The sequence below is a fragment of the Musa acuminata genome, chromosome BXJ1-2, assembly GCF_036884655.1.
Source record: "Musa acuminata AAA Group cultivar baxijiao chromosome BXJ1-2, Cavendish_Baxijiao_AAA, whole genome shotgun sequence".
Classification (NCBI taxonomy): domain Eukaryota; kingdom Viridiplantae; phylum Streptophyta; class Magnoliopsida; order Zingiberales; family Musaceae; genus Musa; species Musa acuminata.
Genome location: NC_088328.1, coordinates 24,563,012 through 24,701,076, shown reverse-complemented (window position 1 = coordinate 24,701,076; position 138,065 = coordinate 24,563,012). Strand labels below are relative to the sequence as shown.

Sequence of the window (138,065 nt, the reverse complement as noted above, 5' to 3'; positions counted from 1 at the left end):
TGTCAGATAACGAAAGAAAGCTATTCTTAATCGTTATCGTTTACTTGACTTGATGATTTACCTATTTCTTAAATTAAGAAAATAAAAAAATCATTCAAATCATTTTCATTTACTTAATGTGTTGAATCATTCAATTGAGTCGAGAATTTATAATCAAAAGTAAGTTATTGAATCAGGGGCTAAAAGAAGTAATTAAATATTTAGGATTGTTCATTTTGGAGCATTAATCCATATTTCAATATATTAAAAGCATCAACTTATCTCATATTAATTACTATTAAGAAAATCGTGTTGTGTCAAACAATCCATTAGTGAAGGCAACCAAAGAAGCTACTTCCAAACGCTATCATTTACTTAACCCAACAATTTGTCTAATTCTTGAACAAAGGAAATAAAGAAAAGTCACTTAAACTATTGTTATTTACTTGACTCTACTAATATGCTGAATCATTCAATTAAATTAAGAATTTATCATCAAAGTTTAGTTATTGAATCAGTTACTAACAAAAGCAATCAAATAGTCAAGAGTGTTGATTTTGGATCATTAATATCTATTTCAATATATTAATGATATCAACTTATCTCAAGTTAATTGCTAATTAAGACATCGTGTCATGTTAAACGATCTATTCACTGACGTAACGACTTGTCTCGTTCATGATTAAAGGAAACAAAGGAAAGTCACTCAAATCATTATTATTTACTTGACTTCACTAATGTGTTGAATCATTCAATTGAGCCGATAATTTATTATCAAAGGTTGGTGATTGAATCAGTGATTAACCGAAGCAATCAAATACTCAAGAGTGTTGATTTTAGAGCATTAATCTCTAATATAATGTATTAAGGATATCAATTTGTCTCAAGTTAATTGCTATTAAGGATATCATATTGTGTCAAACAGTCCATTCATCAAAGGCAACCAAAGAAAGCTACTCTAAATCACCATCATTTACTTGTCCTAGCGATTTGTCCAATTCTTGAATGGAGAAAATAAAGAAAAGTCACTCAAATCATTGTCATTTACTTGACTCCACTAATATGTTGAGTCATTCAATTGAGTCAAAAAATTTATCATGAAAGGTTGGTGATTGATTCAGCAATCAAATATTCAGGAGTATTGATTTTGAAGCAATAATCTCTATTGTAATATATTAAGGGCATCATGTGGTGTCAAACAATCCATTCATCAAAGATAACCAAAGAACACTAATACAAATCATTTACTTACCCGACAATTTTTTTGAAGAAAACAAACAAAAGTCATTCAAATCATTATCATTTACTTGACTTCATCATGTTTGAATCATTTAATTAAGCCGAGAATTTATCATAAAAGATTAATTATTGAATATCATTCAATTGAGTCAAGAATTTATTATAAAAGATTGATGATTGAATCCTAACATAAGCAATCAAATACTTAGCAGTGTTGATTTTAGAGTATTAATCTTTATTGTAATGTATTAAGGACTTCAATTTATGCCAAACTTAATTGTTATTAAGGATATCGTGTCATGTCAAACAATTTATTCATCGAAAAAAAATCAAAAAAAGCTACTTCGAACTACTATAGTTTACTTGACTAAACGATTTATTTTCTTGTTTTCAAAAATCAAAAATCAAAAATAACTATTTCGAATTGTTATTAAGGATATCGTGTCTTTGTTTTCTTGAACGGAGAAAACAAAGAAAATCACTAGAATCATTATCATTTACTTTGAATTATTCAATTCAATTGATAATATGTCATCAAAGGGATTAGTATGTAACAGAAGTAGTCAAATACCTAAGAGTGTTAATTTTGAAGTATTAATATATTTTATATGAAGAATCTCATTTTATCTCTGGTTAATTGCAATTCAGTGATATAAATTTTAATTTTGTTGCTGCGACAGCCGTTGCGACATATTTGATCCTCAATGGTTTCTCTGTATACAACCACATGTAAGTGCATCAAGTTCTAAATGCAACAGCGAGCCCTTCCATCGATGCAACGGATTAATTGTAAAGTATTGGCATGTTCATTGTACGCTTGCATCCAACATCCAAAGTACACTTATTATTATTTCGAATAAGAAAACCAGCCTCTCCAGCAGCATCCATATTACTAGAGCCATTATAATTGAGCTTCTGCCAATTCTCAAAGGGAGGGTATCATTTTACATGTAAAAATCCATACAATTGATCCTAAATAGTTAAAACAGTTTGATTTTTAATTGTAATTGGAGAAAACTTTATAATTGCATATCACCATGTCAGTGTGATTGCATTACTTGTTATCTCTCAGTTGCAAGTCTTGGCTGGCCATAACCAAAGGAGAAAAAGCTATATCGAAGACAAATAATTAGCTTCTCCGAATTCCCAATTTGATCATGTTTAACCATGGCACCTAACAGGTTATGCTGCTGCAGACTGCTTAGGGACTTCACCATTACGACGAGAGCTCACTACAATTGGAAGCCATGACAAGTACACCACAAGTTCCATTATTTCATCATGCGGTGATCAGGCACATCATTTTAATTATGTTTTCTGTAATTTCCTTATCCCACAAAAAATTATTGGATTTGCACCTCTTTCCTCCTGTTGAATCATGAGCCAAGAGGATCATATCTCAAGCGATAAATACCAATACTCAACCGGATGGTGCAGCATTCAATACCCTACGACATCGACACCGATCTGGGCTTCAGCCTTTTCTGGGTGAAGTCCGCGAGGCCTTTTTGGACCAGGCTTGGATCAACGTGGTCGACAACAACTATGTCAGTAACAGAGTAGGCGTGTAGAAGGCAAACCCACTGCTAACGAAATACTTGGTAACTTCATTCCCCTCAGGGACAGAAAGAACCCCTCTGCAATGGTGGCAACATGTCCAGGCAAATCACCCATTTGCCCTGTAGTTGCTATGACGACAATGCAGCTTGAGATCAATGTGTTGGCCAGCACCAAGCAACAGTACCGTGTAAGCCCAGCATTTGCTAGCCGGCACAAGTTAGAAACAACAATGAATGCAATCCTCGGTTCCCACTTGCCAATCATCAGCTAGTAGTCAGTTTGTTGTCTTGAAACAATTATATTCAGAGAACCAAACAACTAATGCCCATTGCATTGCCTTGAAAGCCAAAATGACCTTGACGTCCGGCAGCCAGTGGCTCCTTTAGGACCAAGGAAGCTTTTCAAGGTATTAGATAGACTAAACTGACATAGCACTGTCAGATTTAATTTCTACATAGGAACATTTTTGAAAAGAACATGATTAAACTATCATATGAAGGATCTCTTTTAAATCCTTGGATAATGTTTCAAATTCATAATAAGAAATTGCTTAACGTGGTTTGTCTAAAATATCATGCTTATAGTTCATTAAGAAAATGCTGTGTCCTGATTAACTGACACATTAACATAATAGATTTGAACCATAGATCCAAAATGCCTATGCCTAAGATAATGATAATAGACTCATCTGCTCCTACAAATTAACTTACTGCTTCTCTGCTTCTTCCCTGATTTAAGGATTGATATCCTCTACAAATATGATTAAGAGTTGGCACCTCTTCGGATAATTCTAAAGACAGTCACTTCTCTTAGTACTTGAAAAGCAAAAGGTCCTAACCTTGATTGAAAAACCTTTTAATGTTATTCCATTTCAGATATATGAATGCATTTTTAAGTTCAGATAAGCCTATTTTCCTTTGTATGTTCCAAGCGACTCTCCACTAGCCTGTGATTACGATTATTGACCGGATTTGCAATCTTCAAGTTTCCTTACCAAATATTCACATATGATTTGTAGAAAAGGTCCAATTTCCCATCCATAAATCATATATATATATATATATATATATATATATATATATATATATATGATCAAGAAAGCAATTTAGATCTATATATAGATGGATCTTTGAACTTGCATCAGCATAAATCATTAGCTGATGAAAAGGTTTAAGTACTCTTGCAGCTCATCTATATGTTGCATTGTGCATCATCTTTGTTCCAATGCCTCCTACGTCCCCATTAAAGAAAAAGGGAATTGCCCAAGTGTTGACCAATATTTGGTGATTCAAGTGGTATCCAAAATAGTTTAGGTGAGGGATCAGCTAATGCACCAACTTGGTCAAAACTTTGAATAGATCAGAGAGTATGACAAGTTTCTTATGTATGGGTTAGGAATTGGAATGATGTCACAAGTAGTGGGGAAGAAAACTTAGCATCAGAGAGAACCTTGAGATGCTTATCATGGATTAGGAAATGTTGACCACCACCATTTTTATTTCCTGCAGATCAACAGCCATACCCAAGTCAAATGTTTATGACACTGCGCTTCTGTGTAAACTTGAGACAACTCTACTACTCTTCTATGGGTGTCATGTTTCACTTCTCGCATTCTTTTTCTGTATGGTTAAAAGCTTTATTAGTACATTCAAAACAAGCATTGGATTCAGTCGTGGTATCAATTTTTGTTGTTGGATATATATGAGGCATCAGAAGAGGCTCAAAAAGAAACGAGAGCACAATTCTTTAATTATGGTTCTGACCAATCTATAGTCTTCTTATAAAAAAGATTTGACATTCCTCAATTGCTCCCATGACTTCATGATTTGTGTAAATCACATAATTAAAGAATATTTGACCCTTTCATAAACAAAGGGTGATCGGTAGTTCTAAAAGTTTAAGATGATCAATATACAGAATCCTAATTGGAGCAGTAAAGAACCAAATTAGGATGCAGGCAGGCATGCATGCATGCGTGGGTTTCCTAACGACATACAACTCCCCGTTAAGTATACAAAGAAAAGTTGAGGCCAATGACGGCATCCGTCATATCCGCAAACCGAGCGAGAGCATGGTTTTGCGGTCAGCTCTCTGTCATACTGTGTACATGCTTGGACAAGAAGCCGGATGCAGAAGGAAGATGGAGCAATTCAAACGATGGCGTGTGATAACATCATGAATCTTTCAGCAGCATTCATGGCTAATGAATTCACGATACCAAGCATGCATCACTAATTTCTTAAAGCATTACGAACTTGCGAGGCTTCTTCTCTTGCTTGCTATGACTTGCCATCTCTTTATTTATAATTCTCAGTCCGGAGGCCGGCAAACAAGTCATTTTGTCTTCGTTCTTACGTGGAAGAGAGAGAGAGAGAGAGAGAGAGAGAGAGAGAGAGCGCCTTTGTCTTATCAGCCATGCGTGGAGTCGGATTAACGCGGAAAATACGCAATAGTTTTCAGAAAAGAAACCTTAATAGTCTTAGAGAATGAGCGCTATATATATTTAGCATGAATTTGCTAGAGAAATTCATGCTTATGTAGAGGTTTTTATCTTAATTCTGTTAAAATAATGAGAATAGGGATTCAAGTATGAAATATATTGGTTTCTAAGATGAAAACCTCTACATAAGGTGTATATAAGTATTACTTATTTTTTATTTAATTGATTTTTGTATTAAAATGTTAATTAAAATTATAGAATTTATTATTAGTTTAAAAAATAAAAAAAGTTTACTCGTACATTGTTTCAAATATGATATCTATTAATTATACAATAACATACTAATCAACTCGAATGTCTAAACGAAATATGATATGATATATTATTTTACGTAGCACTATAATCACATTCTCTTTGATTAACATTTAAATAATTTATTGATCAATTTCAATTTTTATTAATATATAATTAATATTATTGTGTTATGTTTTATCATATTTTAAATAAGTATATATATATATATATATTATTTGTTTAATTAAATAATAATTATTTATTATTAAACTTATAATATATAATATTAATTTGAACCGGTTTGGATTAATAGATAAAATCGATTCAATTGGAGGAAGAAAGGGGAAATTCTCTTTAAAAATAAAAAAAAGTGTTCAATTGATCGGTTTAATTTATCTGTTCAATAATTTAAAAAAAAATTAATTATATTAAACCACGATGCTTACTCGAACCTATTATCAATTTCATTTCGATATTATGAGGCAACTTGGATTTCGACCGTGCTTAAAAATCCATCAGAGGCAGAGGAGGAGGAGGAGGAGCAAAAGGAAGAGGAGCCCACGAGCTCGAATTCTGCAAGGATGTAGTGACAGATGGACAGGGAGGGGGGGTAAGGGGACCGGTTTCTGAAGGGAGAAGGAGAAGGTTGGTGTGTAAAGAAGTGGTGGAAGGTACAACATTGATGGGGTGGGTGGTGTTGTGGGGAGAGAGAGAGAGAGAGACGAACAGGTGGCTTCCAAACCGCGACCGGTCGCGGGATCCATGCCAACAAACGATTGGAAAAGCTTGCCTGGTCTGCCCTCTCTGAGTTGATTCGGTGTGGTTGATACGATAATATATGATGCATGTAGCGATCGAGCAGTTCAGTGTCATCACATTATTCCCTCCAAACCCTGAACACTTCTAATGCTAATGGGACGCAGTGACGTCGCCGGAGTTAAAGCCAGTCGATCCTCCGACATCTTTGCTCTTCCTTCCTCTTTCACCCGTAACCCCTTAGTTCACGTGGTGTCCATGAGATGTGGCAGCTCAGCTCCTGGAACTCGAGATCGCCGCTTCTTCCGACAAAATAGTAGGAATAAGAGTCGTTAGAAGAAACAAACCGCTGTTGTAGGGGCGGTAAAGACGTCGAAACCACGATTAAAAGTTGGGCAAAATTATTAGTATTATAATAATAATTATTATATATTCTCTAAAAAAAACTTCAATTTTCGATTTGTTCCTCGAGAGCTCCCTCTTTTTGCTTAATTCTCATAAAATATTTTTTTTATTTTTTAAAAGACGACTTTATCTTGGCCTCACCTCTTGCTCCAAATGCTAGCTTTGTGCTTTCGTCTTTGTTCGTCGTCTTAACTCTTGCCCTTACCCTCACCCTCATCCTTCACTATCGTTGTGCGTCTAAGGTTACATTGCCTTTTCGAGAAAGCTTTAAGCTGGTGCGTTCATCCACCTTTTCTACCCTCATCCTTATCATAGTATACTGTTGGGAAAAACTTGTATATCAAAATTGATTCCTCATCAAAATATCAATTTGATATCAAAATAGAAATATCAACCAGAACAGTATAAACAATAGAGCAATAAATCAATCACACGGTGAAACCAAATTTTAACATGGAAAACCCAGTGCAGGAAAAATCACGGGACCGTAGTCTACATAAAACTTTCATTATTGAATAATAAGTCTTCTCTAGAATAGCAAGAGGATCATAATAACATCAAAATTATATATCTTGGCTCAAGAATAGTATATGTTCGTTAGATCTCATCATAAAAGAATTTTAGGTCTCATAAAATGAATATAACAGGAAAGTACCTTAAAGAGGGTAAACTGCATATCAACACCGATAAGATTGTAGAGCTTGCCGCAAGGATTCTCTGCATAAAATTTGGATAAAAACTGATAATATTTAGCCACTAATCGTCAAACAGAAAACTTAATATCCTAATCTTTCTCTCTCTCTGCGTGCCGTCGCTATTGCACACGTTAGCTGAGTACGCTCGTGCCCTCTCTAACTCTCCCGATAGAGACATTAAAAAAGGGAAGTCCTAAGGGTCTCGGAGGTTATCGTCATAGGGGCCATTGCTATGAAGGTGATCGTTGTGGGAGCCATTCCAGTGAGGGTTATTATCGTGACAAAATAAAACGGAGGTGTTGCAATAGTAATATCATCGTAATGGTGATTCTCATAATATGGTGAAGGCAGCTCACAACGAGACTATGATAGAATGAAGGTCAGCAGTAAAATAATAAAAATGATCTATCATCTATATGATGTAGGCCTAGAAATATTCTGGTAATAGTCGCAAGTGACGAGGAGAACAATATTTCACAAGAGAATATATTATATTTTAATTCCCACTAACATAGTAAATTCAGTAAATTAATTTTTATTTTTTAAACAAATTGGTACCCCTGTGTCAAAGTTTTGATTAAAGACAGATATCTTTTCGTATCAATCCCTTAGTATAGCAAAATCCAAAAACTTTAATCATTCACGTTGGACCGGTGGAATAGAGATGTAGAAACTCAATTATTAATAACTTTTCTGTGTCAATAAGAATATTCATGGTATTTTTGCTTATCTTTTCGACATTTTAATTTAAATGAACAAGGATTCAATTATGCAAATTTAAGCCAATAAGAGCCCATTGTATTATCAATTAAGACATTACTAATGAAACCGTTAACCAAAACAATAATCGATGGTCCAATAAACCATGTTGCTTCCTTCTTATGTATAATATACTTATATATTTGTTTAGGGTGAAGAAGAGCACATGATGTACAGCGAGTGTGCCTCCGTTAGGTAGCAATCGATACAAAGAATAATGTGTGTAAGGTTTGTCTAAAGCCAAACAGAATATTTCCTATTGAATTGTTTGATTGATTTGGTATCCACGATACTCTTGTCAATTTATAATGTGAGATACTCTGAGGTTTAGTTCTTTTGTGATATTTTACATGTATTTATTTACTTAAAGAAAATAAAATTCATAATCCTTTTTGTTTGCTAAAACCAATGGGATAATATGAAGAAGAAAGAAAAAAGAAGGAAAATTTGAAGATGCGGTGATACGAAGAAGGGAATTTATCAAACATCAAAATAAGTATTTCTTAACTTAAAACAAGTTTGTATAAATAAAGGAAAAAAACATCTTTATTACAAGCATACACATTATAGTCTCAATGTAGATTGTTTAGATCTAAGCTTTTGCCAATGTGGAACATGTCTCGATACACTTCACCCTTGAAATAACAAGTCTTTACTTCTTCCTACACTTTTATATTATGCAATATACAGATAGATAGATATGTATATGTATTATGATGAGCACCCTAGAATTAATGTAATGTAGCAGGAACAAAGTGGTGCTCTAATTAAACATTTGTGAGGTGTCTCCATGTGGAGATGAGCTTCTTGTTTCCCGTGATGATAAAGTAATTTACTTATTGTTAGTGTCAATAATAAGTCCAACGAAACCCATGCTACGGTTTACATGGTTTTCCTGGATGCTGTCAAGCTAAAACTCTTATGATTTTTGACATGACATGCAAGCCATGAGCGTATTACATACTGACTGATACTAATGCTATTGCTATTGCTTAAGTTGGATGAGTCATGTCGACCCCCACTAACAACATAGTTAGGATTTGTTAATTAAATTATGAATCACCTTACAAGCATAGATATATGAACACCATAATCACTGCTGCATGAAGCAAATAACAACTCATAAACCATAGGCAGAGGACTCATATTTTGATGACAAAGTTTTGACAAACAACTACGAAGACAAGCATCAACAGATCATATAACAGAGTCACTATAGCATGCACAAAAAGGAAAAATTAAAATCATGTTGAAAAGACATGCAAACCATGAGAGTATCACATACTAATTGATACCAATACCATTGCTATTGCTTAAGTCAGATGAGTTATCATAGCTTCCTTTTGTATTTTGCTCCGGTCACTACCATCACCACGTATAGCTTGTCACACATGTTATCAATGGCGCGAAAGTACGTGATCCTCCATGTCCGTCGCAACAAAAGACTTCCACAAATTGCCCAAAATCCGATAATAAATCCTAGCGTGATGCTCGTGTATAACCAAAGTGTTTCCATTCTGCTTTCAGAATAATATTTAGTTTGCTCTTCTTCATCAACCTTCGCTATATTTACCGTACAATTTTTGGGGAGAGGAGGGCCACAAAGATTTGGATTGCCGGCATAAATAGATGGATCAGTAAAAGTTTGCAACTGGTTGCCAGTGGGAATCCTTCCTGAAAGATTATTATATGATAAATTTAATTGGTTCAAGAAATTCAAGGCTATCAAATCGGAAGGAATTGCACCAGAGAGATTATTTCTTGATAGATCGAGAACTTCCAGTTGTTTCATTCTGCCAATGCTCCATGGTATCTGACCTATAAGGTAATTTCTGGACAGATTTAAGCTCCGCAATCCATGCAAATTCCCCAACTCTTCAGGGATGTTTCCAGATAAGTTATTGTTGGAGAGATCAATAAGTGTATCAATTGAAAGTTGTCTGGAGGTAGTATACTTGATTTCACTTCCTTTTATGAAGAGCCACATATCTTCCACAGAGAGACTATCATTGTTGAAGTAACAACACTGATACGTAGGAGCACTTTTTAATGCACTGAAGTCCCCAAAGCTCTGTGGTATCGTTCCTGAAAGATTGTTGTTGGAGAGATCCAAGATTCGAAGAGATGGTAGAGAAGATAATTGAGGAATGCTGCCGATGAAAGCATTGGAGCGTAAGCTAAGTGTCTTCAGGTACAATAGGCTTTCTCCAATCCAAGTTGGTATGTTCCCGATAAAGTTGTTGTGGCCCAAGTCGAGAGTAGATAGTTCTGTGCAACTCTTTAAACAATGAGGAATCGGCCCGGATAAATTATTGTGACTCAAGTGCAGTGACTCTAGCGTTTGCAAATTACAGAGCGAATCAGGGACTCCACCTACTAATTTGTTGCTTGATAAGTCTAAAAGAAGTAAATTTGAGGAATTTTTCCAGCAATTAGGAACCTCTCCTGACAAATTATTCTCAGAAAGCTGAAGCCCTTCCAAATTCCTCAATTGACAATAAGAAAAGGGAATCTCACCACTCATATTATTCGTAGATAGATCAAACCATTGTAAGCTTGGCATGGTATTTGTGATTCTTGGTGAAAGATTCCCAGAGAATGAGTTATTTGAAAGAGATAAATATTTTAATTTTGGAAAGAATTGTGGTATCTCACCAGTAATCTTGTTATCGGATAGATCCAAATATTGGAGACCGGATGGAAGCCAATTGGGAATCGTTTCTTTGATCCCTGTATTTGATAAATATAATTCACTAAGAGTGGTTTGTGTTCGGAGCCATTTCGGAAATTGGGGCATGGGCAGTATTTGACAGAATCCCATCCAAAGGGTGTTAAGCTGAAAGGGAGGGATCCAATCATCGTTTTTGTTCAAGTATATAGAGTTGTATGAAATGTCCAAATCTTTCAAACTTGATAGATTAGCCAATTGGACCTCCGATAAGCTCAACGAGTTAGTGTAGAGATCCAATTCGACGAGGCCCTTCAACCATTTGATGCCTTCCGGAAGCATCCCATTCAAATTGTTGTGGAAAGTTGATGTCTAGGTAAGCCATGCCTCCATCCATTATCATAGAAAGAAGAGTTAGTATAACATGACTTATTGTATATAGTCAAATATTAATGTAAATGGTGGTTTTTTCCATGGAGGATGTAGAGATGTATAATGGTGTTTGAAGTATTTATAGTGTAACCTTTTGAGAAAAGACAAATAAATAATTTTAAAGATATAATAAAGAGTGTGCGTATGATAGAACTCATGAGATCAATTCTCTTTTCACCTAGCTATATTACTTTAAAATTCTAAATAAAATTAGCTGACCAATTTGTAGCTCTATCATATCATGAATCAACTTCTTGTGTTTCCCAACTGAATTAAAATGCATTCGTTTGGACTAGAGAAATATTATAGGATATGATTAATTTTTTATTTATGTTTTCATCAAAACAATCAAGATTTAGGCTCTCAACATTGTAACATCTTTCATGAGATTTTCGACTTAAAACATTAGGACGCTTACAAGCGATCTTAGGTAACTCTTCAATTTTTTGATTTGAGCTTGTGACATGCATTAGCACTATTAGTATAATACATTTCATTTCAAACTTAGCATCATCATCATCATCCATTTGAAGTTAAAAATAAAAATAAAAATCTAAAAGGAAAGTGACATAAAACAAAAATCTTCTGGTTTCTAATCTCTTGAATGTCGTTTTGTTTGAGAGGCTCTTTCACGGATCCTGATGGAATGGATACTTAGAATACCTATTTCTAAAGCTCTTGATGATGACACTTGATATAACAATCCAATTCTATCGGTATATCAAATCAGATTCTAAGGAGGAGGTTTGGCACGGCTAGAAGGCGACATGGCTGCTTACTATTCTCTCCTAAAGTAAAACTGTTTTTATGGAAGCTCTCCTGGAACCGATTACCCATCTCTGCTCTCTTTGCACATATTCTGCACCACCAGCAAGATAATTAAATTGCTTTGTCTGTCACCTTTCGGTATATAGCTCCCCACATATTCTCCTACAATGTTGTTCGGCCCTCTCTTTTTGGAATATGCTCCGGGCCAAATTGAAATTTGTTTCGAGTTCTTTGACGCATGGGCTTATTGGCTTCACGAGGAAGATGGTCATGACAAACAAATCTCTAGAACGATCTTAAGTCTCATTTTCTATTCTTTAATTTCGATGAAACTTTTGATTAGATTATTTAATGTGATGGTTCATTCTCTTTTACTGAACTTACCGTAGGTATTGGGCTTTGCTTCCTCTCGCCTTCCAACTCCACCATTGCCGTTGTGGGCAGCTTCCCTTACAAGCGCACAATCCATTGATGAAAGGGCTCCACCATGCTCAAGAACTATAAATAACCAGCCTAAGGATTCAATCGGACTCTCAATCACTCATCTCGATCATCAATGGAACCAAGGAAACCCCTTGGCACCTTATACCCGTAACTGCTGAGATTAAGTTGAGGATGGATAATTTACACTCTTTTGATCTCAATTATTGTCATTTACTTGACTCTATTAATGTGTTAAATCATTAAATTGAGTAAAAAATTTATAATAAAGAATTAGTTATTGAATGGTGGTTAAAAGAAATAATCAAATACTTAGTAGTGTTGATTTTGGAACATTAATCTTTATTTTAATATATTAAGGACATCAACTTATCTCATGTTAATTACTATTATGGACATCATATTGTGTCAAATAATTCATTTACCGAAGGAAACAAAAGAAAGCTACTTTCAATCACTATCGTTTATTTAACCCAACCATTTGTCTAATTCTTGAACAGAGGAAATAAAAAAAAAGTCACTCAAACCATTATCATTTACTTAATTCAATTAATATATTGAATCATTCAATTAAGTGAAGATTTTATCATCAAAGTTTGGTTAATATCAACTTATCTCAAGTTAATTGTTATTAAAGAAATTGTGTCATGTTAAATGATCCATTCACGGAAGGTAACGTAAGATAATTACTTTGAAGCATTATCATTTATCTAATTCATTATTAAAGAAAATAAAAAAAATCACTCAAATCATTATCATTTACTTCACTCAATGCCAGAAAAGGTGAGGACAAGAAGAAGAAGGGTTCTCCGGCTCATGTTTAACAGCGAGCTCTACCCCTAAACCCGGCAGCTCTCGTATTAATATATAAGCTCATATTTGCCTAACGCATGCGTGAGTGCTCCATTAGAGGAGAAAGTTGTCACGAGGGATCTCCTGGATGAGGCTGAATCGTTCCACAAGAATATGTGTCCAACAAAATTGTCACTAGTCAAAGTCAAGTAATACGAAAATAAGTCAATGTCCAAAACAAATTAGAAACTCAACTTATGGTGGAGGCTTTTTCATTGCTTAATTTCCACTACTAGTGCCGCATTCCATATCATAACCAAGCTTGACCGCAGATATAGACATTCAACAATATGATAGGAAATTGATGGTGGAAGTCAAAAGCCGTCATTCTCTTCAATTGTCAATGTAGCATGAAATTCACGGCAAAAAAAGAAAAAGAGAAAAAGAGAGAGATAGATAACGACATGTTTCATAAAATAAAGCCACCATTAAGAATGGAATCAAAGAAAAATGTTATCAAAATCATTATCGTTTACTTGACCCAATTAATAATTTGGCTACTTTTTAAAAAAAGTAATCAACGAATAAAAAAAATCATTAAAAATCATTCTAATTGACTTGACCCCATAATAATTTGGTTACTTTTTGAAAAGAGAAACCAATGAATAAAAAAATAACTAAAAATTATTATAATTTATTTTGTTTAATCTTTGAAAGGAGTGGAAAGTTGATGTCTACATAAGTTATGCCTCATCCATTATCATAGAAAAAAGAGTACATCATGACTGACTTGATTGTATATAGCCAAATAATAATGTAAATGGTGGTTTTTTCCACATAGGATATAGAGACATTTGAAGTATTTGTAGTATAATTTTTTGAGAAAAGATAAATAAATAAATTTAAAGATATAATAAAGAGTGTTGAACTCATGAGATCAATTCTCTTTTCACCTAGCTATATTACTTTAAAATTCTAAATAAAATTAGCTAACCAATTTGTATCTCTACCATATCATCAATCAACTTGTGTTTCCCAACTGAATTAAAATGCATTCGTTTGGACTAGAGAAATATTATAGAATATGATTAATTTTTTATTTATATTTTCATCAAAACAATCAGGATTTAGGCCCTGAACATTGTAACATCTTTTATGAGATTTTCGACTTAAAACATTAGGACATTGTAACATTGTAACATTATAACTCTTCAATTTTTTTATTTGAGCTTGAGACATGCATTAGCACTATTAGTATAATACATTTCATTTCAAACTTAGCATCATCATCATCATCCATTTTAAGTGAAAAAAATAACAAAAATCTAAAAGAAAGTTGACATAAAACATGGTTTTACATTTGCTTTAATTGATTTAGCACAAACCTTCATCTTTTCTTCTAAGTTTGGAATGATTATTAGTGATTTTAATATAATATTTTATTATAAAATCTGACATTATCGATGATTTAATGCAACCCTTCAAAATTTTCTTTCGAACTTAGAACAAACATTAGTGGTGTTAGTACAACAATTTTCATATTAAACTAATTATTACGATTTTTATTTTCGGCTTTAGGTAAAACTGATTACCAAAATCTAAAAGAAGAGTGGCATAAAGTAAAACTAACTCAAAATAATGTGCGAATACTTACACCATTTAAAAAAAGAAAATACCGCTAATGTCTGTTATGTTGGAAGAAAAGGAGGACAAGCTCCATCGTAAAGGGTGCATTACCCCTTCGAATGTTCAGATCAAGAAGCTTGTACCGATGTATATTGCTTATATTTGGTTAGGTTGCCATCACAATGGAAGGCTCGAGGCATGGGGCATATGAATTCGATCCATCTCTTTGCCAAGTTGGTACATGATGTGTCATCGTAGCTAAGTACCCGAATTTGTACCGAAACATGTTTGTTATCTAATCTGTGAAATAGCTTATAACGATATCTTGTTTCTACAAATTTTGAGCTCTAATCTTGTTCAGAATTTGTTCAGACTCTGGAAGGTTATACAAATGCAGACTGGTGAGTCGAATCTTGAAATCGAATCAAGAAAGCCCCAAATGATCTGTTAGATTTGAATTCCGGCCCAACGGGCGAGGAAGATCGAGCGAACCCACCTTGGTCTCCGGAAACCCCGTCGAAGCTGTCGCCGCCGACGAGAGGGCCGCTTTCGCAGCTCCTCCTCCTCATTTACGTGATCTTTTCTTCGTTGCTGCTCTCGTCTTCTTTGGAGTCTGTCGCCGGAACCGGAGGCGACGCGAGCAGCAGCAGGAGCTCTGGTGCGAGATTGGAATGGAAATTCCTTACCAAGAGAAATTTCTCCTCTTAGATCCGTCTCCATCCCCAGATCCTCCTCATGATTACCGTCCCTTGTACGCCGCTTCCCTTGGTAAGGAATTTCTTTGTCATGACAACCCAATGAATTGTGAAGTGTATTCCATTCTTGATTACCGGTACTTTGAAAAAGATGTTTTCTGTGTTTTTCGATCTAGGGTTTGCAGGAACTAATTTTGTTCTGGTTATCTTTCTGACTCTTCTTGATGTTTGATCGTATTGCTTCGATTATTGCCATTCAAACCGTTTCACATATGATAGTAGAAACTTTTTCTTGGGGATGAGTCACGGAAGTCGAAGGATCTTCGACGTTTTGTTCCTCTAGGATTTGGATTGCTTTGTTCGTAAGATTTTCCTTGTTGTATTCGATGATTAGAAGACTGCGACTTTCTTTTTCCCTGCCATGGGCCTTAAATGCATATTCCATGTTTGTTGTAAAATTATACTTTTCTGGCACCTTACGACATGCATTATTATGCAGCTTGGAATTCTGTTCACATGAATCATTTTATCGAAAGGGAAGCAGAGAGGGCTTTACCAATGTGAAATGTAATTGGTTAGTTGGTTGTAGACAGGCAGTTAAGACACATCCTTGTGCTTTCTTTGGTCGGTCTCAGCAATTCTGCTCCAACAGAGCAACGAGTTTGACTTATGTTGGTGAGACTAAAACTTATCTGGTAAGAATATTCTTAATAGTCATCTGCCCTTGCTTCTTTAGTAGTAGACGTTGAGATAAACAATTAAAATTCAATAGATGAAAATTCCTTTTAAAATGGGATGAAAGTTATTTATGTGGTTCTACCTTGATAAGAATATATGTGAGCAGAAATGTATGTTGTGATTTCATAGCAGTGAACCTTATGAGCAAATTTCATTTTATTTTCTCTTTGGCAAGGGTTTCTTTTTTTTTTTAAGAGTAAGCGACAAAGGTGGTATTTGAGTCCAAGACCTTACGATAAACTATCAATGTCTTTACCAGCTAAGCTAGTCTTTGGCTAGGTTAATGTCAATAAGAAGATTAGTATTTATATTCTTTGGTATCAGAGCTTGTCTACTTTTGGCCCCTCTTATCAAATTTAACATGTTGCTTTTTGCCTAAACTGAGACTTCATAGGATCTCTGGCTCTTGATGTCCTAATACCTTCTTCTTTAAGCCTTTCCTCTTGAACAGTGTGTGAATGTGCATGCCTCGTGTGGCCATGTGTATGTGTCTATGAATGTATGATGTGCACTTGATACCATCCATCTCCTATTTTGCAAATTGTTTCAATATGACATGTGGTGATTAATGGTTGGTAAATTTATTAAGTGTGCATCATGTTAACATTGCTTAAATTAATGATAATTTTATCTCCATGAAATTACTGATTCTCATTGTTGCAACTGTGTGACTTCCTGTTCATCATTGTTTTCAAATCGCTTAAACATTACTTAAACATTGAGGAAATCTTCAATTTTTGTCTTGTGGTTGATCTTTTGGTTTCTAATCGCGTGAATGTTGTTTTGTTTGAGTGGCTCTTCCACGGTTCCCTAGTTGAATGAATATTTAGAATACATATTCTTAGAGCTCTTGATGAGGACACTTGGATATGACAACCCAATCTCCTAGGCTTGTTGTCTACTATTGATTTCTATCGGTATATCAAATCAGATTCTAAGGAGGAGGTTTGGCAGGGCTAGAAGGCGATATGGCTCCTTCCTATCTCCCCTAAAGTTAAAACTCTTTCTATGGAAACTCTTCTGGAACCGATTACCCATCTCTGACCTCTTTGCACATATTCTACGCCACCAGCAAGATAATTGCTTTGTATGTCACCTTTCGGTAGATACCTCCCCACATATTCTCCTACAATGTTCTTCAGCCCTCTCTTTTTGGAATCTGCTCCAGGCCAAATTGAAATTTGTTTCAAGTTCTTTGACACATGGGCTTATCTTGGCTTCACGAGGGAGATGGTCATGACAAACAAATCTCTAGAACGATCTTAAGTCTCATTTCCTATTCTTTTTGTTGTCTTTGGCTCAATAGGAATGAGGTCAGATTCCATGACTGTCGTGCCAAACCTCCTACCATAGTCTCCAGGGTGATTGCCCTCACCAATGAAATCGCTGAATCATATCCTTCGCCTGAGAAAACTAGGAATATATGCACTATGTATCCTCAACCAGGTAATGGGATCTACGGCTACATATTACAATGTGAGAAATCTTTTACTTCACTTCGAATTTTCTGCAGGAACCAGATTTATCTTCCTCTTTGCTGCAAACTCATCGCTAGCTGTGGGCCGATCGAATCCCCTAATGGCAGAGGCTCTCGTTGTCCTGGAGGCGCTGAAACACACAGAGGCACTGCAGTGGCACCACCCCTGGATCCAAACTGACTCCCAATCACTAATATCTATTGTTAACAGTGCCAAGGAAATCCCTTGGTTCCTTTCTGTCATTATTTCTGATGTAACGTTATTTATGGCCAAACTTCACATCATTGCTCACAGTTTTATCCCTAAGGCTCTCAACAGCAAAGTTCATCAGCTTGTTGCTTTTCTAAGAACCAATGGGTTCTCATGTTTTTATAAAGTGGGTGATTCTGATATATCATCCAATCCTCTTGTTATCTTTCTTTAATTTCGATGAAAGTTGTTACTGTTTTAAAAAAAAAATTCAATACTCTGGATCCGAACCCAAGGGGTGAAACTTTTGACTATATTATGTAATGTGATGGTTCATTCTTTTTTACTGAACTTACCGTAGGTATTGGGTTTTGCTTCCTCTCGACTTCCAACTCCACCATTGCTGCTGTGGGCAGCTTCCCTTACAAGCGCACAATCCATTGATGAAAGGGCTCCACCATGCTCAACAACTATAAATAACCACCCTAAAGATTCAATCGGACTCTCAATCACTCATCTCGATCATTGAATCAATGGAACCAAGGAACCCCCTTGGCATCTTATACCCATAACTGCTGAGATTTAAGTTGAGGATGGACAAATTACTCAAATCATTGTCATTTACTTGTTATTGAATTATTCAATTGAACTAAGAATTTATTATCGGTGGTTATGACTATTATTGAATTATTCAATTGAACTAAGAATTTATTATCGGTGGTTATGACTATTGAACACCATAAACACTGCTGCTTGAAATAAATGCTAGCGCATAAACCATAGGCAGAGAACTCATATTTTGATGACCTAAAGTTTTAACAAACAAACTACATAGACAAACATCAACGGATCATATAACAGTCATTATAGCATGCATAAAAATGAGAAATTAAAATCATGTGACGGTGTTATGAAAAGACAAGCAAGCCATGAGCGTATCAAATACTGATCTATACCAATGCCATTGCTATTGCTTAAGTTGGATGAGTCATGTCGTCCCCCTCTAACATCAGAGTTATCATAGATTCCTTTTGTATTTTGCCACGGTCACTACCATCACCACGTATAGCTTGTCACACATGTTATCAATGGCGCGGAAGTATGCGATCCTCCATGTTCGTTGCAACAAAAGGCTTCCACAAATCGCCCAAAATCCAATAATAAATCCTAGCGTGATGCTTGTGTATAACCAAAGTGTTTCCATTCTATTTTTAGAAGAATCTTTATTTTGCTCTTCTTCAACGGCCTGTGCTATATTCACCGTACAATTTTTGAGGAGAGGAGGGCCACAAAGATTTGGATTGCCAGCATAGATTGATGGATCAATAAAAGTTTGCAATTGGTTGCCAGTCGGAATGCTTCCTGAAAGATTGTTATATGATAAATTCAAATGGTCTAAGAAATTCAAGGTCGCCAAACCGGATGGAATTGCACCCGAGAGATTATTTCTTGAGAGATCGAGAACTTCTAGTTGTTTCATTCCATCGATACTTCTTGGTATCTGACCTATAAGGTAATTTCCGGATAGATTTAAGCTCCGCAATCCAAGCAAATTCCCGAATTCTTCAGGGATGTTTCCAGATAAGTAATTATTGGAGAGATCAATAAGTGTATCCATTGAAAGTTGTCTCAAGGTGGTATACTTGATTTCAATTCCTTTTATGAAGAGCCATATATCTTCCTCAGAGAAAATTACGTTGTTGAAGTAACAACACTGATACGTAGGAGCGCTTTTTAATGCACTGAAGTCCCCAAAGCTCCGTGGTATTATTCCTGAAAGATTGTTGTTGGAGAAATCCAAGATACGAAGAGATGCTAGAGAAGATAATTGAGGAATGCTACCGTTGAAGTCATTCGAGCGTAAGCTTAGTGTCTTCAGGTACAAGAGGCTTTCTCCGATCCAAGTTGGTATATTCCCGTTAAAGTTGTTGTGGCCGAGGTCTAGAGTAACGAGTTCTGTGCAACTCTTTAAACAAAGAGGAATCGGCCCGGATAAATTATTGCGCCTCAAGTGCAGTGACTCCAGCGTTTGCAAATTACAGACTGAATCAGGGATTCCACCTACTAATTTGTTGCTTGATAAGTCTAAAAGAAGTAAATTTGAGGGATTTTTCCAACAATTAGGAACACCTCCTGACAAATTATTTTCGGAAAGCAGAAGCCCTTCCAAATACCTCGATCGACAATAAGAGAAGGGAATCTCACCACTCATATTATTCGTAGATATATCGAACCATTGTAAGTTTGGCATTATGTCTGAGATTCTTGGTGGAAGATTCCCTGAGAATGAGTTATTTGAAAGAAATAAATATTTTAATTTAGGAAGGAATTGTGGTATCTCACCAGTAATCTTGTTATCGGATAGATCCAAATACTCGAGACCGGATGGAAGCCAGTTGGGAATCGTTTCTTTCATACCTGTGTTTGATAAATATAATTCACCAAGAGTGGTTTGTGTTCGAAGCCATTTCGGAAAATGGGGTATAGGTAGTATTTGGCAGAATCCCATGAGAAGGGTGTTAAGCTGAAAGGGAGGGATCCAATCATCGCTTTTGTTCAAGTGTATAGAGTTGTATGAAATGTCCAAATATTTCAAACTTGATAGATTAACAAGGTCGTCCTCTGATAAGCTCAACGAATTATTGTGAAGATCCAATTGGACGAGGCCCTTCAACCGTTTGATGCCTTCCGGAAACATCCCATTTAAATAATTGGAACGTAAAATCAAAGATTGTAGCATAGAGAGGTTTCCAAGAGATGCAGGCAATGATCCATGGAGAGAGTTGTAAGAGAGATCCAAATACTCGAGACAAGAAGGAAGCCTATCGAAAAACATGTCTTTGATACCCGCACTTGACAATTGTAGTCGACGAAGACTGGCTTGTGTTTGGAGCCATTTCGGAAAATGGGGAATGGGCAGTATTTGGCAGAAATCCATGGAGAGGCTTAGAAGCTGAAAAGGAGGGATCCAGTCATTGCTTTTGTTCAAGTGTATAGAGTTGTATGAAATGTCCAAATATTTCAAACTTGATAGATTAGCAAGGTCATCCTCTGATAAGGCCAACGAGTTATTGTAAAGATCCAATTGGACGAGGCCCTTCAACCGTTTGATCCCTTCCGGCAACATCCCATTCAGGTAACTGGAACGTAGAAACAAAGATTGCAGCATAGAGAGGTTTCCAAGAGATATAGGCAATGATCTGTGGAGAGAGTTGTAAGAAAGATCCAAATGCTCGAGACTAGAAGGAAGCCCATCGAGAATCATGTCTATTACTCCTACTCCTGCATGTGAAAATATAATTCATGAAAAGATTTGTAGTTTGGAACCGTTTTGGAAAATATGCTATTTAAAAAAAATGTTATATAAAGAGGTTGAAACTGAAAAGGACGGGATCCAATCACCACTTTTTCTGGAGTCGTAGTTGTTCGAAATGTCCAAATACCTTAAACTTGATAGATTAGCCAATTGGACCTCCGATAAGCTCAACGAGTTACTACTGAGATCCAAATAGATAAGGCTCTTCAGTTGTCCGATGCCTTCCGAAATCGTCCCATTCAAATCATTAGAATATAAAACTAAATGTTGCAGCAATGATAGATTCCCGATAGATGCAGGCACTGATCCACAGAGGGAGTTGAAAGAAAGATAAAGAGATTTGAGATTCTTGATGTTCCCTAGCCAATCCGGAAAGGAACCACTCAGCTGGGTGTCGCTGAGGTCCAATTCCTCCATACTATACTTAAGACATCCAGAGAAAACCATTTTTAGATTGGCAAACACATCGTTGATAAGCACCTGGCGCAGGTATAGAATTTGGAGCTTGCAGAGATTAGATATAGGAGCTACCTGCATGAAGCCATCTTGGAACTCACTCCTAGACAAATCGAGTTCCCTGAGAGATGTCAACTTCGTAATAGAATTAGGAAAGAACCCATGTAGGTCATTCCCACCAAGATAAAGGTACTCGAGGCTAGTAATATTGAACACCCAATCTGGTATGGTGGAGTTTATATCATTGTCTCCTAAATCAAGAGTGGTGAGAGATGTGAAGTTGACATCAGACAATGAATGTGGAAAGGTCCCTAAGTCACAAGAACTTAATTTAATCTCCTGAACACGTGGAAGCACGTTCAAATCTTGCAACCAGTTGGACGCATTTGTAAAATTGACCAAATTCATGTTAAGGTGCCGAAGGGAAGTGAGCATAGAGATCCATCTTGTGTTCTCAAGGTACAAGCAGAAGAAGCCATCACCGTCATCATCCCCATTGCAGTTATAAGAAAGGTCGAGGTGCTGCAAAGTGGATAGATTTCCGAGCTGATCAGGTACTCTACCCACGAAGCCTGCCCCTGAGAGGTTAAGATATGTTAGTCTTCTGAAAGCTCCAAAGAACTTGGGGATGGGTTTATGCGTAAAACAGTTGCCGCTGAGGTCCAGGTGATTAAGTTGTTGGAGAGAACGCAGTGATGGAGTTATGTCACCATGCAGTGCCCATCTGCATCCTGGATCATCATCCAACAAGTAGGACACCTCCTGATGAGTGCAGTCGTCAGCTAGAAATGAACATCTATTTCGAAGATCCAGCTTGACAACATGACCAGAGATGTTGCTGCAGCCAACTCCTTCCCACGCACAACAGTCCTCCCCGACCCAGGAAGAGAGACGATTGGAAGGATCATGAAGTCCACGCTTGAAGTCGATGAGGGCTTTCCTCTCCGTCTCTCGACAGCCATGAGAAATACCAAGCTCAATGCTCAGAACAGCAAGAGAAAAGGTGAGGAAAAGAAGAGGGGCTCTCCCACCCATGTTTTACGGTGAGCTCTACCCCTAAAGCCTCGTGTCTGTATATAAGTTCATATTTGCGTAACGCATGCGTGAGTGCCCCGTTGGTGGAGAAAGTTGTCAGGAGGGAACTCCTGGATGAGGCTAAAACAAAATGGAAACTCGCGTATGGTGGAGGCATTTCCATTGATCGCTTACTTTCCACCACAGGTGTCGCATTCCTTGTCATAATCCTAATCTACCAGTCAAACCTTTTTGGAAATGATGTATTTCCTTGTCATAATCCTAATCTACCAGTCAAACCTTCTTAGAAATGATGTATTTATTATACATCAAATAATATCACTAACCGATCTTAATCGCATATATAAGCAGACATCCGACGGTATATGATTGGCGATTGGTGGTGGAAGTTAAAAGCATCAGTGTAGCATGAAATTTATGGCAAAATAGCACTCTTTTGATCTCAACTTTGTACCATGATTCTTAAATTGCAAGGTGCATTAATTATTATTATTATTATTTAGTAGAACCGTTGGGTTCTCACATTGCTATATGCTTTTTGTTAATCCCAACAGATGTGTATGAGTATATGCTTTTTGTTATTACCAAACAATAGGAAAGCAATAATTATTTACAGTTATGCAGCTGCACTTAATTACTCGTATGCTTGTTTTTTTTTTTATATATGAAGATGGCATATACTCGTCTATTCAATGAATGGATTTCTCATAGACAATACAATGTTGGAGATGACTTATTATTTGTATTCATAAGTATTAATTATTAATAGACTATTGAAGTAGGTATTGCTATTGTCTAAGAGATTTACTAATTACAGATACAAATTATACTTATCGTGTATTAATTATACTTGGCTAAGATTTCTCCTAGACACTCGTCTTTATGTGAATATACACCGGAGATTGCATGCTTTCTATTTGTATTAACTCAAAATATTTCTCAAATGGATTATTAGACAAAGATTTAAATCACTTATCCTTTTTTATCAACTATCATATATTTTTATGTGGCATGAAATTTATAGCTCAAACTGGGAAGATCTTTCATCTACAATCGAATATCATGTCAAATAATCTAAAGGCAATCAAAGAAAATTACATCAAAACACCATTATCATTTATTTGACTCTACTAATATGTTGAATCATTCAATTAAACGAGAATTTATCATTAAAAATTGATGATTAAATTAATGACTAACATAAGCAATTAAATACTTGGAAGCATTGATTTTGGAGATTCATAATGTCTTAAGGATATTAGTTTTTTTCAAGTTAATTACTATTCAAGATATCATGTCATGTCACATAAAAGGTAATCAAAAAGCTATTTTAAATCACTATCATTTACTTGACCCAATAATTCATTTAATTCTTGATTGAAGAAAACAAAGAAAAGTCACTCAAATCATTGACATTTACTTGACTCTACTAATGTGTTGAATCATTCAATTGAGCGAGAATTTATCATTAAAGGTTGGTGATTGAATCAATGGCTAACATAAACAATCAAATACTTACAAATGTTAATTTTGAAACTTTAACCTCTATTGTAATGTCTTAAGGATATTATTTTTCTCAAGTTAATTACTATTCAGGATATCATGCCACATCAAATAATCTATTCACCGAACGCAACAAAAAAAAAAATATTTCAAATCACTATCGTTTACTTGACCTAATGATTTGTTTAATTCTTGATCGGACAAAACAAAGAAAAGTCACTCAAATCATTATCATTTACTTGACTCTACTAATGTATTGAATCATCAAATTGAGCAAGAATTTATCATTAAAGATCGATGATTAAATCAATGACTAACATAAGCAATCAAATACTTACCGGTATTAATTTTAGAGCTTTAATCTCTATTTCTCAAGTTAATTACTATTCAGAACATGTCATATAAAATAATCCATTCAAAGGCAATCAAAGAAAACTATTTCAAATCACTATCGTTTACTTGACCCAATAATTTATTTAATTCTTGATCGAAGAAAACAAAAAAAAGTTTCTCAAATCATTGTCATTTACTTGACTCCACTAATATGTTAATCATTCAATTGAGCAAAAACTTATCATTAAAGGTTGATGATTGAATCAACCGTTAACATAAGCAATTAAATACTAGTATTGATTTTGAAGCTTTAATCTCTATTACAAATATCTTAATGATATTAGTTTTCTCAAATTAATTATTATTCAGGACATCATGTCAAGGGAAATAATCCATTCGCTAAATATAACCAAAAAAAGATATTTCAAATCACTATCATTTATTTGACCCAACGATTTGTTTAATTTTTTATTGGAGAAAACAAAGAAAAGTCACTCAAATTACTGTCATTTAACTTAGACTTTACTAATATATTACATCATTCAATTAAAAGAGAATTTATTATTAAAAGTTGGTGATTGAATGAATGACTAACATAATCAATCAAATATTTAGAAGTGTTGATTTGGGGCTTTAATCTCAATATCGTAAGGACATTAGTTTTCTCAAGTTAATTATTATTTAGGACATTATGTTATGTCAAATAATCCAAGGCAACTAAAGAAAACTATTTTGAATCACTATCTTGATTGAAGAAAACAAAGAAAAATCATTCAAATCATTATCATTTACATGACTCCACTAATGTGTTGACCAAGAATTTATCATCAAAGACTTGATGGCTAATAGAAGCAATTAAGTACTTAGGAGTATTGATTTTAGAGCATTAATCTCTATTGCAATGTATTAAGGACATGCAATATATTAAGGACATCAATTTATCTCAAGTTAATTGCTATTAAAGATATTATGTCATGTTAAATAATCTATTTACCGAAAGTAATCACAGAAAACTATTTTAAATTGTCACCGTTTACTTACCCAGTGATTTATTCAATTCTTGAACGAAAGAAACATAAAAAAATTTATTCGAATCATTGTCATTTACTTACTCTACGAATCATTCAATTGAATTAAGAATATGCCATCAAAGATTGATGCTTAAATTAGTAGCAAATAAAAGTAATCAAAATATCAGGAGTGTTGATTTTAAATCATTAATCTCTACTAAATGTATTAAGAAAATCATTTTATCTCTGGTTAATTGCTATTCTGTGATATAAATTTTAATTTTGTTGCTGCAATAACCATTGCGACTTGTTTGATCTTCAATGGTTTCTACGTGTACAGCCACATGTACGTGCATCAAGTTCTAGATACAATAACAAGCCCTCTCTATCGATGCAACCGATTAATTGTCGAGCATCGACATGTTCATTGTACGCTCGTATCCAATAACCAAAGTAAGCTCATTGCTATTCCAGATAAGAAAACCGGGCTCTCCAGCAGTTCTCAAAGGGAGGGTATCGTTTTACATATAATTGACTTACCATATAATTGACTTATTCCTTGGGGTTCCTTTAGACAAATGATCCTCTGGATAACACTAAGATGGGAACTTTAAGAGGAAACAAATAGCCACGTGTGAGAGGATCGAGAGGGTATCCAACTTCAGTTCTATCTCACAACCTAATTTGGAAGTACAGTATCCGATGTTAGTCTGCTTCCAATAAAATATGTGAAGGTCTAGTTTCATGTGTGCATACTGTCAGTGATGTCAACTTGCTGCAAAACAATTGACAGAAAGTTCAATTTCGGATGACACAAAATTCGCTATTCTTAATCTTTACATTAAATTATGCTTGTTATAATTTGTTAACTAGATTATGAATCACCTGACAAGCATAGATATGAACACCATAACCACTACTACTTTAAATAAATAACAGCTAATAAATAACACTAAAGATTAATGTTTAATACAAAAGGCTTGAAATGGTCATCAACTCCCTTTTTGAAAACTTCCTGCCATGTATTATGTGTGTGAGTGTGTGTGAAAATTTTCTAAGATTGTTTTAAAAAAAAATCCATGCGATTGATCCTAAATAGTTAAAATATTATGATTTTTAATTATAATCGGAGAAAATTTTATAATTGCATATCACCATGTCAGTGTGATTGCATTACTTATTATCTCTCAGTTGCTAGTCTTGGCCATAACCAAAGGAGAAAAAGCTATATCGAAGACAAATAATTAGCTTCTCCGAATTCCCAATTTGATCATGTTTTTAACCATGGCACATAACAGGTTATGCTGCTGCAGACTGCTTAATGACTTCATCATTATGACGAGAGCTCACTTCAAGTTCCATTATTTCATCATGCAATGATCAGGCACATCATTTTAATTATGTTTTCTGTAATTTCCTTATCCCACAATAAATTATTGGATTTGCACTTCTTTCCTCCTGTTGAATCATGAGCCAAGAGGATCATATCTCAAGCGATAAATACCAATACTCAACCGGATGGTGCAGCATTCAATACCCTACGACATCGACGCCGATCTGGGCTTTTTGGACGAGGCTTGGATCAATGTGGTCAATAGCAACTATGTCAGTAACAGAGTTAGCGTGTAAAAGGCAAACCCACTGCTACCGAAATACTTGGTACCTTCATTCCCCTCAGGGACAGAAAGAACCCCTCTGCAATGGTGGCAACATGTCCAGGGAAAACACCCATTTGCCCTGTAGTTGCTATGACGACAATGCAGCTTGAGATCAATGTGCACTCAAAATTGGCCAGCACCAAGCAACAATACCGTGTAAGCCCAGCATTTGCTAGTCGGCACAAGTTAGAAACAACAATGAAAGCAATCCTCGGTTCCCACTTGCCAATCATCAGCTAGTAGTTCATCAAGAAAATGCTGTCTCATGATTTACTGACACATTAACTTAATAGATTTGAACCATATATCCAAAATGTCGATGCCTAAGCTAATGATCAGAGACTCATCTGCTCCTACAAATTAACTTACTGCTTCTCTGCTTCTTCCCTGATTTAAGGATTGATATCCTCTACAAATATGATTAAGAGTTGGCACCTCTTCGGACAATTCTAAAGACAAAGTCTCTTCTCTTAGTACTTGAAAAGCACAAGGTCCTAACAATGACTGAAAAACCTTTTAGTGGTATCCCATTTCAGATATGTGAATGCATTTTTAAGTTCAGCTAAGCTTATTTTCCTTTATATGTTCCAATCGACTCTCCACTGGCCTGTGATTACAATTATTGACCAGATTTGCAATCTTCAAGTTTCCTTACCAAATATTCACATCTGATTTGTGGAACAGGTCCGATTTCCCATACATAAGTACATTAAAATATATATATATATATATATATATATATATATATATATATATATATATATATATGATCGAAAAGCAATATTTGGTGATTCATGTGGTATCCAAAATAGTTTAGGTGAGGGATCAGCTAATGCACCAACTTGGTCGAACTTTGAATAGATCAGAGAGTATGACAAGTTTCTTATGTATGGGTTAGGAATTGGAATGATGCCACAAGTAGTGGGGAAGAAAACTTAGCACCAAAGAGAACCTTGAGATGCTTATCATGGATCAGGAATGTTGACCACCACCGTTTTTATTTCCTGTAGATCAACAGCCATACCCAAGTCAAATGTTTAGGACACTGCGCTTCTCTGTAAACTTGAGACATCAGAAGAGGATCAAGCAATGAGTCAAATGTAAGCAAGCATTGAATTCGGCCGTGGCATCAAGTTTTGTTGTTGCGTACATATGAGGCATCAGAAGAGGATCGAAAAGAAACGAGATCACAATTCTTTAATTATGGTTCTAACCAATCTATAGTCTTCTTATGAAAAGGATTTGACATTCCTCAATTGCTCCCATGACTTCATGATTTGTGTAAATCACATAATTAAAGAATATTTGACCCTTTCGTAAACAAAGGGTGATCGGTAGTTCTAAAAGTTTAAGATGATCAATATACAGAATCCTGGTTGGAGCAGTAAAGAAGCAAATTAGGATGCAGGCAGGCATGCATGCATGCATATGTGGGTTTCCTAAGGACATACAACTCCCCGTTTAAGTATACGAAGACGAGTTGAGGCTAATGACACCATCCATCATGTCCGCAAACCGAGCGAGAGCATGATTTTGCGGTCAACTCTCTATCATACTTATGGAGAGGTTTTTATCTTAATTCTGTTAAAATAATGAGAATAGGGATTCAAGTATGAAATATATTGGTTTCTAAGATGAAAACCTCTACATAAGGAGTATATAAGTATTACTTATTTTTTATTTAATTGATTTTTGTATTAAAATGTTAATTAAAATTATAGAATTTATTATTAGTTTAAAAAATAAAAAAAAGTTTACTCGTACATTGTTTCAAATATGATATCTATTAATTATACAGGAACATACTAATCAACTCGAATGTCCAAATGAAATATGATATGATATATTATTTTACGTAGCACTATAATCACATTCTCTTTGATTAATATTTAAATATTTTATTGATCAATTTCAATTTTTATTAATATATAATTAATATTGTTGTGTTATGTTTTATCATATTTTAAATAATTATATATATATATTATTTGTTTAATTAAATAACAATTATTTATTATTAAACTTATAATATATAATATTAATTTGAACCGGTTTGAATTAATAGATAAAATCGATTCAATTGGAGGAAACAAGGGGAAATTCTCTTTAAAAATAAAAAAAAGTGTTCAATTGATCGGTTTAATTTATCTGTTCAATAAATAAATAAATTATAGTAAACCACGATGCTTACTCGAACCTATTATCAATTTCATTTCGATATTATGAGGCCACTTGGATTTCGACCGTGCTTAAAGATCCATCAGAGGCAGAGGAGGAGGAGCAAAAGGAAGAGGAGCCCGTGAGCTCGAATTCTGCAAGGATGTAGTGACAGATGGGCAAGAGGGGGGGGGGGGGGTTAGGGGGATCGGTTTCTGAAGGGAGAAGGAGAAGGTTGGTGTATAAAGAAGTGGTGGAAGGTACAACATTGATGGGGTGGGTGGTTTTGTGTTGAGAGAGAGAGAGAGGAACAGGTGGCTTCCAAACCGCGACCGGTCGCGGGATCCATGCCACCAAACCATTGGAAAAGCTTGCCTGGTCTGCCCTCTCTGAGTTGAGTCGGTGTGGTTGATACGATAATACATGATGCATGTAGCGATCAAGCAGTTCAGTGTCATCACATTGTTTCTCTCCAAACCCTGAACACTTCTAATGCTAATGGGACGCAGTGACGTCGCCGTAGTTAAAGCCAGTCGATCCTCCGACATATTGGCTCTTCCTTCCTCTTTCACGGGCAACCGCCTTAGTTTCCGTGGCGTCCCTGAGATGCGGCAGCTCAGCTCCCCGAACTCGAGATCGCCGAGACCACGATTAAAAGTTGGGCAAAATTATTAGTATTATAATTATAAAATATTTACTTTTTTATTTTTTAATTCTTATAAAATATTTATTATTTTTTAAAAGATGAGATTTTCTTGTCCCCACCTCCCTCCACCTCTTTCTCCTAACACTAGCTTGCTTTGTGCGTGTCTTTGTTCGTCGTCTTGCTCTTACCCTCGGCCTCACTCTTATTTTTTGTTATCGTAGTACATCTAAGGTCGCGTTACCTTGTCGAGGAAGCTCCATGCTCTCGTCCATGTCGTCCATCATCTTCATCTTATGTTTGTCATTATTGTCAATATACACTAAGATCACATTGCCCTTAAGACCTCTCTCTCTCAATTCCTCCGATGGAGACATGAATAAAGGAGTCAGAGGAGGGAGGTCCTAGGGGTCTCGAAAGTTATCATCAAGGGGGTTATTACTATGGATGTGGTTGTCGCAATGGGAGTCATTGTCATGACAAAGCAAAACAAAGATGGTGCAATAGTAACATCATCGTGGTGGTGATTCTCATGATACGATGAAGGCAACCCACAACGAGACCATAACAGAACACAACGAAGCTTAGGGGTAAAATAACAAACATAATCTGCCATATATACGACTTAGGGTAGATATACCCAGGTACTAGTGGTAAATGGGTAGGAGAACGATATTACATGATCTAAAGAATATATTATATTCCAATTCCAGCTGACATAGTAAAATTAGTAAATTAATTTTTAATTTTTTAATCAAATTGGTACACCTGTGTCAAAGTTTTGATCAAAGACATGTATCTTTTCCTATCAATCCCTTAATATAGCAAAATCCAAAAACTTCAATCATTCACGTTTGACCGGTGGAATAGAGATGTAGAAACTCAAGTATTAATAACTCTTCTCTGAGAATAAGAATGTTCATAGTATTTTTGCATATCTTTTCGAAATTTTAATTTAAACGTACAAGGATTCAATTAGGCAAATTTAAGCCTAGAAAGGCCCATTGTATTATCAATTAAGACATTACTAATGAAGCCATTAACCAAAACAATAATCGATGGTCCAATAAACCATATTGCTTCCTCCTTATGTATAATATACGTATATAATTGTTTAGGGTGAAGAAGACCATATGATGTTCAGTGAGTGTGCCTTCTTTAGGTAGCAATAGAAACAAAGAACAATGTGTGTGTAAGGTTTGTCTAAAGCCAAACAGAATATTTCCTATTGAATTGTTTGATTGATTTGGTGTCCACGATACTCTTGTCAATTTATAATGTGAGATACTCTGAGGTTTAGTTCTTTTGTGATATTTTACATGTATTTCTGCACTTAAAAGAAAAAAAAAACTTTTCATAATATTTTTTGTTTGCTAAAACTAATGGGATAATATCAAGAAATGTAGATCGTTTAGATCTAAGCTTTTGTCAACACCTTGCGCAATCACATGATGTCCGCCAATGTGGAACATGTCTCGATACACTTCACCCTTGAAATAATAAATCTTTATTTCTTCCTACTCTTTTATATTATGTAATATATAGATAGATAGATACGTATATGTATTATGATGAGCACCCTAGAATTAATGTAATGAGGAACAAAGTTGTGCTATAATTAAACATTTGTGAGGTGTCTCCATGTGGAGATCAGCTTCTTGTTTCCTCTGAGTCTACTTCAATGACCCATCTTATAATTTAATGTCATGATAATGTAATTACTTCTTGTTAGTGTCAATAATAAGTCCAATGAAGCCCATGCTACGGTTTACATGTTGTCAAGCTAAAACTCTTATGATTTGTGACATGATGACATGCAAGCCATGAGCGTATTACATGATACTAATATTTTTACTATTGCTTAAGTTGGATGAGTCATGTCGACCCCCTCAAACAACAGAGTTAGAATTTGTTAATTAGATTATGAATCACCTTACAAGCATAGATATGAACACCATAACCACTGCTGCATGAAACAAATAACAACTCATAAACCATAGGCAGAGGACTCATATTTTGATGACCTAAAGTTTTGACAAACAACTACGTAGACAAACATCAACAGATCATATAAAGAGTCAGTATAGCATGCACAACAAGGAAAAATTAAAATAATGTGATGGTGTGTTATGAAAAGACATGCAAACCATGAACGTGATCGATACCAATGCCAGTGCTATTGCTTAAGTAGGATGAATCATATAGACCCCCTCTAACAACAAAGTCATCAAAGCTTCCTTTTGTATTTTGCCACGGTCACTACCATTACCACGTATAGCTTGTCAAACATGTTATCAATGGCACGGAAGTACGTGATCCTCCATGTCCGTCGTAACAAAAGGCTTCCACAAATCGCCCAAAATCCAATAATAAATCCTAGGGTGATGCTTGTGTATAACCAAAGTGTTTCCATTCTGCTCTCAGAAGAATCTTCATTTTGCTCTTCTCCATCGGTCTTCGTTATATTCACCGTACAATTTTTGGGGAGAGGAGCGCCACAAAGATTTGGATTGCCAGCATAGACAGATGGATCATTTAAAGTTTGCAATTGGCTCCCAGTGGGGATTTTACCCGAGAGATTATTATATGACAAGTTCAAATCATTTAAGAAATTTAAATCTGCCAAGGTCGAAGGAATTATACCCGAGAGATTGTTTCTTGAGAGGTCGAGGATTTCTAGCTGGTGCATTCCGTCAATGTTGCTTGGTATCTCCCCTGTTAGGTAATTCCCAGATAGATTTAAGCTTCGCAGACCATGCAAATTTCCCAACTCTCTAGGGATGCAACCGGACAAACCATTGTTGGAGAGATCAATGACTGTATCGATTGAAAGTAGCATGCTGTTGTATTCGAGTTCGCTTCCTTTTGTGAAGAGCCACATGTAATCCTCATAGTCAAAATTATGAAAGTACAAACCCTTTGAAGGAGAGCCTTTCAACGCAGTAAAATTGCCAAAGCTGCTTGGTAGTATTCCTGAAAGATGATTATTCGAGAGATCCACTATCTGAAGAGATGTAAGATGAGATAACTGAGGAATGCTGCCAGTAAAGGCATTCGAGCGTAAGTTGAGAGTCCTTAAGTATGGTAGGCTTTCTCCAATCCAATTTGGTATATTGCCGATGAATTTGTTGTGAGCCAGATCAAGAGTAACCAATCCGGTAAAATTTCTGAAAGAAAGAGGGATTTGTCCCATAAAATTATTGTAGTTCAGATGTAGTGACTGTAGACTTTGTAAATTGATAAGGGAGTCGGGAAGTCCTCCTTGTAATTTGTTGATTGATAAGTCCAATATAAATAAACTTGAGGAATTTTTCCAGCAATTAGGAAGCTCCCCTGACAAATTATTTTTAGAAAGTCGAAGCACTACCAAAGACTTGATTCGACAATAAGAGAATGGGATGCCACCACTCATATTATTCGTTGATAGATCAAACCATCGTAAACTTGGCATTGTGTTTGAGATTCTTGATGGAAGCTTCCCTGAGAAGGAGTTATTTGAAAGGAATAAATATTCCAGTTTTGGAAAGAATTGTGGCATCTCACCCATAATCTTATTGTCGGAGAGAGACAAATATTCCAGACTTGGCATCATGATTGATATTTTTGGAGAAAGATATCCTGATAACGAGTTATTGCTGAGATCCAATATAGTTAGATTTGAAAGATAATATGGTACATCAGCGCCAATCATATTATTGGAGAGATCCAAATACTCGAGACTGGATGGAAGCCAGTTGGGAATCGTTTCTTTCATACCTGTATTTGATAAATCTAATTCATCAAGAGTGGTTTGTGTTCGGAGCCATTTCGGAAAATGGGGCCCGGGCAATATTTGGCAGAATCTCAAGCGAAGGGTGTTAAGATGAAAGGGAGGGATCCAGTCATCGCTTTTGTTCAAGTGTACAGAGTTGTATGAAATGTCCAAATATGTCAAACTTGATAGATTAGCAAGGTCATCCTCTAATAAGCTCAACGAGTTATTATAGAGATCCAAATACTCAAGACTAGAAGGAAGCCTATCGAAAAACATGTCTTTGATACCTGCACTTGACAATTGTAGTCGACGAAGAATGGTTTGTGTTCGGAGCCATTTTGGAAATTGGGGCGTGGGCCCTATTTGACAGAAATCCATGGAGAGACTTCGAAGCTGAAAAGGAGGGGTCCAATCATCGCTTTTGTTCAAGTGTATAGAGTTATATGAAATATCCAAATATTTCAAACTTGATAGATTAGCAAGATCGTCCTCCGACAATCTCAAAGAGTTACTGTAAAGATCCAATTGGACGAGGCCCTTCAACCGTTTGATGCCTTCCGGAAACATCCCAGTCAGATAATTGGAACGTAAAATCAAATATCGTAGCATAGAGAGGTTTCCAAGAGATGCGGGCAATGATCCATTGAGAGAGTTGTAAGAAAGATCCAAATGCTCGAGACTAGAAGGAAGCCCATCGAGAATCATGTCTATTACTCCTACTCCTGCAAGTGAAAATATAATTTATGAAAAGATTTTTACGTCTCAAGTCATTTTGGAAAATGGGCTATTTAAAAAAAATGTTATATAAAGAACTTGAAACTGAAAAGGACGGGATCCAATCACCACTTTTTCTGGAGTCGTAGTTGTTCGAAATGTCCAAATACCTTAAACTTGATAGATTAGCCAATTGGACCTCCGATAAGCTCAACGAGTTACTACTGAGATCCAAATAGATAAGGCTCTTCAGTTGTCCGATGCCTTCCGAAATCGTCCCATTCAAATCATTAGAATATAAAACTAAATGTTGCAGCAATGATAGATTCCCGAAAGATGCAGGCACTGATCCATAGAGGGAGTTGAAAGAAAGATCAAGAGATTTGAGATTCTTCATGTTCCCTAGCCAATCCGGAAAGGAACCACTCAGCTGGGTGCCGCTGATGTCCAATTCCTCCATGCTATGCCTGAGACATCCAGAGAAAACCATTTCTAGATTGGCAAGCATGTCTTTGATAGGCACAGCCCACAAGTAGAGAATTTGGAGCTTGCAGAGGTTGGATATAGGAGCTAATCGCATGAAGCCATCTTGGAACTCACTCTCAGACAAGTCGAGTGCCCTAAGAGAAGTCAACTTCGTAACAGAATCAGGAAAGAATCCATGCAGGTCATTCCCACCAAGATAAAGGAACTCGAGGCTAGTAATATTGAACACCCAATCTGGTATGGTGGAGTTTATATCATTACCTCGTAAATCAAGAGTGATGAGAAATGTGAAGTTTATATGAGACAACGAACGAGGAAAGGTCCCTAAGTCACAAGAACTTAATTCAATCTCTTGAACACGTGGTAGCACGTTCAAATCTTGCAACCAGTTGGATGCATTTGTCAAATTGACCCAATTCATGTTAAGGTGCCGAAGGGAAGTGAGCATAGAGATCCATCTCGTGTTCTCAAGGTACAAGCAGAAGAAGCCATCACCTTCATCAACCCTATAGCAGTTATAAGAAAGGTCGAGGTGCTGCAAAGTGGATAGATTTCCGAGCTGGTCAGGTACTCTACCCACGAAGCCTGCACCTGAGAGGTTAAGATATGTTAGTCTTCTGAAAGCTCCCAAGAACTTGGGGATAGGTTTATGCGTAAAATAGTTGCCGCTGAGGTCCAGGTGACTAAGTTGTTGGAGAGAACGCAGTGATGGAGTTATGTCACCACGCACTGCCCAATTGCATCCTGGATCATCATCCAACAAGTAGTACACCTCCTGACGAGAGCAGTCTTCATATAGATCCATTCGTCGTCTATTCCGCAGATCCAGCTTGATAACATGACCAGAGATGTTGCTGCAGCCAACTCCTTCCCACGCACAACAGTCCTCCCCGACCCAGGAAGAGAGACGATTGGAAGGATCACGAAGTCCACGCTTGAAGTCGATGAGGGCTTTCCTCTCTGTCTCTCGACAACCACGAGAAATCCCAAGCTTAATGCTCAGAACAGCAAGAGAAAAGGTGAGGACAAGAAGAGGGGTTCTCCCACCCATGTTTAATGGTGAGATCTACCCCTGAAGCAGCTCGCTCTCATGTGTGTATATACGCTCATATTTGCCTACCGCATGCGTGAGTGCCCCGTCAAAGGAGAAAGTTGCTTGGAGGGAACCAGTGGATGAGGCTGAACTCTCCAACAAAATTGTCACTTGTCAAAGTCAAGCAACATGGAAACAAGTCATTGTCCACAATAAATTATTGAGACTCACGTATGGTGGAGGCTTTTCCATAGCTTAATTTCCACCACAGGTGTCGCATTCTTGATCATAATCCTAATCTACTACCAGTCAAGCCATTGGAGAAATGACATATTTATTATACATCAGACAGTATCACTAACCGAGATTAACCGCATATATAAGCAGACATCCAAACGGCATGATGGGAGATTGGTGACGGAAGTAAAAAGCCCTCTCGTGCGGTGTAGCATGAAATTTATGACAAAATAGCACTCTTTTGATCTCATCTATGTACCATGGTTCTTAAATTGCAAAGTACATCAATTATTATTTTTTATTTTTGGTAGAAACTTTGGGTTCTCACAATGTTATAAGCTGGACGCCTTAGGCATACCTTTGAACCCTTCTACTGCCTTTTTCTGATTCAATGAAAGTTGTCTTTCTTTAAAAAAAAAAATCCACAGAAATTGAGAAATTTACCAAGATTTATGATAAACATTTGAAATGTCATACATATTGTTAGAAATTATACATGGAGCGATTGTTTCCACATCTTACATCAGCATCAATCGTTAGCCAGACGAACTTATCTTCAATCAAGTCGAATCCCAACAGGTGTATAAATATATCCATTTTCGTATTACCAAACAATAGGAAAGTAATAATTGTCTGTAGTCATGGAGGTACACTTAATTACTCGTTTGTGTTTTTACGTTTTTTTTTTTTTTTTTTTTTATGAAGATGGTATATACTTGTCTTTTCAATGAATGGATTTCTACTAGCCAATACGATGTTGGAGATGACTTATTATTTATAATAATTATTAATTATTAATATACCATTGAAGATGGTATTGTTATTGTCTAAGAGATGTATTAATTAACTCCAACTGATTCAAATTATACTGTTTTGTATTAATTATACTTGTCTAAGATATCTTCCAGACATAATGTACATTCAAGATGTCGTGGCTAGCTTCTTATTTTTATTAGCTAAAAATTATGTAGACCTTTCATCTACAATCGATGTCATGTCAAATAATCCATTCGTCGAAGATAACAAAAGAAAACTACTCTTAATCGTTATCGTTTACTTGACTTAAGAATTTATCTAATTCTTAAATTAAGAAAACAAAGAAAAATCACTCAAATCATTATCATTTACTTAATATGTTGAATCATTCCATTGAGTCAGAGAATTGATAATCAAAGTAAGTTAGTTATTGAATTAATGGCTAAAAGAAGTAATCAAATACTTAGGAGTATTAGTTTTGGAGCATTAATCTTTATTTAAATGTATCGAGGACATCAACTTATATCATGTTAATTGCTATTAAGGATATTATGTTTTGTCAAACAATCCATTCATTAAAGGCAACCAAAGAAAGCTGCTTTCAATCGCTATTGTTTACTTAACTCAATGATTTGTCTAATTCTTGAATAGAGGAAATAAAGAAAAGTCACTCAAATCATTATCATTTACTTAATTCCACTAATATGTTGAATTATTCAACTATCATCAAAGTTTGATTCAATTTCACTAATATGTTGAATTATTCAACTATCATCAAAGTTTGATTATTGAATCAGTAACTAACAAAAGCAATCAAATACTCAAAGAGTGTTGATTTTGGATCATTAATCTCTATTTCAAGTCCTGTCATGTTAAACGAAAATGATCTACTCACTGAAAGCAACCAAAGAAACCTACTCTGAATCACTATCGTTTACTTGACGCAACGATTTGTCTAATTCATGATCGAAGGAAACAAAGAAAAGTCACTCAAATTATTGTCATTTACTTGACTTCACTAATGTGTTGAATCATTCAATTGAGTCGAGAATTTATCATCAAAGGTTAGTGATTGATTCAACATTCAAATAGTCAGGAGTATTAATTTTAGAGTAATAATCTCTATTGTAATGTATTAAGGATATCGTTTCGTGTCAAACAATCCATTCACCAAAGGCAACCAAAGAAAACTAATACGAATCACCATCATTTACTTACCCAGCAATTTGTCCCATTCTTAAATAAATAAATAAAAGTCATTTAAATCATTATCGTTTACTTGACTTTGTCTGAATCATTCAATTAAATCAAAAATTTATCATAAAAGGTTGATGATTGAATTAGTGCCTAATAGAAGTAATCAAATACTCAATAATGTTGATTTTGGAGCATTGATCTGTATTGCAATATATTAAAGATATAACTTTTTCCAAATTAATTACTATTAAGGATATCATATCGTGTCAAACAATTTATTACCATTGTTTACTTGAATTACCATTGTTTACTTGACCCAACCATTTATCCAATTTTTGAATGAATAAAAGAAAGAAAAGTCACTCAAATCATTGTCATTTATTTCACTTCAATCATTCAATTGTAATGATAATGTATCATCAAAGATTAGTGATTGGATTAATATATAATAGTAGTCAAATACCTAAGAGTTATGATTTTAAAGTATTAATCTATTTTGTAATGTATTAAGAATATCATTTTTATCTCTGGTTAATTTCTATTAAGTGATATAAATTTTAATTTTGTTGCTGCAATAGTCGTATCGACTTGTTTGATCCTCAATGGTTTCTCTGTATACAGCCACATGTAAGTGCATCAAGTTCTAAATGCAACAGCAAGCCCTTCCATCGATGCAACCGATTAATTGTCGAGCATTGCCATGTTCATTGTACGCTCGCATTCAACAACCAAAGGAAGCTCATTGCTATTCCAGATTATATATATATATATATATATATATATATATAATATAATATAAATGATCAAGAAAGCAATTTAGATCTATATCTAGATGGATCTTTGAACTTGTATCAGCATAAATCATTAGCTGATGAAAAGGTTTAAGCACTCTTCCAGCTCATCTATATGTTGCATTGTGCATCATCTTTGTTCCAATGCCTCCTACATCCCCGTTAAAGAAAAAGGGAATTGCCCAAGTGTTGATCAATATTTGGTGATTCAAGTGGTATCCAAAATAGTTTAGGTGAGGGATCAGCTAATGCACCAACTTGGTCAAAGCTTTGAATAGATCAGATAGTATGACAAGTTTCTTATGTATGGGTTAGGAATTGGAATGATGTCACAAGTAGTAGGGAAGAAAACTTAGCACCAAAGAAAACCTTGAGATGCTTATCGTGGATTAGGAATGTTGACCACCACCATTTTTATTTCCTGCAGATCAACAGCCATATCCAAGTCAAATGTTTATGACACTGCGCTTCTGTGTAAACTTGAGACAACTCTACTACTCTTCTATGCATGTCATGTTTCACTTCTCGCATTCTTTTTCTGTGTGGTTAAAAGCTTTGTAAGTACATCCGAAGCAAGCATTGAATTCAGCCGTGGCATCAAGTTTTGTTGTTGCGTACGTATGAGGCATCAGAAGAGGCTCGAAAAGAAACGAGATCAAAATTCTTTAATTATGGTTCTGACCAATCTATAGTCTTCTTATAAAAAAGATTTGACATTCCTCAATTGCTCCCATGACTTCATGATTTGTGTAAATCACATAATTAAAGAATATTTGACCCTTTCATAAACAAAGGGTGATCGGTAGTTCTAAAAGTTTAAGATGATCAATATACAGAATCCTAGTTGGAGCAGTAAAGAAGCAAATTAGGATGCAGGCATGCATGCATGCAAGCATGCGTCCGTGGGTTTCCTAACGACATACAACTCCCCGTTAAGTATACAAAGACGAGTTGAGGCTAATGACGGCATCCATCATGTCCGCAAACCGAGCGAGAGCATGGTTTTGCGGTCAGCTCTCTATCATACTGTGTACGTGCTTGGACAAGAAGCAGGATGCAGAAGGAAGATGGAGCAATTCAAACGATGGCGTGTGATAACATGAAGAATCTTTCAGCAGCATTCATGGCTAATGGATTCACGATACCAAGCATGCATCAATAATTTCTTGAAGCATTACGAACTTGCGAGGCTTCTTCTCTTGCTTGCTAGGACTTGCCATCTCTTTATTTATAATTCTCAGTCCGGAGGTCGGCAAACAAGTCATTTTGTCTTCGTTCTTATGTGGAGGGGAGAGAGAGAGAGAGAGAGAGAGAGAGAGAGAGAGAGAGAGCGCGCCTTTGTCTTATCAGCCACGCATGGAGTTGGATTAACTCGGAAAATACGCAATAGTTTTCAGAAAAGAAACCTTAATAGTCTTAGAGATTGAGCGATAATATATATTTAGCATGAATTTGTTAGAGAAATTCATGCTTATGTAGAGGTTTTTATCATAATTTTATTAAAATAATGAGAATAGGGATTCAAGTATGAAATATATTGGTTTCTAAGATGAAAATTTCTACATAAAGTGTACATAAATATTACTTATTTTTTATTTAATTTATTTTGTATTAAAATGTCAATTAAAAATAATATTATGTATTATTACGTAAAAAAAATACTCACTCATTGATTCAAATCTGAGATTTATTATTTGTAAAATAATATACTGATCAACTCGAATGTCTCAATAGAATTAATATTATTTAATTTACATATCACTATAATCACATTAACTTTGATTAATATTTAAATATTTTATTGATCTATTTTTATTTTTTATTAATATATAATTAATATTATTGTGTTATGTTTTATTATATTTTAAATACTTGTATTTATTAATATAAAAATAGTCTTTATTATTACACTTATAATATATAATATTAATTTGAACCGGATTGTATTAATAGATTAAATCGATTCAATTGGAGGAAGAAAGGGGAAATTCTCTTTAAAAATAAAAGAAAAAAAGTGTTCAATTTATCTATTCGATATATTTTAAGAAATAGGTTTTTAAAATTATATTAAATCACTATGCTTACTCGAACCTATCATCAATTCCAATTCCATATTATGAGGCCACTTTCGTCAACAAGAAAAGGAAAGCAATATAATAAAAGAATTAAATAGAAAGTCGATCTATACGATATATGCTTATATATATGAGCTCACATACAAAGCTTTGCTTCTCCCGTTAACGCGATGGACTCGCTTCCTCCTCAGCCGCCTACCAATTCATCTTCTGTATCCCTCAGCGTGAGTCTGATCATAATCGCCGCCATCATTGTCTTCGTCGTGCTCGCCTCCTTCTTCATCCACCTTTTCCTTCGCTTCCTCTCCTGCCGCCGCGGCTCCTCTGTCGCCGCCTTGCCGTTGCCGCTCGACCGTTCCCGATCCGCCTCCTCCTCAGCCGCCGCCGCCGCCGCCGCCAACTTTGTACCCTTCGACCAGGAGAAGGCCAACTCGCTCCCTGTCTACTCACTAGCCGCCAGCCCCAAGTCCTCGCCGGACTGCGCCGTCTGCCTCTCCCCTCTCCGCCGCCACGACGAGCTCCGTCTCCTGCCTGCCTGTCGCCACGCCTTCCACTCCTCCTGCGTCGACCCCTGGCTCCAGACCACTCCTTCTTGCCCCCTCTGCCGAGCTTCCGTTTCCCTTCCCGCCTCCCTACTTCCAGCGCTGCCGTCGGCGGTGCCGCCACTCTCCGACGAACCTGACTCCTCGAGATTAGGCAGCTTCCGGATCGAGATAGGAAGCGTCAGCCGCCGGATGACACCGTCGGGGGAGTTATCGGGAAATCCTCCGCCACTGCCAGCTCCGCTTCCGTCGTCCCTGAGGACGTACTCGATAGGGTCGTCGTTCGAGTACCTGGTGGTCGAGGAGGTGGAGGCGGTGGTGGCGAGGATCACGCGACGGACGGAGAAGGTGGAGAAGCGGGGGGATGCCAACACCAGCACCGAAGCCGATGCGGCTACGGCGCCACCGGGGGATGGGGTGGCCGAGGCGGCGGGGGGAGGGCCAAGGCTGCTGAAGGAGTACGTCGATCAGCTGTCCTCCTCGGCGTCCTCATCCTTCTCGTCTCTACGCTTGTCCAACCGCTGGAGCCACCATTACGACGGCGATGGGGTACGGAACTCATGGGATTTGGAGGGTTCCGCGTGGCAAGACGCGGAGGAGAGCGGCCTTCATGACTTCTTCCATTGGTTGATGGGCGCATAGTGCCCTTCGCTCGACATGATCGCACTACATTTACCGGAATACCCACGCTTCCTTCGCAACCAGTACCATCCCGGCAGCAAATCTCCATCCATCTCCGAGATCGGACGGCCAAGAGCTGACGTCTCGTGGTGAGACCCACACTTGTTTCAGAAAACAAAGCGGAAGTGATTTCCTCGGAAACGTTTCCGGATCGAGCAGAAATTAATTAGCAGTAACGTGTGGTACATTGGATTCTTAGCGTTTGTTTGTCTTTGGTTGGAGTTGGTGACGAGGGGAAGGAGGCAATAGCAGCTGCACCGCTGCCATGAATACCTGCTTCGTTGCACGGCCACCTGCACCCCATTTTAAGTTGAACACGTATGTTCATGTCTGTGTGCGTTGATGGTGCAGGTGGAGGAGTTGTTCCCTCTCTTTCTCTCTGTATGATTTCCACTGTGACAAAAGAAAAAGATTGTAAATATTTGAAACTATCATGTACTGCTGTTGCATAAAAATACATACATGTTTCATGTGTTGTTAACAATGCTGTATACATTGAATTGTACACTAATTAACACATATTTGGATGGTCATATAACCCAGAGAATATATGCTTTGAAAGCATGCGTGGCTTTCTTGCAGTCAAGTCAAGCGACAAAACTAAAACCGGACGTGATAAGCATTGACGTACGCCAACACGGCGAATACGTGTACAACATCATTTCCTCTCAATTGCCGATCCCTCTGCCGTATCTTGTTATTGACTCGTGTATTTGATACACCCCTAAAAACCACAAGTCAAGTCGTCGTCGGGGTCTTCCTTCTACTGTATAATATGGACACAAGGCGACAAGATCTTATCCATTTTTCTGACAACAGACAGTAGAGACACCATGTGGATTCCCTCAATCTATTGGCAGATTGGTCTTGATAAGTCGAGTTTATATCGTTGAATACTTTCATCTGGAGTGAAGCTAAATTATACACAAATACATGGCCAACCATGTATGGCCTTCAACGTTTGTCTCTCCTTTCTCTGGGTTTCACAGCTCAAACCCTCTCGATATTTAAGGGGGAAGTACAACTAGCAGTCAAAATTATAATGTTGTCTGGAATTTACAAGTCCTTTGGAAACTTGACTTGGCATAATAACCATACGCAGTGAGTGTTCTCCTACAGCTAAGAATAATCAAGCTACAAGTGGTTCATAAACATGAGAATTTTAGATATACAACACGCTCATATATAGAGTTGCACCTTTATTTCTCAAAAGGATTGTCTAAGAAGCCAGGAGCATTGAGATGGCTTCTGTTTTTGGCTCATCAACTTGTTTTAGCCAAGCAGGTAAGACTCGGAAGCAAGTAATCCCTGACCCAAGAACTGGTGAGCTTATTTGAGCTGCCAAGGATTCTGTTGAGAGTGGATGAAGATCTAAAGCCCATCTCCTTCCTATGAGGGTTGATAAGGCTGTTGAAGGACCGTCACTGCCTTCCAGACATTTTCTACTCTTATGGCAATTGTTGACGGGCAGATAGATTGGTGTCATGCCTGTGCAGTATGGTGCAAGCGTGTCAAGATTAGTATTGTCAAGCTTTCAGCTTTATAGGGCACGAAGAGATGGGTCTTGTGTTGCTTAATGTGATGCCCAAGGTGCTATAAGATGGTTCATAACCATTGCATGTTGGAGGTCTTAACTCGGTTCTCTACAATGTCAGTCGGGTTCCATTTTGAAGAACAAGAAGACAAGCACAACTGCTAAGAAACTTTTGTCTACCAATTTGTCAACAGATTTGTAATTTATCTGGATCAGCAAAGAGAACTATTTCAACGGATTAATGCGTGTTAACATTAGGCAAAATCGATGTAAAACACATCTTAATCCGTATCGATCTTTACTGAGAAACATGTTCTGGCAACCATCGGTTGTTAGAATTAAAGATGTTTATGAACCAGTGGCGTTGTGAAATACTACATCAACACACCTAATTAGTCTGTGAAGTTAATTCAACCATTGTAGCCTGGACTGGTTTATCTTCTTGTTTCAGCAGGTTTCGATGGATGAGTTTGAGGTGATTCTATATGTTGAAAGATTTGGAATCTCCTCACTGTAATCCCCTTCTTTGTTTCTTCTTGGATTCAGTTTTTATTTGTCTGCTCTTACTTCCCTGTATCTTCCTTTCTCCCAGTCCAATGTTTATGTTAATGATATTTATACTTCTTGAGAAGAAGATTTTGAATAGAAACCTGCTGCTTGTGGTATAATGTTCATGATACTAAATAGAAATCACAGACTACTACTTGATGGCTCCACGCCAAGTAATATAGATAAATGATAAGGCAATCTTCTCTAATATTGACCACTTACATGTTGTCAACCTCGTGGCCAGTATTGAGCCATTGTCTTCTTTTTATTTCTTTCAATAATCCAACAAAAAATTCCTTGCATTTAATATGCCTATATTGTATGTAAAATGAAAATTTCAAATGCGATTGTCAAAATAAAGTCTCCTTTTAAGCAATTTTGACCAGCAAATAAGAAGATAGATTGCTCTAAAGCAAATTCCTGAGAATTTAAGCCTACTTTTAATTTACAGAGATAGAATATATTGTGTTCAGAGTATCAAGAATTTTATTAATATTTTCTTAACGTAAATGCAAAATATTTATTTTCCTGTATGGAAATTGGGAATGGCAGACTGTGTAATTTGTGGTGATTTTTGGGGGCAAAACCGTCATCTTAACCTGCCGAGTTCCGTCGGTTTCCGCGACGTGTCTGGCCACATCACCGGCCCTCCGGCAGACGCGTGCCGGCGGTGGCGATGCGGGCCTAACGCGGTCCTTGGGAGCTCGCCGGAAAAGCCGAACTCCGCCACCCGAGACCGCCTCCTGCTGGAGCTGGCCGCCGCCAGCGGGCTGAGACACATGGCGAAACCGGCGAGGCCGCTTCCGTGGTGATGGTGGTGCTCCGCGGTGGCCCACGTCATCGAGGACCGATGTGGAGGCCACGGCGGCTCGGCGTCGTACCCGCCGCGGGATCTCTCCGGCGAGATGCCCCAGTCCCGTCCCGGCTCGGCGGCTTCGTCCGCGACGGACATGCACGAGGTCATCTTCCTCCGACGGCCATGCAGGAGTGCCGAGAGCCAAGAGCTGGATCGCTGAGGCTTCCTTTCCAGGTTCCCATGTCCGCGGCGGCCGAAGAGGGCGGAGAGGAAGGAGGCCCGCCGGGAGCCGCCAGCGGCAGAGCGGGGGACGTAAGGGGAGACGGAGCGTGGGAAGAGGAGAGGAGGAGGCGACGGGGTTTGTGTGGAGGCCTTCCGGTCATCCGGTGATGGGGCGGTCGCGGCGTCGAGGGCGAGGAGGCGCTCGCGGAGGCAAGGGGCGCAGACGCCGACGCCGTTCTCTAACGGGTGCCGCGTGCACTTCATCTCCGTCTCGTCTCCGTCATCCAACAGAAGAAGAAGAAGAGATCAAATGGAATACGAGCTGCTGATGCTGTGTGGTGGTTCAAATCGACGAGTTATGATGGCTTCGCTGCTGCTGCTACTACGCTAATTGGATTATATTTATTTGGAACCAAAGGAAAAAAAAAGGGTTTGAATTGTTCGCTGGGGAAGAAGCAGACGATTTGGCATCAAGTCAAGGCAACAAAATCGGACTTTTTCCTCGTTCGATGAGTTCGATCCGAAGCTTCACAGCTGACTGACTTCAAATTTGGAGTAATGTCAGGTATCAAGCTCCTCAACTTGACCACTTCAGCCCCCATCTCTGTGAATTCTGCACACATCACGCGGCAAATAGAATGAAAATATAGGAAATATATTTATATATCTGATCGATTAAGGAGTATTTCCATATCGGTCTTGAAATTTTGGGCCTTTGATATATTTAAACAGCGATGAGTCAAGGATCTATAATTAAATCCAGTCAAAGAAAGAGACAAATAGGAATATAATATGATTGTTTCACTCGAATTTGATCTTTTTGTCCTCTTATGCTGCTGTCAAACCCAACTGGTCGAACGGTTGAATTGTTCCCGTTGTTTCACCAAAAGGATCGACTTATCTCACGACCTAAACATACCTAAATCGAGTTTGACAGTAAACAAGGAGTGTGGGGGGGTTAATACTGCTTATGTGAATCACACAAACATATCAGAAGAAAAGCCAATCATGCAGAGCCTGCCATCGACGTAAGTCTCACGGATCGAGATGAACACGGTTGACGAAGTTTGCTTTTACTTCCCTGAGATTGGCTCGACTTCTGGGATGGCACATGAGGAGCTGACGAAGACGAAGCCTTGGAAGGCACACAGAAGAGTCGCCGTTGATTTCGGAGCTGCATAACAGATGCGCTACTGAGGGCATGACTTCTAAACTGCGATCCAGTCTTTGGTGCTCCAAATTTCCATGGCGACTTGTATCAGCTATGCTGTCGGACGTGTAAGAGACGAGAATACAGCATCTCAGAGCTTTGTAATACAGGTAGTTGTGTACATTAATCCTCCTCGATTCTCTAGAACACCAGATCATTCTTTCTTCAAGGCAAAACACAGATTTGGCAAGAAAGACTTGGACCTGTATGATTTGTTATCGAGATGATGTTTTACTTGTAACCACTATGCGAAACACAGACTTCCATCGAAAAAAAGAAAAAACACAAATGGTAGCATGAAAAATCCACCTGTTCATGTTGATGTATATGGTTTTTGTGTTCGTTCGCGGAAAATCGAGGACGAATCACAACCAGAAGAAGTCTAAGCTTCATCAACCTTCACCGAGTCGAGGTCTGTTCGCTCTCCTTCTTGCCAACTTCTTGGAAATGCATATCGAAGCTGAGAATTTTCCAGGGTGGAGAGCGACTGCATTGTTGTCTTTAGCAGAGCAGCACTGTGGACCAAATATTTCAAGAAAATAAACATTATATAAGAGAACAATACCGATGAAACCTGCAATGACATAACCAAATAACCATCAGACTGCAATCTCAAGGACTCGAAAAGAATAACGACAGCTTAATAATGTCCGAAGAAAATGTAATGCTAGTGGGGAGGCAGAAAAGACTGAGGGCAAGATTCTAGCTATGCAGATCTCATCCAATCACTGATATGTAAGAGGGTTCAAGCTGAGTGATATAACCAGCGCAACAGTCCATCACATAGCTCAGATAGCAGTTGCTACATGCACAAGTCGATCGAGTACTTCATATATTCTCAATATGTATGGTGGATTTTGATTGAGGTTGGGTTTTCTCTGCCTGAGATTTCTGCCCGTAAGAAGAGCTTTGCATAATAGCATCAATCTCAGTTGCAGCTGCTGATCGCTGAACATTTGTTTGGTAATTGATAACCCACATTTACCAAGCTCTCCGGCACAACCGATATAATGTTAGACATTTACTGGTATTCATCGTGCCTCCACAACCTATATCTTTATTTCTTTCACATCCTTAGTTCTGTCACTGTACCATTAAATCATGTTTTGGTGATGATTTAATGATCAATGTTTGTCGATGTGCAATTCGTAAGCGACTCATGTTTATTAGAACATCCATTGGACTGAAATGGCTACAGATTCCGGTGCTTTCTTTCTCCAGCCATTTTATACATCGAAATAAAGGCCGGAGAGGTCTTTGCAAAGAAAAGCCACCACCAATTGGATGCTCTCACCATCCGTGGGGCCCTTTTCGCTTTCACTGGGTCACCACTCGCGTGGAAAAAATGAGGTAGCTGTACCCCGTCAATGGGTTCCGGATTCTGCGGCGCCGAGTCGACTCGAACCGGCGTGAGCAAACCATCGTCTGAGGCAAGGGACGGTGCTATTGACTACCCCGAAATCTACCATCCGCATGATTGGTAAGAGAATGTGGGCTCAGATGAATAATCCAGAAACGCGTAGGATCAGCGTTGCCCCTACCATTCGTCAATGTCATCGCCCATGACCTAAGGGCGGTATCGTAATTTGATGCGGCAACAGAGGGCAGTTGAAAGGCGGCCGGTCGGGGGGGATGGGTCTTAAGAAGACAACCACCCACCGCATCAACAAGGGAAGGAAGATAGGCAGCAATATTATTATATACAAGAGGCGCAGAAGCGAAGGGGACGAAGAAGGGATCGTCGACAGGTGGGATTGTGGATCGCGTGGAGGATAGGAAAAGGGGAAGAACGAAAGATCAAGAAAGGAATCCATCCATCGATCTATATATCCGTCGTTGATGGCAGAGACGAGATGAGAACAGGGGAAAGAAAAGGAGGAAGAGAAACAGATCGAAAGGGAGGAAGGCAGCTACGATCCACATCTTTAGATCCAGGTATTGAAACCTAGTTTCTGATCTCTGTGCGCTTTCTTTAGGTTGTTTTGCAACTCGAGTCTGCCCTCCGGAGAGGGGATTAAGATGGCCAAGTGGCGTGGATCTGCCGGGTTTCGGTTCTTGGATGGTCTCCTTCGCTTTCCGGAACAGAGTTTTGGGTTCTTGGTCACAGGGGAGGACAAAGATGTGGTCTCTGGGTTTGGGTCGTGGATCTTGCCGGTCGGATTATGCAATCTGCCCGTTGCCGATTTCTTCTTTAGGGCCCTGGCATGGGCTTGGATCTGCTTGTCTTCGACGTCGTCCTCTTCTTTAGGGATGTACAAGGGACAAAAAGGAGGGACAAGGGCTGTATATTTCGATGATCGGCCGAGACTGGTGCATCTTTTTCTGAGGTTTCATATGGTGTTGATTGACACAGGGTTGGAGAATTTCTGCCAAGTTTTTTTATTCTTGTGCCTTCTCGTTGCCGTACACCCCCACAATCTACCTCTCGCCTAACTCTTTTAGGTCTTGACTTTGGCCTGGATCTGCTATCCGCATCATCGTCCTCTTATTTACGGCTGGCCCAACTCAGAGAGCCGGCTATATCTCCGTCGGTCAGCTGAGGTTGGCTTGTTGTCGGACTGCCTGTTCACAGGGTTGAAGAATTCCTTCAAGAATCTTTGATTTTTGTTGCTCCTTCCAGCAGATTGTTTCTCTAAGATATATCCTCTCCTTTCCAAGGCAAACTATGTCTTTGTTGGTTCTGCTCGTCTTGATCCAGATAGTCCGTGCTGCTTATGGACTTCTGGTCGTTTGGGCTTTGGAATTGTTGGTCACTTTTTCCCGTGAGCGGTCATTTGCATCCTGTTCTTGCAGATAGTGGTTTATGTGATCTGGAATATCTTAATTTGGATGTTAGCCAAGATTTACTTGTTTAACGAGGACATCTTTTGGAGGACGATGGCGGTAGGCAATATACTTGTTCGAGCAGAATAATCATTGTTGATGATCTAGTAGAGATTGGACTAAAATAAAGAATGGGATAGCTGTGCTACCTTCTCTTGTGCCAATTGTCTCAAACTGTTGTGCAGGAGCCATACTAGACTTTACGTATTGTTGTTTGCATTGCTTGAAGATCTTAGATTGGTGCACTGATAATTTCTCTGAAGGTATTTATTACCTTTGAACTGGAACAGGAGGTCCAATAGACTGTTAGCATGATACTCTCAAGCAGTCATTCTCAACCCTTTGGCTTTTGTGCCATAGAATTTTTCTTTTGGTTGGACAGATCGTACCATCCGAAAGGTTGCCCTGAGATCTATAGGTTCTAACACACGTATGATTTTTTTTTTCTCTCGAAAACTGTCTGCAGTTGCTCTGGATCTGCAAGTTGATTGGTCAATCTATTCTTGATTGTTCTAGAAAAAAATATGAGGACTACTGAGTCGGTGATTGGTTTTATCACTTTGTCCACTCAACTTGGGCATCTTATTCTTAAAAATCATTTGATGTTTCTGATGTAGTCAAAAGTGTTTTGGTTCTCAGGATGAGGGTTCTGTCTCTTGTTGTCTGTAATCTTCTGAAACATATAGACTCAATATAAGAATCATTGGGAAATGCTTCTCAGTACAATTCCTATCTAAAAAATTGATGTTTACCTTGCAGATTCAACTGTGTACTTGTTCTGGAGGTCTCATTTCAGACGTTGAAACCATCAAGGATCGGAATCCTGCAAGAATTTTGGTGGCACATCTTCAGTTGATGATTGTGGATCTTGTCAGGGAACATGCTGCATGACATAGGGCTTGAAATTCCTGGAGCTAGAGATCCTAACTTGAACTGGATGACAGCTGCTAAGGGCAGGCAGTGGGCTGTAAGACGAGCTAGAACTTCATTTGCTGAGGGAAGAAGGAAGAAGTCTGTGGTCAAAAGTTCCAAAGGGAGTGAGGTTACTATGGATAAGGACACCAGGAGAACAAAAGACATCCCTGTTTCTGATTCTGAGAAGGTTTGCCTGCGTAGCTTTTTAGTGTCACTCTAGAGTACCACTTTTTGCCGGAGCTCTTTATTTTGGATTAGTAACAATTTCATTTTCCGGTTGCAGGTCGGTGTAAGTATTCTTGGCCAACACTTTAGTGAATCCCTCGAAATTGTTCCCATAAAGAAAAGGAGATTTCTGTTTGTTAGTTCTCCATCATCGCCACTGCAATCTTCTTATTCAGATGATTCCGATCACCTGTTAGAGAGCCAGCCTGCTTCATACCAGGAGCCTTTAGCATATAACAAACATCATGAAAGGAGATTTATTGCTAGCAAAAGAACTAGTTTGAATGATGTAATTGAAGAGGCCACTGATGCTGCAGATTTCTCTGGTATTTCGATATTGGCCACTGCTGCCTGCAACAGTGAAGTGGTGGCTGACGATATGCATTCTGGAAGATTAGTTTCAAAAGGAAATTCTTCTAGAGAAGACCATTTGGAAGACACTGATAGTGATGAATCACATTCCTCATGTAAAGATTTGCAAGAAAACCATAATGTCTCTATGGAAAATTGTCTTACCTTCGTTCCTGCTGAAGATGATACGAAGTGTGATGGTTTGCAGAATCAAAAGAACTTCATGGGGTCCCTGCAAAATGTTTCAGATAAAATAAAGTCTTCCACTGGTTCAAGGCTTCACTGGGACCTTAACACTGAAATGGATGCATGGAATAACAATTTTGATGATGTAATTTCCGAGCCACTGGCCACTGACCTTGTAGCTGAAAATGGTAACTCAAATGAGAAGCTGGAAGGCTCAAAATCTTGTGAATGCCAGGTAGAGAATGAAGAAAAATCATGCCCTACAGAACTTGGTGAAAGCTTAATGGAGACAGCTGGCATTGCAAGGGATCACTGTGCTTTTGTAGCTGATGAGATATTGGAAAAGCCTGATTTATGTAATGGGCTTTCAGTTTCCAATTATGAGAAAGCAAAGCATTGTCATAGTTTGATTGAAGCGGAGCATGACTTGGATGCTACTGCTGTTTCTTTGGTGAACTTTACTGAAGAAGCAAAGCTCATACACAACCAAGGGAACAACATCTTCATTAATGATAAAGCAAAGGGTGATGCGAGTTCTCGGCTTGAGGGAGAAACTGAACCAATGCTTTCTCATTTGCCTTTTTGTGAGAATGTTGTTGGTGACTGTAATACCCATGCATGTAAATTCGATCCAAACATGGCCCAATCAATCAGTAAACCTGTCAGAGATGAAAATGGAAGTATTGATGCATCTAATGCTGATAACAGCTTTGATGATCATTGCCCGGCTAATGCAGGACAGTCTATTCACATAACCAGCACTCAGATTGAGAAGCATGGACTTCTGAATATTGTAGAAAATGATAATCAGTCTCCTATCCTTGCTGAGAAAGCTACTAGCTTATTGTTTGATGGAGATATAGGCAGGAATTTGATGGTAGCATGTGGCACATCTGGTGAAACTGTACATTCTGATGGCTTAGATATTACCAATGGCAACTGTGCTGATAAATCTTCTGGAACACTGTGCATGAGCCCTTCCCTGTCAAATGCTCATCAACACAAGAGCCCAGGGTCATGTGATCCTAACGAGCTGACTTCTGAGGCCACATGTGCTGCTAAATATGAAGAGACGGCAACAAAAATGAAGGTTGATGATAACAATGGTTTTGGTGCCAAGGCCTCTGTTCCTGTTTCAGCTGTTGTATCTATGGCCGAAACTGATGCCAGCTTGGTAGATGGTGCTGTGGACACTCAAGAGGCAGAAAAAAACATGGATAGCTCTGTAAATTCGCATTGTGACCATAAATCAGATGCATCTCAAGTTGATAGTGTCCAAGTCACTGGACTGGAAAAAGACAACCTTCTGGGAGATGATGATTCTCAATTTGAGGATGGTGAATTGAGAGAAACTGTTCTGCATGACTGGGGAGATGGAATTGATGAAGGGGAATCTGAACATGTGGATTATGGATCCGAGTCCGACAACAGAGAGAATGATACCTTTGAAGCAGATTCTGCATTACCTGCTTCTACTTCTTTCTCTTCTGAAGATGTGGCATGCAAAGAGAGCAATATGTCAGATGCTGATGGACCACCTACTGGCAAGGATAGTCAGGTTGCTCTTTCTCAACCCCCATCGAAGTGCTCATCCAAATCAGATGGTTCAGATGCAGTACAAGGGAAGAAAACCATTGGGGTTATTGGTGCAATAGATCACGTAAATCATTTGACATTAATAAGGAAAAGAAAGCAAAGAAATGTTACTGATGCATTGGCATCAGTTCCTGGTAGTGATAAGCCAGTGAGATACAATGGATGTCACAATGAAGGTGATAGCACAAGGGAACCTTCAACATGTGAGAGAACAAAGTTGTCAGGATGGGATCGGTTGCCTGGAGGCCGTCGGCGTACCGGAGATAGCTTTTTGGACCCTCGTATTGGTTCTGTTAAACAAGATGAGACTGCCAGTTCCTTAGATGTGTTTGGTGATGATGAATCATCAGTAAGATCTGGCTCCTCATTCAGGGAAGGGTTATCATCTCAGGTTGAGAGGCCAAACTACTCAGATGAGTCATATAGGAAGGACAAATTTTATCCCAGATTAAGCAGGTAATATTAACGTGAGCTTGTCTTTGGGTATATTAACCTTATAAACTTTATAATCATGTCTGGTAATTGCATTTGTTCTGATATCTTCAGGTCGAAGAATCATGATAGTCTAGATGCAAAAGCTGAAAAGAATGCTGGTGCTTCTAAATCATCAGGGTGGGGTGGATCATTCCGGGATACCCAAGGGAGGGGCAGGGATAAACATTGGTTTGATCCTTCCAATTGCCATGGTAACAGGCATCATGATTCACCAGGCTACTATGACACACCCAGTTTTGCTCAACCTGCTTCAAGGAATGCAGCTGCAGCTGCCATTGCCAAGGTAGAGAGTAATGGCTTTGTTGTTGCACCTGATGGTACCTTAGTTAAGGCAGGTGGTGCTGGAACTTCTGGCTGTGTGATCAGACAATCTGCGAATGCTTCTTTGCAAAGTGCACATCCTTCTCTTTCCAGATGGGGGTCACAGTCTGAGAGAGATCTGGCATGTGGTATGCAGAGAAGACATAAAAATTCAAGGGAGATGAGTCCTGACAGGCACTTCATTGTTAGTAGGGGCCAGGTTGATAAACATGCTATTGAAATGGTCAGGGATCGGCATTGCAGACGTCGGCCAGATGACATGATAGAATCGTCCACAGCAGCGGACCATTTATCAACAAGAGATCGAAGTTTCTCACTATGCAGAGGGCATATTCATCTATCTCATTCACGTACCAGATCTTCAAGATCTAGAACCCGCTCCCCTCTTCGTTGGGCATCGCCAAGGAGAAGAAATGACATTGGCATGAATGATGTCTCTGTTTCTCGCAGACGCAGCAGGTCTCCGATAGCTAGAATGGAGAGGATGAGGTCACCCCACCCACAACCTACTTTTGAGGAACGCATGATAACTTACGGTTCAGCATCCAGGACCTTTGCTTCATCGTTACATGCTTCAAGATGGATTGATGAAAGGAAGGATTCATCCAATCATCCAAAGGAACATGAGTACAAGCGATATTCTGGAAGAAGCTCACCTGTGAAGGTGTTTAGAAATCATAGGTTGGATTCCATGGATTCACAAGGAAGACCAAAGCCTGATGATTACTATCATCATCTTCACTCTAGCAGCAACCCAGAATTTGATGGTTTTGGCAGGGGATACAAGTCTGAGGATAGTAATAATAGAAGAGGACGGGGCGGCGGTAGTAAATACGAAGTGCTTCATTCTATGAGGCAGTACAACATTGATAAGAATGAGAAGCGCTTCAGGTAAGATGTGTTGAGGTTTGCAGGTTCATGATTCTGGGCACAGACCCGCAGGGTTTCAGCATAGAGGGAGCCCAAGAAAACCTTGCAGACCGAGATAAGCGATGGAAACAATTGGAGGGCAATTGCTGATACCAGTTTCGTGTCATATGGTATCCAAAGGTTCAAAGACTGTAAAGCATATACATACTTTGGTCTGCTGCTTTTGTGGGATAACTAAAGAGACTGAACCCATTAATACTTCATTTTTTTTTAGTGAAGCGGTGTCGAGGAATGCTGTCTCATATTTATACCTTGTAAAGAAGGTTGGTTACATTTTATGTGGAAAGTTAGATTTTTGAGCGGGGGATGCCCTCCCTTTTATAATCGCACTGCGACATAACTGATTACTGAAATTTCATTCTGTGCCCATCGATGGGTAGCCTGCATTTTGAATGTAGCGGCAAATACCAATTGAAGTTTTGAACCTGTCTTCTATGGAAATGTGCCACTGGCTTTTTTTGCATTGTTCTTGAACTCGACGGTTGTTTGAAGGTTGTCGGAGGAAACTTTATGTGATTGTGGCTCGTACAAGGGACTTTTGTTTTGTTTTGTGTTTTTCTTCTACGAAATTTGTTTTATAGGGTATTTCATGTGTGGGGCATATACCTTCATCATCCAAATTGCCTATGTTATAATTTCAGGAAACCTTCGTCCACAAGTGAGCGTGATGTTGCGTTAGACTCCAAAAGGTGAATGCTTCTTTCCCTCGGTGACATGGTAAGTATGAGTCAGCACTAATTATATCAATTAGTTGGGAAGTCAAGTCGTCGGTTGTGAGCGCTCTTCCGACAAGTCAGTTGTATTGTACATTCGCCATCCGTTCTTGTTTCTTGGTTATAATATAGCATCATTAATGCAACAATGTCCATCGTGTATGCCGACGCCGACCGTGTGGATTTAAGGCCTCGTGCTGATGCCGCAAAGGAACACGAATTGTTTCACAAAATAAATATGAATCTGACAGGGAACAAAAGCAACAGAGCAACAACCATTTCAACGTGTCACATAACTGCGACACGTTAAATTTCTTTCTACCTCGCAACAACTTTCAACTTCTTTCTGAACATACCAGAGGCAGTATTTTATAATTTTAAAATATAATGATGGATGTGAAGGCAGACAAAACAGAACCCAACCAATGGCAACAGTAACAACAGCAGTAGCAACGACACCCAGCTATCAACAATCAGTTGATCATCAGACAACAACAATTGAGGATCAAATGGAATGGCTTTCCAATCGACACCTTCTATTTGGGATAGCCAGCAGGAGGATACGAACCAGGTGGAGGATAACCATATGGTTGCCCATAAGCAGGCTGAGGGGCATACCCAACAGGAGGTGGGATAGGCTGATCGATGCGAGACATCTGCTGGAATGGAGGCACTGCCATAACTGGCAGTGGTCCAAACTTACCATCTCTCTTGTCCATCTCTATCTTGTGTTGTGTCTGCAACCACACCAATAAATTTTGTTTGGTGACACTGCCTGATAGGGCAAGGGGGAAATGTAATTGAGATATTTCTGGAGTTTAGTACCTGCATGCATGCACAGACCCTGCAAAGAAAATTGCAAGTGAATGGATGAGATATTTGACATCACTTAACCCTGAACTAAAAAGCATGAGGGAAGGAACTTTGGCCTTACGTCCAGTATACGATGTCAGACATACAGGATAGTATCTGGGAAGCCTCCTGAATCTCCCCACTTCCAACAATCATTGCAACAATCGAAAAGATGCAAGCAACTTGTTGTAGACAAAACATGAATCCCTGCAGTTAATTCCACAGAACAAAGCACAAGTTAAGATAGTAATATCCGACTTATGCATAAATATCCAGTGATGGGTTGGCTGGCTGGCTACAAGTCATTGGTAGAGCTATAGATGGAGTAGGTAGAGGAAAGAGCCACAGAGATAAAGGGATTACGATAATGCAGTTATCGCATTGAGTTGTCTGTATGTTGAACTCATCTTGGAGAAGGAAGCGAGTTGAAGCAACAGAATTTCCAAAGCACAAGAAGACCTGGACAGTAAAATACTTCAGCACACTTTAAATCAAGTACCACGTAGGCAACAGATAATTGCTATGAAGATACTTATTAGCAAAAAATTTTGCTATGGAAAGAAAATACAGTATAATTACTTTTGGTTCCCTCTCAAGGAACATACAGATGAACTAGCCTAAGATGCAAATGAAACTAAATCACTAAATCTTATCATATTGTCTGACATATTAAGTCCTTAGGTATGTCACACATATATTGAATGAGATATAATTATCAATTATATGCACCAGATCAGAAGTACTGTGAAGTGAAAAGTGCATAATTGAAGAAGGCCAGGTTTCAAATTTCCTCAAAGTTACAGCTAAAGCATAACAAATTGATTTAAATATCTAAGTATAACAAATTGATTTAAATATCTAAGTTGAGAAAAAGAGAATGGTAACATAGCGTGTCAAATGAATCAAAATGCACCAAAATCTAACACATCAGTGGTAAATTAGTATAACACATAGGCAGGGTATTTTAACTTAAAGAATTAGAAATAAAGGACATTTTCAATTAAATAAAGAGAAAGAGGTACAAATGTGCCACATTTGCAAGTCAAGTTCAAGAACAAAGATGAAATGTCATTAAGTAAAGATATAAAATAACTAAATTTAGAAAATCACAACAATTGAATGAGGCAAGTAAAATATGTTTAACTGTTATGGTCAACAAAGAATATGATGCACTGGAGGAAAAAGCAAGCGGACTCTCCACAAACTACTAAGATATGGAATAAAACTTTAGAGATTCCTTCTATCAAGTCCTGAAACAACACCTCATGCACAGAATGCTGTCCTTTTTTTGACCCTTTTTTGTACTGATGTTTCATTTAGTAACCAACGCGTTGGATCAGTCCATGAGGCTCATGAGTAATGTAGTGTATGTTAGCGCTAATGGATGCTGCCAGCTTAGTTTATATCCCTCGTCATGGGAAAGTATACAATATATTGAAGTATCAAGTTAACCATTTCACTACCTCAGTGCAAAGGCAGAACTCTGGGCATCGACTTTCTCCGCATTTTCCACTACACGGTATATAACCTGCACAACAGACGTACCTGTAAAAGAAAGAAATGTAAACTAAAATTAGTTCTTAAAGTTTGCCAACCAAAATAGTAAAATATTTGAAATGAAATTACCTTGACATGTCATTGTAAAGAGCTCTTTTGCGGAGCATGTAGGAGACACAAGGTCCACTAATAACAGGAAATAGATGCATCAGAAAATAACAATAGTTTCATATTGTAAAATTAATATATGAACTGATATTCAATTTGAATGCCATTATATTACACAAAAAAAAAGCAATAGAGACACATGTATAGTCATCTGACACATGCAAAATTATTATGATAAATGTGTGATGGTGTGATCATCTCATTTCCTTGATCATAAACAAGCTTACATCAAAAGAATCTAGATTTTGTCAAGAATTCACCATCTTTTGTTGTGGGACAGATGAGATGACAAACAGATCACACACAAATACTACAATGACAAGCCAAACATGGAAATTCATCACTTTCATCCATACAGTTCATCTCATACCTCAGATGTTTAAGAATTCTCAACCATCTTGAAAATGGAAAATCAAATCTAATAATTTCTCATTGCAGCACAAGTTTTACAAATAACTTAGCGGTTATTAACTTATTATATACAAAATGATACTTCAAAATTAATCAACATGTGATTAGTTGCAAGAACAAGCCTAGTTGGACATGCCATTAGTTCCAAAAGATTTGTCATTGAGTTAAATTGAACAATATCCAGCATCAGTGGCATTGTTCAAAAGATTTGTACCCAGAAAATAGTGTCTATGCCTGGATTTCATCTATATTATAGACTACTTCCCTTTTCCTCTCCTAATTTGTAAAAAGAACTTTCAAGAGATCATATCTCCTAATTTGCCTATGCACTTTACTAACTTGCTTAATGATACTTCATCAACTTTCACCAAATTATTATTGGTTTCTAGTCAAAAGACTAGCTCATACCACCAGTTTGCCCTTAGTTACATGCATTATTAAAATGAATCATGCATCGGAATATGTGCAGTATTAAGGGATGAATATGAATATGTAAAAAGGAATTTAAGAATCTATAAAAATGATATTGGGGTTATATTTGTTTGAAGGATGTCAAACATGAGGCACATATGGACGCACTAAAATTCTAAAATGATATATATCTACATTTAGACCTATTAGGAAATGCAAGTTTTGTTTGCTTTCAGAGGGTAAAGATGAATATAAGCAGCGTCTGAACTATAACAGAACCAGAAGTTCTCTAATATGTAGAGTTGAGGAAGAAGACTCATTTATGTTCTGTTACATTATGTAGCAACATTTTTCTCACCAATTTCTCTAGGTCAACTCTATATAGTGAGTTTCCTGATTTCTTAATATTATTCTTTCTTTTTTTGTTAGTTTAATGTTTGTTTACTTTGTGCTTTTACTTATTTTGGCCCAGATGCTGATCAAACAAACTGTTCCAGCCTGGTCTTAATGTAAAGTTACATGATTCATCCTCAAGCCAATCTCCTATTTTAGAAGTGTGATTTTAAGATGGTAAAAAGAGGTTGTCCAGCAGAGATGTGCAACCATACCATGTGCTCTATTAAATGTCATTTCACCAACAAAGATAAGGTCAAATATCCACCAGTGACTTCCTCCTCTTTCAAGACATGCTCAGTATATGATAAGATAAATATTAGTTACAGACAAGAGTCCATGCAAGCTCATGAACAAAATTGGCTCAGCAATGGTGCTTTTACCATTAACTGAACTCTCCATGGGAATCTTGTGCACAAGAGCACAAGTAAATCTCCAAAGTGACCATGAGTACAGCTTCAAAGATTGGATCCTAGGCAAAAGCATATGAAGTTCTTTTAGAGGAAGAATATTTTTATGTTATTACCGTTAATTTAGGAAGTATATTCAGAGAAACAAAAGCAAATTCTAGAACTTTTTTATCAAGTTTCTACTGAACTATCTGTCTCCGATATTAGGTCAAAGTATTCCACATAGACCATTTTTAAGAAGGTAGTTCAAGTTGAAGCAAGAATGATCAGGATATCGGTTTTCTTCAAAAATGAGCTGCAAATTTACCTTACCATTTATCTCATCTTCTTCTCTCCACCATTATAGTCCATTTTTAAACATTTTCTATATCCTTCTTCTCTGTGGTGTCATATCTTTGCCCTTTTGCTATATTATGTATCATGTTTTAATACAAGACTGAGGTGTTTTCTTTTTTCTTAACATTATTGGTATAACCTTCAGATAGTGGAATTACATCAACATGCAGTCACCATGATACCAAAGCATGTCGAAGATTAATTAAATATTCAGAACTACATTTTGGTAATTCTATTGAAAGGAAAAGATCACTTCAGCTTCAACCTCACTTCTCACAGAATACCACATAGTTCTTTTGCACATAAGTTATTCATGAATACTTCTAGAAAAACCCAAGTTGCATGACTGCCACAAATGTTTCTTGCTCCTAAGTAGATGCCGAACTGTGCAGCTAGAAAAATTTAGAGAAAAGTAAATTAGTTGGAACTATGAGGTTAACTTTGATGTTTTTCCGACTTTGGGAAGAAAGTAAATCCCCAGACTGATGTGAGATGATACTTTACCTAAACAATATGATAAAAGAAGTACAATAGAAAGATAAAAGCCATCCTGATAGTTAGAATTACATAACAAAAAGGTACCAACTGAAGGACATAACTGGAAGTGGCCATCATTTAGAGAAGCCTACGAATGTCAGTTTTACACAGAAATAACAGTACTAATGTCATTAATTTAAGGCATAAGATGGAGAAGGACATGAATACGTTCCTTCAAGCCAAGAAACTTAAACAAAGCATCTTCAATTTCATAGTGAAGGCGCCACCAACTACGAAATCTTAATGTATTCTCGCATTATATTTTCCCCACCCTTCCAGCTACAATCTAATCTCTCTGTAATAATCGATCTTTTCATTATATCTTAAGTATACGTGAGAAGATTCGTGAAAAAGAACACACAAAAATTAAGACCGTCCGCCATCCTCCGATTTAGGGCACATCAAGATTCCAGTTACCAATGGATAAACACATGAGGTGAGCAAGAAAGTACGGTGGCAAGAAAAAAACCGGCATTGGATCTATTCGCAACATGGGGGTCAAATTAAAGGCGAATCGGAGGGGTTGAAAAGCCGAGCGCTTACCACCAAAGCGCGAGACAGCAAACTGCGACGCGGATCGAGACATATCCGTCAGAGATCTTGAAAGGTAACAAGAAATCAAAGACGAAAAGGGGCAAAGGGAGGAATCTTACAGGGGAAGTCGGCTTGGATGGTGCTCATGAGATCGGTGTGCCAAAGGTTCCGGTAGCTCTGCCGTAGCTGCATCTTGTCGAGGTTCTCCCGCGAAGCCATGGCCGGTCGCCGATCGAAGACGGGAACCTGGCGACAGATCGAGGAGGAGGAGGAGGAAGCAGGCGGCGATCGAGATCTTCGTCCGCGAGTAGAAGCGACGACCCTGACCGCGACTAGACGACGACTGAGGAGGTCAACAAGACTCGTCTCTCACCCAGCTCTTCGATCTACCTTCCCATCATCCGATGGACCCCACGACGCGGGACCCGCTTACTCGAGTGCTGCATCAATGGCATGGCAGGGAGTTGGCTGTGTAACCCTAACAGAGTGTGAAATTATTTCGAAATACTTAATAGCTACGTTGCTTTGGGGAATCCATGGTGGAAAGAAACGGAGGAGAGAAGAAAGAGAAATAATGATTTAATCTCAAGGCAATTTCATTAATTCAAGAATTGCCGAACAATAAAATATTATATAAACAGAATTAAGTGAGAAAATAAATATATTTACATATTAAATATTTAATTCATAATAATGACGAATTCTACTTAATTAAGAGGGGCATGTATCTTACAATAAATTCTATATGCGATCGCAAAGTCTTCGCATGCAGGAAGGACAGGGGAGGCGGATGCAGTCCGAAGATTAATAGATGCCATACGACTAAGACAGATGTTTAATCCATTACGACATTGTAGTTGACTTTGTAGCAGATTTTGACGTGGGCACTTTGGGCACACGATATTGACGGCCATATGCAGCGTATATGGTCTCATGTAAGCTCCTGTCCATCATATCTTCGGGGCTACATTATCTTCTCCTTGATGGATTTACCTAACCTTAACTTTGCTATCATCTGATTCATGATATATATATGGAAGGAAACTCACCCTATGAATAAAGAGAGCTACTAAGTCCATACAGGGCATCTCAAGTCATCATCATGCAAACACAGTTTGTCCAGATCAGAGAGAATGGGGGGGGGGGGGAGAGAGAGAGAGAGATGTACAATGACAGGGCTATGGCTGAGCCAAGCGCAGGGCTATGCGCATGTAGCAGTCGGCGTGATGCACAGTGAGATTGACTGCATGTAACGAGGGGATGGTAGCTGACATAGATATCTATCCACGCCATGGCGTCGCCTGGATGTACAAGTGAAGCCTCTCGCAAAGCTCGTACGAGAATGACGGCACCAATCTCACGGAGCTATACCTGAAAACTTACAAAAACAATTTGATGAGCATTCCTCTAGTGTATACTCTGTTCTACATCTTCATTATTCGTTTGCTTGAATGTGGATCAGAGAAGCGAATGGAAGTGGTGGGGGGGGAGAGAGAAAAGACAGACGGTGACATTGCCAAACACAGTTGGATTGTTATACTTGGAGACGGAGAAGACAAAGAGTTAGAGGTCGCCCTCACACCCAGTTACCCACTACGATGGGCAGTGCGCTTCTCGGAGACCAGTCCTTTCACCAAAAATATCATCGCGTTCTTCTTGCAGCAGCCCTCCTGTTCCTGAAATCTTATCTTCTCTGCTTTGGAACTAATGGCTCATGCATTCCAACCTTATCCATTTAGTTCCTTCTTTCTCGGATACGGGAAATTCCTGCTAACTAAGAAGCAAAGAGAAGGTGAGGTTTGTTAAAGGGAATGAGCAACAGTAATTGTTGATAGGCGAAATCGATCTACTTTCAAGGTTTACTTCTCTGCTTTTAGACCTAAAGAGGAGCCGCAAGCAGCAATTACGTTCTTAATGCGGTGGCCTCTACCCCTAGCTTGTCGGTGATGAGGTGCCAGCAGACTACCTGTAGCTGGGTCACGTATTCTCGGTTACTGGATGGAGAGAGGAACAGTAAATGCTCCGCAGGATTCTAACCGGTTGACGTCAGGAGCATATCGATGTGCGTGAAACAAGGATGATGTTTTGTGAGGTTAAGGTTGCGATGATGTTAGCTCGAGCGAGGACAAGAATGACGGGAGTCAAGGTTGGCGCCACAACCGATAGAACCTACGAGTACTTGAGCTGCACAACGGACGGCGAGATGACTCATCTGGACAAGATAATGAACCTGTTCCACGCGACACGTAGCAGCGCCCTCGGTTTCTACCGCTCCTTTATTTCCTCGTCTTCCGGAGGGGGCGATCACCTCCACCTCCAGACTTAACCTGCTCGAATCAAAATACTTCACTCCCTCCCTCGCGCTGTATCGTCGTCAAATCCAAGAAGCAGAGAGAAAAGGACAGCGAAGGGGACAAGAAATGTGATGGGAGTGGTACATGATAATGATATTAGCAGATGTAAGTTCATTACAAGATCTTTAGGATGCTAAGCACTTGGACCCGATGAGAGATCACAAGAGAAAAAGGAAGAGAGAAAGTGATAGCCAACAGTAACTCGTGCCCTTTCGCTGTCACCTACAAAATTCTCCCAGCGGCTGCAGCCCTCGCCATTATTATATTCCCTTCTCCTCGCCAAGAGCAACACAAACCACACCGGAGAAGGAAGGTTTGGAGAGAGGGGAAGCAGATAGGAGTGGTAGTCGTATAAGGGAAGGATATGGGGAGGGGACGAGTTGAGCTGAAGAGGATCGAGAACAAGATCAACCGGCAGGTGACCTTCTCCAAGAGGAGGAATGGGCTGCTCAAGAAGGCGTACGAGCTGTCCGTCCTCTGCGACGCCGAGGTCGCGCTCATCATCTTCTCCAGCCGTGGCAAGCTCTACGAGTTCGGCAGCGTTGGGTAATCAAACCCACCAACTCCCTCACTCTCCCACCATACATCAACCTTTTTCTTTGTGATCTGCTCCAAATCATGGATCTGCGCTGGATCTACGACGTGCTTATAGTACTTGTCTAGGTCGATTCTGAAACCTGAGGTTTGGATCCCTTGCCATTTATATGCTAAGGAAGAGAGTAAAAAGTAGTGCGCCTCACTTGCTACTTCATGTCTTTCGCCATTTTGTTAGGGTTAATGATTGATCCCTTTGAACGTTCACTTCCATTGTTTATAGTATCACCTACCGTTGCTTTCTTGGCCGACTATGCTTCCACAGTCCCACCGAGATCTCGAATCTCTAAAAAAACCCTAATCTTAAGATGCTTTAAGTAGATCACAAGACAAAACAACTCCTTCTTTCTATCTTTGTCTACAGACCTTCTGACTCCTCTCGTTTCAGCTTGCTTCTGTTTTTTCTCTATAGATCTGTGTTTCTGCAGACATTCTTGTGTCGAATCTTCGTTTACTTGACGTGCGATGGGTTTAGTCCTCACAGATCTCTTCTCTTTCTTAAGATACCTTGTTCTTTTGTCTGTTCTTAGTCATCTTTCTTAAGATACCATGAAATGTATTATCTCCTTTCTCCACAAAACAGCAAAAAGACTTCTTCCGATCTGCTATAGATAAACTTTACTAGATAGGAGATGGCATAAACCAAACAATCTGTTCAATTTAGTGAAAAGAAAGGCTGAAAAGATCATCCATCAAGGTGTAAAATCTTAATTATCTTTCCAGAACTTGAGCAAGAAGACAACCAAGCATGTTTCTGTACACATGTAGCCTCAATTTTGGACCTTCTTATCTATTTTAGGCGTTCATTTAAAGGTAAAAAAGGTTCCGATCGAGTATTCTATTTAGTGCAATTGAAAGTTGACTTGCATTATTTCTTCGATTCTTTCTGATAGATATTGACACTGAAAAAGCATTAGGGATTACCAATGTAGGATACTTTGTCACAGATAAAACAGATGCTACTTTCTTTTGGTTGGACATTTTGGATAGATTTACTCCATAAATAAGATGATATTACTTGAAATTTGATGTGGCATATGTTTGGATGAAATGATGCAAACTTTGATCACGTCAAATGGCATTGGATCGAGAACAGCTTTCATGTGCATTAGATCATAAAACTAATGGTACAATTACATGTTCTCGTTCTATTAGGGTTGTGTTATATTCAAATATTATTAATCAATACTTATGATCAAAGTTTACTCAAAACCTACAGCTGGGTTCAAGGTTTTCTACCTATCACTCGCATATCATAACTCGACATACCGATCTAGTCGATTGGAGGGTAAATATTATGTTGCCTAGGCTTCTTGATCTCCTCCTATTTGAAATATGTGCACTAATAATCTAGGATTTCACTTCTCAAGATGAAATATAATTCATCCTTAACTGGCAAGCAGTTATAGATGACATTTAAGAATTGTTTTTACTTGAAACACTTGAAGGAACCCTTTTATGTCCAAAATATGGTTCTTATATGCATCAATCAAAAGTACTTGTAAGGTTATATGATAAGAATGCATGGTCAAAGTAATTATACCATTTATCTAAGATCTTTTCTTTTGTAAGGCTATCATGAAATCAACTTCACATATGCGACTATAATCATATACTAATGACACTTTTCATTTGTGACTTGTCTTTAGAACTCAGATATGAAGTACTAATGAATTGCTTCTATCATAGAATGAGCAAAACATTGGAGCGATATCAACATTGGTGTTATGCATCCCAAGATCCTAATGTCGTTAATCGCGACAATGCTCAGGTCTGTGTTCTTTCGACTGTCTCACATCCATTTGATCAAGCTTTTTGTGATTTGTTCTTCTCTTGCACTGCTTAGTTGTAAGAAAAGATAATTGTGCTTCTGCTAATTCTTTTTTGTCTTTGAGTTGAATACAATTTGTTTGGCATCTCTCAGATATCACTTGGAAAGAAATCTAATGGGTCAAGTTTTAGAGAAGGTGCTCCATTTGAATTACTTTGGAGTTAAAATTATTTATAAACCTAGATGCTAAATTAATATTTTTACCATTGCTTACAGATAAAACTCTTGTGATCAGTCGGAAATGACATGATCGTGTTTCTTATATATATTCAGTCGATATTTGTGGTCCTTAAATTCTCATAGTATGATATCATATAGGGATTGATTCATGCAAGTGTTCATGGTGTACTGTTTATTAAATTCATACAATGTAGGATATTAAGACTAAGGTTTGCCTTCATATCGATAGCATTTTTATACATACCAAGATTAGAGAAGGCACACTTCTTTCACCTTGTCAACATATCATTATGCTTACACTCAGGAAAATATTATACGTCAATGGACAAAAGATATATGTAAGGCTTAAGTGGTAATGTGGAGTTGTTGCTCGACTACTAGCCATTTTTTCTTTTTCCTTTTTTCTTGTTTTGAGATGTTTATTCTGTCTTATAACCTTTATCCGTGGCCGTGGCTTTACACTGACATCACATTCACAAGAACCCCGCAAGTTTCACATTATGATTAGTGAGATGGTTTAGGGTCAAAAAGTTTTCTTACACTTATAAATTCTATGTCACATTATGTGAGTTTTTTCGCATAAAGAATCTTCTCCAAAAGTGTCGATCAAGTTATTAGCCTACATATAGCCTCTTATAGGTGGGGGATGTTTAGATCATCGGTTAATTATTCGTTGGTCATCGAAAACATTGTAGGTTTAGTATGTCTGCTATTTTTTAGTTCATTTTGTTTTGAGAAAAAGATGTTGACTTAGTTCAAAGGTTGCTTATAATCACATTGCAGAACTGGTGCCAAGAAATGTCCAAGTTGAAGGCAAAGTTCGAGTCCCTCCAACGCTCCCAGAGGTTAACCTTCTTCCTAAAAGAATAGGCAGTATTAGGACAACTGCACCATTTCCTTTCTGTTTAATTATTGTCTCTTTGCGGTCAAGAAAAATACTGTTTACGGTATTCAACATAGTAACTTCATTTTATGTGAAGGCATTTGCTGGGGGAAGACCTTGGTCCTCTGAGTGTAAAAGAACTGCAACAATTGGAAAGACAACTCGAGTCTGCACTCTCACAGGCCAGGCAAAGAAAGGTGATGCTGAGATTTAGATCTCACTAGCTTTTGTTTCTTGATTCCCATGCATAAACACTTTTGAGTTGCAAAGATTGACTCGATATTGTGAATTCATCTCTCTCTCTCTCTCTCTCTCTCTCTCTCTCTCTATATATATATATATATATATATATATATATATATATATAGAGAGAGAGAGAGAGAGAGAGAGAGAGAGAGAGAGAGAGAGAGAGAGGCTATGGTGACATATGTAGGGTAGGTTCACCCCTCTGAGTTTGTTCATGACAGTGCTTTTGTACTCTTCTTAAATGGTCAAACGCATGCTTAAGCAATGCTTCTGAAATACAGAGTCAGTTGATCCTGGAGCAGATGGAAGAACTTCGTAAGAAAGTAAGCAACATTCAACCAGTAAACATTTCATTCAGCTATCTTTTATTTCTGCATCTTTATCTTGTGCATTTGGCTTTATGTTCTACATGAAGACCAGTTGGACTTTGTGGAAATTAGCTAGATTGTGACCCTATAACATTCATTTTTAAAGAAATATAGAAAAATGAACCACCATGACTTATTGTTATATATTTATTGTTCCGCAAAACCTCTTGTCATAATTTTGTGGTATATTATTATAAGGTATTGAATGTCCATTATAGTTCAACAAATATTTTAATTTTTGATGCATAAATATTTTGATTCAGCCCTATCAGGTTCAACATCTGTGTTGTATTCCATATATATATATATATATTCTATCTGTAGTCCATTCTTATCTTGAATGAATTTGTTGAGTACTTGTCTTTTCAGTAGTCTGTATGATTTGATTAAGGACCAATAAGAGGCTTGATCAAATCAAATTGCTCTGAAGTCTATATTATGTTGATTTCTTGAGGATTATGATGGATTCCATCATGATTACTGCGAATCATCACTTTGTTGCCATCATCTCTCGTGAATATCTTGCATATACTTTCGCATTTTAGATAGCGATTGCTGAAAAGATGGATAAGTGGCCAAAGAAAAGTTCCAAGTAAAAGCCGACTGCAACAACTACAATCTTGATGTAGTTAGTACATATTAGAATATCTTGATGTTCAGATATTTCATGTAACAATCAAGTATGGCCATAAAATTAAAATTAAATTTGTCACAAGAATATAAAAACAATAAAGTCGATGTAGCTCACTTCTTGTTTTTACATTCTTCAATTAAACTTGATGAAACTCTGAAACACCCTTTTAAAGTGGTAGTGTATATCACTATCTTGCTAACAATATCTCTTCTTTGGTTTCCCAGCCTTCTTATTAACTTGCAATAAATATGTATTTTTGATATATTACTCATTCTTGTTTCTTCGCTTCTTGTGTGTATATATATAAACATAAGAGTCAGGGACAATATTACCAGATGTTTTCAGCTCTAAATCCAATTCCTATGTGGTGTCTATTGTTTAGCTATATATCCAGAGACACCTTGTAAGTTTTGCTATGTCGATTTATGTGTTGACATCCTTTGTGGTTATCTTTGTTACAAGACATCCACTTGAGGTAGGAAAGCAACTTTCCTTCATCTAAGTTATTCTAGGTGATGCTTGATGTTTAACTCATCTTCTGGCACCAGCTGATAGAATCATCATAAGAAACAAGTAAAGCATTTGATTTTGTTTCAATGCTTGTAAATCAAAGAGTGATCACACCAAATTTGTGGTGCAGGAGCGCCATCTTGGGGAGATAAACAAGCAGCTTAGAGACCAGGTGTTTTGTTTTGGACCACTGCCACTAAGTTTATATGAACTGCTCATGTGGTATCATCTTGTGTTTCCAGATTGAGGTAGAAGGTGCCACCTTGAAAGCCTTTCAGGGCTCATGGTGTTCTGATGCAATGATAGGAAGCAATGCATTTGCTGCACAGCCATCACACTCCGCCGGCATGGACCGCGAACCGATGCTTCGTATAGGGTAGAGCTCGTTGTTCCTTCTTTACATTTATTTATATTAGTTTATCATCCAAATTTAGATCAGTGAGCTACTGGATCACTTGAATTCTCTTGTAACAGGTATCACCAGTTTGTTCCTGCTGATGCTGCGATTCCCAGGAACCCAATTGGGGAGAACAATTTCATGCTGGAATGGGTTCCCTGAAGGGATGAAGAAGGAGATGCCTGCAGCGGTCCCCATCATCTCCATGCATAAGTCTCACTCTCCTTGTCTGGTTGTTTCCTACATTTATGTTCTGTATAATACTTAATCAACGTTGAAGCCCTTAACCCTGCATGACGTTGCGCTGTTGGTGTAGAACATCCTGTGTTGCTGCTACTGTAAGTTGTCTTTACTGTGTTTGCGAAACTATATATCTAGTGTTTGTGGGTGCAGCTGCTTGTGCTAAATATCTGCATCCAATTTCTACGTATTTGTTTACAGCTTGTTTTACCTTACAAACTTGACATTATCCAAATGAACACTACATTACATTACTTGCACTAACGATCAGTTATATTACCAAGGGAGGCCTCAAAGTTCATGCTGTGAAGACAGCCTTAGTTAGGTCATCAATGAGCGCGACTGAGCCAACATCACATGAGAATAATGACGAAAAGAAAAGAAACGATTGAGTTAGCGTGTCAATCACGCAAAAGTAACATCCAAATAATTGAGTTATTATCTGATGTGTATCATTTAACTCGGCATCCAAAATATGAATTGTGATTTCTGCCACGACACGAAAGGTTTAAGATGAGGAAAAGAACTCATACGTGCTTAAGCCATTGAGCAACGCGACAGCTGAGCATGACACGACACCCGTATGCGAACACGTGGACGTAACAATCAACATGTATGACTTCATACGTCATTGATCACGTCAGCAGCACCTTGGATGCCTTCCCATTGTGCGCGTTTGAAAACGAAGGAACGCTGTCGTCGACGATGCTTCATCATTGCCGTCGTTGACCACAGTGGTACAACTATGACGAAGTCCACGCCGAGTTAATGGTGCAAATGGGGGCACCGAGTTGTAAATAAGTGGATGTGACTACGCCGCTTGGCTTATCTACTAAGGACGCGTCTGGATTTATAGGTTTGTGGCTTCACTGCTTTATCTAGTTGATAATGTTTTTTCTATTCATATTCATTCCAAACTCCATCCAAATTCCAACAACAAGATAGTCTATCAACTTAATCGCGTTCTTTGGTGTTAGTGATCAGATGACGTGGGCTGATGGCACCATCTGCCGTCACAGTGATGACGTCAACTGCGACGTAGGCATAATATTGCACTAAGACTAGTCGCTCAACGCGTCATTAAGTGCGTGTGTCAAGTCAAAGTCAAATCGAACGCGGTTACGATTGCACGCCACTCCACAGGTGGACCGACTTCACACCTGTGAAATCGCTGGGCGGCGACGAGACCTCTCGCATCCGTGATATACTCTCGTTGAGCTCATCGTCTCTTGATAGGAAAATATTGGCGTACGCATCATCATGCTACCTTACCTAATCTTGGTTTGCCACATGGGCGCCAGACATACGTGAAAGAATTCGCACTCCTTCCCTTCCCTACCGTCATCGGCAGGAGCACGATTCTCCGCCCCTCTCCGCCTCGATCTCCGAAGGGATTACTCGAGTCGACTACAAGGTATATTAATCCTAAGCAGCAAAGCTTATTCTCTCGTTTTTCTCTTTCATAGGCGACCTATCATCTCTGTAATCATGATTACGGGAAAACACACGTTTGACTACAGAGGGCATTTAATCCCAAGCAGTATGACTTAGTCCCCCTATCGGAACACTTTGGTATAGGGGACCATTCCTTCTTATCTCAAGCAAGCTCATGATGAGCAGCACTCCATCAACTCTTGACATAAATGAGTCCTTGTATAACATAAAGAACTCTTAGACCAATTAGTGACACTCCATCGATCGCTTAAGTATAAAAGTCAATCTCGAAACTTAAAAGAATAAACACTTCTAATTGATTTTTATCATCGGAGGGATCAAATCGAAAATCTCCACCGATCGCTTGTGCAGGGAGCTCGACGAAGCTAAGACGTACCTCGAGACGACTCCAAAACTCATTTTTAACGGACAAATAATGCCTCAAGATTGTGCTAACCGAACTCACTTTCCGCTCTGATCTCCTCACGTGACCATCCCTCATGGGTCTTTTGGACAAAGCTTATATTTTCATGATCAAATCAAACAGTACCGACTCACTAGTCAACAACATCAACGGCAACAATCCCCCTTAAAACTTTTCACAGGAGGTTCAGCGGAGGTTACAGTTAATTGTGCACGGGTCAACGTTAGTTCTGTAGGCGGGTCAACATGAAAAGACATAGTGGTTACAACTATTGAGTCGGATTGGAGAAGAGTTTGAATGGGAAATATATATTTTAATTAGCGTGATCCAGATAAGATGAGATATTATTTATATATTTATAGTGGTATCAAAATCAATAAAATAGTCTCTTTCTGTTCATTTTCGTCAAGTCCACGTTTCACCGCCATAGCGTCCTCGACCTCAAGATTCCCTGCTCTCTTCTTCCTCTCAATCTTCTGCCTCTACATATCTCGGTCTTCTTTCTCTTGTGCTCTCCGTCTTGCTTTGTCTCATGGCAGACCAACTTCTTTCCACTGTCAGCCACCACAGCTCCCTCCCCGACACCTACGTCAGGCCGGAGTCGCAAAGGCCACGCCTCCACGAAGTCGTCCGCGACGCCAACATCCCCACCATCGACCTAGGCTCACCAGACGTGTCCCGGGTCATAGCCCAAGTCGGCGACGCCTGCAGGTCTTTCGGCTTCTTTCAGGTACATGCTCACCTTCTGCAACACGAGATAAATCTCAAGCTGCATGCTTTGACCAGTCTTCCTCGCTGCGTGTCCACAGGTAGTGAACCATGGAGTGCCGGTCGAGCTGATGCTGGCGATGATGGCAGTGGCTTCGGAGTTCTTCCGCCTCTCTCCCGAAGAGAAAGCGAAGCACTACTCCGATGACCCCACGAAGAAAATGAGGCTGTCGACGAGCTTCAACATCCGGAAAGAGACGGTCCGCAACTGGAGAGACTATCTACGGCTCCATTGCTATCCGCTCGAGGAATTCGTGCCTGGTTGGCCGTCCAATCCCGCTTCATTTAAGTAAGTCTTCTTCCCACCTCCAACTCTGTCTTCATGTAAGTCTAATATATATATATACATATATACATATATATATATACACACACATATGTATATATATGTACATATATATACATACGTATATATATATATATATACATACGTATATATATATATATACATATATATATATATATATACATATATATATATATATATACATATATATATATATATATATATATACATATATATATATATATATATATATATATATATATATACATACATATATATAATACAGCTTTCTCTCCGGTGCACTTATAAATAGGCTTTACAGTAAGCACAACGTAAAACTGCAATTCACTTGGATGCGACAGAAAAGATGGGGTTAAGAAGCTTTCGAATATATGATTTGACCAATGGAGAAGCTTTCGAAACCTGAGCTACTAATCTAGTTTGGACGTAATCTATATATATGATTTGACAATGGAGAAGCTTTCGAAACCTGCTTCTTTTAATTGCTGGAAAGTTGGAATGGTTTTCAGTTGTGTCAGCTTTGATGATGATCGAAGAACCAACATGTCAAAGCAGGAGGCCTCGATTGGTGAGCCATAACAATCATCGTCGATTTATCTCTTCTATTTCGTCTAGACCTTTGACGGAGATTTTGTGCGTCGAGCTTAGAACTGTGGAACTGCTCCTCTAAATGGAGACTTGCCACCTGGATTAGATCCGACATCTTTTTCGTTTTGACAAGTAAAAGATGCAGAAATTTCAAAAGAAGGAAAAATAAAAACAAGTGGTGGAGGAACAGCCCTTGTTCCACCCCACCCACTCCCATCTGGTCCTTCATAATGATTGTGTTGTAGAATGGAAGATTCATTACACGGCGGAAGACCATGAGCATGCATACATCAACCACCAGCGTGTGAGGCCACAAGAAAGAGTTGGACTAAAAAAGGGGACTAGAAGCTAATGGTTGCAATGCATCACGAGCGACGTGGTTGTACCTCTAGTCAAAACAATCTTGATTTTTGTGTTTCAGATTTTGTGGAAATGATTCAGTAAGCGGAGCTGTTCTTCTGGTCTTCAAGAACTTAATGGTTATGGTTTCTTTCTCTCTCAGGGAAGTGGTCAGCGGTTACTGCAGGGAAGTCCGTCAGCTAGGGCTTAGACTCCTCGGGTTGATATCGCTCAGCCTAGGGTTGGAGGAGGACTACATGGTGAAGGTGCTCGGTGAGCAAGAGCAGCATATGGCTGTAAACTACTACCCGAAGTGCCCGGAACCCGAGCTAACGTACGGCTTGCAGGCGCACACCGACCCAAACGCCCTCACGATCCTTCTCCAGGACCCCAAGGTGGCCGGCCTGCAGGTTCTCAAGAACGGCAAGTGGATCGCTGTCAATCCGCAACCCGATGCCTATGTCATCAACATCGGCGACCAGCTACAGGTATCCATGTTTCTTTCGCGATATCATTTGAGAAGCAGTCTGTGGTCCATATCTGCTCTTCTTCTTGTTTTCTGGTCAATATTGTTTCTGTGTTACTTGGTGGCCGCTGAAGGCAGAAATCATGAACGACGCCATCCAAGCGAAATCTTTTGCTCCGATATGCCTTTTCGTCCCACCAAAATTTGTCACGGTCATTTGGAGGTTGCAGATGAAGTCAAACGATGCCATCCTATCGCCTCGGTTCCTGTGGACTTCTTATCATCTTGCTCTTATCCTCTCTGGAAAAGGTGACCAGAAAAAGTTGTACTGTTCCATTGCTCCTCTTTCAACAGCTCACGATCCAAAAATCGATTCTATCTCCCGTGAATTATCATTCTATTTCTAGCACCAGACACAAATCTTGAACATATTGAAAAGAGGACTCGAAGGGAAAAAAAAAAGAAAGAGATTTTATTATTTCTTTTTCTTGCGTAGATAACATCCGAGTCAATCTTTCACACTGACTCTATCTGAGGGTGGTATTTGCACTGCGATGAACGGTACTATAGATATGGAATACGTTACTGCAGGCATTGAGCAATGGAAGATACAGGAGCGTTTGTCATCGGGCTGTCGTGAACTCGGACACGGATAGGATGTCGGTGGCGTCGTTCCTTTGCCCCTGCAACAGCGCGGTCATCAGCACCCCCGAGAAGCTGGTCGTCGATGGTTCTCCCGCCATATACAGGAGCTACACGTACGAAGAGTACTACAACAAGTTCTGGAGCCGAAACCTGGATGACGAGCACTGTTTGGAGCTCTTCAAGAGCCAGCGATGATGCCCAGGAGGCAGGTCGTATGAAACAGTAGCAGTTGCCTCCTCCGTGACTTACACACACACGTTCGCTTTGTTTAAATCTAGTTTTCGTCGATGTTTGGTGAAGACTCTGTTAAGTGCGGAGCGGAAAATAATGGATGCATTTGGTCTTCTTTGTTCCGCCGCTGTATGATTACTATTTCTTTATCACTTACTTGGAAAACTCATAATAAAAGTGTGTTTACACCTATGTGTTTTCAGGTTTTAGCTCTGATCGATAGAACTATGAAGATTTAATCCTTTGAAGGTAGACTTTATGGATATTGAAATATTAACTTTATGATTATATATAATTTTGGTTTAGGACTTTTAATAAAGATAAAATTTATATCATAGTTCAAAGCTTGGATTATATATCAATAACGTCAAGCGTGAATATAATTCTCTTTGTACATTGACATCACTATAGATTTTGGATTCGGTGATAATATTCTTACGGATAAATTTTTTTAAAAAAAATCAAAAAGTTACTTATCACAATATTTAGATTTATTATTATTTAATTTTAAATTTTAATATTGAGATTTTTAACATAATAATAGCATAACATTACTTTATGCTTACACTCTCATTGCTTCTCCTCTTGCCCATTCCCACCGCGACCTCTCCTCTTCTTTTCACCCTCCCTTCTCCACCTCTTTGGGCACGAGATTGGTTGCCTGGACTCAGCCCATATAATTAGTGGATCGGGTCGAAACATGCTGGGCTGGCTCAGATTTTTGTGGGTCAATCCGCCTCGGCAGATGGAGGTTGTGAACTCAGAAGGAACGAGGCAGATGGAGACTCACCTCCAAAGGTGACTGCTCTTTCTTTTAATTTTCCACCTTACTGTTGGTAGTGGAGCTTTAATATTGACTGTGGAAAGGAGGAAGAATATGTCCTTTCAGCCAAGCTGGGATGTCGATGCCAAACAGAGGGAAACCTAAAAAACCTTCAGTGCTCCCTTTTTTTTATGTTTTTTTCCTTTTTGACTAACCCACGATAACCTGTAGACAGCAACACTTGTTGTTGAAGGCATATTATCTATCCACTTGGGGGAATTCATCTGCGAGGAAAAAGGTTCTTAGTTGTTCAACTAATATGCTTCATCTTCTTCTTTACCAGGCTACATGAAGGCAGAGTGACATGAACAAATCTTCCTCTTCTTTACTTGTTTCTATTATTGGCATCACTCTGATACCTCCGGAAGAACAGAAATATAATTGTAGGTTCAATAGTCGCCCCTGCCTCCCAATCCTTTTTATGGTTTAAGGTTCTCTCTCTCTCTCTCTCTCTCTCTCTCTCTCTCTCTCTCTCTCTCTAAGAAGATGCCTCTTTTATGAGCCATGGGGTCACTTTCACTTATCGTGCTAACTCGGTGGAGTACTCACCATCTTTTCTTTGTGATAAGTCTTATTCTAACATAAGTTCTTTTTGCAGGTTCTGGAGTTTACCTTGTCAACAGTGATATGGAATCTCCGCACCATGTTGTTAGTCCTATACACATCGAATGCTACATACTATTTTGGACGGTCTTCTTCATATACCAACTCAACTTCGCCTTTCCAACTATGCGATGAAATTTGACTGTATGAAACTCATCAACATATTCAATCTCTTCTCCCCTAATATATTAGACTGTATGATATACTTCTGCTCACGATCTTACTAATATCTTAAGATCTCTAGTCGTATGTGATTTTTAATTATTTTTTTCCAAAAGAAAAAAAAAAAACTAATGTGCTTCCGTTCCAAGCGCATTCAACTGTACCGCAACAGTGGGAGCTCATCAGGAGAAATCAGATAAGGCATGGAGCGCAGCAGTTGCTGACCTACTGCTGCAAGCCAAAGCCAGAACTGGATGATGGAGTCCTGGAGATGCATGGTCCACACACACACAGTTCTTCTGACGGTACCGACTGTTCATCTTTACTTTTTCTTTTTCTGCGTTCTGTGTACTATGTATGTTCAAATTCACCGGGTTGGCTTATCGGGTATCGCTTTTCTTTGTGCATGTCCTTCGATCGCATCTTCTCATGCATGCAAGGTTCGAATTGCTCCAAACTTTTGATCCGGACGACCTAACAGATGGACGAAAGGGTGGATCCGATGAGTCCTTCTCGACTCAGCTATCCGGACTTTGAAAGTTGTGTCTGAATCCTTCGTCGTCGCTGTGTCTATTTCACTCTTTCCGGCCTCGCCCCATATCGCCGAACATTTTTCTTCTTCTTCTTCTTCTTCTTCTGACAATTCCTTCACAAATTTCCACAACCGTACGTCTGGAAACTGAGAACAACGCAGTATCCAAAGCGCGTTCCAACTCACGACGTGGAATAAAGCTGACCATGGAGAAGCGTGCCTCCCCCTGTGCAAGATTAAAGAAAGGCAACTACGACGTGGTCCCTCGCAAGCCTCAGGCTCTCAGTCCTTGGATGGCCTCCTCCCCCTCTTCTCTGCCATACTCATAAATCGGCTCCCACACGCCTACAGACTCTTCCATGCCAACCCCCAACTCCACTTTAACTACCGCAGGGATCTTTATGTACAGAGATATAAATCAGCATACTCACATCTCTCCATCACACATACAAACAAAGGTGGCTAGGTAAAAAGGTTAAAGCTGCAAGGAGGCCGGTATAATGAGTTTGACTGTTGTATAATGCATGGGATCATGAGTGGAAGAAAGCACAGGAACAGTCATCGCACCACCATCACAGAGAGAGAGAGAGAGAGAGAGAGAGACGGTGGAGGAAGGGGAATGCTCCTAGCCGAAATATTTGCATCACATGGACTATAGCGACGTTGGCGAGGCGCATGCATGAGATAGAAAACAGATGCCGCCGAGGACTTGATGCACAGCGATATATGCTGCGCCCAAGCTTTAGCATCTGGACCACCATGGAAGATGAGGACACACCTACCTTGCCTTTTTCTCGTTGGGAGCTACTTCACACCATCTGATCCAGGGCCAGCTGTCGCTGTATCTATCTCTTCCACATGTGAGGGAAGAAGGGTGGTGTGTTCTCTGAGAGTGAGGAACTCGCCAGCCTTCTCCATAAATGATGAGCAATCATGCTCACGCGACGATGCATTCATAGCTTTGATGAACCTGTCAGTGGTCGAACCATCGAAGAAGAAGAAGAAGAAAGGCCATCTAAGTGAGCTCGGAGAAGTCATCTAAACTCATTCATTGGCTAAGCACACTATAATTAAATACCACGTATCCTGGTTGGTCCATCATCTAGTTGAAGTCTGACTTCATTGCTTGGTGAAGTACTGTAAAGGTCTAAGCATATTGTGCTGACTTCCATCAGCATCCAAGTTCTAAATTGTGTACTTTTAGAATGAAAACTTAGGAAATCCTAGAATCCAGGATCTATCACATGCATCAAATGCACATAAAGTACTCTCTCAAGCAATGGAAATTTCAATATCATGTGCAAGGATATTATGAGAGATATATATAAAAGCTACCAACCATTGGAAACTAGCATGATATAAGTGTTCTAGTAAAACAGAAAGGGCAGAAAAAAAAGAAAAAGGAGCAATAACTGACATGATAACTTCCAAATCTCAAAGATTAACATCTTGAATTCATAAATGTTTTGCTTCTTCAATTGATAAGGGAGGTAAGATGTATTGTAGAAACCTAAGCATGTTCACTTGACATTGGCCTTCCATTCCCTTCTTTCTTTGACAACATTTTTAAGTTCTTTATATGATCACAGATTTTCCATTCCCTTCTGCACTTGATCAAGTGTACCTTTTCTGTTCAAACTTCCAACTCAAGAAAGAATGTTCATCAAAGTATGCAGCAGAAAACTCATTGTGCTCTGTCAAGCTTTTGACAAGTAGTAGAAACATGACTTGTGTGCACCAACTGGTGAAGTATATGCAGAACAGATGCATAAAAAAAAACACTTTCTGACTCTTCATATAACATAGAAAAAGTATCATCATTCATAGATTGGAAACAAAAGAAATAATCCTTTTGTTATAATTATAGTATATGTAAATAAATTAGGTCTTTATGATATGGCCCTTGTAATATGGAAAATGAAAATTTTGGTAATATCAATATGCTGGCTTTTCATATTTGGATTCTTTGTAATCTCCACCTGAATCCTTATATGAGACATTATAGTTCAATATGTATGTGCTTAAATCAGTCAAGGGATGTTATGTTCATAAAATGCACTAAATTTCTTCAAAGACCAGTAATAATATTTATTTCCTTGGAATCAGATACTCACCAAGTGCATTGTTTTATGCAACTATCATTCAAGTGTAATGTCATAATTTAATTGTATTTATGCACATTTACAAATACATATAATTCTGAATAATTAAGGTCACCTATATTTCAAACATCAGCTAATCCAATGCTCAAAAACCTCTAAATTCTAAAATCATGTAAAACAACTCAATCATGTAATTATATGTTTTGCACTGATCTATTTCATTTGTCATGATGCTATCTTAGCAGCCTCTAAACGCGTCCTAATTGAATTCAATATTTCCAAGCGAATAAACAATATAAAGTTGCAACATTAAATCCAGTTTATGAACAAACAGTGGATATGAACATGAAAAACATACCACTGTCCTCTTTTCACATCCTAATTGTTACAAGGAATCAGTAATTTTAGTTAAGAACAAAAACATAACATGTTGTATGCATCACCACAGTCCAGGAAATATTAGTTAATGTTCAATAATCATCAAGGTATACATGCTGCTTCATCAAAGAAATGATTGATGTATGATGAGCCACTATAACTCTACTAATATCATGTATAGCTAGATTGAACTTGAATGAAAATGAGCTATTAAGAGGAATAAAAAAAACACATAACATTTTCTCTAAGGTGCAATTTCTATGATTGAAAGAGCTTAATTACCACCTAAACAAGGATATAGCAAAGTGTTTGAAGAATGCACTGAGGCTATGAGGGGGAGGGAGTATTCCTAATGTAAATGTACCTGTCAAGAATGGAGTCAATCTTGCTTCTTGAAAGAATCTGCATAACTTCCTCTAGTGATCTGCAAAGAATAAAGAAACAAGACCAAGAAATGGCAACCTGTGTGCTCAGTCAATCATGGAGATGAGAGAAGGGAGAACCATAATGCTTAGGCAAGATGTTTTTTCATGGTAAGAATTCCATGGTAGATGATTGTTGTTCTCTCTGATTTCTCTTCCTTTATCCCCCCTCCTAAATCAATAGTTTTTCTATTTGGTTAGTGACAAGAAAGCCAAACAATTAAACCTGTAATCGAACAAGACATCCTTCAGCCAAATTGATGATGGGTATCTCATGCAGAGCCAGGTGCAATCAAATCCAATTCATATGCGGCAGAGACAAAGCCTGGCTTACATCTGATGATCTTAATGAACTACATGAAGACACAGTACTTGGGTCCTCTCTTTCCCCACCACCTTAAAGAAATACTGATGCTGTTTCTTCACAAAAAGATGTAGAAAATTTGACATATAGCGGGGAAAGATGAATCAGTAGGACCAAGAAACAAGAAGGGATGGTGTGGGATTTAGATCTGACCTGTATCTTCTCCGGGCGCCTGCTGATGTATTTGAAGAAGGTGTAGCTGGAGAAGGAGCATCTGGAACAAACTAAGGTCACATGGTATGATGATACAGATTAATCAAGACCAAGAAAAGGTTTGAGGAAACAAGAAGCAAAATCTCATACTACCGCTGTTTATTACATGTAGGGCTTAGATAGAGTTCTCTGAATCCATGTTATTAGTTACAATTGCAAGAGAAGGCCGCGAATGAGAGCGAGTAAAGAATAATTTGGATGGATGCAAATTATTCCAACCCCTTCAACCAAAGAAATCAGGAAGTCGAGAACGGAAAGAAACAAGAAAAGGCAACTTTAAGTACTTCCTCACGTTCAATTCATTGTATATTTGTCCCCTACGATCGTATCTTTCTTCCTTAAAGATCCGGTGGTGAGTGTTGTTTCTTGTACACCGATGATGAGCCTGACGGCGTTGACTCGCCGGCCGTACCCGGAGATTGGAGGAGCGGAAGCGCAGCCCCAGGATGCAACTGCGGCACGCGGACGGAGTGACTGTGGCCGTCGTAATTGACACCGCCTCCGGATTCGGGGCAATCCAGAGTCACGCCGAAGAGCCGAACTCGCTTGACGGCCGGCTGGTTGCGAACGAGGGGCAATGGCGATCCGAGAACCACGGGGAATCCACTGCGGCCTGCCTGTTGCACCTCCATCTGCGGTGGCCTAGCCGCCGGCAAACTGTAGTACAGACACTGCCCGCCGCCCGTACCCAAGCTCGCGGCAGGGTACGTGTGGCCCTGCCAGGTGTGGCCGCACCCGGCCTCCGGTGGGATGAGGAGCCTGCCGCTCCATGGCCCGGCCGACCTCGCAAAGGATAGCTCAGGAAGTGGAATCCGGGGTGGGTCGCGGTTCTCAGGTCGTCGTTTCCAGTCGATGAAAAGGCGGTGGCGTCCCGCATCGCCGACGCCACGGCCGAAGGAGATGGTGTCCCCGGCTTGGAGGCCCTTCTCCTTGACGAAGCGACTCCAGCCCTTGGTCATGACGTAGCTCTGGCTGCTGCTCCAGTAGGAGTAGCGGAAGCGCCACGGCTTCCCCGTCCGGTCCTCGAAGCTCAGCAGCAGCCCTTTCTCGTTAGCCGACGTGTCCAGCGGGAAGTATTTCTCCGCGTGCTGCTTCGGGATCACCAGCCGGTTCAGCTTGCCGACGTCGCTGGGCGTCACGACCTTGTAGAACATGTGCTCCTTCTCCGTGGAAGCACAATCGCCGGCGCCCGAAGAATCATCATGCCACCGGAAAGCGGTCGACGAGGATGACGGCAAAGGATAGGAAGGGATGAAAGGGAGGTGTGTGGAGACCTCGACTTGCTCTTCTCGCCGATCAGTGGTCGAAAGCCTATCCCTTATTCCATGCGTGAATTCCATCTGATGGATTGAAGTCTCAGAAGACCGCCGGTGGTGGTACTGCTACCGACTCATCACCTGTACATCGCCAGATTCTGGTTATACAGGAACGGCCTCCAGAGAAAGAATTGGGTACAGCTTCACCACTGGTTTCGGTCAGAGAAGAATTGAAAGAAGATAGCTACGTTATAAGAGAAAGGGAGACCGATGGCAGCCGCTCCATAAAGTAATGGAGGAGATAAACCATAAGCCATCTAATTGAGCACATGTGAGCATGTCCTTATATATATATATATATATATATATATATATATAATGGGGTAGACTCTCCCATACAGCCAGTTGTAGAATAAACTGTCCTGAGCCTGATTTGCCAGTGTGACTCAGAAGAAGAAGAAATTGGAGAGAGAGAGAGAGAGAGAGAGAGAGAGACACACACACACACACACACACTGTGGAAAGATTTTGTCAATTACAAATGTGAATGGTATCTCTTCTGATGGTCACTATTGGGACGTCTTTTTTGGTTTTGCTTGTCATGGGCTACACATGGAGAACATCTAATGGAGGTAGGCAAAGAAGAGGCTGTGACAGTGATATGATTTCCTGTAGCATAGATTTTTTTTTTTTTTTTTTGGTGGTTCCAAAAATCTCAGTCTCCATGAATAGATACCGTAGAGCGTTTCTTTATTTTTTTTTCTCTTTCCATAATTCGAGAAAATCTGACTGTTTAAGCTTTTATGTTTGTGTTGAGTTGGAATCTTGAACCTATTTCATATTTTGATATTTTGTTGATATTTATGGATGTTCATTTCTCATTTGGATTTACGTTATATAAATTGAGTTGTTTATCGATTCATTATATTTTTTTAAATCAATAATCATTTGAGTCAATAGTGTTTGACATTCACGTCAAACAGCATTAATTTTAGCATCCACCTTGAACTCCGACTTTTCTCTGCATTGATAATAACCAAAAATCCCTAATCATATGACCATGATTATTCATTTTCGAAATTAGCTAAAGAATAACTTTACCATTATACTCTTCCGTACAAGTAAGATATGAAATACTTTTTATTAGAATTAACCACCGGATCAAAAGCTGAGAACAACCTAATACAACTTTTGCGGTTAAGTACAGAGAGATATGTTTCCATCTTAATCTTTATGCAAATGATATAGCTCGGTATTTTTATTTCGGATGTATCATAAATAACTCTACAATTGCATATATTATGATTCTAAACACATGCAATTGCTTTGTTGAATCTGATTGGTCGTGCAATCGAGAATAACCTTTAACACACATAAAAATCTATATCACCATATTCCCATGCTACTCGACGCTCATCAAATCAAATTTGAAGAGTATCACAACATGTACCAACTGAAGTGTAGACCTAAAGAGGGGCGGACGAGGGAATTCAGGGAGGTGGGAAAGGCTGATTCATGTCACCACTCAGTGCCACAGTTGGAGGGCTTTTGGATTTCCAGCACATTTGCCCAACTACGATATAAACATGTTTGAGGAATCAACGATTCATGTATACCAAAATAAATTGAATCCTCGTGCTATTTTCTAAGTTTATGATCGGAAGGTCTAACAAAAAAAAAAGAAAAAAAAGCGATAAATAATGTTTTTTTATTATTCTTTTAACACGAAAAAAAAAGGTCACTCTATCTGACGTGTTGTGTATCGTGTGCCAGTGACAACGCATCAACGGCTTGCAGTACTGTTGTACGTCTGACGCCTGTTATCTATAGTTTAATAATTTAATTCCCCTAAGACAAGTCCAATATTGGTTGATGCTCCCTTACTACCTGTCACCAACTGTTAATTGATGCTGAGCCAGACCTCACAGACACCGCCACCACCTCGCCGCCCCCCCCACCCCCATCCCTGTGGTCCTCTCCAAGCTACAGACCATATGACTTACCACTGCCCTTTTCCTGCACAACTACCAGTGTGCTACTTCAAAGCAGTAAACTTTGCCTTGGTTGAATGGTTCCATGTACTCGAGCAAGGATACCTGCAAGTCCGATACCCATTCATTCTTCACGAGTGACTGCACTTTTGAGTTCTCAGTCCATCTTCCCACCATCTCCTTCCATGGACTCACCTACGAAGACAGCCTGCACACACAGAGAGAGAGAGAGAGAGAGAGAGAGAAACCAGCATGCCTAAACTCTGATAGCATCTTTGGGTGACATGGTTGATGTCTTACCTCTTGTCATCCTTCTCTTCTCGTTTTCATGTTTCAGACTATTCTTTGTGTACCTGTGTACTGTGTTCTTTGAATAAAATATAATGGACCAAGTCCCTCCTTCCTTTTACTTGATTTTTTTAAAAAAGAAAAAACTTATAATATGCATCAAGAAGCATGTCTGCCATCGAAGCATGGCGCTCAGAATTGGCCACATCAGTCCATTAGCCTACTAGAATCTCATATCTTCTCCCTATGGCAGCATATTTTAAACACCTGCAATCAGCTCCTATGTCACTTCCAAAGAGTTGACACAGATGAACAAATCATCATCAGGTAAACACACACATCATCTCAGTTTGTGGAAGATAGTTATCAATGCATTCTGACGAAGAAGCAACTTATTAGCTATTAAAGAGGGTAGGAAGTTGCTCATGGGGCTTAACCCCTCGTTTAATGTTAAATTTTAGTGACTTCATGATTCAGTATATAAAATCAGCTGCAATTCTATTCATGCATTATGTTTATTCTACTTGAACTTCTAAAATGAGTTTACATGCGTATTGGCGGATGTAAGAAGAACAAAAGAGAACCCTTCAACTTTGGTATGCCAGAGTTACTCCCAGCACGCAGGGCATAGGACACGCAGATGAATAACAACCACACAGACATGTTCCCTTTAAAGAGCCAAGTGTGACAAGTTGAGCACTGACAACCAAAATTCCTTTCCTTATGGTTCTGTAGCTCTATAGTGATTTTAATGGCTATTTAATATTCATGTCATCTGTGCAAATATCGTACTGTCTATGTATTTGAGTGTACGAAAACCAAATCTTGCTTTATAGTCTGAAAAAGTTGTTTAGCAATAATTGTAAGAAGTAAATTGGAGATTTTCTTTTTGCTTTTTGACAATAAATCTAAACAATAAATGCTAACTTTTTCTGGAAACATATAAAGTATTTTCTTAGACATTTTCTTTCGTACAAAACAAAAAAAGGAGGTTTTTTGTAGCCAAAAAAACTTCTCATTAGAAGATCTTACATAACCAAAACAACATGAAAGTTCATAGAGAATAGTTGCAATTGATGTTCTAAGCACTCAATGTTCACAAATACACTTGCATCCTAATGCGGGTATATGTAAAGACATGCGCAGTTTATCTATAATCATTTCAAGTCAACACCTAGGGGTTCAGCAAAGACACTCTCCTCAATTACAGCACTGCTAGCTCACACTAACTTGAGGGGAACAGATACTAGACTACAAATGCATTATATTTGTCGTCTATAAGCTTAATCTTCCAGAATGATCAGGAAAAGTTTAAAAATTTAACAATTGATAATTCTTTATTTTACTAGTATCATTAATATGCTCCAGTGAAAATATGATCTATTACACTATTATTAACTGCAAACTAATGGTCACTTCATGTAGATAGCTCAAAAGGAATTCTTACCTTATCCATTGCATGGTTCCCTACAACAGCAAACCAGAAGCCATGAAACATCCCCACTGCCAAAGATGGAGAGACCTGTCATTGTGATACACTAATCAGAGCATAACATAAACCGTCAGATTGGAGTATGCAGATATACATATATAGATCAGATTTCTTTCTGAAGGTCCACTTGATGATACTACCATTACTGATCACCAGAGGGGGTCCGTTTGCTGAATGTGACAACTGAAGGAGCCAGCAAAATGATACAGTGCGTGCAGTGTTCACCTTGCGAGGTAGACAGCTGACCAATGTTGCTGTCTTCGTGCTTCGTTTCTATCCTGTATGCGCTATACAATGTGTGTGTGTGTGTGTGTGTGTGTGCATGGACCAGTAGTTCATAGCCAGATTGAGGTATGCTTTTGCAATGAAACATCCTGAAATGCCACCATTATTTTATTATCTTTACCTATAGATGTGGACTGACTTAGCAGTAGAGGTACAGTTATCCTGATATTGGGAAAAAGGAGGCACCAGATGGGGCATATCCATATCATAAACGATGCTACCATGTGAGTCGTGCCACTTGGAATGTCCCCAACCTCTCCCATGTCACTGAGACTGGCCACCAAACTCACAGTGACTCTTCTGGGTGTCAATGTTATGATCACTGAAGATGTGTTATGAGTCATTATGGCTTTGAAGAAGAAGGTTGGCTCATACCTCCATCCCTCGGTCATCACTTATTCAGATGAGCCCTATTGTCTTGTGTATGCATGCTAGTGTATAGCAGCATCATCATGTGCTAGCATGTCTACAGATCTAAGCAACACAACGTTGCAGAGAGAACATCCTCACTCCATCCTCTATCTGGCCCCTCTCTCATTTACTCCTCTTTTATTTGAACACGCCGAAATAGTTCTGCATGCCCGGTGGAGAGGTCCAGGCATGAAGTGCAGTTGCACACCCTACACCCCCCTAAAACCCTGGCAAAACAGCTGAGACTTAGCTGTTAGGTTGCCTTCTGCCCTCAGAGAGACAGAGAGAGAGAGGTTGAAAAGCTGCGGTTTCTGCAAGCTGTTGCTGGGGCTCTTGTCTTCCAGTGATTCCATCCATGAGCATGGTAAATTGCTGTGAATTTTGCACTACAATGGCATTCACGTGATGTCAAAGTGGCTAACATTCGACTGAAATTATTGTGTACGGCATCTCATTCTTCAAGAATCTCAATTCTACAATTAGTATAACAAAAACTAATAACTTCTTACATGCGGAGTGCTGTTCCATGGTAAGAAAGGGACATTCAAAAATAAAAGTAAGATTTTTCTTGATAATGTTAACGCATCAGTGAATTCCACATCCATATCTACCATAAAGCATAGTTAGTATGAGGTTAGATATGATGGACAGGGAGACCTTGTTAGGTTTTCCTTTGTTCTTGATCAAACCACATCCGAGGTTCCGAGGTTCTTTCAAGGACTTACATGAAATCAATATGAAATCTTAGAGCTGACATAGAGATTTATCTTAGGATACATCCAACAAAATTCTCCATGACACAAAACAACCTAAATAGTATGCCTAGCTTTAGCTGGGTCGAAAATTCCTTTTATAATAATGGATTTATTTAAGGATCGATCAGTCATCATAAAAAAAAGGACCAAAATCTCTATTTCTTTAACCCTATTTGAAACTGTTATCGACTGAATTGTGATAAGTTGGCCCATTGGCGTTGCGGGCTTGATTAATCAAGCCCATGTGTTCTACAGGCAATGGGACTGAGATTCTATGTCCTTGGCGGATCATCTAAAATTATTAATACAGGCACTAAATTAGCAACTTTAATCGAAGAGATTCGATCATAAACCTCACTGATGCAATCGGAAAACTAGTATTGATAAGAAGAAGGTAGGGAATTATGCTTAGATTGGGGATGAAGGCAAGCATTACCTCCATAGGAAGAAAGAGATGAATCATCCAACACGGTCTCCGATCCAATCGCCTTCCGCGCCCGCTCCGGTCGCTCAGATCCAAGATCAGGGCTCCGGCGGCACCGGGAGGAGCCGAGCGCGTTGGCGAGATTGCGGCGACGGAGGACGACGGGGCCCACCCATCGTGCGGCCGGGGCGACGCGATCGAGGAGGGCGGTGGTGGGGAGCCGCCACAGGCGAGTCCAAACACGGCTTCTTTAGCGGAATGGATCGAAATGGCTCCTCCGCTCATTTCGGTTACGCAATTAGACCGGGAGAAACGGAGAGGTAGGTTTAAAGGATATGAACGCGTCAAAATTTGTGTTGATGATCATCATCGTCGTCGTCAAAGGGAAAAGTATGCTCACGGTTGTCTAGCCCACTTAATTTGCATCAAATTATCTATTAATCAAGTTTAAATAAGCATAAGTAGGTAAATAGATAATTTGATTATCTATTAATCATCTGCACCGAATCTTGCGTAGGTGGAAACCATCACAACACGCAGTTGACGAAGCACAATGCGATATTGTTTGTGCTTCCCAACCAATAGGAAATCATGTATTTTCGTAGGAGGATTCAAGTGGAAGCTTGGAATCTGTTTCTTCCAATATTTTGCTGAACAAATGGAGCTGCATTTTATAGAATAGTAAGTAATATAGAAAGCCAAACCATTGGCTTTAGAGCATCAAAAGCTCCTTTCCTCAACTCTTTAGCTTTGCAGTTGCTTCCATTGTGTATGGCTTTGGAGGAAGGGCCAATTTAGAGCATCAAAACCTCCATTTTGCTCCACCAATTAGTAGGCTCTCTTCCTCAGTATTCCAATACATCAATGATAAGCTGATATGTGGCACTCCTATATATATTTGTTCTATAGGGAAAAGCAATTAGGTGTCCTTTTGTCACCACAGCCATAATGATTACTGATCATAATTATGCACAGGGAAATCATATTCCTTGCAGATAAAGTTGATGTCTTTGGTCAAACAACTAATTGTTAAAGATCCATGAATTAGTAACCAAGGCACTGAATCATTTATTATCCCTAGCACACAAATAAAGATTAGCTGCTTGAGCATCAGCTTTGTTTCTGCTGAAGTGTCCTCCATTCTTAACATAAGATACAATTAATATGCAGTACAGCAATTCCTTATCTTTTGATTATATATGTTTATTATCTTTAAAATTTGGTTGGAATAGAATCTAGTTCCAAAGACAGGCAATTTAGAAGTAGATCATGTGGAGTGCAGATCCAAGGCCTCGTTTTCTGCTGAAGCTACTGATTCCTCAGTAGACAGGACATATGGTTCTTGTGATGACAGTAGTGGAGCTTATTCTCCATTACAATGCGCTATATAAGCTTACTAAAAATGAGGACGAGTGGGTAATGCCCGGAATTACCCGTCAGTTTGCTTCCAGGCAGAAGGCATAAGTCTGATGGTGTCCGGAAAAGATTGAAAACGAAAAAGCAGGTTTAAGAATATTGTTCTTCCCTTTGCAAGCTCCAGCACTTGACTTCACCTAATCCATTCTCCTTCTCTCTGCTAGGCGTCTGCCATGTCCTCCTGTGGGGGCTCTTGACCCTTGATTCGTGCATTAATAAGGGGAGAAAGCCTTCGACACCAAGATATCATTCCCTGCACAAAGGATAAATTATTCCAAAGAAAATAAGCACTGAAGAACGAGCACAGTATCACGGTCCGGCAGCAGGAAAGAAGGCTGCTAGAGGAAACCACTGGAATCTTAGCAGATATAATAGTATATGATGTAGGGAAGCGATGCCTTGGCGGAACTATATCGTGCTGTCTGCATTCTACTAACTCTATCCCATCCCACTTCCAATTAGTTCTGCAATCCTGTGAGCCATGGGAAGAGTCTTAAGGTCTTTGCTCTCCACAATTTTCTCCGGCGGCGACGGCCACAGGAGTTACAATTACAGAAGTTACTTCTACAACACCAGCAACAGCAGCAGCAACACCCACTACCACACTGAAGACAATAACATGATCAATATGAGGATCACCAAGGGAAGGCCTCTTTCTTTGCAGGTTGGCTTTCATCCTTTGCTTCCCCGCTATTTTGTTTAGTTTCAAGGGAAAAATCTTTGTCCCTCTGTGTCAGCACAGAATCAATAAGCTTTCTCCGAGAGAATTCAATCAAAAGGATGCACGGTTTACTAGACCTGCAACATTTCTTCTCCTGGGCTGAAAGTTAGGAATCGTAGTAACCCACTTACTTTAGCATGTTCTTCGGCACTGTTCACTTGTGTTGTTTGCTTTATCTACTCTTTTCATCCTCGCAGACAGTGGAGCTAAAAGTGAGGATGTGTTGCACAGGTTGCGAGAGGATTGTCAAACACGCTCTCCAAAAGCTTAGAGGTGACTGAAATCATTACAATAGTAGTGACTTACATCAATAGCTCGAGCCTCAAATCATTAATACTCTTCACACGACATTTCATTCATTATTAAGCGCGTGTAAGCAAACCAGTGAAAGAAAGAGCCTTTTCGTTTTTCTCTTCTCTTAGGCATCGACTCAGTGGAGGTGGATTTGGATCTGGAGAAGGTGACGGTGATGGGGTACGTCGACCGGAACAAGGTGCTCAAGGAGGTGCGCCGGAGCGGCAAGAAGGCCGAGTTCTGGCCCAACCCTGACCTGCCGCTCTACTTCACGAGCCAAAAAGACTACTTCTACGACGAGGAGTCCTTCCGCGACAGCTACAACTACTGGCGGCACGGCTACAACGGCGACAACCACGGCCACATCCCGGTGCCGCAGCGCGGGGAGGACCCCATCAGTAACCTGTTCAACGACGACGACGTCAACGCATGCAGCGTCATGTAATTATGATAAGCGCTACATCTGGGTATATATGTATGGTCATGTTGGTGCACATGGACGGTGTGCTTGTAGCAGTTCATATATGTTAAGGAAGTTGTGTAACAAGCACGTATTTATCTGCTGTGGCCAAAGGTTTAATATGGACTCAGATCTATGATAGATCCAAAATTCATTGTTAGTATTGTATATAATAATGGATTAACAAAGTATCAAAAGTATATTAGCTTAAATAAAAAAATTAGAGCCAAAATGATTCATGTTTCAAATTTGAAGAGAGAGAGAGAGAGAGAGTTCCTTCCAATTGCCAAAACTTTCTTTTCTTGACCTTGGATCGACAAGTGGGCTTCACTTTGGCATAAGATTGGTCCATGAATAGTGAATCAGATTCATGCAAGTGTGAGGCTTAGTTGCATTATGGATAAATAAATGTCAGCCGTAGATTTGGCCAATAGGGTTTCTTCACCTATTACCATCTCCACGTACACTTGCACCCAAACTAAACTCAAATTATGGTCATCATCGCGGATGATTACTCCATATAAGTATATGGCAAGTGGGGCTAATGCTGATATGATAGATTCAGCCGTCCCAAGAATTCCTGTGTCATTATCTTTTCATTATTTACGGATTTAATGTTCCGAAAGCAATGTATCTTTTGGTAAAAGTGATTAGATCCTGCCACCTCTTTCTTTATATACGGCCCTTTCCCTGCTCCCGACGCTCCCACCCTCCCAGCCATGTTTAGATTTCGACGGCAGAAGACATCCACGTCCGATGCATTGTCCGTAAGTGTCTTAATTCATGCTTACTCGGTCTTTTGGCTGCTTCCTGCATCTACGTGCTCTTGTATCCATCGCATGTCACAAGATCGTGGAGCTGATGGTTCACATGGACTGCGAAGGATGCGAAAGGAGAGTACGAAAAGCCATCTCCAAGCTAAACGGTAGGAGGTAGCAGACTTCGTTTGCAAGTCTCTGTGGTCATCAATGGAGAAATGCCGCTAAGTGGAAGCCTTACTGACGCAGGGGTGGACACAGTGGAGATCGACATGGACAAGCAGAAGGTGACGGTCACGGGCTACGTGGAGGAGAGGAAGGTGATCAAGGCGGTGCGGCGCACGGGGAGGAAGGCCGAGCTGTGGCCGTTCCCTTACGACGCCGAGTACTACCCGTTCGCGCTTCAGTATCTGGAGGACTCCACCTTCTCCTCCACCCACAATTACTACCGCCATGGATACACCTCGACGGTGCATGGATACTTCCCTGACCCCGCCTACTCCATGATCGTCGATGATCATGCTTTTGCGCTTTTCAACGATGACAACGTTCATGCATGTGTGATCATGTAAACATCGCATGTATTTGATATAGTCATTGGGCTTTGATCAGTCATAAAACAACCACTAAAATAATAACAGCGATTTTGATAACTCAGAGGCATGTTTATTTATTGCACTTTCCATTTCAGATCAAACATCATAGTCACATCATTCCCGATGCCTTTTGCATTCCCAATCTGCATGTGGGTTGTAGGAATGTTCGATTCCTCAATCAACAGAGCATCATCAAGATCTGCTTATGACAACAATTCACTCTGTATGTTGCTGCAGGATGCAGTGGGCAGCAATGGTGACAAAACCTGCATCACTGATTACAAACCTATAATCTCTTTTCTCTTTTCCTTGTTGTAAAATTGTGCATGATATTTTTTTTTTCGTGTCATCATGTTGTTCGTCATAACCATTTTATAGGATAAGTGTTGGATAAGAGCAAATTGGCAATCTGAGCTTTGTTGCAAGTTGGGATCATATCCTGTTGCTTCAAAAGCAAATGGTTCTCCTCTGCAACTAGCAGCCTCCGTTTTATCTGCCATAAATCAAGTGTGATATGGCACTGAGACATGGAAGGAGATACTTTGTGCCATGAAGAGTTGGGGGAGGTGTAACCATAAGAATGGTGGAGGAGAATGAAACACCAAGCTGCATGCATGCTGGATAAAAGAATATAAGTTGCTCCGCTGTGGTCCATTGTTTTGAGAATCTCATGCCCTTCAAGGACACTGACAGATATCAAGTCGCAGGTGAAGAGAGAAAGTAGAAGGATTACATAAATAAGAGGCAGTGAAGAAAAGATAAATGTGCAGAGTTAATGTTCTGAGGATGCTTCGACTGATGTGTTCTGAAAAAGAAAGAAGGAATTTATAGAAACAGAGAGACAGAGAGAGTGATGGAAGGCAACACAAAGGAAGCATATATTTGATGCCTCAGAGAATCGTACATGAGGATTTGATGGGATATATCAGAGCGACCCATTGGATCAATGGTGCCATTTGCAGTAATACAATTGGAATATAATGTCCACTATATCTCGTTGCACAAAGTGGGCTTACGATTGAGCTCAGAACTCAGCACCTTGCCCTTTTCAAGATTCTCTCTGATCACCTCACAAATGGGAGCCAAGTAGAATCACCTTTGGTTCTTCTGAGGAATCCTTAACCTGGATTTAGAATGGGCCATGGCACAGGTGTTCTTGCCTGCAACAAATGATTTCACATGGCTGATGTGCTTGAAACATTTGTTGATTGAAGGAGCTCTCTCCATGTCTCTTCCCTTCGCATCAGTTCATTTAACATGCGATTGCCAAGTCAGAAACATCTGTATTCCCAATTCTTTCTCCAGTTGATGAAGTGGGCTAATGGTGTTGGCAGTGTCATGACACTGTTTCATTCTCACCTAACAATTAAGCCATCGATATCTATCATTGGTAAGAATATTAAGAGTAAACAATGATAGCATCATGAGCTGCAGCAATTTCCATTACCCACATTACAAGTGCACATCTTCTCGGTAGAGATTTCAAGAACACAGCTCCAACCAGAGTAACATTTACGGGCATTGCTTCCATTCAAAATATGGGGCTCTGTTTGAAGCAAGTGATGTCAAACGCAGCAGTGAAGTTAGAGATAACAACTGGATCTGTAGGTGATTGCTTTATCCAGATCGGAAATGAAGAAGTAGCACTAATCTTCTCTCAAAGACAGTTATCCAATTGTGGATGGTAGATTACAACAAGATCCAAAGCCGGTGTCTGTCTTGATGTCGGATGAGCTTCATTATCCATATGTGCTAACTTCATAGGGATGTGAGACACATTGTGTTGACATGATGCTGATGAGATATGGATGTGGTTTCATAAGTGAGACTCATGCGGGGTCGATCCATTGGACTTTTGATGGAGCAGCCACATGCTCTGTATGATCTTCTTCTTGTGGTTCTGTAAGCTATAGTTCATTCTCTTCTGCATTCTCTTCCATCAACTCAACATGGATCATTGACACATTAATGCCGAGGAGCTTTTCCTGTGTTCACGTTGTTCATCTGCTGTAACCGGAATGACACTGCCAGCATTATGAATTAAAGGTTGCTAGTTCTTGCAAGGAGAGCCTTATCGACATCATCTCATCCTGATCTGCCTAACATGTACGCGTTCCATCAATGGAACTTGAATCCTATTCCTGATTCCACTTCATCTCTCTTTAGCAATATAAGAGAGCTCAGCAATAGTGGCCTTATTGCACCACTGAATCTGAACTCCACCAACTTGGCTGCCGCAGTGCTACAGGGCTTTCTTACTCTACAAAGAAGACAGTCGCAGCGAGCGAGCCATTTGGCACAGAGATGAAATCCACGGAAGCTTGTGCTCCCTACCTTGGCATTGTTGTGGTCCAATTAGCATATGCAGGATCCAACATCCTCTGCAAGCTTGCATTAGAGCAGGGACTAAGCTTCCTTGTCTTCGTCGTGTACCGGCATCTCATCGCTTTGCTCATCTTGGCTCCTCTCGCTTATGTTCTCGAGAGGTTCAAACACCAGCCTGCAGTAGTTTCTGATGTCCTCGATGTGGCTTCTTGTATCTGCTGAATCACTTGCTCGTTGCAGGAACCGGAGGCCCTCCCTCTCATTTCCTCTGCTCGTGAAGGTCTTCATTCTGGCAATGTTTGGGATAACTATTCACCAAAATGTGTACTACCTCGGACTGGGTTACACTTCTCCTACCGTCGCCAGTGCCTTGAGCAATGTCATCCCAGCTCTCACCTTCATATTGACAGCTATCCTGAGGTTAGTACAGGGACTGCTTTGAAGCCCCTTGGAACTCAGATTCTGCAATGAGCTGCAAGTTGACTGGAAGGGTGCTGCGGTGTCTCTTCAGGATGGAGAAGGCCAGCTTGAGGAGTGCCAAGGGGAGGGCAAGGATTGTGGGTACCATCTTTTGCATCAGTGGTGCCCTAGTTTTCACATTCTGGAAAGGCTTTCTGTTGGAAGGCTTTGTCAAGAGACCTTTGATTGAGATGCATGCCGAAGGTGATGTGCATCACAAAGAAGACTGGCTTAAAGGCTCTGTTCTTATCCTAACCAGCTACATCGCATACACTGCATGGCTTATTCTTCAGGTCACGGACCTCTCTCTCTCTCTCTCTCTCGCTCGCTGTAGGACATAGCAGCATAGAAACACATCTTGAATTATCTGAAAGGTAGAAGATAATGCAGACATTATAAAGTCATTTCATGTGTTCTTGATGAGAGTGAAGGTGCATCAGACTGAAACCAGTGAGCATATATCTCAGGCGATCATCTGTGAGGTCTATCCAGCCAGACTATCATTGAACACCATGATCTGCTTCTTTGCATCACTGCAATCTTCTGCAGTTGCACTCGTCTTCGAAAGGAATGCTGCATCATGGAGACTGGATTGGAACCTACAGCTCCTCACCATCATCTATTGCGTATGTTCTCCCGTCTGCCCTGCCCAAAGAGTAGTATCGTTCAGCGATTTACTTCCATCAAACTCTGTGCAGGGAACTGTGATCTCTTGCCTCACATACTACTTGCTGACGTATTGTATTGGTGAGAAGGGACCGGTCTTTGCCGCCACATTCATCCCACTGCAGCTGGTGATCGTAGGATTCCTCTCGGCCTTCATTTTCGCCGAACGACTTCATATTGGCAGGTGAAGGATCGGCACAAAAGAGTATTAACAATGCTTGATATCATTTAGATTTAGTGATCCAACACTAACTCCTCTGTTATCTTTTTTCTTTCTTTCCTCATAGCTTGATCGGGGTATTCATCATAATTGTGGGACTCTATTGCGTTCTCTGGGGAAAAAGCAGAGACTCCAATGAGGAGGACGAGAAGAGTTCTATTACGCCATGTTCAGAAATATTTGTATCTATGAAAGCATGTCAACCCTAATAAGAAGTCAGAAATAAAAAGACAAGAAAAGTAAAGAAAAGAAAATTCATGACTTTTCTACTTATTTCATGAGTTCATGCCAATGGAGTTGAGTGGTTCCAATCCATAATTCAGTAACAGAGAACAAATGGATCTCGCCAAGATTGACTGAGCAAACGAGGCTCAGCAATAACTACGACCTTACACATTGTTATTGAAACATGCACACTGCTCGGTGCTCTCTGAAGAAAGATAAAAGCCGTGCTAGTGTTTGGCGTCCATGGCGCGCTTGGTGTTCTCTGCGCCGTCCTTGATGCTCTGCTTCGACTCTTGAGCCTTTCCTACGACTGTGTCCTTTATCTTCTGCATGGTTTCTTTGGCCGACCCCCACGCACTCTGCGAGACTCCCTTTGCTCTTCCTCCCTGAACTGAGTCGATCACATTACCAGCTGCCTCGATTGTTTTGTCAACCACCTGTTAAGAGGAGGAAGAAGCTGAGTCTGTGTACGTTCCAAGATTGCCATTCCGGAGAAGTATATGGTGAGACCATTTAAAACCTGATCAGTAGCCGCATTAATTTTCTCCCTGACGTTCTCGGCTGTCTTCTTGATCTCTGCACTCGCGTCCTTGATGTTCTTGTGAGTCTCTTTAGCATCCCTTTCCGCACTCCCCTGATCGACAACAAGCAGCGGCAATACATGAAACCGTGCAGATATCACAAACTGATGATATCAGTGTCGAAATCATTATAACCTGCAAACCCCTCGTCGCGGGAAATGCAAGGAATCTTGGGCTCCGGGAGTTGCATCTGGCCATGGATGCTGCAAGGTGGAAGGACTTGGACATGCTTCCAGTGAGAGAAATGATGCCCATACTTCCCTTGCTCGTCTTGGCTGCTTTAGTACTACTGTCGAAAACAATAGAGAAGAAAGGTAGACAACCGAGTGGGTATGGTTGATGAAACCGCACCATTTTATAGTGGGTGGGGGGGAAGGAGGAAGAAGAGGAAGAACGCGAGGGAAGCATGGGGGCGTGTTGACGGTTTCCTTGCAGTTTGACCCGGCAACTGCGGTGCAGAGCGGTCTACTGATCCTTGCGTTCGTCCTAATCTTTGGGTAATCACTGGCTGCATGCCTTTAATTTTATCAAATTAAGAATTTATGGAAAATATTTTTTCCCATAAATTATTTTGTGTATTTATGAGGTCTTTCAAAATTAAATAATTTTTTTCTTTTTCTCTTTTGATGTTTGGAAATATTACTGGAAAAATTAGAGTAAAATCTTTTATTTTAATTTGTTTTCCAGAACAATTAAAAGAAGAGCCAACTTATTTTTATTGGTTTAGTTTGATTTCATTAGTTAAAAATGGAAGAAAAAAAAAAGATGCACCAGCCGGGAATCGAACCCGGGTCTGTACCGTGGCAGGGTACTATTCTACCACTAGACCACTGGTGCTCAGATGAAATTAGGTTATTTCATTTTAATATGTTTTATTTAATCGTAGTTAGTCTGCTACATCTGAAAGCTCTGCTCCTATCATGGGCTTAGGGAGCTGGAGACGCGAGTTTCTGGGATCGCTTGGCGTGGCGCTCTGATCGCTGGGTGCGGTCGGTCGGCGCTCTGGTACATTTTACGCTTTTGTTGACGACACAAAAAGATCGCGAATAGTGTGCTACGCACCTTCGCTGCGGGGGGAGCGGAGCACTGGTAGCGCTAGGCTCGGTGGGCGGTGGGCGGTGGGCGCCGATAGCGCTCTGGTACATTTTACGCTTTTGTTGACGACACATAAAAAGATCGCGAATAGTGGGCTACGCACCTTCGCCGTTGGGGGTTCGCTGGTGGCGTTCTGGGCGCTGGGGTTAGTGGGCGCGGAGTGCTAGTGGCGCTCTGAGCGCTGGGGTTGCTGGGCGCTTGGGGTGCGTCGGCTGGGTTCGTTGGGCGCTGGGGGCGCCGAACGCTGGTGCATTTTACGCTTTTGTTGACGACACAAAAAGATCGCGAATAGTGTGCTACGCACCTTCGCCGCGGGGGGAGCGGAGCACTGGTGGCGCTGGGCTCGGTCGAGGTTTTGGGGAACTCTACCTCCTCAAATGGACCACCCTTCTCGTCCTTCCTACCACATTGATTATTCTTAACACGGTAGCGGTTGTGGCCGGCGTCTCTGACGCTATCAACAATGGCTGAAGGCGGTAGAGGCCATCTCCTCTTCTTTGCATGGGCAAGCGGTCGACGTAGGTCTCGCTGGTAACGGGGTATCGCTTGCTCTGGAACTGATCGACGATCAAACAAATGACGGAGATGAGCCAAAGGACGTAGGAATAGATTACGATGCGAGACAAAGGACGATAGAATGCGGCAATCAAAGACTGACAACCACAAGTAGTATACATGTTTTATGATTTTGTTGTCCCAGAAAAAACAATGACCTGAGCGTGAGAGATCACTACTCACACTTCGATACATCTTACACAAAGGACTACAGTCTTCACAATACATGGCTGTCTCTTTTACTGAGCATTCCAGCCGTTTGATCAATTTCTACACACTATGATTTCATCGTTTACTGACTTAGATAGGTAACGAGTTACCTGGAAATGCTACCAGAGATCTCTTTTTGATGATTGCTAGAAGAGTCGGTGACGCCTCACAGATAACCTTCTGGATAATTTGCCATCCACACTGTTATGTTAGACTAACACTGATATTGGCATTCATTCATGCGGCCCCATTGCTCACTCTTATGTGCTTGGATGTTGAAGGGCAACCGGTGATGGCATCTGTTCCCTTCTTTTTGGAAGTCTCGAGTTCAGGCATCTTCCACTTGTTACCCACTTGCCTAGAGTCCTCTGTTCTTTGTATACTACTGGAGCTATTTCCTGCTTCTGGGAGCTCGATGTCAGCAGTAGAATGAGGAGTTGGTTCTGATGGAGTGGAAGAAGCATGCTGCTTTTCCATGGTTGACTTACGTTGCTTCTCGATCATTACTTGCAGGCGTTTCGCTTGCTCCTCAATTCTCAGTTGCATGCTTCTCTGAATCTGTAAATGAATGGAGAAAAATATGTGCAAGAATGAGACAATTAGCTGCATTAGCACTAAAGCGAGGCATTATATCACAAAACACATCAGAAATGGCGGTTTCCGCAGGGGAGAAATAAATTATGAGACACTCTATCTTCAATTGTCTAAACAAAACCCAATTACTTCAGGAAGCAAAGGTAAATAATTTTAGAAACCAGGATACACTATCTTCGATTGTCTCAACAAATTCATGATTGAGTTATGGAACATGCATTCGAGAAAACACTGATCCAAATTACAAACAACTCTGGAGTTCTGTTATAGTTACCAAAACAAATTCATTTAATATACTTGAAAATTCAGAAGTCAATTTACAAGTAGAGCAAAACTTAAACTACCTAAAGCATGCTTATTATTCGACTGTGAAAACATACCTCAAGTTGTTCATGTAGGCGTTTCTGAACTTCTATCTGGAGTCTCAATGCCTCAGTGAAATCAATGCCTCTGTTAACCAAAAGGAATGCGAGATCAATTATTTAACTAAAGGATCTTACAGCCTATTTACAATGAAAACGTAGGATGCAGAATTATAGTTGCTAATGAAACACGAGATCAGTAAAAGGACCTATCATCTAAATAAGTGATTAGAAAGAAAGAAAAATTAACTCAATACTAAATACTAAAATAAACCCAGCACCCAATAGAGTATCAAGCAAAGAATCACTTTTTTAAGAATAATGGACATCACATGCTTAGCTCTATTGCTGGTTAAAAATCAAGATGTTGGAGATAAAATGGAGGATGCGTGCTGAATTAACAACAAAGAATTTTAGCAGACATACTCTCATAGCTTTCCTTTGACACAACCAGAAAATAGATTCTGGAAGCTGACAATTATCTACATCTTTAAAATGAACCATTCAACACCAGAAAAGCAATGTAAATCTTTGCAAGATGACAACATATAGTTATATTTAGCAAAGGTGTACTCACGTCTTCAGATTTAATGAAGGTAATTCCTCACTCTGAGTGATCCTCTTTTCTGACATTCCTGATACATCAAGAGATAACGTTTTTCAAATAAAAGAAACCATACAAAGTTACCTTAGCATATAACCATAGCTAATAGATTTCAGTTAAGGAATTAACACAGCATAATAAAACAGATACAAGTGCAATAGATTCCAGATTACAAACTAAGGAGAACATCTACCAGGAGTATTTGCATCAACAGAAAATAAAGAAATAACTTAGGAAGGATGCTTCAAGAACTGTAACAATATAAATCCATCAAAATTTTGGCTCGCCACTCATAACCAACGTTGACTGACCTTCTGACGAGTCCGGTATATAACGAGCTGTTCTGTATTTCTGGAACAAAAGAAAAAAAATATAAATAATGATATAAGAAAAATACCGTATAAGTGAATTAATATCCAGAAGGAGACCAAATTCTAGACCTGTAGATGACTTTTCACATGGCATATTGTCAATCCTTCCACTTTCATGATATTCAATACACCTTTAGGAGTAGCTTCTGAAGGTAGAAAAACAACGAAGAGTAAATACTAAAAAATCAGCAATCCAGCAGGAACAGAAAGAAAGAACATCCAGGATAGCCTACTTTCACCACCACCAAGCTGGTTGACGGCATCTATGAATAGTTCATGAAGCTCTGGAGTCCACCTCATGCGTGGCTTGGTTGCAGTACTAGTGGTAGCAGACATTGGACTAGTGATAGAACAAACCTCACCAGCATGACATGGAACAGATCGATGGGATTGCAGCTGGTGCATTGAGATATCAGGAGAGGATTGAGCAGCTGGGTAGACAACCTATAAAAAATCGGAAAACACATAATCCAGTTGTAATTTTCAACAATTAAATTACAGTCATACTGAGTATGGGAAAATTTAGCACCATAAAGAAGTTGATTATGCACCTAAATCATACAAATAGAAAGAGCCTTAGACTGTTAAACATCAGATAGCTCAAGAAGAAACATAACTATCTTGTATAGAAAAGAAAAGATAAAGAACAGGCAAGGATCATGCATGACTTAACCTACTACATTGGATGCAATAAACGCCAATTCTAATGGAGAATACAAGAGAGGGAAGTAACCAATATGTTTTTCTTATGTTACAAGTATCAGCAGATAATTCAAGTACCTTTGATTGAGATTCAGCAATAGTTGTGTCATTAAGAAGATCCTTCCAATCTACATTCATGATATCACTCCACCATTCATTTTCCTTACTGAGATCATTGGAAACCACAATCAAGCTGTCGTTGATTTTACTGTTCCCGGTGCCCTGAACTGTATCTGGACACCAGGTTACTGCAGTTGGATCTTTGGGTAAATTATTATTTGGCACTTGAAATATTCCGGTATTTGAGGAATAGGTTGAAGACAAAGAAACTCCAGCATTCAGTAATTGATTAGCAAATGGAGTACCATTGGTATGCCTCTCATGGGGGAGACTTGAAGAAAAATGGAGATCTGAAGAAAGTCCAGAAGGTGATGAAAACAAGGGTCCAACATTCCCACCATCGGAGACAAAAGGAGTATAATCGGAAGGCAACGGATTGCTTCTTATTTCCCTATCCATCAGAACTAGTTGGGAATCTGGTATTTTAGGAAACTTCTCTCCATAGGTGTTTGGTCTAACAGGTAGAGATGACGATATAACTCCAGAGCTTCTAGCATCACCGAGTTGCTCCATGTTAAGCTTCCCCATTGGCAGAGCTGATCGTGTTTCCATTTCTTTCCATGTATACATTGCCAATAGACCATTCACCTATAAGAGAACGATGTTAAGAAATACATTAAATAAACGTTGGAAGTGACTTCCACATATCAAGACATAATTTCTGGAAGGTACAACATGATGAAAACTCAAACAATGTGAAAACATCATATCAGCATAATTATGAACAGAAGAAATAACCACTTCTATCTGTGAAGTGATTATATATAGAGTACAAACAATATTTCACAACATCTTTACTATACAAGCCATTTAAATATCAATTTAACGAATTTCTTGAGAATCTAATGGCATCAATAATCTCATGAGAAATGTCATGTTGGACATTTTTGTTTATACACAAACACTACTGGTTTTGTATATGATGATCTTCGTGGACTGCGAGAAGGATCCCAAGGTCAAAGTATATTAAAGTTTTGGATAGTTTTGCATCCAACAACAAAGGAGAAAACTTTCTCCAAGTTGGTGGAGAATGCACATTTAATTTCACCTTACTATGTTAACCATTTGGATTGTATCAACAAAATTGGTACAGTTCAAGAGAACTTCAAACTGGGAGTGGGGGAAAAACAACTGCGATCTAGACCAATCAATAGTTTTAGAACTCAAAGGGCATCAACAAGTAGATGTACCAGATTTCCAGCTCAAGATTACAGACTTATTCTGTTGCAATACACAGTATTCCTGATGCAAGGTTTCCGATATGTGGAACTATCACCGAACAGAACAGTTGCAGCACAGGAAAGGGAGGGGAAGAAAAAAGCTAGCAACAGGCATAAGACCAAAGGCCCCCAACTCCATCGAGCAAAGGAGATGTTTCGTTTGACATGATGGAGCATGGAAGAGTTATACAAGCTGATTCTCTAGGCCAAAACAGAGAGAGATAAAAGCACCTCTGGTTGAAGCCTAGTGAGGCTTCCAATACAGAAAATTTTCAGAAACAAGAGAAAGATACTATACCGGTAGCACAATACAAAACCAGAAAAGTGATTCCGGCATCAAAACACAATCTGTATCCTTACCTAGGGATACAATCTAACTCGAAACAACAAGTAAGATTCCTTTTTTAAGTAGCCATTCCAATATTTTCCAATCCAATCAAAGAAAAAGAAACACCAAAACCACGATGATTCCTCACTCGACAAAACCCGGAGAGGGGAAAGAAACAGTCGTGAAGAACTTCAGAGACATGCGTGCGCCATCACAGAATCGACACTTAAAACACACCAAGATGGGAATTTTACATCCTATCGATGGACAACAGAGGAAAACATACGATAAACCGAGATCAAGGTGGAGCTCTTTTCGCACACCGAAGAGACAAAGAGGCCCTCCACGGCTCCACCTTCAATCGATTCCGATAAAGCAGAACAAGAAGGAACCAGAAAACAAAAACGGGGCTGACCCCCCGATATTCTTATCGTAAAGGCGAGCAACCCGAGAAAAGTTTGCCGGGCCACGGCCGAACCACTCCAAAAGGGAAAGTCTATAAACAAAACGGGAGACGATACCGAATCAAACTCCCGCTGGGGTTGGTTCGCTGGGGGAATTCTCAGATGCCGCTGTCGATCCCACGGGGAGGGCAAGCAAGGCAAATTGCAGCGGTCGGAGGACGCGAGTAAAAGATGGTTCGACTCGTCGTCGGAGGCCGCCAACTCCGTCTCCGCTGCCAAGGAGTACGATTTATAGAGGGATTGTTCCGACAACGAGAACAAAGAACATGTTGGTTATTTATTCATTCCAATCCCTCATAATACTTATTTTTCTAAATACACCCCTCGTAAGTGGAAATAAAACTTGATTACAGCCCCGCAGGAGTTTTTGATTTTACAAATCAGCCCTCCCAGTTCTCAGAGAAAAATTACATATACATCCCAAACAAAAACAATTTTATATATTTATCCCTAACATACATATATGATATTGGAAGAAAAGCTATTATATATGCGCAACACGTGGCAGCTTATGGACGGGACTTAGCTAACAATAAACTCTTGTCAATCGAGATCATAAAGTTGAGACAATATGTGTAGATTAGATCATCTAATGCCAAAGTCCAACCCAGAGATTGGACAATCATCTTTGGTCATGTAGATCACAAAGAAAGGGACATAAACAATATCCATAACATGGTTCACAGTGTGAAACACAACCCAGAGCTCGGTGGAATGGTGGTTTCTTGCAGGATCTTGGTGGTTTGCATGAGGAGCAAAAACCATTGATGAGCTTGCAGGCTTGGATGTTGCAGATTCTTGAGAGTTGTTTATGCTGTGAGACACCCAACCTTTTCTTCCTTGATGATGCACCAGCCTTCACTTCTTTTTATGCTATAGACTATGAAGTGGGTTGCAAATGGATTCCTTCTGCTGCTGTTTGCTATGTTTCTTCTTCTTCTTCTTCTTCTTCTTCTTCTTCTTCGATTGTGTGATAGAAAAATACAGGTATGGAATGAGGACCACATTTGCCGATTGATTCCATAAATCATATATGTAGAAGACAAGAAGACTGACACATCTTCCAAGGAGGGATTAGCAGCAGAGTATTTAACATGAATTAAGATAATAATGATGAGCTGCTCTTTGGTAGATGGATGACACCATCATCACTTGGGGATTCTTCTTATTGGACCTTTTCCACAACTGCTGGTTTTTGGTCTCTTTTCTCTTCTTTGTCTTCCATACTCATCATCCTAATTCTGACCTCCCACACACCATCATCAGTGCAATCCTTTTCACCCTCCATTGCAGACTCTGTTGCAGGATCTTGTGCATGTATTATTAGAGTGTTCTGATGCTTTTCTTCTTCTCTCTCTCTCTCTCTCTCTCTCTCTCTCTCTCTCTCTCAGTCAGAGATTCAAGTGTGTATTTATGGATGTGCTGAGTCAAGATCTCTTCGTGACCCAAAGGACACAACATACAGTATGGCAAAGACTAGATTGTTCTGAATGAGAAAGAAGTGCTCTGAGAGGTGCATCCACCACAAGCTCTTGATAAGGGGAAGGTTTTCTATGTGGCAATCAAATAATTGGGTGTGGAAAATATGAAAAATGTCTCATAATGTTATAAAAAATGATTATAATTTGGAATAAACTTCAGAAAATATAGAAAATCAAAGTCAAATTGAGATATCTGTCCCAGAAAGCCCCAATTAATTGGTCAAAGACAATTTTTAGGACTAAAAAGCCTCGATCGCATCCTTTCCTAATAAACCGACTTCAAATCACATGTCTATCCCTTCATCCACTCGTCTTCTTCCTGCTGCCGTGATGATACAGACGTCGTACCATAGAGATGCAGGTTCTGGGTGGGCGGAAAAGGTTAAGCGAAGGCGGGCGGGAGAGTGTTAGGAGGAGCTCAGTTAGCAAGTAGAAGTTGCTAGTTAGTGGTTGATGATGGCTCCAAATGATCCGCAATCAAACCTTACATGATTTCCCATAGAAATTGTGGTGTATATATACAACTGTCGAGCTAATTCTCTGCAACAATAATGGACAGGAGTTGGCTGATGGATACGAAGACCTACTTGCAAGCTTACCCTGACATCGTCTTAGCTTTCGTTTGCTTCGCCTTCTTCTTCTATTACTGTTACTATGACCGAATCTGTCGTAGTAGGTCGAGAATCCCAGTGAATTGGCCCGTGGTCGGGATGCTCCCGGCGCTGCTCGTCAACCTCCACCGCCTCCACGACTGGGGCACCGACGTGCTTCGGGAGGCCGGCTGCAGCTTCTGGTTCCGCGGTCCCTGGTTCTTGGGCATGAACCATCTGTTGACGTGCGACCCCGCCAACGTGCACCATGTCTTCGGCGCCAACTTCTCCAACTACCCCAAGGGGGAGGCGTTCCTGGAGATCTTCGACATCCTCGGCGACGGCATCTTCAACTCCGACGAGCAGTCGTGGAAGGAGCAGAGGACGAAGGCCCATAGCATCATGAGCGGTCGAAGGTTCCGGACCTTCGTCGCGGATTCGGCTCGAAACAAGGTGGAGAAGGGGCTGCTCCCTCTCATCCACCACATCGCACAGCGAGGGGTGGCGGTGGACCTGCAAGATGTCTTTTTGAGGCTGACCTTCGACACCACCTGTAACTTGGTTTTCGGCGTCGATCCGCGTTGCCTCTCGGTCGAGTTCCCCACGATCCCGTTTGCCAGGGCGATGGACGACGCCATGGCCGCTTTGCTTACCAGGCAGACGGTGCCGCCGGCTTGGTGGAAGCTGATGAGGTGGTTGAGGGTCGGCGAGGAGAAGAAGCTGGCGATGGCATGGAAAGAAGTGGACCATTTCATAGCCGAACACATAGCGGAGAAGAAGAGATCAGGTGAAGCGAATGACGATATGCTATCGGCTTATATCAACGATAATGACGACGATAACGATCGAGCTATGGATGGGAAGAGATCTACCGAGTTCGACAAGTTCCTCAGGGACACGGCCGTGAACTTTATGCTTGCGGGGAGGGACACAACCGGAGCAGCGCTCACATGGTTCTTTTGGCTGCTGTCGCAGAATCCCATGGTGGAAGCAAAGATTCTGAAGGAATTGGAGGAGGCGACGTCTCTACGAAAAGAAAGACCGAGCTCCGACGAGCTGATCGTGTTCGGCACCGACGAGCTCGGGAAGATGGTCTACTTGCACGCGGCATTGTGCGAGTCACTGAGGCTTTTTCCTCCGGTTCCTTTCGAGCACAAGAGCGTGCTGCAGAGTGAAGTCCTCCCGAGTGGCCACAGAGTCGGACAAGGGACGAAGATCTTGGTGTCGGCGTACGCCATGGGAAGGATGGAGGGAGTGTGGGGCGGTGATTGGGCGGAGGTCAGGCCAGAGAGGTGGATCTCGGAGAAGGGGAGGATGAGGTATGAGCCATCGTACAAGTTCCTAGCATTCAACTCAGGCCCCAGGGCTTGTCTGGGGAAAGATGTGGCCTTCGCCCAGATGAAGACGGTGGTGGCTGCAATGGTGTACAACTTCCATGTGGAGGTGCTTCGAGGCCCTGTGGCTGCACCAAAGCTTTCCATCATCCTCCAGGTGAAGAATGGCCTGATGGCGAGGATCGAGAGGAGGGATCGCAAGTGATGAAGGTGCAGTGCTGCGTGTGGGATATACGTAATAAAAGGGACTTACATCTTTGATTGTAGCCTATATATATGTATTGATAATGATCGAAACGAAATAAATTATATATGCATCTAGTAGCCATGCTTATATCGGTATGATAGTGCACGGTTCTACTACGCCTTTGCAAGACACTATATATGCTGTCAATTGTCGTGATTAAACGAGATGTTTTTTTTTAGTATTAGAAAAAAGATCAAATCGTTATAAAATATCGACAAAAGAGATGTCGTCTTTTTATAAATAATTCAAATAATAGTATGATTAGCAATGATTGACTTTAGTTATTAGGTGAATGCTATTTAAAAAAGGATTGCTATTTAAAAACTTCTTTTAGTGACTATCTCACTAGCCCAAAAAGACATTATACAACTTCAAAATATTTTTAGATGCAGTAAAAATCCATAACTATAAACCGTCATATTTTACCACATTTTTTAACATAAAAATAAAAAACGGATTAAATGTGTAAAGCAGGAAGTAGGCACTCAAGCTTCAGGTCAAACACACGAGGAATGGAAGACGCAATAATCCGAGGGAATTTGACATGTTATTGAAAGAGTAATCCAAAAGAAAATTTAAAGAAAAACTGGGATTCATCAGATCGAGTCAGACATCATTTCAGAAACAACATTTCCTAGTAAACTATCCTGCAACTCCAAGAGATACATACTCCCAGGGTTTAAGGAAAAATGGAGGCCACACCCACCCAAAGACCACAGATGAAGCTTCTACGCATTGCAAGCTAATTAAATGACACCCCACGAATTAGAAACCACACGTTGCCACTCCAACAGAGAACATAAGACTATTTGGAAATTGCTGGATAGAGAACACATCGAAAAATAGGAAATAATGTCTCCCACATAATGGGAATCTAACTTGTGCCTGCGCTTTGGAGGTGGAGCATGCATACATCTAAGAACCCCTTTCTTGAACTCGCTGGGGGTAGCCATTGCCCCTTGGTCGACTATTGTAGTCCCTGTCGTAGCTGTCCTGGCGGCTACCCCGACCAAAGTTCCGGCTGGTAAAACGCCCCCTTGAGGCGTCAGATGGGTATCCACCTCTTCCCCTGCCCCTTTCTGAAGAAATAGGAAAGACAGAAACCAAGTTGCCTCACCAGATACCAGACTTTTACTTGAATGGATTATAAATAACGAGAAAAGTAAACTCCAAGAACACAGGTCTTTGAGCTCCCAATATATTCAGTTGCTAAAGCATATCATCTGAGTTCTTAGTGAGAAAAGTTACAAGAAAATTGTTGGACATTTAATTATGCTGTTTTATGCATATTTAAAAGTTTCATTTTTTTAATGTGCACTATAAAGATAACCAATTTTGACCAATAACCATTAGCATATGCATAGTGACAAAGAAGAGATTAGCAGTCATGTACTTTTCAGCATTTTGTTGGGGATACCATATGGTCATCAACAGAAAAAGATAAGAGGAAGTGTATCCTACACATTTAAATGCATATATGCATTTTACAATCAAAGTTCAAAGTAGCAATAAAATCGATATGACAAATTGGTAGTTACTAGTCATACAAGCACTAGTATCGGACCTCAGACCATACATATTACTGCAGTTCAGTATACTGTTCACTTTTTTTTATCATTTTATTCAGCGACTGGGTTGTATATGTCTGTATGCCTCTTAGTGTCTTGGCACAATATCAGCCCGGAAAATTATTGATGGGTATTCAGAACTGTCTAAGATTCCATTACTATGTAGAAACAAACAGTAAGAAACATTTGGGACCTCTCAAAGCGAAAGCATTGGTGGGGAGGGACACAAGGGACTAGGCCAGAGACCATCAAGATCAATTATAAGAAAGGTCTGCAGAAAAAGAAAAGGCAAGAAAAAAAAAGACGTAGAGGGATGCAGAAAAAGGAAGTAGTCCATTGGAATGGATAAGAACTGTTGTCTTTTAACAGTTTTTACAGGATCTGGTTATTATGTAAAACTCAACATGGTCATGAAATCATAAAAGCCAAGGCTGGCTCATTAATCCATCGTTTTCAAAGATTCATGCATATTACATGCTTCAATTCCCTGAAAGTTTAAATATTCCATCCCACATTGCACTATCAATGTTAGTCACACAATACAACATATTACACCCCATTGACAAAATCAATATTGTCGTTTGGGGACAATGAACTAAGTCTGACTCCAACTTAAATTAAGTTCTAAACAAGAACTCTACAAAATGCTTCATGGTCCTAAGTTATCCTCCAGCAATAAAAAGGTTCCAGTCACAGAATTAAATAAACAAAAATCAGTGTTTATAAAAATTCATTAGTTAAAATGTCTCAGAAATCGATATTTGCATGAAGATTGAAAATTTTGATGAAAAATACTTATTGAAAAATTAAAAACATTCAGATGACTTACTTCCTCGTGACGCACCACTGTTAGGTCTTCTCCCCTCAACATGAATCAACCTCCCATTTAATTGTATTGGAGATGCCTGCGGATTAAATTTTGTTCCATTAAAAATACAAATCTGAGAGACACACTTCAAACATACAAAATCAGAGAGCACAAAACTGTCTTATGCATCACCTAACTGTTATAAATATAAAAGAATGTTGCTGATCTTGAAAGAGGTCAAAAAATATACGAGGACATCAATCCAGATATTTGCAGAAGTACAATCACCAGGTCAACATTAAGAAAAATTGAACTAATTGATATACAGATTTAAAGACTTGAAATTTAAGAGAATCTTTTGCAAATTTAGCACTCAATGCAAATGAACCAGCATCAACAATCAAGTAGGCACAAAGTTCAAAAAAGCATTTAAAACACACATTCTGGCACAGGCCAAAAACAAGGACAAACAATAACAACATCAACAGTATTTAGATAAAAACAAATACCATCAAAATCTTATGCAGGATCATCTTTTGTGAATCTGAGTCTAGTTCAGATTCAATCTGCCAGAAAAATGACAAACCTTAAGTGCATTCTGTACACCAATGGCATCCTCATATTCAATGAAGGCATAAAAAACATCAGACTCCTGCAAATTCACATGAACAAGACTAATGAACCAAAAATTCCAACCCATGTCAATAAAGTCAAGATAGTATGACGAGCTTCAATGGAATTTACCTTGCGGCTCCTGATAGAAACACCATCAGACCTAAGTCTACCAAAGTTCTTGAAGACTTGCTCAAGGTCTGAAGCAGAAATAGATGAAGGTAGATTTCCCACATAAACAGATCTTGCTTCACCTATGACCAAAGAAAATAGTGATCATTCTGACAAACTTAAAAAATGATCCAGATAAATCCTCTACCATAACAGAATAAAACCTAACAGAAACAGAAAAACAACAGAAGCTCTAGAACAGATAATGCCTATGTCAAAAAAAAGGTTTGATTATTTGGATCTTGAAATTCAAATTTCCACTAAGCTGCAGAAAACAATTTTCAAGCATTAAGAAAATATCTTAGAATTTTGCATCCACACTCCATGTACTTATTTGAGCAAATGCTACTGCAGAACTCTTGAAGTAATTACTAAGAGACACGATCATACTCTTTGAGCCATTGACCTTTCATTTTCAACATAGCAATATGCTTGGCTGTTCAAAGAAAATATTGCACAGAAAATACAGAAACAATGAGGGGAAAAACCTTCATCTTCAACTGGCGGAGCCTCCTCAACTACCTCTGAGCTGGACTTTTCAGGAACCATGGCAGGCTGTGGTTGTTGAGCGGTTGACTGTGAGGAATGAGCCCATTCTGAAGCCACATGAGTAGTCTTTGTTAAAGATGTCGGATGAGGAATGGATTGTCCAGATTGGCTTTTAGCACGAAGCTTGAGATACAAGCAATATTAGTTTGCTATAAGATTCCATACAAGAAGATAACGGAAATGAAGAATTCAACATACAATGGATGCATAAGTCTGCCTAGTTGGCTCTCCAACAGGTTCTTCTGGTGTAGCAGGAGGTGGTTCCCTCGTAGTATCCAATCCACTTGGATATGAAGCAGTGTCTTCAGCAGGAGATTCGTCTATTCTTTCATCTGGTTGTGGAAGCTGCTGTGGTGCTTCAGGAATGCTATATTTCTCAACTATGTCATTTTCCTCCACATGTACTGGAGGCACCAAGTCCTGAGCCTGAACTTGTTCTCCCAGCATGTAGTCAGAAACTGCCAAAGTCAATCAACAAGGTTGGACTTACAAGTAAAAAAATGCCTCCAAAGTGTCCAGACATCAAGGTCATCTTTTTCATGTCCAAGGTTTATTTTTCGTCTTCTACAAAATAAAAGGCATACATGCAATAGGTAGGCTGGGGAGAGGGTTCTCATTCCTTGGTTCACATTGTTAACAAATTAACAATAATAACCAGAGTAATCCTAGAAAATCCATAGAGAAATAAAAGAAAACAAGCAATAGCTCATACATTCAATCATGGTAGGGTCAGTCAGACAGGAATCTTCTCCTAAATAAACAGTCATTAAATGGCTTATGCAGTAGCATCTCATGCCCAGTCAAGAGTATATTATATGTAGCAACTTCATATTGTCTTTCCTAAATCTAAGGATAAAATAATACAACGAATAAAAGTACAATAATCCGACCTCAGCTATTTTTCTTAGCCACCAAGTAAAGAGACCATGATGATAACCATCATATCAAATAACTGATGAAAGAAAAACCAACTCATTGTTTAACAGATTGAACTTATGAAGCATCAAAACACATAAGTCGTTGAAGATTCAACAAAACATGTTAGGAAGTATTGTGAATAAACCACCAAAAACTTCATAAGGTTCCAGTGAAAAAAACTATAAGGTTGGTTCCAGGGTAAAACACCAAAAAAAACTATGGAGTGCAGTTGGTTCCAGGGTAGGCAACTAGTAATAAGATTGAGTTGAAAATCACATCTTCTACACTCCATAGTTCACAAGATTGAAATCAAAATCAAGATCGACAAACAATGATATGAGTGTAGTTCCACAGTTTTCATTGGACAGAATTCTGTTGTACATAATAACATGAGGGAATTTGTAAGCTCCATTTTCACATACTGTAGCACAGAACACTAGAGGCAATACTTGGTTCGCACAAAGAGGACCAATCATTTGAAAAATAGTAATGACTCTTTACCAAATTTTATTTGAATTTCGAGTGAAAAGATACATACATGACTACATAGTCTCTAAACAAGCATCATATCTTCAATAAATGTGAATATTAATATTACCAATTAAGTATGTACGATAGTCTATATACATGGACAATTACGTCAAAATCTACCTTTCAACTTTCGACATGATCCAAAAAAAAAGAAAAAACATGGCAGCAAGTTAGCCTTCTAAGTAGAAAAGGACAGATTGAACATTTACTAGCAGCAGATGCGTCACTAAGAAATAGATTGACTTCTGGAATTTTTCCAAGTAAGACTTACCTGTTTCTGGTACAGAACTCGACACATTTAAGTTGGTCTCAAAGTTGCTATGTCCCACGATAGCTGATGGGTGCTGATGAACGTGTTCCTCCTCAAGTAAGTGAAAAATATCATTGAGAACAAAAAACCCTTTCTCCTGAGGAGCAAGAAAAAAGGTTTGCACAAATTTCCTCCTAACACTATAGTCTTTCAGCTGAACGTAACCAGAAACCATCACCAAAACTCCTCCATTCCAAGATTCCAAAGAGTGAGCTGATTTTATCTCAATCCCTTTAAAATTCAGGCACATTACAAGACGATGGATTTGCTGCACAATTTTAGCAGGACACTATTCAGCAATGAAAAATTACAACTTTGAAGTCAAAAAATGTCACAAGTTAAAGTTGAAGAATATCAGCAACATATCATTTCTTGATTTATCTTTCAATAATGAAAAAAATGACTGAAAAATACAAGGGCAATTAATTTACTTTTCCCAAAGCAAACCAGAAGCAAAGCCCATAACCTTTCCATCAAGTTTGATTTTTCTTAGTTGAATAGATTAATTCATTTAGACATCTAAAACGGTCAACACCCTGAAATGACAAAACAAAAAAGATGACCTTCGAATTGTTTACAGAAATGTGCAATTAGTTACAGACAATGGTGTTTAATTTATTTGACACAAAGTTGTACATAGGTAGACTGACTAATTCCAGGTTTTGAAAAAATATGTTAGCAACAGAATCTTCATATGTCAAGAATAATAATGATAACAATAATAAACAAAGTTATTTTGGGACATTAATTTATCATATGAGTTGAAAAGCTAGGCATCGCCTTCCACCAGAAAAAAAAAAAAGCATTATAACCAACAGGTGGACTCATAAGCACCTAAAACAATGAAGATCCAGTGCAAAAAAAAAAAAAATCTTATAGACCAGGTTCAAGTGTAACGACAGCTTTTTGAGCAAGAGATGCCACAAACAGAAGTAACCATATCAACTATTGCATAAGCAGCATCAGGAGCAACAGTATAAGGCAAAGATATCTAGTGTTTTTAAAAGTACCAAGCGCCAAGGTCTCAAAACACCCGAGGCACTAAGCGCCTGCCTGACTGAAACAAGCCATTCCAGAATATTAAAATAAAAATATATATTTTTTAATAGTAACCAGTGCTAAACAGTTTCAGAGAGGGGATTAACCGATGCTAAACAGTGTTAAGCAGTTTCAATCAGGGATTAACCAGTGCTAAACAGCTTTAAAGTTTAAAGAGGGACTGAGAACAATTCTAAAGAGGGATTAATGGTAAACAGCTTTAAAGAGGCGATATTGGGGGTGTTTTAGTATTAGGGTTTAGTTGAAATTTGCCTATTGAATTGAACCAGGAAGGAGCTCAAGTTACAATTCACTCGGGCACTCGGCCAAGGTGCCCAACGCCTGGGCTCAAGCGAGTGCCTAGGCAGTGCTTCAATGAAGCACATTGCCCGGAAGTTGTGCGAGGCACTCGGGCCTTGCCTAACCTCACCTGAGCACCTAGGCAAGCGCCTATTAAAAACACTAAAGATATCACACCTTTATTTACATAAATTTACTACATAAGGTACCTAAAAGGAAGTAAGGACTTATACCTTCAATTTACTTCTATATTTGTATACAACTGATGTGAAAAATCTAAAAATGAAGATACTACATAAGATACATCTTATAAACTTGGTCCTTCCATGAAGCTGATTCTTGGGCAAAATTATCACAAAGCCATTGATATTTGATAATTATACAAGCCACATTTGACTAAGCAAATATAGGACAATCTTAAGAAAGCAATCACAACACATGCTAACAAGATCAAAATTAATGGTTGTAGCTTTTAATTATACAGGATGCAGTTATCCAGAAATATATCTTCTAATGGATAAACATATATCTTCTAATGGCCAAACAGGACACATTGCCCTTTCAGTTCATAACTGACTCGAATCCCTAAGAATCTTTTTGACCCATGACTTTAAAACCACGTGGTACAGGGCAGTGATAGGCATTGTACAATGTTGTGCCAGTATGTGCAAGGCAGTGTTATATATTAGGGATGGAGAGAGTTCCTGACTTGGATGTGATAAAGGCAGGATACAGTAATACACATCTTGAAAATTTCCAAAAAATAAAATCATTGCTCCTTTCCAGAGTTGGAATCTCAAAGATATCCCAAGAATTCTGAACTCCTAACCACATTCTCTGGCACAAATGATGTCAGGGCCACCTTTCCTTCACCATTCTTTGCCCCTTCACTCATGTTATGTCACCTGCTTTCTCCAGGGAAAATAGGACAGCAAGAAGCGAGATAATGGAAAGAGACAAAATAATCTCAAGTCCAGTGTTGGCTATTGAAAATTCCTTGATCTAACTTTTTAAAGATCACTAGCAGCAGATATAATTTAGAGGGAAATAAGTTTTGCCACCAACTTAACGTTTAACAAGGCTGGCAGAGTATATTCCAATACTCTAGCAATTTTTAGATAGCCCTATGGTAATAAGAATAATGATTCAGCCACTGACTGCTCTAAGCCTTTTTAGTATTCTTCTTTCGATTCTTTTTTTTTTTGTAAGAACAAGCAGTAACTTAGTTTAAAGCATCCGATAGAATTTCTGGGGTGGCTTGACATGCTTAACTTGTAATTTAAAACGAGCAAGGGAAGGAAACTAGAGTTGTCTCAGTGCCTGCCTCTCACAGCTCCTGTTTGTCACCTCTTGACCACATTGGGCCAACGAGAAACACAGGTTGAGAAACTTCAGAGAGAGATTCTGGTGATGTCTAACCACCGGACAAACCATCTAACTATTTTTCTTCTTTTATGATGTCATACTAATATCTTTAAGATTCTAGTAAGCAATAATCTGAAGAAAAGAGAATCCCATAATGAATAAATCAAAAGGAGAAAACATCTGATATGATGAACAATACCACCATCCCCGTGGCTGTTTCAGTGGCGGTCCCATCAAATCGCGCCATGGAGCTCACATCCGTGTAGAACTGATGAACTAGTTCTGGCTGCTGCTGAAGAATCCGATAGTACTGCTCCAAGAAATAAGCACCCACCTGCATCCATTAAGAAAACAAAAAACAAAAACGATCTCAAACGGCGGTGTTTTCTTTAAGAAACAGCATTCGATTCGATTACCTGGACGGCGCCGACATGACCCGGGTACAAAGAAGCCATCGCCGCGCATGCAAGGGATCGATCTGCAAGCCCTGGATCTCCGGGGAACCTCTTGGAGTGAGGCCACCGCGAGAGGCTGGGACACGATCTGAAGAATAAGAAGAAGAAGAAGAAGAAGGGAAAGGGTCTTTCGCTCTTCCACCGGCTCGCGAAGGCTTTCGCAAATGGGGGATTTCTTTCGCCGCTTTCCTTCTGTTACCGCTTCGCTTCGCCACAAGTGGGGGAGAGAGAGAGAGAGAGAGAGAGAGAGACAGAGTGTGCGAGATCGAGATCTCGAGGCAGCGCGGGTTTAAAAAAAGGGGATTCGTGACACGTTTCGTCGGAGATCTGACGCGGGCGGTAAGCACTGCTTCGTGATAAGGCGATCCCAGCCGTTGGATCAGCGGGCCCCGCTCGTGGATGCTGCGAACAGTAGCACTGCGTCCCCCTCTCCCCCTCCCAAAAACTACCCCCGTCTCACAGCTGCACGCACCAGCTTCACATATCGCGTGCACCGCATGTGATCGTACTATTAGGTAAAGTGACCGCCGATATGAGAGATATTAAGAAATAATAATACAAAAAATATCTGATGCAACCATGTAAGATATATATATTTCTCTTGTTGACTTCTTACAAGTATATATTTCTTCAATTGATTTCCCATGAGCATCCAAAGTTACAGTTGGAATTAACTCTGATCTAAACATTATTGACACCTTTATATTTGTAACAATGACCAATAATTTGATCATATAGATGACTATTTTATTTAAAATATGAATTTAGGAAAATGGGTCCTAAAATGAGCTTATGAAATCTGATATCAGAGATATATATATGGATAGTTTCTAAGGTTTACATGGGATATATGTAGGTATGATATCTTTATGCTTTTTTGTGGGGCATCCTATATGTCCTTAATTTTGCTACAGGAAGGGAAAGTCTTTTCTTTTCCATTATAAGTATAATACAAACGATCAGAATTGTGCAATATAAAGTTGAGCTTCTGCACAGCACATGAACATAATAAGGCAATCAAACTTCACAGTAGCAATATTTATTTTGGGGTAAAAAGAAAGAATATAAAGATGATTTGAATGAGTATGATCTGTGGCTATGAATGGGCACCTGAATAAGAATAGGGAATCTAATGCATTGATCTGAGCATTTCATATTCCTTAAAGAGGAGTATGCCTGCAGCTTGTAGGGGGTGCCACCAGCTTCTAATGGTAGACTTCCTGCTGCTACTGTCCTTATCTAAGCATGGAAAAATCTGTTACTCATGTTGGATAAGTCAGATGAACCAAGCTTTATCTAAGGTCTAAGATGTCATGCATCACACTCATTTTTGTGTAGTACAGATCTAGGAGGCATAAACCTGTGACTTGAATTTTGGCAGCCTTGATGCAAGATAATATATTGATGGTAATGTTAGAAGTTCATTTCTCACTAGTCAGATCATATAGGGTTGGTGAACAAACAGTTTTGTAGTTAGCACATAAATTCCCATTCATTTGGGAAGAAACAAGAACTGGAATCTGCTACTTGCTCAACATTTGATGGGAATGTCAGCCTCAAGAAGATGACTGATGTTATGGTTTGTGTATACTGGAGCACACACACATTTAGGTTGCCAACCTCAATGGGTAATGTTGTTTGACAGATTACTGGGTTATTGAACTAAAAAAATCCTTCACTTTCTGTGGAAGTCAGTCAGATGAGTCCATTATCACTGTCTCTTGTCATCAAGTTGACTGGACTGCTCTGATGCATTTGAAAGTGATGCATTGGTGTTTTCAGCTGATCAGATTCACTTGGATATGCTATTTTCATGGGGCAAACGAAGATCATAACCTAAGCTACTGAGGAGAAGGAAAAGTGGACTACTCATTGTTGGTCAGAAGATGAAGTTTTCTAATGCAGTCAGTATGATTGGTGGAATGCACAAAGTTAGCTTATAATAACTGCATCCTTATATTAATTTTATAGGCTATTCTTAGGTAGGCAAGCGAGAGGTTGACTACCTGTTTAGCTTAACTTTTTCATCACAGTCTGCCCTATCAATCTCAAGAACTGTTTCAGTCATTGCATTCCAAACAAATGTTGCCTGTAGATTAGATTAGAAGGGAGGGATCTATAAGCATGTGAAAGCAGATAAACAAGACCTCTGATTAGGCTCTCAACTAATGATTCTTTCACCTTGTTCACTGGAGCTGGCAGAACAAGAGATCAAACATTGTGGGGTTTACATTGCATTCTTCCCACCTCTGCATCTCAAGGAAAGATTGTAGAAGATGACATGTTTGGCATACGTTTGAAGTGCTTTCCATCTCCAAAGAGCATAAACATTTCCGTCTCTTTTGTGTTTTCTTTTCTGGAATCCAAGTAATTTCTTACATGAATTGTGGGAGATTTGATACGCTTAATTCAACTCATAAGAGGATTCTATTCAATTCAGCTTGGGTGTAGTTGTGGACTGATGAAGAGAAGCAGATTATTGTTTGTAATATGGAAGATAAGTGGGTCACTGAGTTCATCATTGTATGGAACCTTCAAAGAGAATTCTGAAGGGACTGGAGGAACAAAACTCTTTGCATCATTAGTCTTGCTTGTATTAGATTGATTTTAGGAACTTTATTGTATAACTTCATGGCATGTCCTTAGCATAAAAAATTGAATTTCATAATAATTACACACAAAATATCATTAAAATTAGAGATCTTCCCTAAATTTTTATTCACCATTGCTACTTGGATTACAAAAATGAAGACAAATGCTATGGGAGGATGAATGAAATAAATATGAACTGCAAACACAGACATCAAGGAATATCAAAGGATTCCTACCATATAAATGGAGATGACCAATTAAAACAGAATCAGACTAGAGTATGATCTTAAGGAGCTAATAACAAGTAGAGAAAAGAGTATCATAAAACTAATCTGGCAGCACTGAATCAAATTTCAAAGAGAGAAAGACCAACCTGCATTTGCATGCTAGTTGCATGATGCAGAATATAGCAAAATGAGACTGGAAACTCATATAAATCTTCACTAACAGGAAGCAATTGGATGCATTTAAGGACCTTGTGCTATTAACTTCATAATTAAAATACCACCATAATATATATATATATATATATATATATATATATATATATATATATATATATATATATTATACTAAGCTATACAACATTTAAAGTTTTATATGCAAAAACTTTGGAATTTGTTTAGTTCTATCCTTAAGCAACTGTTATTGCTTATTGTTGGATCACTTTGTGTGTTTATCATGTCAATATGCTATATACAATGTGATCTCTTACCTCTGTCTCAGTAAATCTTTGAATGACTGATGAATCATCAACCTGTCTATTCCCTTCCTCCATCCCTATTTCTTTCATCTTCCTTGGCTTCTGTTCAATTATCTCAGAAGATCACACATTTCTCTTTCCCGAATCATTCATTTTTATCTGCAAGAAATTCTTGGTCATCTCCTATCTCTGATCCTTTTTCCTCTTCTACCTCTTACACTTCACAAATCAGCATCATAGGAAGCATCTGATCCAGATATTTTCTGGAGAACATGGCTGATAGAATGGTCATTAATCAACCTAAGGTCCAAATATTAGGCAGGTAAATTCTGTGAGTGATTTCTAGGAAACAAACCAGTAAGATCATTTGCAGTCCAAGGACAAAAGCATGAGGTTGAAGCCTGTTATCTCAGGCGGGCATCCATCCAAGAGAAACACTACGCACATAGCGAGCACAGCAGGTTGGATTACAGGCAGTACCTCACCAAAAACACCACAGAAAAAGACCATCACTTGGGACCTTCTTGCTACAACTAGAAACCCTAGCCCTTTGGTATGTTCTCTCTTAGTGACATCAACAGCGAAAACTTTCCCATCACTTTAATCACCCTTCAGTCTGCTCTGAATGATCCACATTATATACCAGTGAAGAACAAACCCTAGAAATCTTGAGAGATAAAGGCATAAACAAAGAGAAGGTAACAAAAGGGAAGTGTTCAAACATCATCATCATCATCATCATCATCCAGTTATATGCTTAGATGTCACTAAAGTCGAAAGGATTAAAGACACAAGTTATCCCTTCGGACACGGAGGGGAAGGTGGTGGTAGTCAAAGAAGCATTTAAAGCTCATTCAAAAGTACAAATAGGATCACTTTGAATGGGCCCTGCATTGACTGATAACATGTTTTGACTGGAAAAGCTTAACAACCCTAAACTCCTCCCAACTGGTGATACAGAAGAACAAGAAGAAGATGAACAGACTGGGAGAGCGTTACGAAGAAGATGAATCGAATTTGTAGTGCTTATCGACGGCAACGGAGACGTCCCAGGTGCAACTGAGTCCCTTGGGGAAGATGACGAGGTCTCTGGCGCCGAACTCCACGCACTCGGAAGAACCCTTCACGGAGGCCTTTACCCTGCCCTTGAGAAGATAGCATGTCTCCTGTGCATCAAATTTGAGAGGGAACTTTCCCGGCGGACAACCCCACCTGTATATCGAACAACGACAGGCAGAAAAAGAGAAAGATAACCTCCACAGTAACACACAGCGCGTATGGTGCTAATCTTCTGAGGAACACATGGCGAAGAAGAGAAGGGAACACGGTTCATTACTTGGGCCATGACTTGATGCCAAGCTCTAATAGTCGCGCCTCGGGAGGGTTCCTCTCGACGGTGATGGCAAGTGATCCGGTGGCGTCGATCTCCATTGCGCCTTGCTTTGAGGAGCTCGTAGCCATGGATGTCAGAGATAGCGGAGAAGGAAGAGGAAGAAGAAGGCGACGGAGGCGGAGAGAAGGTGGTGGTTATCTTTTTGAGTCTGCTCGCGTCTAATTAATATGTCAGAGACGGGTAGCTTGACATGGAGGAAAAGTACAGAGGGAAATGTGATGTCTCGGTGAAGAGCTCATGTGGATATTGCTGTTGTATAACGGAGGACTCCTCACGGTCAAAAGGTTGACCGTGGACGCTAAGTGACATGGCTACACCGGCTCGCTATGATTGGATGACGCTGGTTTGACCGTTTGACTGTGAGGGGCCGCAACTTTCTCCAAGATGCCGACACGCGGGAGGTGGGGATGGACATGATCATTGTACATCGCTGGATGGCGATGCAATCAATGCCGTAACACGGGGAATGCCGAAAGTTTTTGAATCCTTCTCGGGAGTCATGACAATGGAGCTGCCTTTTGATTGATGTGAGTCAGTGCTGATACTTCTTCTTCTTCTTCTTCTTTGGTCACATGACGACTTGTGCAGATTTCAAGTGACTCAGTGAGCCCTATACAATGTGATTTTATATTTTGTTCAATTTCTAAGATTTTTGCATAACAAATAAATGTGCACAAATATGACTGACTCCATTAATAAAGGTAAGGTAAGCAAACAATAAGAGCAAGTACAAATGCTAGACACAAGTACGATCTGATCTTGATTCCACATGAGTCATAAAGCAAGTCTACAAAAAAATGACAAGCCAAAAATTCTAGGTATGAAGGGTCTTTCCCATAAGCAAAGAGTAGAGAGATGCATCAGAAACCAAGGCATCTTTAAGCGCAGGGCAATGGAATAGCGAGCGACTCCTGCTTGAGATTAAACATTCTAACCCCACAAGAATCGGAGAGCAATATACCGATCACGATTGTTTCGTTCGATGGCGCACTACGCAAGATCGCTCAGACACCATCGATGTACCTCCTCCCTTCGCGAATCAACCGATCCAGAACTATTTGCCAAGCTAAAGACCAATCTAATCTTTGCCAAAGAAGAGAAACAAGAATGAACACTAGCAGCAGCACATCCACCAAACCCTGGTTTGTGAGGCAAAGATGCCGAAACCACATGCCGGCGTTCCGACCACGCCATCAGGTGTCGGAATCGTCGAAGTCGTCCTCGAAGGAGTTAAAGAAGACGATGCCGAGCGGGGGCGGCACGAGCGACGACGGTTGTCCGGATCGGCGTCTGCGATGGCTCGAGGCTTTCGAAGTATTCGATGAAGTCGACGTCGTCGCCCTCTACCGCCGACAACTCCCATGACTCCATCGCTCTCTCTCTCTCTCAATCTCTCCCCGCGAACAGAAAGCAACCCCTATTGTCGTACGCAAGAAGCGTCTAACTATATATATATGTTCGGTTATCTGAATTTTATGTAATTTCACATGGATCAGCCCATGATGAGATTATATGGGCCGACCGTGGAATCCATTAGGCCCAACTACACTTTGACTATAACTATTTAAGTATATAACACCACGGAAAAACCCTAAGTTGCGGTCTGAATCGTGTTTTGTTGGCAAGCGGAGGTCGTATAGACAGGCGGCGGAGAGGATGCCGGCGGGTCATGGTCTTCGTTCTCGCACCAGAGATCTCTTCTCCCGTCCCTTCCGGAAGAAGGGGTACATCCCTCTGACGACGTACCTGCGCACCTACAGGATCGGCGACTACGTCGACATCAAGGTGAACGGCGCCGTCCACAAGGGCATGCCCCACAAGTTCTATCACGGGCGCACCGGCAAGGTCTGGAACGTCACCAAGCGCGCTATCGGCGTCGAGGTCAACAAGCAGGTCCGATTTCCGACCCAATTTTTGATTTGTCGATCGATTATCTTTGAAGATAGAAAGTTCCTTATCTTTCAGTAGCAATGGGTGCATAATCTTGTTATTATGAGTATCCATGGAAAGATTGCTCGGACATGTTCTGTAGAGGTCATAGACTAAAAAAACTATGTGATTTTTGGTAGGCAGTGTACGGTAAAAGGCTTGATCTTGCTACGGATTCGAACAACCTAATGTTATGTTTCTTTCGGGGTTATGGAAAGATGGTGTGGTTTGTTGAATCTTTGCTCGTAGGTCACTAAAAAAAGTGAGATTTAAGCTTCATGCCAATTTTGTTTGCCTAAATATGTATGTAACGGAAGCACTGATGAGAAAACCCAATTGGAGCAAGTAAGGAACTAGTAATCGTCATCACAGTTAAGAATAAATAACTTTTTGTAATTTGCTGACATACCTCGGATACTGAGGATGAACGAAACCAGGTGGTTGCTGTATAAAGACATCTTCAGTAAGAGACCCCTGTAAAAAGATATTGTTAACATTCAATTGTCGTATGTGTCAGTCCTTTGAGATGGTCAAACTCAGGATAAGACGGATTGTTGTGGGTTTAACAACAGGACTAAATGTCTCTGTGAAGTCAACACCAGATCGTTGATGAAACCCTTCGACGACTAGACATGCTTTATATCTGGCAACGGATCCGTCGTCATAGTTGTGGATCTCTCGTCACACTAGCATCTACTTGAATAAACAACATGAATTAACGATTGAATAAACTACATAAGGAATACATAAGAACATCGTGCCATATAAAAAGAAAGCTTCTTGTTTGTGTGAGTTTTTGAAAACCATTTGAACAACTAATGATGCAAATGGTTCTCAGAAATGCGTCTCATTACATAATTGATCCAATGTTGTCACAACTCTGAAGTCGGGAGATTTTCATTGTTTACTAGTGTATTCAGAAACTCCATTTTCTTTTTTGGTTGTATCTTATGAGGCTTCCTTCTGAAACCTTAAATCCAATGAAACTACCTTTGTTTGTTCAGAGCCATATGGCAACTAAGGTTGATCTATAGTTTAGAGAAGATTGATACTTTTATAATGCATCTTTGTAGACAAATTGTTTGCATTCTGAATGATGGTATATAAATGATGGTACAAGTTGTAGTTACCTCATCCCATATTTCGGTGGTCATGTCTTAACGTTGCTTCTTTCTACTCCGGTTGTACATGATTTGAGTCACAACAGTCTCTCCTGCTGCAATAGGCAGTTTGCATTTGACCTACTTCAGATTATGCACTGGGTGGTGCCTCGTGTACTTGGCCACCTACTCAAAATACTGCTGACCTTTCTACATGCCAACCGATGGTGGAGCAACTCTTTGTACTTGCAGGTTGGTAATAGGATCATCAAGAAAAGGATCCATGTCCGGGTGGAGCACGTGCTGCAATCTAGGTGCCAAGAGGATTTCCGATCTAGGGTGAAAATGAATGACCAGCTGAAGGCTGAGGCGAAGGCCCGTGGTGAGATCATCAGCACTAAACGGCAGCCCGAGGGCCCTAAGCCCGGGTTCATGGTGGAAGGTGCCACGCTCGAGACTGTGACTCCCATTCCTTATGATGTCGTCAACGACCTCAAGGGTGGCTACTAGTTTCCTTAGGTGATCGTCATTGCCTCTTTGCCCGATCCTACTTTTGCTGCAAGACTTCAGTATAGTATAGTTGTTGTTTTGGGCAGATTTTTCTGAAGACTATTGTTTTGTGCTCCCTGTCCGAAAGCTTAATCACCATTATTTATGAAAGACAAAATCTTTCTAACTGGTCTGCTAGTTGGATCCCTTTGCGCGATAATCACCGTCATCAGCTGTATCTCCATTTGATTCTTTCAAGTGCAATACATATAGCAGTAGTTTTGACTTGTGATGAGTTACATGCTGTAAGGTGGTTTATTACTTGCATCATAATAATGAGGTTTAGTTATGCTTCTTGGCCAGACTACGTCTCCTTGCTTCCAAGTAAGGGTAGACCCTCTGGTACTCCAGGATGGCCCAGATCAGGTTTCTCAGCGAGAACTCAGGCCATAGAGGAAGCGGGTTCTGCAAGAGGGTCAACGTGCTCTGCCACAGCAGAAAATTACTGAGCCGAGTCTCCCCTGATGTCCTGATGAGGATGTCAGGGTCCGGGCAATCGGCGCTGTCAAGGTTCTCTTCCAGATCAGCCACAGCGATGGCACCGCATGCACCGTCGCGAACTGGATCGCCAGTGAATCTGAGACACCCCTCTGCTGTCTTTTTCGAGCACGATTTTTTGATGGCACGCAAGATCTCGTCAGTGGAAGTGTAGGCAACGCAGACAGAGAGAACCGGTCCAGTGTTATTGGCGGTGGCCGCCATCGCCCTCTCGGCCGCCGCCCTCGCCGGCTCGCTCAACATGTGCAGGCATCCCCAGAAGTTGATCCTCAATCCGAACTTGTGTACGATGGTGTCTTCATCCAACAACTCATCGATCTTCTCCTTCATCAACGCCATGAGGCCCTTAACCTCCTCCGGTTTCCGCCTGAAGTTGTCGATGCTGAAAGCATACACGGTTACCTGCTTCACGCCCAACTCATAGCAGTATCGAAGAACAGCGACAAGAGAGTTGAAACCGACGGTATGACCGGCGCCCATCTTGAGGTTGTGTTTCTTGGCGTATCTGCGATTCCCATCCAGGATGAACGCAATGTGTTGCGGCATGGGGCCAAAGGTGAACATCAAAAAGAGCCACCTGCGAAACAGACGCCATAGACGGCCAATGATTCTGGCCACAATTTTCCGACTACGCTTCCCCATATTTCCCATTCCTGACGTCCACAACGTTTGAAACAGTTAGCATAGCTACAGCAAATACCACCACCAAATACGTAATACAAAAAGCCAAATAACTCGATATGGATTTTGCAAGGATACATGTTATTATCTTGCATGAAAGGCTAGGATTGCTTCATCGAGATGATTGAAATAGAACTCTGCGTTATATTGCATTTCATCGTTTTATATTTGTGAAGTCAGGGTTGAAGTTATGAGAATAATATTTTGAATATTTAAAGATTTAAAATCATATCGGTGGAATAAGTTTTACTTTTTTTTTGGTGAATTATAAACCAAAAATTAATAAAAAGAAGAAAACATATCAAATGAAAAAGAAGAAGAAGAAGAAGAAGTGCCTGAAGATGGTCGAGAAAGCCAAAGCTAATAAATAAATCTAGCGATCAGAGAAGAAGGGGATGGAGAAGACACACCTTTCCTCCTCGACTCTAATGTGTCCGATATGCTCTGATGAACGTTCGTTCGTTGATATAAATATAAATGTATATATATAACCTGCGAAGATGGACTTTGGAATTACCTGTGGGAGCGGCTATCACAGACAGAGGAGCATAGAAAACCTGTTCCAACACGTCAAAAGCATGCACTCACTACGTGTGATCTACCGTCTCTTCCCAGACACGAAACTGAGTTTCTCCCCGCCGGGCATCACCCGTGTCAGCTGCAACGGGCGGACTCCCCTCGCTTCTATCGGAGGAAAGTCCTGCACCCTGTTCGGTAGGCGCAGGCTCTGAATTCAGCCTGCGGAAGGAGAGCCGGTGGCGTCGACGAGTCAACTAAGCTGAAGAGAGTGGTAGGAACTGAAACAGAGAGAGAAAAAACGTGATTTAGATCATCAAAGGATGCTTTTGATTCGATTAAAAATCTTTGCTTTGACAGGATAAGAAAAGGACACACAGAGAGTCAGTCACTCGCCAACTTTTGCTGTTTGGATGGGAAGTGAAAGTTTCGAAGGGAAACATGACAGCGACGATGACAATCCAAGACAAACAGTAATGTAATTCTCATCGTGATTTCCCACTTAAACCTTTCTAATGTGTTCATCGTCAAAAGTGGCCGATGCAATCCCTCAACATTACATCTGAATCTGCTCAAAAACAGTACATGTTCTTCTTTTTTGATAGGTAACAACTTAGATAGGTACTGAGATGCTATTGGTTAGCTGTTTGTGTTCACAGATGACATATAGGCCCTTGACATTACATCTGAATCTGCTCCACAACAACAGCAAACTTGTATGTATTCTTCTTCTTACTAGAATGTATCAACTCGGAGACTATACTATACTTCTTTAGCAGGAAAAGAAAGAATTGTCATTTAGATTTTAGAAGCTGAAATTATCCTTCATGTTAAGTACAACTGCCCTTTGTCCAAAACTGATTACCTCTGAGCCCTTGACCAATCAGTATCTGAATACACACTGCACCGGTGGATAGTGATCGAGACATGAGCCATCTATGCAAGCTGTCACGATAATCTAGTATACCTGTATCTACCTGAAAACACAACAGAAATAAGATAAATCATCAGCATCATCTAAATACAGAACTAAAGTTTAAGGCAGCGAGAGTCATTACATTTACATCTATACTGTTGATATACATGATTATATATTATCCATCACCCTTCTGGATGAGCTCATTGACTGGTTCATCAAATAGCATATTAACTGATTCATGAGGAACTATGTCGATCTGCTGCAACTGCAAATGAGAAACCAAGAAGGAAGAAGATTAAGACAACCAATTTAAAATTGTAACCAGCGCGAAAAATACAGAACTACTTAAAAGGCTATACTAAGAAGTAAGAACCATCTCCAAAAATTTCACCTGCACCTGCTTTGATGGACAACTCCTACCGATATGATCCCTAGGCTGCTTGCCTGAGTTGCAGATTCTCATCTTCCGAGGAGGCCTGTCATAACTTGACTTGGACCGACTTTCCGAAGGGTGTGATCTTGTTCTAGATTGTTGATTGAGATGCGCAGAAGGCTCAATCTGGCTGTCCTGTTTATTCCTATTCTCTATACTACATTTACCTACAACTGGTCCAAGATCTGCAACTCCACCTGCCTTTCTTTTAATAGCTGTAACTTTCTCGACAGCCTCTCGTAGAGCATGCATTGCCACACTGTAAACATCTGGAGATGCTGCACCAACTTCAGCATATTTCATGGCTTCACGACACAAGTTGTTGTATCGAGTAGTTGGTGATTCCCTACCATTATGGTTTAGTTCAAGCTGGTTCTCCTCTGGACTACCAGATAAAAGCTTCTGTTTTCGAAACTTCCTTATTTTGCTTAAAGAACCAAGCAGGTGATTGTGATCTTTTTCAAATTTTGAAACAACCCACTTTCCAGAATTATTCTTCTTTACCATAAGCATTGCTTTGCAGCCTATCCTGGTGGCTTCTCGAGGTCTTTTTATCTTACTCTCACCACCCATATCTTTCTTCACATAGAATCCCTCCTTTGAGCACACAAATAAACGAGATATGATTGATTTATCTCGCTTTGACCGGTAGTATGTACTAACACGCATGTTAAAGCCAATGTGCCTTGAATATGCAATATAAAATATCTTTGCATCATCTTCAGACTCAAATTCCATGCCCTCATATGGTTCAGTAATAGCATCACCCTCATGTAAAACAAAGGCCCGTTCCATTTCAACTAGCTCATCATCCTCTTCCGCTGAGCACTCATCATCTGATGCTGATCTTGGAGTCAATTCATGATTATGATGCTTCACTAGCTTTGAAACAGTCCATTTTCCAGAATCTCGCTTCTTCACCATTATCATCGCCTTACAGCCAACCCTTGTAACAGCTCTAGGTCGTTGAAGTCTCTCTTCAGCATTTTCATCTTTCTTTGCGCGAAATCCTTCCTTTGAACACACAAGCAACCGAGAGATTATTGAATTATCACGTTTTGATCGATAGTATGAGCTAATTCGGGCTCTAAATCCTGCACGTTTTGCATACTCTTTATAGAATACCTGTGCTTCATGTTCCGACTCAAACTCCATTCCTTCATGAGGTTCAAGACCAGGTTCCCCCTCAGGTGGAAGGACTACCATCTCATCACTTATTGCTCCACTGTTCATACTTGTTTCATTCCCCACTGGGTTTTCTATCACTTCTTCATCCTCATGGAGATATGGATCATAATCCAGCATCACCACTTTCCCTTGTGTACCAAGAACATGATTATGTATCTTTTCGCACTTTGTGACCACCCATTTTCCAGAGCTTTGCTTCTTCACCATAATCATAGCTCTACAGCCAACTCTAGTTACTATTCTAGGCCGTTTAGTTCTGCCTTCACCATTTGTATCTTTTGTTGAACGAAAACCCTCTCTTGAGCATACAAGTTGCCGAGAAATAATTGTTTTGTCACGTTTTGAACGGATAAATGAGCTAACGCGTGCTTTGAAGCCCATCTGAGATGCATATGTATGATAAAATGCCCTGGCAGCCTCTTCAGATTCGAATTCCATTCCTTCATATGGTTCCAAAATCGGCTCAAACAATTCTCTCCCAACAGAGCTTTCTATCATTTCATCGACATCAGCAATGCGAGGCTCCACATCAACTGCCAAGACAGAGGCATTTATCAGGAAGCACACATATAGTATACACTCATTGTACATGGCAAGAAGCAAATACTACTGCAACCACAAAGTAACAGATCAGGTGAAGGTATGCAGTTATAGACAACGCCGATCGACCAAAATTTTCAGCATTTAGAATCATTTACACTACATAATTTGGGAACATTAAATGCACCAAACCATGTTATGAACAGGCAAACAGCATAAGACTCAACATCTACAAGAACATTTGGAAGTGGAGAAGAACAACCAAGATGATTGATAGTTCATATATTGACATATGATATAAACTGGAACAGCCAAAACTTTGGTTACGTTTCCACAGACCCTTGCCATGGTTTACGGTCGTGCTACATGAAACTAGCATTTCTAACCAAGCTACATGAAACAGTATCTCATTTCAATATCCACTGTTTCTTCTACGAATTGTAATTACAAGACAAAACATACTAAGAACCACAAAAAGAAACAAACTGTTCACAAGGACTCAACACGAATACTAGCACTCAAACGTCTTCGCTTACGACCGCTTATCTATTTTTTTCAAAAAATTATAAAATATTTTCATTACATTAAATGAGACGCTCACACGGAGACTTATCACTTTGTTCAACAATGCACTAACCAACCTGAATGTCTCGACAGAGAACGACCATATATCTTAATTTCCCACAAGGCTCTTCTTTCTCTAACCCTTAAAGACCAAATGGCAGCTCTACAAAAGTAATATCCTGGCTAGTTAATACCACAGCAAACAAAAGCTTTCCGCAAGCGATCAGATTCTGTGAACCATTTACTTCAGAACAGGCACAAAAGCTGCACGTATACGAGAAGAGGCCAACTTATGAACCTCCACAGAGGGAGACGACTTCGTCGGCAGGGTATTCAAATCAAATACCGCGCCGAGCATAGCACAAAGAAGAAGATCTAAAACGCCACATAGAATCCACCAAAATGGACGCCAAGATCAGAGGTTGTTTAAACCGAAACCCACCTGGAGAAATGATCATCGGACTCGAGAACATGAAGCCCTCCATCCCGCCACAGGCACTCCAACCTCAGATACGGAATTTGACGCAGCTATGGACTGACAGGGACAACGAGCAAGGAAACGGAAGAAGATTAGCGGATTGGACTCGATTTTAACCGGGGCCTAGGGTTTCTGGCGTGAGGGCTCGCCCGGGAGCTCGAAAAGAGGGACTTTTGTTGCCTCCCCAAAGAAAACCGAGGGAGAAGTGGAGAAAAGGGCCGGTCGGCGCACCATAAGGCCACTATATCTAACGTGCGCCCCGGTGAGTTGGCTGGTTATCTTGTCACGTGGACATAAAAATATGTAATTGCCTAATTATTCATAATTGCTTCCTTCGCAAAATAAAGTCTCTTTTTTCTTCCCTGTTTTAACCGAATTGGTATTAGATTGCATAAATCATAAAATGATACGTGAGGAAAGCAATATAAAGAATCCTACGTAGGCAAAATGAAAAATGCTTTGAGTCCCTAAAAAAGGTTTTCTCAAAAAACGAGAGTGAGTTGAGTGAATTTTATATTTTGTTTATAGTTAAAAGCTTAGAAATTGGGGAAAAAAAAGGGTTACGCCACCAATTCAACTCTATTTTTCACATCAATTTGAAGTATAAATGATAAATAAATATATATACATTATATGTATATATGTATATACATACACATATATATATACATATCTATATATATGTATATATACATATGTATACATATATACACATATATATACATAAACATACACATACATACACACTCACTCTCTCTCTCTCTCTCTCTCTCTCTCTCTCTCTCTCTCTCTCTCTATATATATATATATATATATATATATATATATATATATATATATATATCACCTGGTAACATAAAATGTAATCAAACAACTTCATATAATGAGATAATAATTTTGTGAAGTTCCAGGTCTCACTAAAAAAGTTCATTCATGCAGCACTAATAAATGACTTCATGATTTTGATGCTTATTTACAATGGCACACGAAAGGAAGAATTTGATTTTTTCAGTAGGTAGGTGAATCAGACATGTACAATTAGCAGACAAATGCCCTATCAAGGGTCAGGTTTGCCCACCACCTGTTCATCGCTAGAATCATATTCATCCTCACTTAGCTCTTCTTCACTTGATTTCTCTTCCGAAGAAGCACCATCATCTTCGGGCTTTGCATATTTTTGACAGTATTCTGAACGATGAGGGAAAACAAAGTGGAATGAGAAACTTAATACAAGAAAAAAGAAAAAAAAAAAACTCAACAACAACAAAGAATCTCATCTTATCAACAGCATATGCACAGGTTTTGGTACTTAGTGAGACGAAGGATGGATTCAGATCAACAGAAAAGCCTCCCGTACTGAACAGTTTCGATTACTTCCATCTCATGTCTCTAATGAGATAAAATGTTTAAATCCAAATTAATGATAATACAGACACTTATAAGTTTATTCAGGTCTTTGCTCCTATCCGATGTGGAATTATATTAGTATGTTATAATTTTCTACACTTAATGACTTAACGTCACTGTCAACGGTCGACATAGTCCAAAATCAAATCAAACCCTAACCTATGGTGGTTCCATATCGTGACATGTCATCCATCTTTTTTACTCGAGTCCCTTATCATATATAATATATATCATTTGTCACAATTCTACTTGATGAGATAATTGATCCATTAAATTGATGAGGCTGGACTACTAACCCAAAATGCTTAAGCATTAATATTAGTACAGACATCAAAAGCCTATAAGTTAATCCATGTTTTGTACTGACTAATGATATGAGGATTAAACCGAGGTGTTACACAATGTTCACAAGCACTCCTCTCATAGCATGACTGACTATAAACAGAAATCACAATGGCGAACTAAATTAGATGCGGAAATTCAAATAGATGCAGCAATTGCAAATTCTGGCCACATAAACTTTAGATTTTCACTTGCATAATCCAAACCATAAACTAAAGCCATCTTGAAGCAGTACCAATCAGGGACTCAGCATTATTAAACAACTGAAGAGAAATAGATATTCCGCTCTTTAACTGGACTCTTGAAGTAAAAAAGCAAAAGAAGACTACATCAGATAATTCATATGATTGATCCATTTTTACTACAAATAACTGTTTACAAATATTAAACACATAACTATTGCAATCTATCAATGATTTGAAAGAACCAAAGTTGTTCACTAATAACTTTCCTGATGTTCCCACTTCTCATGAAGAATGCTAATGATTGGCTCTTAACTTGGTAGAAGCTCACTTGAAGACCAATAGAATAATAATGTGCCATGAGATGACGAGAAACTCAAGCATCTTATTATTTGGATAATAAATTTTCTAAATTCGTTTTCAGACAACAGAGAACCAATTCTGTATTAGTTTTCACCTGTTCATCCACAAAATCAATGGAGAATATAGTCATAAATGAGATAGACACATGACCCCTCATGCTTTACAGGTCCGAATTTCCGGAAGCAGATAACATGAGGAATTTAAATGGATAATTGATGTTTGAGAAAATTTTAATGCAAACTCCTACATTAGGAAGGTTAGAGAAAAGGACTGTGTCTGATGTTTCTAACTTCTGACAATTTAGAGATGAAGTACATAAGCCATTATAAATAAATGGGAAGTGATGAATGTCCGGGGCAACCAGATTCATTCTGAACTTCATTGCCTTAAAAATTTCATTCAAAGGGATCTACAGTCAACTAGAATTTATCATGTTAACAGTTTGAAATGAGTTCATGTTTAGACTTCAGAGATATGCCAAGTTTTGGTGCATAATGAGTTGAATTCAAAACCTTATAAGTTTAAGTCCACAAAACTAGTTACATTGATTTTTAGGTGAATCAAGACTAGTTAGAATTAAGCAAATATCTATAAGTAAATATTTGAAGCAGAGAAACCATAAATAATCAATGATAATTCATGAAATTGACAATAAAGCAGTTGCAGTCAGAAGAATTACCATCATTTGGTAAAATGCAGTGCCTATAATCTGCAAACAAATATATTATGCACAAAAGGGAACTCCGCACCTTTCACTTTTTGTTCATAAGCAGGTCGATCACGCATCATTAGTGCTGCAGCCTCTCCGTTCAAGGGATCTGAAGGATTTGGGTACAAAAGAAGTTGTGGAAGGAAAACCTCAAACACATTGACAAGATCTGGAAGGAAAGTTGCACATTCTTATAAGGAATAGAAATGGCTGATTATCAGCTGTAGCACATTGTAGCATGTGTGAATCTTTGAGTTCATGGATAAAAATGATAAGGGTCAAGTCCAATTACCAAACATGGGACTCCAAGTTTGGTTGATAACATCCAAACAAACTGAACCAGACCTGAAAATTTTGCAGGACAAAAATTGTGTGAAGTGCAGAAATTGTTCGATCGCTAATGGAAACAAACTGCGAAAGGTGGAAGAATATTCCACTAAACATATGAAACAACAGAAGGCAGCACTCAGACACTCACATTTCATCCACATTAGGATGATATATCTTATTAATGAAGCCAATTGATGGAGATTTGTAAGGATACGCATCTGGTAGTTCCACCCTTACCCTCCACACTCCTCCTTGATAAAGACCTGTTAGATCAAACAATTAAAAAGGAAACCCTCCTACCTTGATCACCAAAAGTAAACAAAATGATCAAATATCGAATGATGAAAATTTTGATCTACTAAGTCAAGACAAATAAACCATTAGTTGTGTGATAAAAGGCTCAATGGCCAAACTGATTAATGCCAATAAATAATCCAAGAATCCAAAGCGTGCACATTTATGTCAAACCTTTTTATTAACCGCTGTATCTAAATACAACAGCCAGAAAATAAAATTTTGAGGTGAAATAATCTAAACGAACAACTAAATCAATACACGAAACATCTCAAGACCACCATACCTACTTTATTCCAGGCTAACAAAGAGAAAGTATAAGGGGAAGATAAATGAAAGCTAATGAAAGAAGCAATTATTATTAACTTTCTCCAACATCTCATACCAGTAAGACACTGATCAAGAAATCAAACCGGAAAACCAACAAACGTTGCCGATCTACACTACTTCTTTTCCTAATAGTCAAAATTAGATCCGCAAGCAAAAGGAACCCAAGGAAGAAACGAAAGACAAAATTTATGAACAGTAGCTGATATACTTACTCTCGTTCGGGCCATGAAAATCCACAAAGAATTCTTGCATCCCATCGTTCACCATCTCCACCTTATAGTCACTGATCATCCTACACGCCACAAGAAACAAAGACACAATCAAAGATAAAACCAATGGAATCAGATTGAAGTCGCTTCTTTTTTCTGGAGACGTACAGCTTCATCAGGTCCATCTCGCGGCGTTTGCTCGGTGACGACATCTTGATCCACCTTCCGTGTGAGATCGAGAAGGGTTGGGGTTGGGCGGGGTGAGATTGGGCAGGTGGTCTAAAAAAGATTCTTCCTTTTTCTCTGCTTTCTCCTCTCTTGCAAGGGACGGAGGCGGTGGATGAGGAGGGGAAAGGGATTGACGAAAGAACAAAGCACGAGCAGAGAAAAGAAAGGGAGACGTGTGCCGCAGGGGGCCGCTCTTTGCATTTTGATGGGCTTTCCCACACTACAAAACCTCACCCTTTTTATAATTAAATCTACTTAGCCTTTGTTCCTTTTTCACACCCCTCACATTTTATTTTTATTTTTATTTTCCTGTTTTTATTCTCATGGCAAAATACTTTTTTTTTTAGTTTTTACCTATATATTACTGTAAAAATGCACAAATATCATATTTGTCATTATAATTTTAATATACCATATGTGTCTTTCAAATATTAAAATCCTCTAGTTATTATACCTCTTCCATTAACATTCATTGCAAAAATCTTAGATGGACTTATTATGGTTAATATCAGTGATGTTGACTTAATAAAATATTAAAAACGTAAAATAACAAATACTATTATCCACAGCGTTTGAAATAAATACCTTTAACTTTTAGATGTTTGTTCTTTTTCAAATTGATTCTTATGATTGATTCAGAGTGTTCCTTTTCATCTTTTCTTACTCATCGTTTCTTGGCAATATGGATGGGGTTTGGAGAGGATTAATTGTGGTTTATAAATGATAATATAATTAGAGACTGGGAAGAGAATACCTTCCACCTTATCTCAGATGTTAAAGGCTATGTGATGGAATCCACAGGCATCTCCTCGATTTACCGCCAAAGGTTTGTGCTTTTGCATGCAGCTCCCATCTACATGCTGTCCATTGCAATGATTGAGAGTTTTTGATCCTCACAGGCTGTGCTCACTATGCTCCAACACTTTGTTCTTGAACTCTTGGCAAGAGAACAATCTCCCGAGTCACATCAGTTGATTTCCAAGACCTACCAAGTACATGTTACGATAAGGCAAATGAACAGCCTAACTCATTGATTGCATATACCAAATCACAGAGGAGAAGAGACTGGATGGGCAACATACCTAGTGAAAGCCACGATTGCAGGCTTGAGAGAGAGAGAGAATTCAGATACTTGAATCTGCAAGTGAAATAGCATGACAAAGACACTCATGAAAAGTTATTACAACTGCTAAAGAGACAACAGTCTGATGACTGTCAGCCATAATGGACATTTCCCATCCTCCTGTCCACTCTTTAAAGAATGAAACAGATCTCTGTACCAAAGTAATCCACATATACCATGAGACATTTCAGTAATCATGTAAGATACTGTATACAACTGCAAATTGCTAAACCATCCATTTCCCAAGTCATATTTCTCTCAAATCACTGGGCCATTTCAATTTTGATGAGACAAACAAGATGCAATATGATAGCTGGCCTGCATTGGTGGTAGGTGAAGCCATTGAATCTAATCAATGCTAATCCATCCAATGAATCCAACTGGTTCCAACTTTTTGGATTCAGTATAAAAGCTGTCAACAGCCTTCTCAATCAGTTCTTGCAAAAGCTGTTGGAGAGTATCAATAATGCTACCCTAGGAAGCTGCTGCATCACAGTCAAGGGCATTATTCAATCCCTGAGTCAATCTCATGTTCACAGCAAGATTATCTCAGGGACGGTGATGTTTAGATCAGAAATGTTTCTGATTATTCAGAACATGCAACATCATGTTGAATTAGAATCAACAATCATGCTGTCCTGTATCCCATGTGGCATTGTCAGATTACAGCAGAACCCTCTCATCCATGGTAGAGTTATTTGCTCATATGTACTGTTGTACTGTAGACATAATTTCATCCATCTGGCTTCACTTTTTTTCAGTATGCCTATACTAGTGTCAGATTAAAATACTAGTGCTAATACTAGTAGAGTTTGTATCAGTAAAAGAACATTAACCATCTAAAGAGGCCAATCCAATAATTTCAAGAACTATGAGAATAAAAGGCAAAGAATTTGCTTAGTCTCTATTTCTTCTCATTTAAAACCTCAATCTCCCAATCCCTATAGCTTTCTACTAGTCTTCAGTCTTCAAAACCTATTTTAATGGAGTAAAGAGGTGAAAACCTTAAGCCTTGATCATATATATACACAGAAAGAGAACCCTACCAATAGAGGAAGAATCCATGTGTGAAGATGATGATAAATTATACTTAGGAAAGGATGTCTAATTTTAAATGCCAACTTATTTCCAAAATATATTCCAGGTTTTAAGTAATTTATCTGACATTTAGTTGATGAATTTATGAAAAACAGGTGTTGGAAGTAGGTGATTGTCATTCTTAACTAAATTTAGGTCGTTCCCTAAAAGTTGGTTAAATCCAGAACATGCAGGGAGTCCACTTTTCTTAATGGTGAACAATAATAGCCCCTTAAGATTAGAAAACTAATCCCATGATTAGAAAATGATAAAAAAGATATACCTCTTGCATGAGGCTCCCGTCAATATGAGATCATGAGAGTTAATGTACCCAGACTTACCTCTAAATATAGAGAGATTGTTATTGTTTAGGTTGTTTTCATGACATGGTCTTAGTAAGTACAAATTAATAGATCTATGTATGTTATTTCATGATGAGGCTTCAGTAAATAGTGCTTGTTCTTTTAATAGCCATAGTGTTGTGGTAAAATGATTCATGAGGTCTTCATAAATAGATTTCCTTCCTGCATCATGATATTACAGGCATTCAAATGTAGTTATTAATACTGGTTTGGCACTAGGTTGAGCCTCAGAGCCTTACCATGTTGTTCAACATCAATACTACATACAATCTGAAGCAAACCATGTAAACATGTAAGGCAGGCAATGGAGATAAAAGAATAATCCTTTACTAGAGAATCTAGTAGCTGTTTCATGCGATATCAGTAATGTACTCTCAGATGTAATATCAAATTACAGGATGATTTTTCAAATGGTAGCCAAGTGTCTGGTGCTCAGTTTTCTTTATTCAAGGATTAGATGGCAACAAGCAATGAAATGGTAATCTCAGTAAAGTTAAGGAAGATATATTTCCTACAGGCAAGTAAAAGTTACTTTTCAAAAAGAAGCAGCCCACTGAGTGGCAAAAATGTAATCCTATAATGGCTTAAACCTAATTGCATGCATAGCAACACCAAACCACTAACTCTGATATCATTCTCAGCAAATGGTTCAATGCATATGGAAGTGAAATAATGACAAGTTAGTTTTTGTTGGTGATGATATTACATAATTAACGAAAGAAATCATTGGTATTTGGTGGCCTACAGATGCCCAATTTATGATTACCAACAAACCTTGACTAATAAGGAAATCTGATGTTCCATCTGCATTTTGACCTGTCTTTAAAATTTGAAAATATATCTGTATTCTCTTTACCACTAAAATTTTCACAGTTACATTCACATCCTTTGCATTCATACACATTTCTTAAGCATTTAATTTCATGTAGTTTTAACTTAACAAAGATGTTTATATTTATAATCATATTCTTTTCACTGAAGTATGACTATAAGCCATACATCTATATATGCATCCTTTACAATTAATTTTTCCTGTACATTTGAATTATATATGGATCTTCAATTAAATCAAACTTTAAACAAGTATTAAAAGGTAAATTAAAACTGAAAATCAAAACTCTACAAAGGTCAATGGTCAAAATCTATCCTCACTAGGATCAATTTTCCAAAATAAATAGCAGAACCTGCTCCCTGAACAATAACTCAGCCTTTGATTTATACAAAAAAAGAGGTGGATGCTTAAGAGAACTTTTTACATCACAAAGCATAGTGAAAAGTAGGGCAATTTGCAGTGCAATTTCACATCACAGAATTCTTGTGGTCCTCTCACTTAATTATATTAGATACACATTAGCGGAAACATGAGCCCATCCACTTAATAATGTCGGTAATTGGTGGAGACCACATTACCATTTTTTTTACTTAAGTTATCACTATAAAAGCTGGTACATCTCCTGACCCTTTTCTAACACAGGCCTGCCTCTCAAATTTCCCTAGTGTTGTTCTTCCATTAGGTAGGTTCTCTTTTACATTTTTCCTCTTATTGTACTGAACAAACTCCAAGTGAATACTGACTTTATCTGCAGTTTCTTCCATTTTACTTAACTAAATATTTCTTGTAAAGAAGCAAAAGAAACCCAGGATGAAGTCGGTATCTCTTCTGCTGTTTCTTGTGCTCATAATGGCGACATGCAGCTCTGCTAGACACAAACTAGGCCATATGGATCAAAGAGATAGAGGAGATATGGAAAAGGTTAAGACAACACTTGGGTATTCTGGCAGCAGTGTTGATAACCATCACAGCATACCAAGAGATCAATATAACAGCCGGGGTGGTGCCACCAGTCAGCAGCCCCCATATGGAGATGATGGAAGCAACCAAGGAAATGGAGGTGGTGGCATAAATTAGATTGAAGATGTTAAGTACTTGATAGTGTGTAGCTGTGTACTACATAATAGAGTGCTTGCCAATATACCGTAGTATATGAAGTATCACAACCCTTTCAGGTAAAAAAAAATGTAACTGTTAAGTTACATGTCATGCAGATATAGAAAATTTGGCTTTATTAGAATAAAGGTCCAAGGGTACAAAAACTGAGTTGCTGTAGCCATAGACGGATGGAAATGAGATCAATTAACATAAAGATTTCAAGTTTGGTTTTATTGATCTCCTTATAGCAAAATCTTTAATATTGGATACAACTAGCCAGATCCCGGTATGTGCTATGTTGAAACTTCTCATGTAAATTGCAGAAAAGAATAAGTCCAGGAAAGTAAAAGATATTTGTTCATGTAACAATAGAAGTATAATTATAAAGTCCTTCTATCCCAGAAACTGCTACTGGTTTAGGATTGTAAAACAATCATGAGAGTGGTTGAACAAGCATTGAATTTACTGTCATGTGAAAAAGAAGATCCAATATCAGCGTAAACTTGATGCTTAAGGACGGCATTTATGATGTCAATTAAACCCACACATGAAATTGGGGGAAAAAAGAGACCTCTATATAAGGAATTTGCACCATTCTAACAGATGCAGTCATGAACCAGAGTAACAAAACTGAACTGAATATGTAGGCATCAGTTTGTATCATTTTGATCTTCATGTTGGATCTTAGTAGTAAAAATGAGTAGTCCAGAAAAAGGCAATTTGCAATGGTGACACGATCATGACAGTATGTATAATGTAGTTTGTACTAGAAATTCTATGGAGCTAT

At 39.4% G+C, this 138,065-nt stretch overlaps 21 protein-coding genes, 2 long non-coding RNA genes and 1 other non-coding gene across 38 annotated transcripts; 10 read left to right on the top strand and 14 right to left on the bottom strand.

Moving 5' to 3' along the window:
• The first annotated feature begins 14,942 nt into the window (after positions 1–14,942).
• LOC135612831 (uncharacterized) lies at positions 14,943–18,167 on the top strand. 3 transcript variants are annotated; one of them, XR_010487116.1, is made up of 3 exons: positions 14,944–15,622; positions 16,049–16,244; positions 17,801–18,167. It is a non-coding gene; the product is annotated as an uncharacterized LOC135612831 (long non-coding RNA). The 3 variants fall into 3 exon arrangements; XR_010487114.1 differs by having other exon boundaries at positions 14,946–15,140; positions 15,227–15,622; positions 16,049–18,167; XR_010487113.1 differs by having other exon boundaries at positions 14,943–15,622; positions 16,049–18,167.
• Positions 18,168–18,745: 578 nt separating this feature from the next.
• On the bottom strand, positions 18,746–23,019 carry LOC135612826 (receptor-like protein EIX2). The gene is made up of 2 exons (XM_065109554.1): positions 21,357–23,019; positions 18,746–21,236 (listed from the first exon to the last, which is right to left on the bottom strand). The coding sequence occupies exons 1-2, from the start codon at positions 22,759–22,761 to the stop codon at positions 18,973–18,975; spliced, it is 3,669 nt and encodes a 1,222-aa protein (XP_064965626.1). The 5' UTR covers positions 22,762–23,019; the 3' UTR covers positions 18,746–18,972.
• Positions 23,020–32,050: 9,031 nt separating this feature from the next.
• Positions 32,051–36,174, bottom strand: LOC135603485 (receptor-like protein EIX2). Of its 2 annotated transcripts, none has more exons than XM_065094311.1 (2): positions 34,663–36,174; positions 32,051–34,541 (listed from the first exon to the last, which is right to left on the bottom strand). In XM_065094311.1, the coding sequence occupies exons 1-2, from the start codon at positions 36,068–36,070 to the stop codon at positions 32,293–32,295; spliced, it is 3,657 nt and encodes a 1,218-aa protein (XP_064950383.1). In that variant the 5' UTR covers positions 36,071–36,174; the 3' UTR covers positions 32,051–32,292. The 2 variants fall into 2 exon arrangements, with proteins under 2 accessions (XP_064950383.1, XP_064950384.1); XM_065094312.1 differs by having other exon boundaries at positions 34,375–34,541; positions 34,704–36,171.
• A 5,018-nt stretch (positions 36,175–41,192) lies between these two features.
• LOC135612822 (E3 ubiquitin-protein ligase ATL4-like) lies at positions 41,193–42,808 on the top strand. The gene has a single exon (XM_065109544.1). It carries the CDS (start codon positions 41,279–41,281, stop codon positions 42,290–42,292), a length of 1,014 nt encoding a protein of 337 aa, XP_064965616.1. The 5' UTR covers positions 41,193–41,278; the 3' UTR covers positions 42,293–42,808.
• Positions 42,809–45,003: 2,195 nt separating this feature from the next.
• On the bottom strand, positions 45,004–45,696 carry LOC135611754 (uncharacterized). Its single transcript, XM_065107402.1, has one exon. The coding sequence runs from the start codon at positions 45,694–45,696 to the stop codon at positions 45,004–45,006; it is 693 nt and encodes a 230-aa protein (XP_064963474.1).
• Positions 45,697–48,305: 2,609 nt separating this feature from the next.
• LOC103975879 (uncharacterized) lies at positions 48,306–54,910 on the top strand. 2 transcript variants are annotated; one of them, XM_009390999.3, is made up of 4 exons: positions 48,306–48,577; positions 50,225–50,567; positions 50,664–53,194; positions 53,285–54,910. In XM_009390999.3, the coding sequence occupies exons 2-4, from the start codon at positions 50,346–50,348 to the stop codon at positions 54,447–54,449; spliced, it is 3,918 nt and encodes a 1,305-aa protein (XP_009389274.2). In that variant the 5' UTR covers positions 48,306–48,577; positions 50,225–50,345; the 3' UTR covers positions 54,450–54,910. The 2 variants fall into 2 exon arrangements, with proteins under 2 accessions (XP_009389274.2, XP_064950382.1); XM_065094310.1 differs by lacking the exon at positions 48,306–48,577 and adding an exon at positions 48,584–49,728.
• A 627-nt stretch (positions 54,911–55,537) lies between these two features.
• LOC135603444 (uncharacterized) lies at positions 55,538–61,102 on the bottom strand. The gene is made up of 8 exons (XM_065094309.1): positions 60,866–61,102; positions 60,756–60,777; positions 57,676–57,732; positions 57,513–57,594; positions 56,413–56,508; positions 56,132–56,256; positions 56,023–56,041; positions 55,538–55,934 (listed from the first exon to the last, which is right to left on the bottom strand). The coding sequence occupies exons 1-8, from the start codon at positions 60,963–60,965 to the stop codon at positions 55,734–55,736; spliced, it is 702 nt and encodes a 233-aa protein (XP_064950381.1). The 5' UTR covers positions 60,966–61,102; the 3' UTR covers positions 55,538–55,733.
• A 2,255-nt stretch (positions 61,103–63,357) lies between these two features.
• On the top strand, positions 63,358–69,169 carry LOC135603428 (MADS-box transcription factor 6-like). The gene is made up of 8 exons (XM_065094308.1): positions 63,358–63,646; positions 65,384–65,465; positions 66,489–66,550; positions 66,686–66,785; positions 67,116–67,157; positions 68,477–68,518; positions 68,589–68,722; positions 68,821–69,169. Exons 1-8 carry the CDS (start codon positions 63,465–63,467, stop codon positions 68,903–68,905), a joined length of 729 nt encoding a protein of 242 aa, XP_064950380.1. The 5' UTR covers positions 63,358–63,464; the 3' UTR covers positions 68,906–69,169.
• Positions 69,170–71,254: 2,085 nt separating this feature from the next.
• Positions 71,255–74,377, top strand: LOC103975883 (flavanone 3-dioxygenase 2). 3 transcript variants are annotated; one of them, XM_018822652.2, is made up of 5 exons: positions 71,255–71,571; positions 71,651–71,898; positions 73,007–73,116; positions 73,191–73,331; positions 73,444–73,791. In XM_018822652.2, exons 1-5 carry the CDS (start codon positions 71,374–71,376, stop codon positions 73,620–73,622), a joined length of 876 nt encoding a protein of 291 aa, XP_018678197.2. In that variant the 5' UTR covers positions 71,255–71,373; the 3' UTR covers positions 73,623–73,791. The 3 variants fall into 3 exon arrangements, with proteins under 3 accessions (XP_018678197.2, XP_018678196.2, XP_009389277.2); XM_018822651.2 differs by having other exon boundaries at positions 71,261–71,571; positions 73,007–73,331; XM_009391002.3 differs by lacking the exon at positions 73,444–73,791 and adding an exon at positions 73,901–74,377 and having other exon boundaries at positions 71,273–71,571; positions 73,007–73,331.
• Positions 74,378–79,844: 5,467 nt separating this feature from the next.
• On the bottom strand, positions 79,845–81,327 carry LOC135612819 (B3 domain-containing protein Os02g0683500-like). Its single transcript, XM_065109534.1, has one exon. It carries the CDS (start codon positions 81,122–81,124, stop codon positions 80,123–80,125), a length of 1,002 nt encoding a protein of 333 aa, XP_064965606.1. The 5' UTR covers positions 81,125–81,327; the 3' UTR covers positions 79,845–80,122.
• Positions 81,328–82,499: 1,172 nt separating this feature from the next.
• Positions 82,500–87,081, bottom strand: LOC135612814 (uncharacterized). 2 transcript variants are annotated; one of them, XR_010487109.1, is made up of 3 exons: positions 86,699–87,081; positions 84,767–84,841; positions 82,500–83,607 (listed from the first exon to the last, which is right to left on the bottom strand). It is a non-coding gene; the product is annotated as an uncharacterized LOC135612814 (long non-coding RNA). The 2 variants fall into 2 exon arrangements; XR_010487108.1 differs by having other exon boundaries at positions 82,500–83,586; positions 86,699–87,077.
• Positions 87,082–88,435: 1,354 nt separating this feature from the next.
• Positions 88,436–89,690, top strand: LOC103975886 (heavy metal-associated isoprenylated plant protein 44). Its single transcript, XM_009391005.3, has 3 exons — positions 88,436–88,766; positions 89,021–89,096; positions 89,246–89,690. Exons 1-3 carry the CDS (start codon positions 88,584–88,586, stop codon positions 89,560–89,562), a joined length of 576 nt encoding a protein of 191 aa, XP_009389280.2. The 5' UTR covers positions 88,436–88,583; the 3' UTR covers positions 89,563–89,690.
• Positions 89,691–90,286: 596 nt separating this feature from the next.
• Positions 90,287–90,992, top strand: LOC135612804 (heavy metal-associated isoprenylated plant protein 45-like). Of its 2 annotated transcripts, XM_065109510.1 has the most exons (3): positions 90,287–90,344; positions 90,427–90,502; positions 90,585–90,992. In XM_065109510.1, exons 1-3 carry the CDS (start codon positions 90,297–90,299, stop codon positions 90,905–90,907), a joined length of 447 nt encoding a protein of 148 aa, XP_064965582.1. In that variant the 5' UTR covers positions 90,287–90,296; the 3' UTR covers positions 90,908–90,992. The 2 variants fall into 2 exon arrangements, with proteins under 2 accessions (XP_064965582.1, XP_064965576.1); XM_065109504.1 differs by having other exon boundaries at positions 90,292–90,502.
• A 2,171-nt stretch (positions 90,993–93,163) lies between these two features.
• LOC103976348 (WAT1-related protein At5g07050-like) lies at positions 93,164–94,863 on the top strand. The gene is made up of 6 exons (XM_009391544.3): positions 93,164–93,417; positions 93,497–93,676; positions 93,768–94,008; positions 94,183–94,341; positions 94,414–94,565; positions 94,669–94,863. The coding sequence occupies exons 1-6, from the start codon at positions 93,236–93,238 to the stop codon at positions 94,808–94,810; spliced, it is 1,056 nt and encodes a 351-aa protein (XP_009389819.2). The 5' UTR covers positions 93,164–93,235; the 3' UTR covers positions 94,811–94,863.
• On the bottom strand, positions 94,842–95,742 carry LOC135612801 (uncharacterized protein At4g13230-like). The gene is made up of 3 exons (XM_065109496.1): positions 95,543–95,742; positions 95,347–95,460; positions 94,842–95,263 (listed from the first exon to the last, which is right to left on the bottom strand). The coding sequence occupies exons 1-3, from the start codon at positions 95,660–95,662 to the stop codon at positions 95,054–95,056; spliced, it is 444 nt and encodes a 147-aa protein (XP_064965568.1). The 5' UTR covers positions 95,663–95,742; the 3' UTR covers positions 94,842–95,053.
• A 431-nt stretch (positions 95,743–96,173) lies between these two features.
• Positions 96,174–96,244, bottom strand: TRNAG-GCC (transfer RNA glycine (anticodon GCC)). The gene has a single exon. It is a non-coding gene; the product is annotated as a tRNA-Gly (tRNA).
• Positions 96,245–97,156: 912 nt separating this feature from the next.
• LOC135582697 (protein PHOSPHATE STARVATION RESPONSE 2-like) lies at positions 97,157–102,245 on the bottom strand. Of its 2 annotated transcripts, none has more exons than XM_065094306.1 (8): positions 102,090–102,245; positions 99,979–100,608; positions 99,432–99,642; positions 99,268–99,344; positions 99,139–99,178; positions 98,801–98,858; positions 98,242–98,311; positions 97,157–97,825 (listed from the first exon to the last, which is right to left on the bottom strand). In XM_065094306.1, exons 2-8 carry the CDS (start codon positions 100,588–100,590, stop codon positions 97,505–97,507), a joined length of 1,389 nt encoding a protein of 462 aa, XP_064950378.1. In that variant the 5' UTR covers positions 100,591–100,608; positions 102,090–102,245; the 3' UTR covers positions 97,157–97,504. The 2 variants fall into 2 exon arrangements, with proteins under 2 accessions (XP_064950378.1, XP_064950379.1); XM_065094307.1 differs by lacking the exon at positions 102,090–102,245 and adding an exon at positions 101,855–102,005.
• Positions 102,246–103,807: 1,562 nt separating this feature from the next.
• On the top strand, positions 103,808–105,779 carry LOC135603352 (noroxomaritidine synthase-like). Its single transcript, XM_065094305.1, has one exon. The coding sequence runs from the start codon at positions 104,065–104,067 to the stop codon at positions 105,640–105,642; it is 1,578 nt and encodes a 525-aa protein (XP_064950377.1). The 5' UTR covers positions 103,808–104,064; the 3' UTR covers positions 105,643–105,779.
• A 471-nt stretch (positions 105,780–106,250) lies between these two features.
• LOC135603336 (nuclear transport factor 2-like) lies at positions 106,251–114,572 on the bottom strand. The gene is made up of 9 exons (XM_065094304.1): positions 114,271–114,572; positions 114,054–114,188; positions 111,113–111,419; positions 109,591–109,850; positions 109,332–109,515; positions 108,805–108,926; positions 108,647–108,712; positions 108,082–108,157; positions 106,251–106,763 (listed from the first exon to the last, which is right to left on the bottom strand). Exons 1-9 carry the CDS (start codon positions 114,307–114,309, stop codon positions 106,600–106,602), a joined length of 1,353 nt encoding a protein of 450 aa, XP_064950376.1. The 5' UTR covers positions 114,310–114,572; the 3' UTR covers positions 106,251–106,599.
• A 3,770-nt stretch (positions 114,573–118,342) lies between these two features.
• Positions 118,343–119,210, bottom strand: LOC135612794 (uncharacterized). Its single transcript, XM_065109476.1, has 2 exons — positions 118,941–119,210; positions 118,343–118,816 (listed from the first exon to the last, which is right to left on the bottom strand). The coding sequence occupies exons 1-2, from the start codon at positions 119,063–119,065 to the stop codon at positions 118,600–118,602; spliced, it is 342 nt and encodes a 113-aa protein (XP_064965548.1). The 5' UTR covers positions 119,066–119,210; the 3' UTR covers positions 118,343–118,599.
• A 1,382-nt stretch (positions 119,211–120,592) lies between these two features.
• On the top strand, positions 120,593–122,702 carry LOC135603320 (large ribosomal subunit protein eL21x/eL21w-like). The gene is made up of 2 exons (XM_065094303.1): positions 120,593–120,890; positions 122,279–122,702. The coding sequence occupies exons 1-2, from the start codon at positions 120,654–120,656 to the stop codon at positions 122,534–122,536; spliced, it is 495 nt and encodes a 164-aa protein (XP_064950375.1). The 5' UTR covers positions 120,593–120,653; the 3' UTR covers positions 122,537–122,702.
• A 130-nt stretch (positions 122,703–122,832) lies between these two features.
• Positions 122,833–124,158, bottom strand: LOC135603304 (dehydrodolichyl diphosphate synthase 6-like). The gene has a single exon (XM_065094302.1). It carries the CDS (start codon positions 123,722–123,724, stop codon positions 122,858–122,860), a length of 867 nt encoding a protein of 288 aa, XP_064950374.1. The 5' UTR covers positions 123,725–124,158; the 3' UTR covers positions 122,833–122,857.
• On the bottom strand, positions 123,588–128,599 carry LOC103975894 (uncharacterized). 6 transcript variants are annotated; one of them, XR_010484097.1, is made up of 6 exons: positions 128,357–128,599; positions 125,581–127,343; positions 125,329–125,454; positions 125,136–125,247; positions 124,165–124,551; positions 123,588–123,726 (listed from the first exon to the last, which is right to left on the bottom strand). XR_010484097.1 is itself a non-coding variant. In XM_009391017.3 (4 exons), exons 1-3 carry the CDS (start codon positions 128,397–128,399, stop codon positions 125,365–125,367), a joined length of 1,896 nt encoding a protein of 631 aa, XP_009389292.2. In that variant the 5' UTR covers positions 128,400–128,599; the 3' UTR covers positions 124,745–125,247; positions 125,329–125,364. The 6 variants fall into 6 exon arrangements, 4 of the variants coding, with proteins under 4 accessions (XP_009389292.2, XP_009389293.2, XP_009389294.2 ...); XR_010484099.1 differs by having other exon boundaries at positions 125,335–125,454; XM_009391017.3 differs by lacking the exons at positions 123,588–123,726; positions 124,165–124,551 and having other exon boundaries at positions 124,745–125,247.
• A 656-nt stretch (positions 128,600–129,255) lies between these two features.
• On the bottom strand, positions 129,256–133,098 carry LOC103975896 (ubiquitin-conjugating enzyme E2 4). The gene is made up of 6 exons (XM_009391021.3): positions 132,727–133,098; positions 132,562–132,641; positions 131,874–131,988; positions 131,688–131,740; positions 131,436–131,564; positions 129,256–129,580 (listed from the first exon to the last, which is right to left on the bottom strand). Exons 1-6 carry the CDS (start codon positions 132,768–132,770, stop codon positions 129,450–129,452), a joined length of 552 nt encoding a protein of 183 aa, XP_009389296.2. The 5' UTR covers positions 132,771–133,098; the 3' UTR covers positions 129,256–129,449.
• Positions 133,099–138,065: the final 4,967 nt, after the last annotated feature.

Coding starts and splice junctions, on each gene's coding strand:
- LOC103975879 (XM_009390999.3), top strand. CDS start 50,346: ATGCTGCATGACATAGGGCTTGAAATTCCTGGAGCTAGAGATCCTAAC. Junction 50,568..50,663: donor CTGTTTCTGATTCTGAGAAG/GTTTGCCTGCGT, acceptor TTCCGGTTGCAG/GTCGGTGTAAGTATTCTTGG. Junction 53,195..53,284: donor TTTTATCCCAGATTAAGCAG/GTAATATTAACG, acceptor TGATATCTTCAG/GTCGAAGAATCATGATAGTC.
- LOC135582697 (XM_065094306.1), bottom strand. CDS start 100,590: ATGTATACATGGAAAGAAATGGAAACACGATCAGCTCTGCCAATGGGG. Junction 99,179..99,267: donor ATGTGAAAAGTCATCTACAG/GTCTAGAATTTG, acceptor CTTTTGTTCCAG/AAATACAGAACAGCTCGTTA. Junction 98,859..99,138: donor TATACCGGACTCGTCAGAAG/GTCAGTCAACGT, acceptor TTGATGTATCAG/GAATGTCAGAAAAGAGGATC.
- LOC135603428 (XM_065094308.1), top strand. CDS start 63,465: ATGGGGAGGGGACGAGTTGAGCTGAAGAGGATCGAGAACAAGATCAAC. Junction 63,647..65,383: donor TACGAGTTCGGCAGCGTTGG/GTAATCAAACCC, acceptor CTTCTATCATAG/AATGAGCAAAACATTGGAGC. Junction 66,551..66,685: donor TCCCTCCAACGCTCCCAGAG/GTTAACCTTCTT, acceptor TTTTATGTGAAG/GCATTTGCTGGGGGAAGACC.
- LOC135612822 (XM_065109544.1), top strand. CDS start 41,279: ATGGACTCGCTTCCTCCTCAGCCGCCTACCAATTCATCTTCTGTATCC.
- LOC103975883 (XM_018822651.2), top strand. CDS start 71,374: ATGGCAGACCAACTTCTTTCCACTGTCAGCCACCACAGCTCCCTCCCC. Junction 71,572..71,650: donor GGTCTTTCGGCTTCTTTCAG/GTACATGCTCAC, acceptor GCGTGTCCACAG/GTAGTGAACCATGGAGTGCC. Junction 71,899..73,006: donor TCCAATCCCGCTTCATTTAA/GTAAGTCTTCTT, acceptor TTTCTCTCTCAG/GGAAGTGGTCAGCGGTTACT.
- LOC103976348 (XM_009391544.3), top strand. CDS start 93,236: ATGAAATCCACGGAAGCTTGTGCTCCCTACCTTGGCATTGTTGTGGTC. Junction 94,342..94,413: donor TCCTCACCATCATCTATTGC/GTATGTTCTCCC, acceptor AACTCTGTGCAG/GGAACTGTGATCTCTTGCCT. Junction 94,566..94,668: donor GAACGACTTCATATTGGCAG/GTGAAGGATCGG, acceptor CTTTCCTCATAG/CTTGATCGGGGTATTCATCA.
- LOC135603304 (XM_065094302.1), bottom strand. CDS start 123,724: ATGGGAAATATGGGGAAGCGTAGTCGGAAAATTGTGGCCAGAATCATT.
- LOC103975886 (XM_009391005.3), top strand. CDS start 88,584: ATGGGAAGAGTCTTAAGGTCTTTGCTCTCCACAATTTTCTCCGGCGGC. Junction 88,767..89,020: donor GAAGGCCTCTTTCTTTGCAG/GTTGGCTTTCAT, acceptor TCATCCTCGCAG/ACAGTGGAGCTAAAAGTGAG. Junction 89,097..89,245: donor CGCTCTCCAAAAGCTTAGAG/GTGACTGAAATC, acceptor CTCTTCTCTTAG/GCATCGACTCAGTGGAGGTG.
- LOC135603352 (XM_065094305.1), top strand. CDS start 104,065: ATGGACAGGAGTTGGCTGATGGATACGAAGACCTACTTGCAAGCTTAC.
- LOC135612819 (XM_065109534.1), bottom strand. CDS start 81,124: ATGGAATTCACGCATGGAATAAGGGATAGGCTTTCGACCACTGATCGG.
- LOC103975896 (XM_009391021.3), bottom strand. CDS start 132,770: ATGTCGTCACCGAGCAAACGCCGCGAGATGGACCTGATGAAGCT. Junction 131,989..132,561: donor TTTTCATGGCCCGAACGAGA/GTAAGTATATCA, acceptor TTGATCTAACAG/GTCTTTATCAAGGAGGAGTG. Junction 131,565..131,687: donor AACTTGGAGTCCCATGTTTG/GTAATTGGACTT, acceptor CTTTCCTTCCAG/ATCTTGTCAATGTGTTTGAG.
- LOC135612826 (XM_065109554.1), bottom strand. CDS start 22,761: ATGGGTGGGAGAGCCCCTCTTCTTTTCCTCACCTTTTCTCTTGCTGTT. Junction 21,237..21,356: donor CTACGACTCCAGAAAAAGTG/GTGATTGGATCC, acceptor TTTCACATGCAG/GAGTAGGAGTAATAGACATG.
- LOC135612801 (XM_065109496.1), bottom strand. CDS start 95,662: ATGGGCATCATTTCTCTCACTGGAAGCATGTCCAAGTCCTTCCACCTT. Junction 95,461..95,542: donor CCGCGACGAGGGGTTTGCAG/GTTATAATGATT, acceptor GTTGTCGATCAG/GGGAGTGCGGAAAGGGATGC. Junction 95,264..95,346: donor TTAATGCGGCTACTGATCAG/GTTTTAAATGGT, acceptor TCCTCTTAACAG/GTGGTTGACAAAACAATCGA.
- LOC135603336 (XM_065094304.1), bottom strand. CDS start 114,309: ATGGCTTCTTTGTACCCGGGTCATGTCGGCGCCGTCCAG. Junction 111,420..114,053: donor AAACAGCCACGGGGATGGTG/GTATTGTTCATC, acceptor AAAATTGTGCAG/CAAATCCATCGTCTTGTAAT. Junction 108,713..108,804: donor TTTCTATCAGGAGCCGCAAG/GTAAATTCCATT, acceptor GTGAATTTGCAG/GAGTCTGATGTTTTTTATGC.
- LOC103975894 (XM_009391017.3), bottom strand. CDS start 128,399: ATGGAGGGCTTCATGTTCTCGAGTCCGATGATCATTTCTCCAG. Junction 127,344..128,356: donor TCCGATGATCATTTCTCCAG/GTGGGTTTCGGT, acceptor CTGTCTTGGCAG/TTGATGTGGAGCCTCGCATT. Junction 125,455..125,580: donor GTCCATCAAAGCAGGTGCAG/GTGAAATTTTTG, acceptor TCTCATTTGCAG/TTGCAGCAGATCGACATAGT.
- LOC135611754 (XM_065107402.1), bottom strand. CDS start 45,696: ATGAAGTGCACGCGGCACCCGTTAGAGAACGGCGTCGGCGTCTGCGCC.
- LOC135612804 (XM_065109504.1), top strand. CDS start 90,361: ATGCTTACTCGGTCTTTTGGCTGCTTCCTGCATCTACGTGCTCTTGTA. Junction 90,503..90,584: donor AGCCATCTCCAAGCTAAACG/GTAGGAGGTAGC, acceptor TTACTGACGCAG/GGGTGGACACAGTGGAGATC.
- LOC135612794 (XM_065109476.1), bottom strand. CDS start 119,065: ATGGCTACGAGCTCCTCAAAGCAAGGCGCAATGGAGATCGACGCCACC. Junction 118,817..118,940: donor GGCATCAAGTCATGGCCCAA/GTAATGAACCGT, acceptor TTCGATATACAG/GTGGGGTTGTCCGCCGGGAA.
- LOC135603485 (XM_065094311.1), bottom strand. CDS start 36,070: ATGGGTGGGAGAACCCCTCTTCTTGTCCTCACCTTTTCTCTTGCTGTT. Junction 34,542..34,662: donor CTACGACTCCAGAAAAAGTG/GTGATTGGATCC, acceptor TTTCACTTGCAG/GAGTAGGAGTAATAGACATG.
- LOC135603444 (XM_065094309.1), bottom strand. CDS start 60,965: ATGGCTTCGCGGGAGAACCTCGACAAGATGCAGCTACGGCAGAGCTAC. Junction 60,778..60,865: donor CATCCAAGCCGACTTCCCCT/GTAAGATTCCTC, acceptor TCCGCGTCGCAG/TTTGCTGTCTCGCGCTTTGG. Junction 56,509..57,512: donor AGTTCTGCCTTTGCACTGAG/GTAGTGAAATGG, acceptor TTTACTGTCCAG/GTCTTCTTGTGCTTTGGAAA.
- LOC135603320 (XM_065094303.1), top strand. CDS start 120,654: ATGCCGGCGGGTCATGGTCTTCGTTCTCGCACCAGAGATCTCTTCTCC. Junction 120,891..122,278: donor GCGTCGAGGTCAACAAGCAG/GTCCGATTTCCG, acceptor TTGTACTTGCAG/GTTGGTAATAGGATCATCAA.